The following is a 102,921-nucleotide window of genomic DNA, read 5'->3' as shown; positions in this document are numbered from 1 at the left end:
ATCCAGAATTCATCAAGAATTTCTGTGAAAACTCAGACAAGTTTGAATCGCTAAATTGCTTTACAAATCCTTTAAATATCTTTGTAGTATCTTTGTAATTAATCTCATTAATATAAATTAATGTAATATCTTTATAAGCCTAATCTCATTAATGTCAATTAATGTAATTTCTTTAAGAGTCTTATGAATGCAGTTCTTTAAATTCATTATCGAATTGAATTTTCGTGACCCCAAAATTTTGATTTGCGACACATAAATTTAAGAAACATTACTCTAGAGCAGAGTTTCTTAAAATCTGGGTCGGCAAAAATTTTAGCAGTTTTGATATTTCTTTCACTTATTATAATAATTTTACAATTACCAAATATTTTTACACAATGCATCTAAAAATAGATAAAGCTAAGATAATACAAAGAAAAATACAGACAAAGAAAAAAACGAAAACATTTCGATGCATTCTTTTTGTAATGTAAATGTTCCTTTTACTTGCTTTGCAGGTGTTGTCATTTTGTTTGTTACTTATTTAAAATTTTCACATTGTTTTATGTCTTAAAATTAGAAATTAAAGTTAATGACCTAAAACTGCAATAGTATATTACAGTGCAAGTGAAAAAATTGACAGTTTCACTCATGCGTGTGTTGGATGCTTATGGAGTCCCGCAAAACTTTCGTTAATATTATGGTGTCCTGGGGTCACGAAGAAATCTGTGATAAAAAGGGATCACGAGTAAAAAAGTTTAAGAAGCCCTGCTCTAGAGCATTGTGACACAAATGCTCCAAAGGCTCAGTGGTTGCGCCCTAAAGCCACAAAACAAATGCTATAAATATTACACAGGGTTTTTTTTTTATATATGCAGTTTAATTATTGCTATATTTTTGTTGTTTATGATAGAAATGATGATGTGCAATGAATAACTTTTGAAATTGAAAGTTGTTTATATTAATGAAAGCAAGTTATTTTGTCTCATTGAAAACAAATTTTAAAAAGCATCTGATCTGAAGTACTAAAACCTAAAAAGTGTATAGTTCTGCAGTCATTTTGTGTAATTTAGAGGTAAAAGACAAGCAATCAATCAGTTTTCACTCAAAAATTTCGGAAAGAAGAGCGAAAAAAAATTTGAAAATTGGTGGTTTCAGGATGTGACCACTGTGCGTCAAGGGGTTAACAAAATCTATTCATTAAGATGATTTATTTTTATGTATACACTGGTATAACTTGTAGGGATGTGACTGTTGCCGTACAAACCAGCACAGACCCATTTTTCTTGGGGATGCCATGAAAAATTTCATTTAAGTTCACAATCCTGATACACTTAATGACAAATTGGTGACATACGTTCTGTGATTTTTGTTTCTAAAATACTCCTTCCAACAGTTAACATTCGCTAAAAACAAACAGTAATAAAACTTTCACCTGACTCACCCTTTTCTGAAATGTATGAGGCCTGTTATTAAGTAATGGTGGTTTTTGAATTGATTTAGGAAAAAACCATCTGTCTACTGTTTATGTGTGATGGCATGGTGCATTTTTATCTTGAAAGACATAAACATGATTTTGAAACACATTAACAATTGAAGGAAGCATTTTTCTTTCAATCACATTAATATATTAGGCTGCAGTCATTTTCTCTTCTCTGATGTGAAGTCAACCTATTCTTTATAACTCAAGATGCAACCCCATATCACAATTGAAACAAGATGCTTTACTACTACTATAGTTCAAGATAGTAGTAGTAACCCATAGACTCAATCTCTGATTTAAAGTCCACTGGGGAACATTGATTGAACAATTTATTTGCCATTTATACTTCAGTTTTTCACAACTATCAAAACAATCTTCTAACAATAAAAGAATAAAACCTCGATCATTCTGCATCATGCTTTCGCCTTTCTGTGCTGAACTACTGGTTAAATTGAAGTTTTTAACGCATCTGGAAACTGTCAAATGATGACAGCTACATTTCATACAGCTGAAGTAGATGACCAATGCACTCCCGCTTACCCAGCAACAGCAGATTTTTTTTTTTTTTTTTTCAGTGGGCACTTTCTTTTTCTAGCATTGGCCACTCCTAAGGCCAGAAGTGGTGGCCATTTTATCGTGGAGGCACCTAATAGGTGGCCTCTGTTACCTCCTATGAGAGGACAGACAATTTACATCCATGCCTTCTCCGGGATTCGAACCCCAGCCCCGGGTGTTGCAGTCGGCTCCCCTAACCACTATATTGTCTGGGCAGTCCAACAGCAAATTTGATTATATGCTAAGCTTTTTAAAGCACTGAAACCAAAATTTTTCAGTGGTCTTTGACTCATACCTAGATGAAAGTTTTTCATAAATGCTGAAAGATAATTATGAGTTTTAAAGCAGGATTCCTAGAAAAATTTCTACTGTCCATTTCCATTAAAGTGCAACTAGCAGAACAGGTAATCCTCAGTCAAACATCTTAAGTTAAAGAGATTTTTGCTTTTAGTTTCATATGTCTAACAGTTACTTTAAAAAACATTCCATCCACATAATTTTTGGCATCCATTAGCCATAATCAAACCATCTAATTCTAGGTAACTCAGTTTTATAGAAAAAATAATACAAATCTGGATATGTATCAGAATTATTATATGTTCAGTCTCGTGTTCTGCATTATTTTCACATAACGTATTTATTTATTACAATACAAAAGTTATATATAGTAATACAGCCGATGCTAGTTATAGCAAACATTTCATTAAAGCAGCTGGTGCAAGACGTCTTCAATTGCTGACATGTTAAATTTATTTTCATGATTATGACCACTCATTATAATAACAGAGCTTATTATAACGATTGTCAAGTACATTACTGAAAAGCTACTTTGTCCAACAAATTGTTCAGCTAACTTAAGCAGAAACAGAAAATAAGTTTTAGAGCTTAATATAAAATTTTTGTTTAAGTAAATTTCTTGCACTAAAAATTATTCAAAGCATTACAACTAAATACATGAAAATAAGTTCAAGCTTTATTTACAGACATTTGTTCCAATTATTACAAATTTAAGTATATTTCAAAATCTAATCAACTACGTTTTCCAGTCCACCACAGTCTAAGAGAATTATCACATTTTAAAAATTCGGAAGTAAACATATCTTCTTCCTCTTCAGAAAGCAATTCAGGAAACTTTCGCCGGCCAGATGATGAGCACAGTAGAGGTAAAAAAGGATGCATACTGCAAAACAACATGTTATTAATTGGTGGAAAATGCCACTCAAACAAATTCATAAATGTTAATTTTAGAACCTTATTTGTAAAATGATAGGAGTCAATTGTCAGGTTGAAACTATTGCCTACCTACCCACAAAATCTTTCAACATTAAAAAATAAATAAATAAAAAGTAAACAGATAAAGAAATAATGTTTTAGAAAAAGTTTTGTATAGCATTATACACACAATTAACACACTTTTAGCAATATACAACAAAATGAATCAAATCTTAGTTCTTACAGTGAAATATAAATGCACCTTTTCAAAAAACGTGCAGAGTCATTAGGTTATTTTGATGCAGGAGACGTGAAAAATGAGCAATGCCATCTCCATGACTCGAACCTTGACCTCTCGAATATGCGCTGAGTGCATATTCGACGAAGGCATGCAGAAAGGATGGAGAGAATACCTTATAAATGTAATAGCTTATTAAAAGAAAATTTTCATTGCACAATTATTATTGTTATTATTACTTTTAGCACGGAAATTCTTAAAACAGTGTTCTTTACTGACAGCATTATACGGAAGTTAAAAATACGTCTTATTTCTTATTTTCTTTCATGTATTTCTTTCATGTATAGTACACAAGCAATACTTTACAGATTTTGGCATTTCTTTGTCAGTAATTTCCTCTAAACTCTGCTATTGCATATTACTGGATAATACCACTCTGGTAGATTGCAGTTGCCATACCAATGGGCCTGGGTTTGTATCCTGGACAAGGCATGGATGTTTGTAAGTTTTTAGTATCTGCGCAGCATGTTTCACTCAAAATATTGGCTAACCAGTAGTGCTGTTGAGAAGCTTGGTGGTAGGGGAAGACAGTGTTAAAATATTTGCATGAATGGCTCTAGTAATGCTCACAGAAGGGCAGCTCAATTCAGTTGGTTCTCGGCAAAGCAAGATTGCTGAAAGAGCTCTTGAGGGGGTGTTTGCCATATGAATGGGTTCCAGTCTTCAGTCCAGTCCAGCCCGATTCAATTCCAATAGATCAATGGTCCTGTAAGAGCAGCAGTAGAGTCCAGTCTAACTCTGACGGTGATTTATGCCAAGGGAACCAAGTGGTTCTATGCACGATGTGGTTTTCTCCCTAGTTGCTGAATAGCTGCCAGTTAAATACAAGCATTTCCTAGGACACAAGAGTCCATCTAAGATTTTATGTTTACTTTTCTCCTTGAAAATTTTTGCTGTTAAATTAACTCTTTGAGGGGCAGCAAAAGGCAATTAAATTTTTAAGCAAAACTCTTGTTTTATTTACTATATCACGTTTTACAATGAAATTATTTGCGACAATTACACATATTTTGTTCAAGACGCATGAAAACAATGACCGCTTCTGGTGGTTAGTGACAGTGACCACTGCACACAGAACACATCCCTACAAATCAATCTCTATGGTACTCATGGAAATAGTTTTTCTTTTTCAAGCAGAGTGCAACTTTGTATGTGCTCTATTTTCACACTGTTCTTACAGGCTGCAGAGTGCACATCGTCGTGATGTTGTCTTCGATAGCTGATGCTTATTTTTTTGAAGATGAATTGCTGCAACAACTGCTGGCTTATGTTTCTTGATTGCCATCTAATGAGCTACAAGGGAACTTCAGAAATGGTCAGTCTTGAAAACCACTCGCACGAGTGAGTAAGACATTCAATAGCAAGGTGGTTACTCTTGTTAGCAATTAATTAGTTCCTTTATTAAAAACACATTCAGTCAAACATTAATTGTTAAATACTTGCTTTATTCAGAAACATTACCGTCAACATTACTGCTCAAAAAACATTACCGTTCAAATTATTATGGTTCTGAAAAAAACTGTTGTTGCCAATCGGGAAAATACATTTTAAATAAAATGAATACGTTGCATTTACATTCGGGCATCCTGACTTAGTTACGACCTCGGAACATTAAGAACCTATATTTAAAAAAATTAAATCTGTAATATTAATGTTTATAGTTCGAAAGTCTTTAGCTGTCATATAGATTCACCGTCGTTTTCTATTCTTTTTCCGTGTCCTAGTTTTAGTAATATGCGGCGTGTTGTTATCGTTATCCCCAGTAACACTAATGTCATCACCATCATCATCGTCTTCTTATTCAGCTTGACACTGCCATGACTTTAATTGGCTCACATGAGCTGTCGTACTAAAGAAATGTCCTTTCACCTTCTCTTCTAATTGAGTCACTCTATAGGTATCACTTGGTAAAACTTCTGTAACTACCAAAGGTCCTCGATACTTTTGTTGTGTTTTGGTTGATTCTCCAGTTGATTTAGGTACTCTTCTCATAACTACTATTTCTCCTCGTTCAAATTTTAAAGAATTACTTTTCTTCTTGTCATAATTTGCTTTCATTTTCATCTGCATATCTTCAATTCTCTTTCCAGCTTCATTCTGTAAGATTACTGGATTCTCCCATTCATCTGCGTCTTCATCTGTAATCATCCTCATCAATCCGTCGTTAAATTTTGGTGAATAACCGTGAAGCATTTCGAAAGGAGTTTTATTTGTAGTCTTATTTATCATATTGTTTAGATTTCTTTCGCATTCCTTAATCTTTTTGTCCCAGTCTCTCTGATTCGGATTTTCCATACTCGTTTTAATCGTAGCCAAAATTGTTCGATTTGCTCTTTCCACCATTCCATTACCACTTGGATGCTGATTTGAATTGAGTGTATGACTGATTCCATTATTTTGACAGTACTCTCGAAATTCCTTCGTTGTGAAACATGTTCCTCTATTGCTGATAATTTTTTCTGGTAACCCAAAATCATCTACAAAACTCTTCAATGCAACTAACACATACTTGGTTGCAGTACTTTTCATAGGATATAAGCGTGTGAATCTCGTAAAATTATCAATTATTACAAATAATTCTGTACTTCCTCTTGGAACTTTTTACGAATGGTCCTAAATGATCTATATGTATAATTGCAAAAGGTCTTCTACCAGGTCTAATTGGATGCAGTACTCCTTGTTTCTTACCACTAGGCATTTTATTTACTAGGCATTCGAAACACATCGAAATGTGACACATAACATATCGTTTCATTCCTTTAAACCAGTATGATTCCTTGATTTTGGCAACAGTTCTGTCTGCTGAAAAATGTCCCAAAAGATCGTGAAATTTTACTACAATACCTTTTCTCATCAATTTAGGTATGACATATAACAATTTCTCCTTTTCCTGATCTTTCACTTTACGAAACAATCGATTATTCTTCAAGACGTAATTTTCAGTTACATATTTCTCTGCATTCGTTCTATCATTTATCTTTTTCTTTAAGATGTCTATTAATTTGCGTAATTCTGGATCTGAATGATAAATCACAAGAATTTGTTCATCTATCGTTAGCGTTAAACAAACTTCCAAGTTGTTTTCAATTATAGAGTCTAAAGTTTCTTCTGGCTGATCAACTGGCGATCGGCTCAATGCATCTATGTGACTCATTCTTTTGCCTTGCCTGTGCTTTATTTCAAGATTGTATTCCTGGATCAGATTACTCCACCTTGCTATCTGAGGATTTGAAGTTTTCTTCACGTTTAAATAAACTAAAGCTTGGCAGTCTGTAATTACCGTAAATCGGATTCCAATTAAAAATTGTCGAAGTCGTGTCAAAGTCCAAACTATAGCCATTAATTCTAATTTGCTTGAATGATAATTCTTTTATGTTTCTGTTGTTCCTTTACTTACACAATAAACTAAATGCCACTTTCTATCTTCACCTTTTTGTAACAGCATTCCTGCCAGTCCTTTGTTGCTTGCGTCTGTGTGCACTTCAGTCTCTGCTTCGGGATTATATAATGCTAGTAGTGGTTCATTATTTAATGATCCTTTAAAGTACTGAATGCTTCTTGCTGATCTTCGTTCCAACGAAATGTTTCATCCTTCCTCGTCAGTCTCATTAGCGGCTCAGCTTTCTCTGCGTATTTCGGTACAAACCTTCTAAAGAAACTTGTAAGACCTAAAAATTGTTTAACTTCATGTTCATTGGTTGGTTTAGGAAAGTTTAATATGGCTCGTACTTTTCTTGGTCCAGGTTGCATACCATTTGATTTTATTAGAAATCCCAAATACTCAACTTCATCTTTTCCAAATTCGCATTTTGTCAGTTTCAATGTCAGCATTGCTTCTCTCAATCTATCAAACACTTTCCTAAGTTTTTCCATCATTTCTTTCCAAGATTTATCCGGAATTAATATGTCGTCCAAATAGCACAATACTTCTTTATTAAGCCAAATAGCACAATACTTATTTATTTATTATTCTTTATTTTATGGACCTAAAACTTGATTCATAAGTCTCTGAAATTCTGCAGGTGCATTAGCTAACCCAAAGATCATACGTTCAAATTGACCAGTATCATCTGGAGTGATGAAAGCTGTTTTCAGTTTCGCTTCTTCAGATAAAGGAATCTGCAAATATCGATGAGCTAAGTCCAATGTAGTGAAAACTTTACACTCACTAAGACATTCAAGAAGATCATCTATCCTAGGGAGTGGAAATTTATCTTTAACAGTTTGCGAATTCAACTTTCTATAATCTATCACTAATCGTAATTCACCTGTTTTTTTCTTTACAAGTAAAACTGGACTAGCATACGGAGATCTTGTTTCAGTAACAATTCCATATTTCTTCCATTCATTTATTATCTTTTTTATAGAAGCACGCTCTTCGGCATTGGTTTTATACGACTTCATGCAAATAGGCTTACTCCCTTCAATTTCTTTAATATCCATTTTTGTTAAGTTTGTACACCCTAATTCCTCCATATTTAATGCAAAACAATCTCGATACTCATTTATCAAATGTAAAACTTCCTGTTTTCTCTCTGGCGTAATATTGTTATTAACTTTAATTTCTTCTAAAGTAATCGGTCTCCTAAACTCCTTAATTTCATTTATTATCAGTATTTCCTTTTGACTTGAATTTTCAGTTTTCTGATCTGAACTTGGTTCAACTAATTCTGCTACTTCCGCTCTACCGATACATTGATTCTCTTTCAAAAATAGTTTTCGATCGCTGTAGTTAGTAACTGGTATCACTGTTTCTCCCTGTATTACTTTCAATAATGAGCCTAACTTATCTTCTGATCCACTTATTAAAACATAACCGTTATTTATTTCATCAGTTTTAACTTTCACGAAATTAACCGTATTACTTTCGATTTGAGTTTCTTGGGAAGCCTTCAGTTTAATTCGCGGAGTGTTGCTATCATTTTGCAACTGTGAAAATGGGCAGTCATTAGCATAACGTATGTGCAAGATATTACCTATCTTGGCGTATGCAATATGCGGTAAATCAATCCATGTTCGACCAACTAATAAGTCGCATGGTTGCGTTTCATCTCCTACAATTAGAACTGTAATGTCCTTTCCTTCCACATTATCAATCTCTAAGTTAACAGTTACTTTTCCCAATGTTCTAGCGGCTGGTTTATTCTGGTTCCCAAAGCCAAACAATTCCTCCACATCAGGTTTTACAATAAGATTCAGTCTCTTAGCCGCAGACTGTTTCAATAAACACGAACTAGAACCCGTATCTATGATTGCAGTAATTTCTTCTCCATTATTGATGCGAGCATACTTTAAATATACAGCTGGTGAAACACCTGAATTCTGGTCCACGGATAAATAATTTTTAACATTTGTCAAGTCTGGATTCTTAGACGTACACTTTTTAAAAGTATGACCCTTTTCCTTACATTTCCTGCAAATAATTTCTTTTTTAGGTTGAGGACAATCTGTCGCTATATGTCCATAATCATTACAATTGAAGCATTTCGGCTCACCCTTTTCATTGCGGATGTCAGGATTATATTCCCTTTTCCTTTCATCTGTTTTATAAAATTTATCTCTCAGATTGTATTTATTATCAAAACTGTTTTTAAAACCCACTTTGAAATTACCATCTGTCTGCATGGAATCGTTAACATTTCTTTGTCTTGAATACTGATTATAGGATCCTTCATAAAATTTACAACCAGATTTGGGCTTTGAATTATGCCTAAAAGTTTTATTTTCTACTTGAAGTACTTTTATCCCTGCCCGAATATTTTCATATTCATCTAGTTTTTCAGCCAACTCTTCAGGATTAATGAATTTAGACCAATCATCAATGAAATGGTCTCGGATAGCAGCGGGGACCCTTTTCTTTAATTGATCAGTAATAATAAGTTGTTTTAAAGAGTCAAAATCTGTTACATTTAATCCAGCAAGCCACTCTTCAAAATAATTTTTTAATTCAAACGTGAAGTCCTTCCACGTATTACGCAATGTTTTAATATGATCAACGAACTTTTGCCGAAACTGTTCAGGGCTTAACTTAAATTTTCTCAGTAGCAGTTGCTTAACGTGCTTATAGTCGTTAGCTTTTTCTTCTGATCCACGGGCAATTCATTGAGTTATTTCATAAGGCAATAGACCCAACAGCTGAGAAACCCAGTTTTGTTCTTCTAACCCAATACGTCGTGCCTGTCTCTCAAATAAAACTAGATAAAAACTTATATCACCTTCATTCAAATCATACTTATGCATTAATTTACTCATATCACAAATATTACTTCTACTAACATTAGAAGGAACAGAATCATTTACATTACTACTTCTGATTTCCGCTTCTATTTTCAATTTTTCTATTTCAAATGCTCTTTGCTTATCTTTTTCTTTTTCTAAAATTTCTAACTTTTCCCTGTCTAAACGATCATTTATACGAGGGCCATCCAGGAAGTAGATTACGTTTCCGTCTGTGTCCGCTAGGGGCGGGGCTAGCGCGGCCATCTTGGGGTCAGAGCGTTGCGCAGCTCAGTCGGCATCTAGCCGTGCTAGTGAGAGGTTCGTGCTGTGCTCCTTTCAGATACTGTGACGGTTTGAAATGTCTGCGTTAATTGAAAATCCCGCGAGCTGCGAGGTGCGCTCAGTAATAAGGTTTCTGACTGCAAAAAACTGTAAACCGATAGAAATCTATCGGCAGCTTCGTGAAGTGTATGGGGACAACATTATCACTGAAGGTGGAGTGCGTCAGTGGGTCATAAGATTTCAAAATGGCCGAACCAATGTTCACGACGAAGATCGAAGTGGAAGAAGAGGTAACGAAGTGGTTGAAGGCGCAGGCGGCCGAATTTTTCGACGAAGGAATTTCCAAGCTCGTACATCGCTACGATAAATGCCTTAATTTGTATGGTGACTATGTAGAAAAGTAGTATTTGAGTGTGGCTTTCATCTGTATATAATAAAATTTGTTTCCTATACTTTGTTTATTTTTTTATTCCAAAACGTAATCTACTTTCTGGATAGCCCTCGTAATTCTATCTAGCATTTGTTTAGTAAAGTCTTCGTTATAATTCTTACTATTCAAAATCATATCTCTTAAGCCTACAATTTTAATATCAGAAGGGACATCTACATCAAGTTCCAAAGCAAGTTCTTTTAAATCACATTTTTTGCCTCTTGCCAAATAAGCCATCTTAGACTTCAATTTTCAAATACTAATACAATAATTATACTTAAGTTCTTTCCGTTTAATACTTAGACATAACATAAACAGTTTATAAATTCACCGACCTTTCTACTTTCAGTTTTGGCGAGCTTCCGCATTCAGTTTAGGCTTAGCATACGTTAAGGCAATACGTTGTTAAATCTAGATAATAATTCTAGTTTATCCCACTTCTGAAATGTTAGCATTTAATTAGTTTATTAAAAACACATTCCGTCAAACATTAATTGTTAAATACTTGCTTTATTCAGAAACATTACCGTCAACATTACTGCTCAAAAAACATTACCGTTCAAATTATTATCGTTCTAAAAAAAAAAAAACTGTTGTTGCCAATCGGGAAAATACATTTTAAATAAAATGAATACGTTGCATTTACACTCTAGATAACCACCGCCCTTCAAAGAGTTAAACCATTAAGTTTCTGATCTAGATTAAATTTCTTCAAAATTAAGATTTGAAGTCAGATATTTTCACACAGGTTTAGCTAAGAATCAGGCCAAAAATCAACATTTTTACACATCAGTCAGCAAGGTAAGTGATTTTTCTTTTTTTATCATGGAAGCCTTAAAATTAGCACGCACCCAATTTAAACGATTATTATAATGCATTTGATAATGAAGAAACTAAATTTAATCGAGAAGGAAAAAAATAAGTAAATTAAAAGTTACTGCTGAAACAGCTCAAGTTTTAATTGGTGTTGAAATTAGCTTAAAGATATCATGGATGAGACTTTAATGGTTAAGGAAGCGGATGAATTTGAATTATATTTTGACCTTTGGAAAATAAATTAAAACACCTTGCTTCTGGTACTCCAAATGTAACTTTAAAACTGATTCAACTGTAGTTCAAAATAAAATGCTGCATTATCCAAAGAATGTATTACCTAATTTTGATGGTAATGTGGAAAAATGGTTAGGATTTTAGACACAATTCCAAAAGACTGATAAGGATTCCACATTGGATAATAGGCCCACCAGCGGCCGAGCAGTAAAATCACTGAATATTGGTAGTTCGGTCCGAGGTTCGAATCCCGCTAATGGGCTGGCTGCATGGGCGTTTTCGTGGTTTTCCCCATGTGTAACGTGTATACAAGCCAGTTTCCCTTAGAAAGTCCTCCACAAAGGTATCCCTCCCTTAGGCAGATAGCCCTAGTGTGCTTTGCCGTATTTCTCAATACCCCAATCCACATTGGATAATAATGATAAAATTGCTTACTTGTCACAGGCCATGGAGGAGGTAGTTAAAAGCTCTCTGCCAACTGGTGATAGTAACAAGAATACAATAGAAGTATTACAAATATGTTTAGGTAACAGGAATTGCTAACTTTTGTTATTCAAAAACAAGGTACACATTCTTTGTGGAAATTGTATGATGAACTTTAATCTAAGTTAAGAGTCTTAGAAACACTGGGAATAAACAGAGACAAATATTGTGTGACATTATACCCACTGGTAGAATAAGTATTGCTGAATGAAGTACTAAAAACCTGAGAGAGACTTAGGTTTTCCCGTAAAGGGTTAGAAAGTTTAACATGAGAAAACGCTGAGTTAAAAGGAATCTGACCTTCAGCGTCTTTTGTGTTTCTTGCATGGTGAATTTCAAAGCGGGGAAAGAATTTCTTTGGTAGCTAAATCTTTTTAAGTCTCTTACCAGTTGGCTCATGGTAGTAAAAAGGTAAATTAAAGTTTAAAGCAAGAATTCCATTTAAAACCTTCGGCAGCGGAACTGTTCACTTCTTCCGTGAAGGCAGAAAAAGCTGTATATTTTTTTTGAAATATAGATCTGGTTCTTCGGGGTGTTACCAGGCGCATAATTTATCATTATTTGAAAGTTATGCTTTGATTCAAATGACATGCTGTTGTTACATAATCAGGACATTCTGTTAGGAAGTGTAAACTCAAAACTGTTCCCTTTACATGTGGTAAAAAGCACCATATATTCTTTTACACAAATAAACAAGAAAAATGCAATAGAACAGTTTCCAAGTCAGGAGACTTTTATTCTCCAAAGCGACCAAACCAAGTCAGGAGCTATACTCTTATGCTTTGCCGTCAAGCTTTGTATCCCTTGGAGGTAATGCAAAATGATGCAGCCATAAAGCTACAGAAGGAAGTACAAGAAGATTTGGTATCGGATCCTAAACTTACCGTCGACGATGATAAATATTGAGACCTGAGACTGCAACTTGGTCAGGTAAAACTGACTACCCTAGACAGACTGTCATATTAATCAAAGCTCTATTGCTTTTCTCTTTTATTTTATTATGCAAGTTCCCCCCCCCCCTTCTTAGGTGAGAAGATGCTAAATATTTGCATGAACGGGGTCCAAATTTGATTGGTGCATGGTGAAGCTAGTCTGCCGAAGGAGCTCTGAGGGAATGATGGCCAAATGGATGGGTTCCAGTCCAGTCTGGCTCGATTCAATTCCAGTAGACCTATGGTTCTGTAAGAAATAGTATCTTTAAGAACTGAACCATGGATCTTATTGATAGGTGAGAAAATAACTTGGAAATTGAACTTCTGGAGAATTCTTGCAATTTTGTATAAAGATGGAAGGTAAGCATGACTAGGTTATTAATGTTATTTCTCTCAGCGGAATGCTTTCTTGTATGCAAAGAGGAAAACTTTTTAAGAGCTTTATCAATGACCATAGGAGAAAGTCCTCTGTCAGTGGCAACTCGGCTCAAATAATTGAGTTCATTATCAAGTAGAGATTCAGAGAAACAAACTTGAAAAGCATGAAAAACATGATGGTAAAAAGAAGCCACTTTTTGTTTAGTCATGGATGGGTTCCAGTCCAGTCTGGCTCGATTCAATTCCAGTAGACTTATGGTTCTGTAAGAAATAGTATCTTTAAGAACTGAACCATGGATTTTATTGATAGGTGAGAAAATAACTTGGAAATTGAACATCTGGAGAATTCTTGCAATTTTGTAGAAAGATGAAAGGTAATCATGACTAGGTTATTAGCATTATTTCTCTCAGTGGAATGCTTTCGTGAGTGCAAAGAGGAGAACTTTTAAGAGCTTTGTCTATGACGATGGGAGAAAATCCTCTGTCAATGGCAACTGCACTCTAATAATTCAGTTCATTATCAAGTAGAGATTCAGAGGAACATAGTTGGGAGACAAACAAAGAGAAAAGGGTTTACGGTAAACGGTAGTGTTGAAATCGGATGCATTGCAGATCATAAAAATATCGAGGAAGGGGGAAGAGTATTTATCAGATTCAGTTTCAAAAGTGAACTGGATGGATGGATCAATCGAATTAATAATAGATAAAATATGTGATAAATCTTCTTTGTTATCACCGAAAAGCGCAAAAATGTCAATGTAGCGAATCCAGAGAGAGAGATTTTTGTCTCTGGATTCGCTACCCTGATGACACTTTCTGGCTTTTTGATGGCAACAAAGAAGACTTATATTTTATCTATTATTAATTCGATTGACCCATCCATCCAGTACACATTTGAATCTCATAATACTCTTCCTTTCCTTGATATTCTTGTGATTTGCAATGAATTCGATTTCAACACCAACCTTTACCATAAACTCTTTTTCTCTTTGTTTGCCTCATGACTAAACAAAAAGTGGCTTCTTTTTACCATCATGTTTTTCGTGTTTTTCAAGTTTGTTTCTCTGAATCTCTACTTGATAATGAACTCAATTATTTGAGCCAAGTTGCCACTGACAGAGGATTTTCTCCTATGGTCATTGATAAAACTCTTAAAACGTTTTCCTCTTTGCATACAAGAAAGCATTCCGCTGAGAGAAATAATGTTAATAACCTAGTCGTGCTTACCTTTCATCTTTATACAAAATTGCAAGACTTCTCCAGAAGTTCAATTTCCAAGTTATTTTCTCACCTATCAATAAGATCCATGGTTCAGTTCTTAAAGATACTATTTCTGACTTCAATTCTTGGGGAATTTATAGCATATCTTGTCAGTGTGGTTCGAGATATATCAGCCAAACCAAAAGAGGGTTAAAGTTTTGCATTAAAGGAACATGAAATTTATGTCTGAAAAGGTGAAATTTACAAGTCTTCTATTGCTGATCATATTTGGAAATTTAATCACAGTTTTGACTATGGATCTGCAAAAATTATCCAGAAAGCTTTTCACGCTCACCGAAATTTACCATGTTTAGTTAATGATTTTAATCAAATCTAACATATTATTTATGCTGTATTATCCTAATTTTTCAATTTTCGTTATTATTTCTACTAACAGATGGCGCTAATCTCTCCTCTCTCTCTCTCTCAACTTCCTTGGGGTATAAATATGTCCGTAACTTGGTTTTTCAGTTGCAGATGAAGAGGGGCTTTATTTGCCCTCAAAATCGATAGGCTTAGATTTTTAGCATAGGAAACTCTATCACAGGTTGTTGCTTCACTTTTAGGATTTAGTTGAGAAATGTTTCTGTTCTGTCTTGATGTTATTTTTTCATCCTTGAAAGTTTTTGCTGTTAAATAAAACCATTAAGTTTCTGATCAAAGTGTGTGATATACTTTAAAACTAAGATTTGAAGTCAGATATTTTCCAACAGGATTAGCTAAGAATGACATGAAAGCAAATCCAACAAGAGAGAAGAAAAGACCCTTGGAATCCTCCTTGGGGTGTTTGTTCTCCATCAAGATGGAGCCGTATAGTTAGTGTAATAGGACTATACCTGTATAACCAATGGTGAAATGCTGGTATCCCACCCTCTTATTCCTGTGCCTGGTCAATTACAATAAAAGACATTAGAAGTTCCATGTGGCAATACTTAATCTTTTTTTTTCCGGCACTTTATTTGCCAATTCAATTGCCTATAAATCTAAATTTCCTTGTAAGTGTTGCTACAAGCACGTAAGTAAATTGCATTTTATGCATCACCAACTAATAGAACACTGCAATTCATTTATGGTGACTAAAATATTTCATTTGTGGCTCATTGATCTGATGCCAGAATACATTTCTTGTCCTTGCACAACATTAGAATGAAATCACTATCACCAGAGAACATGCCTACAACTTCAGAAATATTTGCAGCATCATAAATAATTTGTGTTATGCCCAATTTTATGTAAATACATTCAAGAAAGAACCTTATCTTGTTTAATGCATCAGTCTCTTTCTGTAGTAGTCTCTATTATCTCTTTATGATTCCAGTTTCACCACCAGATTCCTGAATCTATATGACTTAACAAAAGGCAATTCCCTCCCTCCCCTTACAAAGTTGATCAAGGGAAAATTCACTATAACTACCAGAACTATTGTCATCTTCATTAGCAATCTCTGCCTCATTTTACATCTGAAAATAAACTTGTGAATTATGTTTATTTCCATATGTAAAATGATGCTCAGATTGCTAATGAGATGACAATAGTTCTAGTGAATTTTTCCCTGATCAACTTTGTAGGGGGGAGGGAATTGCCTTTTGCTATTTCATATAGACTCTGGAATATGGTGGTGAAACTCTGGAATCATTAAAAAAAAAAAAAAAAAATAGAAACTAGTACAGGAAAAGACTGATGCATTAAACAAGATAAGGTTCCTTCTTGAATGTATTTACAGGAAACCGGGCATAAAACAAATTATTTATGATGCTGCAGGCATGTACTCTGGGGATAGTGATTTCGTTCTAATATTGTGCAACGACAAGAAACTTATTCTGGCATCGGATCATTGCACTACAAATGGAAATTTCTGCACCATTATTGCATTGTTCTACTAAATTGGTTATGCTTACAATTTAATAGAACAATGCAATTCACTTATGTGCTTGTAGCGATGCATACAAGGAAATTTAGATTTATAAAACCCCTTCTTGAATTGGCAAATAAAGTGCCAGAAAAAAGAAGATTAAGGATTACCACCTGGAACTTCTAGCATTATTACTTACTAATGGGTGAATTTTATGTGTCCTTTACTGTAATTTACCAGGCACAGGAACAAGAGGGTGGGATACCAGAATTTCACCCTTTGGTTATACAGGTATAGTCCTATTACACTAATTGTGCAGCTCCATCTTTATTTTGATGGAGAACACCTCAAAGAATGTTCCAAGGGTATTTCCTCTCTCTTGTTGGTTTTTGGGTATTATTCTTAGCTAATCCTGTTGGAAAATAACAAACATAAAGTAACAAAATACAATGATTACATAAAGTAACAAAATACAATACTGTATGGACAAAACAGACTTTAGTGCATTACACCTTTGATGACTGAAAATTGAATAATGCTGATTCATGAAAAACAATGACTGAATTAAATATTTAATACAAATGAAAAATATTGATTTACGTCTTCCATTTTTTTGAGAAAGAAAGACACTAATTCATATCCTCCATTGGCAAAATGTTGGAATAATTATCTTATTATTTAATATTAATATCAGAGAATATGAAATAAATATCTTTTGAAACTTTCATTTACTATTAGCAAATCTTATATAAGATACTTTCAAAACTAAAAATTAAAGAAAATTCCTGGTTCATTGTTGTTTAAATAGAACCTTTACAAGAATGAATTTTGAGAATTACTTTACCAAGTACTCAAATAATTGTTATTACTAAAATTAATATTGTTTAGTTACAAAACTGAATTTACCAAAATTTTAAAACTATGGAAATTCGATTATTTAAACTAATAATCACTTTAATAGCATATAGATTGGCATAACTAATTCTGACCGAATTAAAAATGTACATTATTATATTCAATCCTAATTTTTTATTTTGTGACAGAAGAGGGGGAAATTACCCAATTCCATTAACACAGTCTTCGTGAGCTAAATAGAACTGTATTGGTTCTAAAACATCAAAATCATCTGCATTTCCAGTTATGGGTTCCTTCAAACTGTCCCAAACAGAAATAATTCCATTATAATTACCAGAAACAATGTAGCGCCCAGATCTAAAATAAAAATAAGAGTTTAATGTAGAAAACAAGTTCAAATAATTTAAAAGTTATAACTTTCTGTAACATGAGCACCTAAGAATTTCTTCCAGATATAACAAAAATGTTTGCATAAATTACAAATATTAACATATTTGAACTTCTGAAATGTTGTAATATGAATTAGTTGAAAATAATTGAAAATCTTCCATAAAAGGAACAAAAGTTAAACTACTATAAATAAACTAACAATTACAAAAAATACGAAATTTTATGAATATTCACAACTAAATAATAAATTGCATGAATGCAATAATAGTGAATATGACTAAATAATGAAATAATAATTATGACTATGAAAAACAGAGGCCCACCAATACCCGAGTAATAAAGTCGCTGAACAGTGAGTCTGAGGTTCGAATCCCCGAATGGGCTGGCTGCTTGGGCATTTTCATAGTTTTCCCTATGTGTAACAAACATGTATACTATCTAGTTTCGCTAATGAAAATCCTCCACAAAGGCACCAATGTGCAGCTGAAGCACGGAGAGTTTCACTATGAAAGTCATCCACAAAGGCAACAGTCTGCAGCTGTGGCACAGAGGAGTTTTAACATGCAAAAACTTATTTAAAACTTAAAGATTTGAAAAAATAGTATTTCCATCTATATGAATTTTGTCAGTAGGTAAACACATTAAAATAAATATAATAATTCTACTTCTCTGCAAGACGTTAATTGTTACCCAACTGAGATCCAAAACGAAATTATTGACCTACAACAGCATACTACACTGAAACGCAAATTTAAGGAACTTATTTCAACTACAGGTGATCCGAATTACCGTAATTTCTGGAAGAAAGGCCGCATCAGTGTAAACGCCGCACTCCAGAAAAATGGCGGGAAAAAAATTAAAATTACACAGAAACGCCGCAATAGATTAAATTGCGCGTGACATCGTCGTGGGCCGTATAGATGCAAAAACTCAACGTAAGTCCTGATATATGACATACCAGTTAAGAAAAATGCATGAAATGAAACCATAACTCAAAAATAAATTAAAGGTAAGAAATGTATAGCTTCTGTGCCGTTTAGACATTTTCAAAAATTTTCCGCTCCCTTCTTACTTAAAAACTATCCAACAAGTACCTGTACCCAAACTGATGGGATCTGTATTTGGCAGAATGCCAAGAAAAATCCATTCATGCTGAAGAGGAAATACGTCAGAGTTCGTTATTGCGAGGCAGGTGGAGTCGCGTCCACCTTTGAAAAAAATTGCAGAAAAGGCAGGGGTGGGGAGAGGATGGGTCCTGGAAGATTCATCGAATGGCAGAGGAGGGAGACTATTCAAACTGATAAGAATGTTGATTTGAAAGGGGGAAGAATGTTATTGTTCTGAGATCTCGTTTAGGGTGAATAAGGCATGTAGGTCCGTTCAAGGGAAAGAATGTAAACAAAATAAAGTTCGCAAAAAGCAACTGAGTGGTCTTTTGTGTGGGAACAGCACCAGTCTATGCACAATGACAAGGCCATCCAAACTATGTGCAATGACCATCATAGGAAATATTTTATTTTTAGTGCACCTAAACGCCGCATGGGTAGAAACGCCGCACCCGCTGAAAATTTAAGTTTTAAACATGTAAACGCCGCAGCGTTTCTTCCGGAAATTACGGTATATTAAAATTTCGGAAATTTGTACCAACAAGCAAGTTTCAAAATTTACATGATTTGGCTGTCAAAAATTGTTGTAGGTTTGGATTAATGTATGTTTGTGAACAAATTTTCCTATTATGAACAAAAAATCAAAATATCATTCAAGATTAACTGATATGTAGCTAAACACTTAATTTGATTAGCATCTTCAAGAACTAATCGTAAAACAGATGACTTGGTAAAAAAAACTACCTATTCAAAAATCACATTAATTAAGTGCTGACTGTTGAATAGTTATTTAGAATTAAATGTTTCAAATTATTCATTTTTATTTAATATATAACCCAGCTGACTGAATCTTTAAAAATGCTTATTAACAATAGTTATGCTAGAAAAGTTGGAAGTGGCACGCACAGCTTTTTCCCCCAGATAGCGGAACTCTTCCCATAAAGATTAGCCACTCTTGCTTTAGGTAGACAGTCCTCGAAGGCTCTGCCATAATCAAATTTTAAACAATGAAATAATAATAAATATGAATAAATAATAATACATGCTGCAATTCTGACAACAGCACATATCTACAATGATGAAGAAACTTGAGTCATGTTTTATACTTATCTTAAAATGCTCAATTTTAAGAGATTCAGATTAGCCCTTTTTATAACTTCACAAAACGAACTATTAACAAAAAAACTGTACACGCTTAAAACAAAATATTTTATAAATTTTAGAGAAAGGATTTGTCAAACCATGCTTTGAGTAAAGCAATAAAAAACTGGAAAATGTATTCAATGATTACTTATTAATATTACATCATGAGATTATAACATCATCATGAGATTATAATGAGATTATAACATCATCTGATTATAACATCATCATCATGAGATTATAACATCATCTATACATTTAAAAAAATAATAACAAAACACGGAAGAAAACAAATACTGAAATCAATCTATAAAAGGAAACTCAGTTGAAACACTCGTAAAAAATAGGTCTTTACCCATAAAAAATAGGTCTTATTTATTTTAAAAATAGGTCTATTTTTAAAAATAGGTCAACGAAAATCAATAAATTATTTAATTTTGCCATACAAGAGTATAATGGTACACTAAAGGATTAAGGCTGAAAAATATACTGAACAATATGCAGTTCCAGGAATAAAAATTGGATCACATCTAATGAAGAATTATTCCACATATCGGATGATACCAAGCAAAGAAAAGTGGCTCAAAATCACACTGGGATGAGAAGTAGCACTAGTTTTTCAGCAACACAAACTGCTCATCTGGTATTAATGATGTGATATAGCATATTCTCCAGATGCCTAAAATATCCCATTTTTCCTTGAGGAAAGAGCATATATAGCTGTTAATTAATCAAAATGAATTCAAGTCTCATGCTGTTGAAGTCCACAGTCTCTACTCAAAAACGAGTACTTTTTCTACTGTTCCACCTAGATTTTACATCCTAATACATCAAATTTTCTAATAGAAAATGGTCCATACACATATTAAGCATGAATTTAAATTAAAAACAAAATAGTATATTACATTTTACTTACCTTTTAGTGTTACTTTTTAGTACGATAAATTCAGTAAGCAAAGAAAACATAAAATTTGTGATATCCAAGTACACTATACAGCTGAATAGGATTGCAAAAACCATTTTGAATGAGAGAACTTCATGAATTTTTTTAAATGTGTTCACTTGTGATCACATGATCAATCATTAATTTAGAGTTATTTTGTATTAGAATTTTAAATTATAGTATAATTATCAGATTTATGTCAAGCATCATTTTAATATAGAAATTGAACTGATATTAATTTTCCAACAATGTGCAAAAACAAAGAAATTTTAAGCAAATTATTAAAGAAATTTTAAGCACTTAATAAGAAAAAAGAAAAGTGTATTACTTGCTCAAATCAAAGTACATCCGTTGGTGAGTTAAACATGATCTCCGCATACAGTACAACACCGAACCCAAATTCCGTACATCCCAACATAATATTTCTGGGTCCTAAAATAAATATGAACTTAAAAAGTAAAAAAAAAAACTGTAAAATATAAAATAAAATATATGAAATTAAAAATATGAAAATGTTTTCAAAGTGTTCACAGATATCTTATTTAATTTTTCTCCATTTATGATGCATATACATATAAAATTCAACAAAAATAATAAAGTTTCAATAAAAATATTATCAGTTCAATAAAACATAAATAAACACAATTAAAATATACTTTGAAATTTAAAATGTATGAAAATTAAAACTACTTATTTATAAAAGAACAGAGAAAAGTAAATACGTGAAGAAAGTTTGTGTACAGTAACCATTAATTACAGTGCTATTACAGTTTGTGTATAGAAAATAAAATAAGTGGAGATATTTTTTATATCATATTTCGGCTTTTACTTTGTATCAAACTGTAGTGTTTTGAAATTAACAATGAAATAATTGATCACATTTAGGTTCACATGAAGGAAATTTACAAAGAAAAAAATATGTAATTAACTCATTTTATTAAAAATCTAATCCAAAACAAAACTACCAGCAATTAGTTTCTTTTTTAACAGCTGAGTTGATGGGAAAAAAAAATAAAAAAAAAAAAAGATATAAGCTGATGTCTAAAGATTTCAGTATGAAAATAAAGAATATAATATTTGGGCATAATGGCAAGTTACGATATTTGGAAACACAGAGACTTCCAGCACAGGTCATCATTTGCTGGTTTTTCAAATTCCAATGGCTTTATTGTTAAAGATGAACTAGTCGGTAATATTTTTCGATGTCAATGATATTCTCTACACAATGACTAAGATAAATCTCATAACTTCATTATCATGAAATGACCAAGGTATAATTTTAAAAAATACAAAGATAAATCACATAATTTCTACATGATATTGCTTAAAGCTTTCTTTATCTCTACATAGATATAAAAAAAATTTCTTTGGAAGAAAAGGAAAAATCAAATAACCCTTTTTCAAATGCATTACAGCTGCTGAAATTAATAATATGATATTTTTTTAAAGAAAGTACAGTACAAAGTCTGAGATCCAGATGCTTTAAGATTTCAACAATTCCGGATTTGAGATTTTTCCAGATATTAGATCCTCAGTTTAAATTTAGTAAGATGACATCTAGAAAATATAACACTAAAAATATGAAATAGTGACTTATGAAACAATGGAGCTTTTATGACCTTAAAAAAAATAAGTACAGTAGAAGTCCGATAATCCGGCACGTTCGGGACCGGCTCGGTGCTGGACTACCGAAAATTCCGGTCTATTGGGCGGTAATTATAAGAACAATTAGGTTAATAATTAAACTAAAAATACAGTATGCAAATACATACAACAAAGTTTATTTTACATTTCATATAATGTATGTACACGTACTGTAAAACATATTTCACTTAGATTTAAAAAAGTCACGAATGTCTTTTTGTTTTCCTTCAGAACGTACTGCACTAAACCATTTGAATAATACACTATCTAGCTGTTCCAGTTTTGGTTTTTTTAATGTTTGTCTAGAAGCCAATTTTTCAGTTGTTACCGATTGAGAAGCAAACTTCATTAGTTCATCTTTTTGTTTTTTAATGTCATAAATAGTTGATGAGCCAATATTAAACTCATTCATTAAAACATTTCTATTCTCGCCTTTTTCTAGCCGTTTGATGATTTCTAGTTTCTGATTGAGGGTCAGTGTTACGTGTTTTCGTTTCTCTCCTTTTGAACTCGAAGGCTTAGGTTTTGAAAACATGGTCACTGTACAGTTAGAACGAAAATCACTTTTTTTATAAACAGTTTCAAAAGTTACATTTACTGCGATGTGAAAGGACACAAAACAACAACGCACAAAAAAGTGGCGAAGACACTTTGTCAGTGCAGTGCAGCACTGATTAACAGAGCTGCACTGCACCTGAATTTGTTGTGACAGCTGAGACTAGCCGGCCGCTAATTGTTTCCGAACAATACCGAGCGCTTCCGGATGATCTCGAACTACGCCGAAAACTTCCGAATAGCTCTCAAGCGGTTTTATTTGCTTTAAAGACACACTTTTGGAGAAAACCAAAATTTTTACAATTTTCCGGAGCGATGCCGGACTATCGGGCATTCCGGACTAATGGACTTCTACTGTACAATTGTTCAAGTCTTGCATTGAGAATTCCCACTAAATTGTCAGTCGAAAATTTTTCTTTCTCAACATCCTCTCTGTCACTTTCTTCACTATTGGTAGTATATTTCCTGGATTTAGAGCTATACTACAGATTTCATCGACCATTAATTGACTGATAATTGGGACATTGCCATCACAATGAAAACCTTCTGTTATAGCATCTTCATTTATTACCATTTCTCCACAAATTCTATTAACTGAGAAATTTTGCCTTTTGTTTGCAGTATCTGAAAAACTTCAGGCTATCATCATAAAGCTTAGTTGTAGCTTAGCATCATAGAGCATAGTTGTTGTCTTGTAAATGTATTTCATAGAAAAATGATTGCCAGAGCCTCAAGGAGTTTGAACTTCTACTTCCACCCCAATTTTGAGGAAGGTCTCCCAATTATTCTACTAGTTCAGTTATTTATTATAATTATTTCCTCACATACTTAAGGCTTATCTGAATCCGAAATAAATTCCCATATATACCATGGCCAGCACTAGACATTTTGTGGCCCAATGCAGTCTCTGCAGGACCAAAATTCTACATCCAAGCACCTATTTAAGTTCTAAAAATTTTGCAACCTCTCAATTTTACATCCCACTGCCTTCCCTAAATTCTAAAGATTTTCCTCTCCCTTAATTTTGTTGTTCAGTGCTTTTCTAAATTCTAAATATTTTGCCTTCCCCAAATTCTAATCTGGTACAAGTACTGGGGTTATGAGTATCATTTACAAAACCTATTTTTTTGCACATGGGAAAAAAATTCTGTAAAATTTATCTTCGTCAACACACTCAACCCTTCACAGAAAAATTAGTTGAAGTCTGTAATGATCACCAAACATAAAAAGTTCCATGCTCTCATTAAAAGTAAAAAAAAAAAAAAGAAAAAAGAAAGAAAGAAAAGAAGAAGAAGAAGAAGAAATTTAGACATTTTTCACGAGTCTCGAGTCATTTTTCAAGTTGCATTGAGCTGATAGTCATGCAATGAGGAAAGCAAAAAATAATAAATCACGAACTGTCAGGCTAGCATCAGTGCCAAAATGAAATTTAAGAATTGAGACTTTCCACATATTTTGTTAAGAAACAAAATGCAGAAGCTTAAAGCAACAAAAAAAGGGGGGTTGCTGGTAATCAGAAGGTCCAAATTATCCGAGATATTGGACATCTAGATTTTAGACTTTGTACTGTATTAAATTAAAGTATCTCCTTCATGGACAACAGAAATTTGAAAATATGCCATTACTTTACAAGTAAAATAAATATGGTAATAGTATCGTAATAAATTACTAAAAAATGTTATGATAATCTGTTGTCAAAGAAGTGCTTCAATAATTTGTTATCATTGTTAATTACAAGAATTTACCTGATTTGAATGTTCCTTAACTGAAAATAATATTCAAAAGAAACCTATTTAGCTTTACTATTGACCCCTCCCCAAAAGAGACTTTTCAAGTACTTTTTTATTTTGAAAGAACCTTAGAGACTGAATTTACACACACACACACACAGACAAAATAATAATAATATCCAAAAATATGATTTTCTTTTAAACAAATTTTTAACATTATATCCACTGTACACTTATAAATAAATTTCTCACTCACTTTTCTGCCACCACTGTACAACAGCAAACCATCTGGAGAAAATTGCAGCTGTGTAACTCCACCTTTTTGTCCTTCCAAAAGAGAGATTAAAAAGCCAGAGGGTTCAGCATAAATTCCAACTGCAAAATATAAAAAATGAGATTTTTCAAAAATAAAATAAATATTTCATACATTTTCAAAAAAGATACGAGGTAAGAAAAGAATTAAAAATTAAAATTAATTATTAAATATGCATGTACACTCTATAACACATAAAAAGTAATGCACCAAGAATCCGAATGAGATAAAATTGCATATGTTCATACCTTATGAAAATGATTAACTTTTGACGACCAATGGCTGACTAGCTGGAGACCCAGTGCATCTCTGTGGAGCATCCTGATGGTGTATAAAACAGAAAACTTTCCAATAGAGCACAACTTCCATGCAAATGTGGTTCTGTCAATCCATGTGGACTGTACCAATGCCTTGCATACAATACGAGCAGATGCAACATTTGAGAGAAGACATGCAATTAGCTAAAGGAAGAAGGAAGGTCAAATTGTAGAATCTCTAGACATTTGGGTCAGAGTGATGCTACCATTCGACAATGTTGGCAGGAATGAGTGAACCATAACCATACAGAGTGTCAAGATGGTAGTAGTCGATCAAGAGTGAAGACAGAAAGTGAGAACAAAGTGATCATTTGATTCATGCTAACAGCCCTTCATGCATCATCATCAACAACCCAATGTGTAAGCAGAACACCAGTGACTGCAACGGCCATTGAAAAGCAGTTCAGTAAAAGGGAGGCTGTGATTATGAGGCCACTGCACTGACTGCCCCTCACTGTTGCACACTGTCAGACATGTCTGCAGTTATGTCCACCTGGGATGGAAGAGAACTGTTTTCAGTGAGGAGTCTCACTTCAAATTGATCCTCGATGACCTAAGAAAACATGTCCAGAGATGTCCAAGACAGCTATGGAATACTCACCTTACTAGTCTTTGCTCCACAGCCTGATTATCAAGAGTTATGGTATGGTGTGACATTTCATTTGATAACTGGATTCCTCTGATTGTCATTCATGATACTCTTACAGTATGTCTATGAGATTTTATACTCCATAGTGTAGCCTTCCTTTCAAGGGCCCCTCAGCTTACATATCAACAGGATAATGCCAGGTTACACAAGCATCTTCTACTGCATGTCTTTGTGCTTCTCCAACACTTCTCTGATCAGCATGATCACCAGATCTCTACCCAACAGAGTACATTTGGGTTCTGGTGAATAGGTCTCTCTGACCATCCCTGGATCATGCCCTTCTAACTCGTCAGTTAGAACATTTATAGCAAATAATTTCACAGAAGGACATTTACCAACTTTACGAGTCAATGTCTAATCGGATAACAAGGGCAGGGCAAAGGCCAGAGGTAGCCATTGCATTATTGAATTTTTTTCCTGCTCTTGTAGCTGTATTTCCTAAATAAAACATTCAATTCTTATGACACTATTCCCATTTCATTTTCAATGCATGAACACCACATCTATGATTTCTGTCCCACTTGGATAACTTCTTGGTGTATCACTTTTCTTATTTTAGAGTGTAATATGCAAGACCATGCCTTAAAAATTATTTTTATGCATTATTCTAAAATAAAAAATTTAATTAATAACATACATAGCTTTGTGGCAAATCACATCAAAATAAGAAAAATGTAGTCACCTCATAAACTATAATCTAAATACTGAACACGAAATAGTTGAACCATTAAGAGGTGTTTGTGAGACAACACGATTTGACACTACAGAAGCAATAACCTCTCCAATATTGTCTTTACTAGACATTACAAAATATGTAATTTCAAGATAAATGTAGGACTCTAGTAATGTGTCATTAAAGCTGCTTGGTTTCAAAGACTCATAGACCAATGATTCTGAATCTCCTCTGATATCATCTTCAATAAAATTAATCACATAGTTTAAAATACAACACAAAAAGTAAATGGGTATGACTAACTCAGTCTGCAAAATGTAGCAGACATTCTAAATATACAGGGATTTCTCTAAAACTTTTGACTAGAAAGAACTGTCAAATGTTTGCTGACAGAAGAACTGTCCATGCATTATGAACACTATACTACTTTTTAAAAGTGGCTATACTACTCTTTAAAAGTGGCAAAAATAATCTGGAAAACTATGAACAGAAATACCAAAGTCATCTGAAAAAACTATAAATACAAAATAATACCACATTTTATTTAGCAGTTAGTCAAAATGATATTGGTACTAGATGCAAAATGAATGATTCAGTTTCCTTGGGAAGAGTAAAATGCATGAGAAAACTTCATGGATTAGAAACTAAAAATGCACTTATATCTCATTGTGAAGAATTCTTCAATTGCACTACAGACTTTCACAGGCCAAGGCCATCTCAATAAGCTTCCTCCAAGGTTCAAATTGTCACATCTAAAAATATGTAAAAGCCACATGATATGATAAAATTTGATGACTCAGACTAGGTTGTTGGTATCTTCTATATATTTCAAGATTAAACAAAATTCTCCATCTATTATTTTCTCTAACTGGACCATATATTTTTCACAGTACTTTTATTTTAAAGATTAGAAGTCTTTCTTTATCTGTTTTTGTTAATGGCCAGCATTCACTATCATGCCATACAATAGGTCTAATACGAGTTTTATAAGGATTCATTTTTGTCTTGAAATTTAATAATTTCAGTTTAACAAATTCTTTAAACCATGATAACATCTATTAGCTCTAAATAATCTATTGTCAATTTCAAGTTTAATATTGTTGACATTAGAGATAATAGTGCCGAGATACATAAACTAAGAAATGCCCTTGAATGTACAGTCAAAAGTCGTTAATTCGGACACCCATAATCTGGAATGATCTATAATCCGGACCTCAAAGCTAAAAACTTTCTGCGCATGTGCCGCGTTGACACATGCGAATAGGCGTTTACGCGTGTGCATAAGACCTTTATGACTGCACGTATGCGTGTGCGCAAGCGCAGAATACGTTTTCGCGTGCCGTTTAATGTATAACGGACAGTATAAGCTAAAATTATCTAATTATCTATTTCAGTTAATGTTGATGATTGTGTTGTTCCTTAATCTTCGAATTGGATGCGGCTTATTATTTTTTGCAGACTGTAAGAGCAGTTTTATAAAAGTAAACTTGAACTTTCGATTATGTCAAATAGAATTTCCAATGCTGGAGCTCCCAAAGGATCTACAAAACGAAAGTATGTTTCGATGTCTGTCAAACAAAAAGTGGAATTGCTGCAAAAAATGGATAAAGACATGAAGAAGGTGACAGAGAGGTTAGTGAAAACGAAAAAATTTCGATTGACAAGTTAGTCGGTATTCCCGGCACAGCAATTACGGGACTTGAACAGCGGAACTTTGTAACTGAACAAGAAATTATGTCTGTTTATAGAATTAAAGAGAAAGTATTATCACATAAAACGAAGCAACTGAAACAACTTACATTGAAAGAAATGTTTAATAAAGTAAACAAATAAATATTAAGTTTTTTTATTTTATTTTTTTTTTATTTATTTTTTATTTTTATTTATTTTATTTTTTTTTTTATTATTTTGATACCCTTTAGATCATAATTGTTCTTTATTTCATAAATTACGGTTTCATATTTTTAATTTTAGAATTTCTGCATGCCATTGTAACGTTGCGCGCCTCCAACTTGCACGCAACCAAGGGGTGACTGTGAAACTGGATAAAACACAGAGTCTTGTAAAGGGGTTTAAGTCCCTTTTTATTCAACGTAATAAATTACAATTGCGTGCTCTTGACGCTCACAGACTGTGCCAACTCGGCAGTCAAATAAAAATAATAACCTGAAAAGAAAGTAAAGACAAGACTCTAACTAAGATGCTCTCTAAAATAACTAACTCACCGCGTTTTACAACACCGCTGCTAATTCAGCATACTTGAAGCTCACTTGAACGATTAACACTACTTCCCGCCAAGCACATAGGCCGAAACGCGGGGTTCTTCAATTTCTCGCTAACTACCTCCGCGCTCGTGAAGTAAGAATATCACACACCGAACTCGTTTCCCTTCTATTTAAATCATAATACTTCCGCTGATAATTTGAATCCTTGTGCGTTCTACTAAAATTTACATATTCTGGCATTGGCAGTTCCAGGGGAAAGTAAGGCTTGACAGGAAAGATAGTTTAAACTTAAAATAAATGTTAGTTAAAATATATCTAAACCCTACATTTGCCGCTTCCAGAATTTGGAAAACTTGGAAGCAGGTCCTACAAACGACCTGCTGTAAGTTTCTCTAATTCTGAACTAACTGGCGAGAACCTCGTTTACACAAAAAAAATCTTATGTAACCATTTGTATACTAAAATTCTGTTGATCGTTATAAAGCTCTCTTCTTACAGCAACTTTTCCTGGACTTCATCAATCAATCTTGGTCTTTCCTTCCAGCATCTGGAAGGAATAAGTATCAGTATCTTTCTACATACATTATAATTTACACTTTCTTGACACAATAAATTTTTGTTTTTAAACGATTCGTTTTTCTTAGTTATTGCTTACTTCATATTCATTCAATTTTTCAAGCATTAATTTAACTTTACCCTAGCTCTCCACCGTGTGTGGTGTCAAACGGGAATATTCGTGTTTTAGTCTTACAACACTTCCCCTAACCACCATGATTTGTTAGAATTCAACGACCCAATAGACACACCTTACTCGACATTCTACAACTCAATGAGCTACTTTAATATTCTTAAAAATTCAAATGTAGGTGGAGAACCCTACAAAACACATTCATTCTAACTTCCCCGTCATTCATCTTTAAACATGCAGGCTTTCGCTCTAAAGCATGACTTTATCTACAATTTAATACTTAAATTTTGAATTCATTGCTTTTAAGCATTCACTTTTAGCATCTACAATTTTATGCTTCTAGACTAAATTCTACTTTTACATAACATTCAAGTATTTACGTACATTTACAAGATTTTAATACATATGATTTTTACAATTTACCATAAAATGAATAAGAGAAAATAAATTTTTACTTTACTCATTCTTCGCCAAGCTGGCGGCACTGAAACTAAAATTCTTATTAGTACAAGAATACGAAGTTATTTTTATCTTCGGCCAAATTTTGGCTTTAACATAACAGAATTAGTCTTTCGACCAACAGAAAATGCTTGTTTTTAGCTTTTACACTTAAAGAAAATAATACTTTTGCCTTAGCTAAATAAAGTAAAACAAAACTAAGTCTCAACCGAGACATACTGACTTTCGTCAAAACATAGAACTTCGTACTTATGCATAACATTTCGGAACAAAAGAGAAAAAAAATTTATAGAAGGTTTTAACTTATCTTTGAGTTTTTGATGCTTGAAACTCCGTCATTCGTTTTTGGCAGAATTGGTCCCAAGTTAGAGGTTTCATGGATGTTAATCTTCTCCTTACTGCCCTCCGAGTGTCGTCCACCTGACTTTTTCTTTTGCGTCCTCTACATGCTGGCCTCTTGGCGGAGTAATCGTCTGGTTGTTGGCATTTCCGTTTATCCCTGGGACGGCTGGTCTTGACGTCCTCCGGTCTGGAGTCCTTCTTGAATTTCTTCTGTTCCTCGTATTTTTGTGCCTCCTGTTGGCGTTTCAGTTTCCGGAACGGCGGCCTTGCTGGCACCTGACTCTGTGGCCGTGTGCGCGTTCTCCTTGATGTGTAATTTCTCCTGCTATCCTTTGTAGGTGGTGTTTTTCTCTTTACCACGGTTTCTTTACCTGGTGCATCTGTATTTTTGTTTTTCTTAAACGCCGGAGTTTGAAAATTATTTTTCTTTTTGATATCGACGTCCGGGTTGTAGAAGGGCTAGGTCTCTCTTCAGTTCTCTGTTTCTTGGGTAGTGGAATAGTTGTTGTAGTCTCTGGACCTTCTACTTCATTTAGACTTCAGTCCTGCAAGAAACTTTTAAGGATTTCAAAATCATTTGGATTATAGTATTTTTTCACCTGGTCGGGACTTGCTTTACAGATTTCCCCTCTCTCGTTCTTAAGATATAAGACTACTCCTTTGATTTCCTGAATTACATAGGCGCCTTCAAACTTTGGAGCTAGCTTTGCCATAAAATTGTCTGGGGCACTTGATAAAGAAAATTTCCGCTTCAATACTTAATCCCCAACTTTAAAATCTGCTTCACGGCGTTTTCTATCGTAATATAGTTTCTGCCTATTTCTTGCCGTATCCGAGGTTTTAAGCGCCTGATCAATCAACTTTTGCACATCTTTTTGTTTAAACTCCTGCTCTCTTTGTTGCACAAAGAATAATTTATCCAAAGGCGTAATTAATTTTCGGCCTAAGAATAATTCTGCTGGAGTTTTTCCCGTAGTATCATGATGTGCCGTTCTTAAAGCATAAGCTAATTCATTTATGTAGCCATCCCAGCGCTTGTGATGTGTGCTCACGTAACTGCGAATTATTTTTACTATGTTTTTATTAACTCTTTCTGCTATGTTAGCCTGTGGTCTATACGGAACCATTTTGATATGGCGTATGCCAAGTCCATTGCATATGTTTTCAAATATTTGACTAATGAATTGTTTTCCGTTATCGCTAATGACTTTTATCGGTGCACCGTATTTTAAAATGTATCTGTGTAAGAATGCATCTGCGACTGTTTTGGCTGACGCGCGTTTAAGTGGAACAATTTCTGTCCATTTTGAAAAATGATCTACTATTACTAAAAGAAAACGATTTTTATTTAACTCGCTCTGGGGGAAGGGACCAAGAAGATCTACGCCTAAAATTTCATTCGGAAATGTAGCGCGAATGCTATTTAAGTACCCGGCCGGGCTGTAATTAATATCATTTATTAACTGACATTGATTGCAGGACCTGACATACGCCGTTACTTTTTGTATAATTGCGGGAAATATACCGCCTCGCGTACCCTTTTTATAGTCTTTCTGACCCCTAGGTGGCCCGCTCTTTTTTCTTCGTGCAACTCCTTCAAAATGCTTAATCGAAGCGAGGCTGGGATGACTGGCTTATACTCAAGATTTTCGTTTGTTGTTTTCGTATAAAATAATAAATTATCTATTAATTCATAGTTTTTTGCTCTATTTCTTATCGCATCGATATCTGTGTGCTCGAAGCTTTCGGAGTCTTTCAAATAAGCATAGATATTTCCAAATTCAGGATCAGCTTTCAGTTCAGTAATGACCGTATCTCTAGAATCTAGAATTTTTGAAGTCAACACAGCGCATCTAAGTTCATTTTCTTCATCGTCCAGTTTTATACGAGAAAGTGCGTCAGCTACATTGTTTTCCTTACCCGGTTTATATTTTATTCTGATATTATATTCTTGGAGTTTTAAAGCCCATCTTATTAACCTGGGCGTTAGGTTTTTCCCCGAGTAAAGTCTACCAACAGCCACATGATCCGAAAAGACTGTTACTGGCGATTTGCCGAAATAAACTCGAAATTTGTGTACAGCCATTAATACGGCTAATGTTTCTCTTTCTGTAGCTGTATAATTCCTTTGTGTCTGATTCAATGTTTTACTAAAAAATGCCAGCGGATGGTTATTTTGCATAAGAACCGCACCCACCGCATAGTCTGACGAATCTGCTGCAATTTCCAGGTTTTCTTCCCCCTCCGGGAATTTGAAAACAGGGGCATTAATAAGCGCTTCTTTTAATCTTTCAAAAGCTGTGTTAGCTTCCGCTGTCCACGTAAATTTAGCCCTTTTTCTTTTGATTACTAAGAGTGGTTCAACAATATTAGCGAAATCTTTTATGAAAGATCGATAGTAAGAACATAATCCAAGGAAAGAAGAAAGTTTCTTGGCGGTGTTGGGCGGTGGGAAATTCTTAATAGCTTTTATTTTTGAATCTTGCGTTTCTATACCCTTTTGCGAAATTTTATAACCGAGATATTTAAGTTCTTTAGTTGCGAACTTGCATTTTGAGGCGTTAATTGTAAGACCGGCCTCTTTTAATAATTTAAAAACTTGTTCTAGATCATTAGTATGTTGTTCCAACGTACTACTCATTATAATTATATCATCTAGATAAATTAAAGTTGATTTTCCTAGGACAGGCTTTAGAACAATGTCCATAGCTCTCTGGAATGTTGATGGGGCCCCACACAACACAAACGGCATGCGTAAAAATGCATAAGTGCCCGATTTTGTTATAAACGCGGTTTTATGTATATCTTCGGGTCTCATAGCTATTTGATAGTAGCCAGACGTTAAGTCCAAAGTAGACATATATCTTGTCGATTTGATCTGTCTAATGATCTCGTCTATAACCGGCAAAGGGTAAACTGGAAATTTGGTAATACTATTTAGTTTTCTGTAATCAATAGCAAACCTCCAAGCCCTTTTATCCGAAGGAGGAAACTCGTTCTTTTTCCTACATAGTACGACTGGACTCGCGTACTCACTATTTATGGGCGTTATTATTTTATTCTTTAACATCTCCTGAATATGTTCTTCGATGATTAAGTCTTTTTGTTTGTCATAACGGTATGGCTTAGTCCTACAAGGTTTTTCGGCATTTAATTGAATCTTGTGCGTCACTATTTGGCAGTTTCCTGGTTTTTCTGAAAACAAATGAGAAAAATTACTCACCACTTGCTGTATTGCTTTCCTTTCATGGTCATTCAGATGGCTAAGGTCCACTTGAGGTGTCTCCACAGGTTCCACCACCCTCTGGTCCATCTCCAACACCACGGAACTATCTTGAAAATTTAATTTGGCCCTCGCGGCCCTTAAAAAGTCCATACCTAAAATAAGAGAGTGTTGTAGATCTTTCACCACAAAAATTAATACTTTGAGACTTTCCTCTTTTACCTGTAAGTTTAATGATAATTTCCCGATGCAGTGACATGTTTTTCCTTGTGCCGCTATAATTTCCGTATTTTTGGTTTTAAATAGTCGTATCCTATAAAAATTCTTTTTGAAGAAATTTTCACTCATAAAATTTCCTTCTGCTCCTGTATCGATGAGGGCTTCTACTGGTACATCGCCAACCAGGACTTGTATAATTGGTAGCTGTGAGTTTTTTACGATGACCGTATTTAAATGTCTATTTGAGGGTTTTTTTAAAACTTCCGGGGTCTGGACCCTCCCTTTCACAGGCCCCTCTACTCGTTTAAAGCTTTCCTTTCAATCTGTGTCTTCTGGGTACGCGGATGCTTAATTTCAAATTTTCTTTTTGGGCCTTGACCTTCGAGTTTCGATGCGTTAGCTTGATAGCTTTTTCCCCTATAAGAGCGATTTCCATTTCTGGTTTCCTCCTTTGAAGATTTCCTTCGGGTACTTTGAGAATATGTTTCCCCTCTTGCTTTTTCCGCTATTCTGCGATTTTGAAACTTCACCGCCAATTCGAAAAGTTCCTGCAATGTGCTTGGGTTTCTAATTTCAAAGTAGTCTTGAACAGCGGGTAACAATCTTGGTAATATTATTTCAATAATCTCCGCATCGGGTTTCTTTCCATACAGCATATCCGTTAGCTTGATTTTTCGTAGAATAAAGTCCGTCAATTCTGCTGTATCCCGTTGATAGAAACTATATAGTTCGGCTTCCAGCCGTGCGCAATCTTTCACTATAGGGAAGGCCTTTACTAACGATTTTTTGAAATTTTCAAATATATATGTCTGGCTTCCAACTTCCCCTAATAAAAATTTGCCTATGTTTTTCCACCATAGCGCGGCCTGTCCTCTTAGTGCTGATGTGGCGATGGCAACTTTTTGTCTCTCAGGAACAGGGTAGAGCTGAAAGTGGTTTTCTAGACCTTCTAGAAATACCGCCACCAAATTTTTTCCGTCGAAATGGACGTTTGGCTTGATTGACGCTCTCAAAGTCTGGACCAGGTATCCAAATCCTTCCAACTGAGTTGTCATTTCTTGGTGTTGTCCAGCGGCTTCCATCCAATTTTCGGCCATTTCAGTTCGATAAGTGTTCGGGCGCCAATGTAACGTTGCGCGCCTCCAACTTGCATGCAACCAAGGGGTGACTGTGAAACTGGATAAAACACAGAGTCTTGTAAAGGGGTTTAAGTCCCTTTTTATTCAACGTAATAAATTACAATTGCGTGCTCTTGACGCTCACAGACTGTGCCAACTCGGCAGTCAAATAAAAATAATAACCTGAAAAGAAAGTAAAGACAAGACTCTAACTACGAGGCTCTCTAAAATAACTAACTCACCGCGTTTTACAACACCGCTGCTAATTCAGCAGACTTGAAGCTCACTTGAACGATTAACAGTACTTCCCGCCAAGCACATAGGCCGAAACGCCGGGTTCTTCAATTTCTTGCTAACTACCTCCGCGCTCGTGAAGTAAGAATATCACACACCGAACTCGTTTCCCTTCTATTTAAATCATAATACTTCCGCTGATAATTTGAATCCTTGCGCGTTCTACTAAAATTTACATATTCTGGCATTGGCAGTTCCAGGGGAAAGTAAGGCTTGACAGGAAAGATAGTTTAAACTTAAAATAAATGTTAGTTAAAATAAATCTAAACCCTACACCATCCTACGAGATTTAAACTGATGATCTATAATCCGGAATCGCTGAAGTCCCGACGAGTCCGGATTAACGACTTTTGACTGTATAAGAATTTATTTTCAGTAGGAGGGAATTAGGTACTCTACTAGTGACTGCCATAAGTTCTGTTTTACACTCATTAGTGGTTAATCCAATGTCTCTGGCTGCAGACTCTACAGAAATAAAAGTTTCCACAACTGCCTGTTTACTTCTGCCAATAATGTCAGTGTCATCAGTATGCGCAAGTAACTATACAGATTTCTGAAATATGGAGCCTCTAGTTATAATTTTGGAAACTCTAATGGCCTTTTCAAAGCCGATATTAAAAAACATACATGCAAAGGCATCTTGTCTCATATCCCTTTCAGTTCAGAATGCCTCTGATAGATCAGATATGATTTTAACTCTGCAATTTACTCTGTTTAAAGTGATTGTGGATAGATCAAACAATTTTTTTAAGAAATCCAAATTTCAGCATAGCTACAAACGGCTTTTCATGGTATATGCTATCATAAGCAACTTTAAAATCTATAAAAAGATGAAAGGTATTAATATTATGTTCAATTGTGTTTTTCAAAATTTGTCTAGCAGAATGAATTTGATGAATAGTAGATTTTCCAGCTTGAAATCCACATTGGTAGCTACCAATAACCATCATTTATTCCCTTTCAGCTCTGGTATTACTTCCCTTGCAGCATCCTTAATTATTTTTTCAGTCTGTTTCCAGGAGAAGTCACCATTCTGTAAATCATCACATTTTAACAGTCATTCTTTTCATTTATTTCTATAATCTTTCATCATCACAGGTTTGTACAATGAGTCAACATTCACAATTCCATCCCTTTGTTGCATATTCCAGCCTAAATACTTATCCTTCCTCTAAGCCTAGAAATCACCAGAAAGTGATCGGAGTCAACATTCGCTCCACAATAATTTCAGACATCCAAAAGACACTTTTGGTGTCTTAGATCCACTAGGAAATGATCAATCTGGGGAGCATCATGTGACTTTATGTATATTTCTAGAAGGTACCCCCTATAATAAGTTCATTAGCATTTGTAAAATCACTAAGTCTTAAGCCATAATCACTACTTTCCTCATGTACACTGTGATTACCCATGCAGTTATCCACTAATATCATGCCACTCTAACTTCTATACATTAATATAATTTTTTTTTAATCTGGTATTCAGCAACATGCATTTTATAAAAATTCAGGATATGGTCCTACATAATAGACAGTTTTTATTTATCAGCTAATGCAAGAAGGATCTGTTGCATGAAACTGCAATCTGTATGTCCCAAATATTTTTTTTTTTTAACTCTGTTTGCTGGAGATCAGTATGAAGTTTAACCCTTTAACTGTCAAGTTATTTTGATGATTTGGGTGCACAAATTGTCAATTTCATCCCATGCACCTTGAACCAAATAACCTCTAACCTTTGAAATCTTCAGTAAAGTGCTGTCATCTATTGAACTGAGCACACATTAACTTTTCCCGAGATACAGTCGGGTTTGACAAAGAGATGAAACCGAAATAAACATCTCCCGATATATATTCGGGTATAAGAATACGATGCACTCAAAAAAAAATTACCCTGAATAATACTCGGGCGTGACATTTTCGAACACCAGTGCTGTGCCAGAGATTATCTCGGGCATGACAGTTAAAAGGTTAAAGATAAACAGCTCACAGGATTTCTTTCATTTTCACTTCACAGTAATGGGTTACTGAATTGTTACTAAATATTTGCATATCAAGACATAGACAAGATTTCTCCACAGACATAATGTTAAGTAATAACTACTATTTATCTTTACTGATCAAGCAGTACAGATCACATAATGTCCTGCAAATTTTTTGAATGCATCAGTTGTATATACAAATAGTAAACAATTTTTTATTTATTTATTTTTAAATTTCTATCATTACTGCTTTTTTAGTTGCACATCTTTATTTATGCCTCCCAAAAGCTTGGTTCCCTAAAAGGTTTATACCACCCAAATTATTTGGTCAGGTGATCAATATTTCATATGCCTCTAATCTCTTCTTAGACAAGAACTCATTTAAACTTTTGTGGACAGATGGAGTCGCAGTCCCTTTCAAATGCTCTGTGTAGTGACATAAGTTATCTGAAAGGAGCAAGATAAACAATGTTACTGATCAAATATCAAATAGTGTGACTTCTTAGGAGGCATCAAATTACTAGTATGCGGTGGAATAATGGTAAACAGTAGTATACACTTTCAGAAGTTAACAGGAGTAATGTGAATATATATATATACACGAGTCAAACATATTGTTGCGTGCGTACGGGTTCGTTATGAAATGAATGCACAAGTCCGATGAAAAATGAACAAAAATTTATTATTATCACAACAAAAATGCTTAAATTTTCTCAAATTATCGTGCAGTAGTACAATATCTCACAGTAGTTATCTTTTAACTACTCAAATGTCTAATAGAACGTAATTCAAAACAGTTAAAGAACGTTAATTCGCGAATTTGCTACAATCAACAAGAGCAGTTTTTATAAACAACAACAAACTAAGCAACTACTACAAACTGAGATGATTTCCTTCTTTTATAAGATTTTAAAATCACGCGCTAGAATTTTCCAGTACTTTCTCGAAATCAAAAAGAGATATTTATTTATTTAATGCACACGCTCTTGTATTTTCAATTTTCCGGCTTAGCTTTCTTTTAATATTCGTCACGCACTGCACTGCGCGAGAAATAAAACCATTGAATTTATAATTGAACTAACATTAGCTTTTTAAATACCAAATTCGTAACATTGCCCCCTTCCCAAGGACTGCACGTCCCGGGCAGTACAATCCCTGGACTGGAAGCTAAACTTACAACTGTGGCATAAATGCAACTGAGGCATAAACATTACATTACAATATCAAACAACATGAACAATAAATGCAATAACTAACTTAAAGAAATCAAATGCTATCAAATACAAACCAAATACTAAATACAAATCAAATCAAATACACATTTAAAAACAAAAAGGACCATGGTTTTATACTATTTACAATTATTTACATTACGTACTATGGCCATAGTAACGAGCTAACCTGTCGTAATGAACGACTTTAGGTTTAGAGTTCGAAGACTTACGAATCCGAACCACGACGTCATTCAGCCTTTTTAGGACTGTATACGGGCCATCCCAAGGTGACTGTAATTTTGGACAAAGTCCTTTCCGTCGAGTCGGATTCCACAACCACACCTTGTCTCCTTCGTGGAACTGATGTTCAGTAGCTCTTGTGTTGTAGCAGGTCTTTATCTTCTCCGCCGCCAAGTTGACTCGCTCTGGTGCAAAAATGTGCATCACTTCAAACCGGGCCTGGAGATCTTGAATATATTCCTCAGACGATGAAGGAGCATCCGGAGGGCGGCCAAACAATAGATCACAAGGCAGACGAAGGTCACGACCGAAGAGCATCTGTGATGGAGAATAAGCCGGTAGTCTCGTGGACAGCACTGCGGTAAGCCAGTAAAAAGAGTGGTAATTTCTTGTCCCAGTCCTGTTGGTTTCTGGAAACCACTAATGAGAGGTTATTAAGGATGGTTCGATTGAACCTCTCTACCATGCCATCCGACTGGGGATGCAATGGCGTCATTTGAGTTTTGTCAATGCCGAGGAGTTTGCATAGTTCTTTGATTACTGCCGAGGCAAAATTCCTTCCCTGATCGGAATGTAACTGAAGAGGCACTCCGAACCTGGAAATCCAGTGCTGTATCATTACCTCAGCTACTGTGAGAGCCTCTTGATCAGGAATAGGATAAGCTTCAGGCCACTTGGTGAAGTAATCAATGACAATGAGTATGTATTTGTTGCCATCAGCAGTTCGTGGCAGAGGTCCCAGGATGTCAAAGACGATACGTTCAAAAGGCGCCCCTACGTTGTAACGTTGCAGCTTGCCTCGGCTGCGTCTCCTCGGTCCTTTCCGACCTGCACAGGCATCGCAAGATCGGCACCACTTTTGTACGTCATCCTTTGCATTATTCCAGTAAAAGCGCTCACGAACTCTCTGCAAGGTCTTCATTATTCCAAAGTGGCCTCCAGTAGGGGTGCTATGTAATTCTTTAAGGACATCAGGAATCCGGGATCTTGGAAGTATAAGTTGCCATCGGAACGTCTTCCCATCATCCGATTCGAATTTCCAGTATAAGACGCCGTTTCGAATGTGAAGTGAATGCCAGAGTGCCCAATATTGTTTGTAGGACTACAGATAGAAATGTCCTGCCAGGTACGTTTTCTGTTTGACGACTCCATTAAATCAATTATGGGTTTAATGTCGTGGTCTTCCAGCTGGTCTTTCCTGACTTCATCATCACTCCACGGTCCTCGATCAGCCGATGTTGATGTTGTAATTTGTCTTGCGACAGGAGTCAGCAGCTCGTATTTCACTTCCACCCTCGAACAATATCGGCAGCTTTCTTGGCAAGGTCTTCTAGACAGGGCGTCGGCATTTCCGTGTGATGATCCCTTACGATGACGAATAGTGATGCCATATTCTTGGAGTCTCTGTATCCACCTGGCTATTTGACCCTCAGGATTCTTGAAATTTAAAAGCCAGGTCAATGATGCATGATCGGTGCGGAGCAGGAATTTTCTGCCATACAGATAGTGATGGAACTGTTCTACGGCTTTGACTATGGCGAGCAACTCTTTCCTGGTTACACAATAATTCCTTTCCGGTTTAGACAGGCACTTGCTCCAGTACGCCACTACACGTTCTTGGCTGTCTATTTCTTGGGACAAAACAGCACCGACACTTTCATTGCTCGCGTCGGTGTCGAGAATAAACGGTCGGTCGAGCTGAGGATACGTCAGGATTGGAGCAGATGTTAAAGCCTCCTTTAAGTTCTTAAATGCATCCTCGCATTCTTTTGTCCACAAGAACTTTTGGTTGCTCTCTGTCAGCTTGTGAAGGGGTCTTGCGATGGAAGAAAAGTCCTTCACGAATCTCCTATAGTAGGTGCAAAGCCCTAGGAAGCTTCTCAGCTGATGGACATTTTCGGGACGTTTCCAGGATTTAACCGCTGATACCTTTTCAGGATCTGTGCGCACACCTTCTGCAGAGATGACATGTCCCAGGTAAGTCACTTCCTTTCGGAACAGTTTGCATTTAGCAGGACTCAGCTTCAGATTGGCTTCTTTTAGTTTATGAAGCACCTTCCTAAGATTTTCTAAAAGTTCTTCAAAACTCTTTCCGACGATGATGATGTCGTCCAGGTATATCAGGCAGGCTTCGTAGGAAAGGCCTTTCAAAACAGTCTCCATAAGACGTTCGAATGTTGCTGCCGCATTACACAGTCCAAAGCCCTTGTCTCGTAGTAAATGCCGTCTTTTCTCGGTCTTCAGGCTGTATTTCTACCTGCCAATACCCACTCTTTAAATCAAGTGTTGAGAACCACTTGCTTCCAGAAAGAGTGTCTAGAATGTCGTCAATTCTAGGAAGAGGGTAATTGTCTTTCTTCGTAACCTCATTCAACCGGCGATAGTCGATGCAAAATCTTGTTGAGCCGTCTTTCTTTCTGACTAGGACAATGGGAGATGCCCATGGACTTACTGAAGGCTCGATGACATCGCCTTCTTCCATATCTTTTAACAGTGTTCGCACCTCTTCCTGTTTAGCAAACGGTAGACGTCTTGGATGTTGCTTGATCGGGGATGATCGCCGGTATCTATTCTATGTTGTGTCAAACTAGTTCGACCCACGTCAGAAGATGAGCGGGAGAAAACAGCTTGAAGATTTTTAATGACACGATCGGCAGCATTCCTCTCTTTATCATTTAATTGCGCATTCTGCAATAACTCCGACGTAATGCTCTCTGAGGTCACGGATTCTGGGATATTACTCTTTCTTTCAACGCTGGTTACTGGAGTACATGTTGCAACCACTTCACCTTTCTTAATAACTCTCGACTTCTCAGTTACATTAACGACTCTCACCGGGATAACCGTTCTGGATAGGTCGACGAGTGTTGAGGCTACTAGTACTCCTTTTGGGCTATTACAGTTATTGGGATATTCTATGATGCCGTAGCGGAAATTTCTATTTTCGGCTATGGATCCAGGAAGTAAAAACTCGGTTCTTGCAGGTATTGTGATATCATCTTGAGCTATAATTTTGTGGATAGATTTCACTCCATCATTAATTCCGAATAGGGCTATGTCCTCAGATGTGGAGTGCAATTCATTATTTTTAAAGTCCAAAGAAAAATTGTATTTCCTTAGAAAGTCCAATCCGAGTATACAAGAATCAGTGATCTCTGCTACATATGCTGTGTGATGGTAAGTGGCATTTCCAAACGTGATGTTAACATTTATTTTTCCATCGATGTCGATCTTCTCACCGGACACAGTCTAGAGGGTAATGCAGGGCGCCGTTCAGATAAGTTTGTTTCCCAGTTGTTGAGCCAAATCTTTTTGGATGATGGTAACGTTGGCTCCTGTATCTATCGTCATATTGCAGGGAACTCCATTAATATGTCCTATTATGAAAAGTCCATTACTGCCGCCTCTCACTGCAGAAATCTGAAGTGCTTTAAACTGGGGCTTTTCATTATCTGGCAACCTCCACCCCGCGAGATGGCCACTAATTAGTTTCCCTGCTGCTTGCGTGGTCTTAATATCCGTGCCCTGGGGTGTTCTGCAGTTCCGCCGTATGTGTCCTTCAGCTCCACAGTTCCAACATTTTAAGGTCAGTTTCTTTTCACTGATATTTCTTCTCAAGTCATTGAGTTGTCTGGTTATATCGTCTAGACGAACGGTGACTTGATCCCTTGGCTCCTAGACATGAGCAGCTCTGATTGGGTGGCGGTCTCTACGAGTTGCTTGCTGGGCTGCCTTGAATTTCATGGCGTACACTAGAGCGCCTTTTTAAATCTTTTACATCCGCCATAGAGTTTTCTGTTCTTTTTCTGTAGAGCTTTCTGTATTTCAGGGTCCCGGATGCCATCGATGAAATATTGCAGGGACAGGATTTCCCTTGTTTCTGTTGGGCACTCCAAAAAGGCGTCATGTGACAGCCTTTCAACATCCGTGGCGAGCTCCTGAAGTGTTTCGGTGAGCTTCTGTTGACGAGATTTTAATTGGAGCCTGCTGTAGTCTTTTAAACATTTGTCGCCGAAGCGCAGCTCCAAAGCGCCGGATAAAGCTTCAAAATCTAGCCTTTGATTTTCGGGAATCGTCTGCAGGATATCCGCTGCGTCTGCTCTCAGAGAAGCGGCAAGATGACAGGCCTTAGTTTGGGAATCCCATCCATTCGCATCCGCCACTATAGCAAATTATGTTTTTTAAACTTGCTAGGATGTCTTCCCATCATATGTGGATAGCTTCAGAGATGGACGAGCAGGCATCGGTAAGAATTTAAAACCATCACTATTATTCCCGGCCGTCGCTACGAATTTTTTTAAAATATCCACTTCTTTGGCTAGTGTAGAAACCCTATCATCAATTTGTTGTTCGATTTGGTGTTGGACGGCACAAACTCTTCCTTCAATTCGTTCCTCCACAGCAGAAACTCTCCCTTCTATATGTTCTTTTATAGAAGAAACTTTTTCTTCTATTTCTTCTTTCACCGAAGAAACTCTTTCTTCAATTTGATCTCTTACGGAAGAAACTTTTTTTTCAATTTGTCCAACTTTATTTTCAATTGTGTCAATTCTGCCTTCTATAGCTTCAAATTTATTTTCTATTATGCAGGTAATTTCTCTTTTCATTTCTTCTTGACGTGCTTCAATCTTTTCTTGACCAGCTTGAACGGCTTTCATTTCGTCCTTAACGGATTCGTGGCCCAATTTCATTTCTTCCTTAACGGAGTTGACGGCCTCTTCCATCTTTTCTTGGAAAGCAGCAAATGCAGTCATCATTTGTCTGAATTGTTCTTCCATCACTCTTGTTATTGGCATTCAAATCCCACTCCTGACACCAAAAATTGTTGCGTGCATACGGGTCCGTTATGAAATGAATGCACAAGTCCGATGAAAAATGAACAAAAATTTATTATTATCACAACAAAAATGCTTAAATTTTCTCAAATTATCGTGCAGTAGTACAATATCTCACAGTAGTTATCTTTTAACTACTCAAATGTCTAATAGAACGTAATTCAAAACAGCTAAAGAACGCTAATCCGCGAATTTGCTACAATCAACAAGAGCAGTTTTTATAAACAACAACAAACTAAGCAACTACTACAAACTGAGATGATTTCCTTCTTTTATAAGATTTTAAAATCACGCGCTAGAATTTTCCAGTACTTTCTCGAAATCAAAAAGAGATATTTATTTATTTAATGCACGCGCTCTTGTATTTTCAATTTTCCGGCTTAGCTTTCTTTTAATATTCATCACGTGCTGCACTGCGCGAGAAATAAAACCATTTAATTTATAATTGAACTAACATTAGCTTTTTAAATACCAAATTAGTAACAATATGATTTTCGAGAAATAATGCTACAGACGCAAGATTCTACATAATACACTATATTTTTGGGGAAAGAAGGGGGACTTTTAAAGAGGTTGTTGATAAATGGAGCCTTATGAAGATAAGTAGCATCATAATTTCCTATTAGCGGACAATGAAAGTTATGTCACAATTTCATTCATCACCACTTCCTATAAATTGAATCCTGTACTGAAAAATGAATCCTGCATTTCTAGAAATACTGCTACTGTCTACTAAATTTTAGTTTCTATTTATAAGCAATTTCATATTTTTATTGCATTAAGAAAAATTTTATTAGAACCAAACAGAATGCATACATGATAAGTCAAATGTTGACAATCTTAATTACCACAACATTTATACAACTATGCAACAATTATGTGCTCTAAACATATTGGTATCAATTTTACACTGATGAAATGATCCACAAACTTAAATTTCATTATAATACATTACTTGATTTCTGATATGATCCAGCTGCTGAAATAGATAGGTTTGATGAAGTGAAGGCAAAACATGAGATGATACCATGTTGTCCACTTTTTTTAGCTAAAAAGGAAGAAAGGAACTTCTTAGACCATAAATGCTTATGTTCATAACCCTAATTAAAAATGAAATAGATACAAAAGGGGAAAAAAGGTAGTCAGGATTAAGTGAGAGAAAAACTACATATATGACTCAGAAATTTGTTAATATCTTATTAATAACTACATTGTCATTACTGACAGCTAAACAAAGGAAAACTTAATATTTTGTCCCATGCTCAGTTCCGAGCAATTGAACAAGTTGATTTCAAAGATTCTCCTAATATGCAAAATAAATTGTAGTCTGTTTTAGAAAAGCTTTCATAAAGATGTGTTTTCTTTCTAGCCCTTACTTGTTGAATGCCTCCACCATGCATATTTTAGAAAACTACCCTCCACCATATGATGAAATTGCTTTAAAATTGAAAGACTCATTCTATGCGAATAATTGTGTAACTACAGTTTTTTTTTTTTTAACATTAACAAACAAGTTCACTTTACAAAACAAGCAAAGTTAATGATGTCTAGGGGCTGTTTTAATCTGCATGGTTTTGAAAGCAATGTTGCTTGTAAAACTGTTGACAAGCATTTTGTAAAAACTTTCATTTTAGAGATAAGCTGGGACTTAAATAATGAGACTTGTCCAGATAATAAGACTTTTAACGTTTATTTTCAGTGCTCACCACAAGAAAATTAAGATTTTTCGATTGTTACACTTCCATAAATTTTGCATTCTTGTCAAATTTTTTAAAATATTCGTTGCATCAAATGTGCTTCAGTTGAAGATAGCTTTTTATTTTCTAGACATTTTAACTATAAATAAAGCTTTAAAGCAAAGTCCAAAGGGTAAATACTTGAAGTAAAAGATTTTTTTAAATGAGAAAGAAATAAATCACTCCAGCAGCGCTTATCCTGTACCACGGAGTGGACCGATTTTTATATTGGATACAAACAATCTAAATCATATTATTTACGAGTTTTTAAGCCTAATAATTTCTATATTAAAGGACATGTTTTTTTATATAATCTACAACACGAGAGAAAAATTACTACTTAAAACATTCTTTAAGAGAATTTATGTAAAAATTTATATTTATATATATATTTTTTAAAGCTGGGACATGACCCAAACTTTCAACATCTTCTTTGCTTAAAAACACTGTGAAAATAAACATCAAACGAACTTTCTCAGTTTTAGACAATTCAATTTAAATGCAAAGTAAAGTAGCAAATGATAACATGGTGAAGGTAAAAATTTACTGTTACAAATATTAAAAAAAAGAAAGAAAAAAAAAAAAAAAAAAAAAAAAAGAGAGAAAGAAATTTTTAAAAAGTTAAAAATTTGAATAATATCATGTATAATTTAAAAAAAATAGCTTTTCATATAGTATTAATAAATATTTATTACGCATCACTGAGGGAAAAAATTTCATAATTTTAATTCTCCGTAAAAATTTATTTGAAACTTAAGGTTAAAAATAGCTGTAGCAATTCACCGTAACAAAAATCCATAAACTACATTTGGCGTTATTATCGCTCAAAAAAAAAGATGCCAAATTTCAATACGCGAAAATATGTAAATTTGTGTGTATCTTACAGAATTTTGAATAAAAAACTCTAATTTTTTGCAGGTATGCTTAGAACTAATTACACCTACTTTAAGATGATGGTAAAAATTTTGTAGGTTATAATTCAAAATTTTTTTTTGAAAAATTTATAAAAATTATTTAAAAATAGAAATTTAAAAATAAAACACAAAAAATGGCGGAATTTTATTTGGAATGAACCTAAGTTTCGAAATGTGAAAAGAAGAATAAAAAAGTTTAATAAAAAAAAGAGATATTAATAAATATATGCCCTATTCAATTAACATTGAGGAGCTAAAATTTTAAGAACTAATTTTTTAAATACTACTCATACGATTTTTACAAAACTTGGCAGTCTGGCATAATCTGAGTCGTAGAATTGAAATATGTAAAAAAATTGGTATGTTATTTCAGAAAAAGTCCGATTTTGTGTCAAAATACCCACGTCAGAATAGTGCTACATAAAAATCTAATATATATCCTAAATTGCGCTTTCGAGACATGAAAAACGCAATTTGAATTTTGTCAATCAGCCCAGTAGAACAGGAGATAACGAGCGGTCCCCCCCTTTTTTTTTTGCGCACTCTACATTAACTAAAAAATAATGGATAAAAGAGCATAAAATGGTGGATAAAAAAGTTGAGAAATTGGTCAGCTTTCGTGACTAACCGAGTTACAGAAATTCATCAGTTGATAAACCTTTAGACATGGAAACATGTTCTGCAGAGTATAAATATTGCTGATTTACTTTCACGTGGCCGTTCTGCTTAGGGCATGATTGCTTCCAGATGGTGAGAGGGGCCTTTGTGGCTAAAGAAATATCCAGAATGTTGGCTGGTTGGCAAAATTGATAGTCAACCTAAAGAAGCAGATGTAGAGAGAATAAAGACTAACGTGGTGACTACTGACTTAATAAAATATACACCCCTTTAGCATCTACATATATCAAATTATGATAAAGTCAGCAATTTCTTATCTAGTGCAAAAATCCTCAACTTTCTTTTCCTGAATTTGAGAATTCTGAAAAATGTTGATTTGTTTAGTTTAAAATTATTATTTACCTGATGTAAAATCTTTGAATTGTGTTACATTTACAGATAAAGATAACATTTTAAGAATAAAAACTAATATAATTCATCAAGATGATGAACAATCTGGCCTGTATCTAGTACTGTGACTAGGACAAATGTGAATTTACTAATTTATTCATCAAATTTGTCACATGAAAAACAGTCATATTGGAATTCAAATAATGCTAATCTTATTAGTAGAAAGATTTTGGATAATCCAAGCACCTAAAAAGCTAGGTTCATTCAACTGTATTTTTATAAGTTTGAGACTTTTCCAAGTCTCAGAAGGGAAGGATACTGTGGATTGAAGTAAATTAAAGCTGGGCTAGAGTGACGTCAGCATCTAGAATGCATGAGAAACATAGTTGGCTTTAATTTGAAATGTGAGAGAACAGTTTGATTCTGTGTTTGTCCTTTATGCATTTTCATGTGCTTCAAAAAACAAACTTTAACTTTTATCTTCCTGGATTTTCAAAACACCCTGCATCAGGTAGATGCAAATCCATGAATTAAATTTTGGCTTTTTGTTTTCAACATAATAACTGTGACCTGTTACTGAAAGATATGAGTGGAAGGGAAAGAAAAACTGTTCCAGTAAGCTCAGCAGGTATTTCATCAAGAAAACATCTATCTTGACCCAAGAACATAGACCTGACGATCCATAACCAGTTGTATCCAAAATTGTATAATTTTTACAATAATTTTTGATTATATTTTCTTATTTAAATTATACTCAGTATAGTATTATTTTAGCAGTATCTGTAATATAATTAAATGCTGTAATTTAGTATTTTTAATAACAGTATAAATATTAAACAAATTAAAATGTAGAGAGCCTTTGAATTTAACCTCATAACATTTAACATAAAGAAAAAAAAAAGAGATATGAATTCAAAAATTTTGAAAATAAAAATATTTATGATAAAATAAAATATAGAAACACAAGAAGGGTCAAAGTGCACTAACATATTGCCAGTTCATATACAAAAATACCTGGCCAACACACGACCAATCGACTTACAACCTGTCAGCCAGAACAGTGAAGTGTAAATAAAAAAAATTTTAAACTGGCTTGAACTGGGAAAAAATAAATAAATTTAACAAACAAAAATATACCGAAAATCTGCATTAGGATATGGATAAATTTTTTATTATCAGATGACATCCTTCACCAAGGCTAAAATATATAACATAAAGAGCAAATATAGTACAGTATATAGGTAGTCAAAGCACAAAATTATATTTGATTTTACATAATTTTTACAATATTAAATAAAATAATGGCATTTACACATAAGAAGGAAAGAAATCTGATTAGATATTTTATTGCATCTATTTAACTTGGTGCCAAACCAAAAATTACAGGCTATTAATAATTGTCCTATACACATTTCCTACATTCATATTATTAAACTAAATGAAATCAATATCTAATTATACACATTTCCTACATTCATATTATTAAACTAAATAAAATCAATATCTAATTATACACATTTGCTACATTCATATTATTAAACTAAATGAAATCAATATCTAATTATACACATTTCCTACATTCTGTGCAGTTAAGGCAACAGTTTTCTCCACATAGAGTAAAGTTTCAGATTTATCTCATCAGTTAGAAAACTAGATTCTTGCACAGAGATCTGCACCTCAATATTATTAATAGCTTTACAGCATTTAAATACAAATATTTTAATCTTAAATTACAAAATTTTAGAAAATTCTATAAATAATTAAATTCTACTTTTTAGTTCTAGCAAAAGGTTTTAAATTACAGTTATGAGAATTCATTGCTTCTTTATTCATAAAGTGATTCAATTCATGCATAGGCTACACAGAAGTGATGAAGTAATTTTATTACCAAAAATTTTTCTTTCTTCAAACTGCCGACCTGGGTTGTCAACATCAAAGATGCGAATATATTTTTCAAACCCACAAAATAATTTCTGACCATCTGCAGTGAAGCCCAAGCTGCGAGCAGGTTCGATTTCATCCTAGACAATAAAATGCTACATTAATGCTCATAAACGTCAAATAAATACAAAATTTAAAAAGAGTATCTAAAAACAGGGCAATGCTCTTGCAAAGTCAGCAGTCATTTTCAACTAGTTTTTTGCCAACCTGACACATAAATGGCAATATGTTGAAAATAACATGTGACAGCAACAAATCATTGAAATTAAAAACACAAGAAATATCTAACAAAACACTGAAATTTGCACTAAACACTCAAAATTACATAAAAAATTAGCAAGTTAACTAAATTAAATAATAATAAAATTATAGAACACTTATAAACAATAAGCCTTTCTTAAATCTTCCCTATAATAAAACTTTCATTTTTTCCAGTCCTATGTGCATAGCCTCTTTTAGCTTACCATAAAAGGTATCAAAATCTGTCACAGTAATTCTGGTACTTCACACATTAATGGAAGGATTGGCTAACTTTGGTATGGAATTTGATACAATTAGTTTTTCTTTATTTTGGTTGGAAAATGTTCGGCAAACACTTTTAAAATAGCTTCAAAGGTTTTTATCCTGCGCTATAATTTTCTACCACCATATATTTTTGCGAAGTACAACTTCAAATGTTGTTTTATTGTACCTCATGTTTCTTGCTCTGCCAAGTTGGAGAACCCCATACTCACTCGAATTTTGCATACGAACCCTGGAATGTGGATTTACAAAATTGAATTTGTGGTTCACTTTGAAAATCTTGAAACTGGCTTTCTGGAATCTGATGTTTTATATGCAGCCCTGGAGTTGGAATAAATAATCGTCCCCTTTGTTTATATTTTCTTTGATTGCATTTAACAAAGCTGTGGCTTTTTGGTTGGGCACTGTAACAAGAAAGATTTCTTTAGTTTTCTGGTAAATATCGCCAAAAATCCATTGATAGAATATGGCCAATTCTTTTCAAGGAAAAATTCTTTCAAGGCCAATTCTTTTCATAGCCATTCTTTTCAAGGAAAGGTTTTCACCAATCTCTACGATTAAGCCTTCATCCCTATTTTATTTTCATGACTCTGCACATTTCCCTCAAATAACTGTTTCAATCTATAACAGTAGCATTAGCCATGTTGAGCTCATCCACGCAAAATTTTATTGATCTTATTTCCTTAAACCAGCAGCAGATGAATCTGATGACAGTAATGAATCGCAATCTACTGGCTGCAAATAAGTTGCCAACTCATATTCCTACAAATTTCATGTCTGTCAAACATCACCACGGCCTCTTCAATTCACTTAAATGAAACTGTATTTCATGCTAATCAGAACGTTGATGTTTTACTTACTGATTATATTATATTTTTATAAGAAGCTAATAGCATCACCTTCATTGTTTGGAAGCTCCCATACACCAGTTGTATTCACACTTTATGGCAGTATGACCCTAAAAAAGCAACTGAGAACCCCAATCAGAATGTCGAGCCTTAGTCATATACCATCAATAAGATTTTTAGCCACCTTGCAAACGTACTACAAATTTCCATGACTCCATATGCACTTATAACCCATAGTTGGAATACCACTGCCACTGACCCATGACTGAATTATAAACTCCAAAAACAAAACAAAAAAAAAACAACGAAAAAAACTCTATTCTTAAAATTATGATTTATAGAATTCTTAAAACTTAACAATGTCACACAGTTACAACAGCAATTAGTTTATGTTATTGTATTACTGTTAAATTAATTGTTAAAAATATAGCATATTATCACACTGGAACCATTCTTCTATAAACACAAACACTGGCTAGCTCTAATAGTATGTGTTAGCAAAGCACTGAAACAACAAAGAAAATATATACCAAAATGGAAGACCTAACATTTAGAATTAACGTTCGAGTCACGGAGACATAATATTGGAGAACCTCTCTTCATCACAGCTGGAGGTCGTCTGCCTAAGTTGTTCTCATTGCCACTAGATGGCATTTGATAAAATAGTTCGGCCACATCCAAACAGTTCTGTTACATCCTCCCCCTCTGACTTTGTAGATGTCTCAATAAGAAGTCAGGAACAGACATTTGTCTACATTGTGCAGAGAATGGAGAACAAGATGGACAGGTTCGAGTTTGACAAGTAGCAGCTTTAGATTAAGGAGCATCTTTTGAAAAGGATACAAGTTTGGTGGGTTATTACATGTTCTGGGAGTCTCTTTTTCTTCAAGGGAGCTACTGGAGTTACACGAACTGAAGTCTGAAATTTATTTTGCTCTTGATATGATTTCAAGGCTGAAACATGATAATTGCCAAGAATTTTATCTGTTTTATTGAGATGGGCAATATCAAAAGCTGTTGGAGATCTTGTAGTAACTATCACATAGGGACCATCTAGCTTAGGCATGAATTTACTAGTTTTTGTCTTTGCTGACAGGGTGAAGACTAATCTAGACTTTATCTCCAACAGTAAATTTTGGAGTTTCTGTTCTTTTTTTTAATCAGCGTATCAGTTCTGCTATAACTCTAGCAAAACGCTTCAAATATAGAGTAATTTCTAGAGCAAAATTATCATTCTCAATTACAGCTCTTATACTTGTATCATATTTTACCTCATCTAAGATTCTTAACCCTTGTGCAAACTGGAAAAATACAGCAGATTGTTCAGTTGAGTAACATTTGGCTGTGTTAAAAGCAAAACTTATTAATGGCAGTTTATCCTTGCATAGTTGATGGTCATTACCAACAAGTATTGCTAAATGAGGTTTCAGATCTTGGTTCTTTCTTTCAACTGGGTCAAACTGTGAGTGATAGAGACAGGAGTAAGGCTTTGATCATAGTTCAAGATATAATTAGTTTTAAGTCATGGCACTCGTAAACTGAGCACCATTCCCGCTTATTATTTTTCAAGTTAACCCGAATTGAAGGGTCACTTCTTCTAAAAGAGTTGTGGAACATTCTCTAGTCACTGCTTTCTTTAAACCGAATAGTTCCATCCACCTTATGGCACAGTCTTGCACAATAAAAACCAGTTTTTACCAGATGGTGTTTCAGGAAGGGGAGCCAAAAGGTCAATTGACAGCGTCTCATAGCACTGAGCATGGACAGGAGTTTAATTAACTCAGACGGTTAACAAGTAGATACTGGGACCATAAAAATCATCTTGGAGAATGATGAATCACTCTATATGTTGAGATCCAATCAACATGCACACATATGGCAATTGCCAGGAAAATACTACCCACTGAGATTTGATGAACATGTATGGACACGACAATTACATATTGAAATGTACTAACATCTCCTCTGAACTTGGCAGAGGAAAAATTATCTTGTAGTCCTGTGTTTCTTGATTTGCTCTTGTTCCACCTGGCTGGTACTAAAACTGAATGCCAAGGTCTATGGTACATTACTGTACAATTCTGTTTCTGAGTACTCTAAGATAATATTCGGGAACTAGCCTATTTCTCTTTCAGCGTAGTAATTCACTCATTTATAAAACAAGGATAATTGAGTGACTTGAGGAAATGGAAGTAAATAAATTTGCTTGATCTACTCAAAATTAGATTTCAATCCAACTGAGCATCTTTGGAATGTGTTGGATTGCTGGCTGCAAGCCAAACCAAATCACCAAAAAATCCTGCTACAGAGGAAATGACATAAAATGTATATAGAACAAAAAATCATTTTTAAATGCTATGATTCTGACAAATGCCAGACTTACACGGTACTAAACTACCGATTTGAAATATGAAAAACCAGGACTTTCCAGGAGGTTTTTGTACTCTGGAGCAGTGCCTTTTTAAAAGAACTCAAAATTAATTTTAAGTCACTCTATAATGCATGATTTGGTTTACTGAACTGTATATATGTCGTGATTCTGACATAAAATATATGAATATTTAGTTACATATTCTAAATTTTATTTTCCTTGGCTAATTTCATGATAACTTTCTTGCACTTTTATACTGAGAAAATTCCAAGTAGCAAAGGAAAGCTATAATTTATTAGTAGTGAAAGAAAGCTTTAATTTAAAATACTTTTAATGAAAAAAAAATAATAAATTAAAAAAATTAATAATTAACATACATAAACTTAATAATGCAATATATATTAACATTAAACAAAATTAAATATAAAGATTTACCTATTAAACATAAGGCTGAATCTTCATATAAAGTTTTTATAAATGTCTACAGTAGATCAACACAAAACAAATAAAATTTAATAAGAAAAATTATGCTGAAGATCACCAGGACTGGAAGATGAAATCTGAACTGTGCAAATTTCATTTATACTATTGCTCAAAAACACTGTTTTTAATAAAGGCTAAAAATTATAAACTGGAAGATTCAGTGACCTACTGAGAGACAGGAAATGAGTAAAAAAACCCGGAAAATCAGCAGGTATGCTAATATCAAATGAATTTCAGATAATACATTTTCATAAATATTTGTCTCTTTCAATAATGAAATGTATTTTCTTAAAGTGGGTACTCTCACAGATGACTTGTAAAATACACAGCTTATATTAATATTTCATGAAAAGGAAAACTATAAAAATTATTATATAACTAAACCATTTTAGACTTCAATAATTAAAACTATAGTCTGTTACTTAGAATAGGCACTTTAGAGTCATTTTCCACACTTGGCTTGCCTTGTAACCATGATAATGAAAGTTCTAGCACATGGTATTTCAATGGTACAAAGCCTACAAAAGAAGCTTTATTTAAGCTATAGTTTCAAATGATGTAGAGAAAATGAATATTGTGTGATGATGATGCCATGTTTGAGTTTATAAAAAGAGGGGAATTACTTATTACACATTAAAGCAGAATATTTTTTTTTTTTTAAAGAAAAACCTTTATGTGCCTATTTTAAAGAAACAGAGCATAAGGTAAAATAATAAATAAATAATACACTTTTTAAGGAAGGAAGTCAAATTTTAAGTTAAATAAAATCATTTCAATATTATAAATTTTCAGACTTGAACTTACTTGCTTTTTTTAAAGATTTTTAATTGAAATGTACCAACCGCTCTACTTATTAAAATCTCATATAAATATAAAGATTTTAAACTCAGACAACACAAAAGTAAAAAATTTAAAAAAGAGAGAGAGAGAATTTGATTCAATTACCACATGATTATAACTTCTGTAACTGCATCGGAGTTCTCCAGTGAAACCATCCCAAAGATGAACTGGACTGCCTTTAGAGGTGCTGGCTAAACTTATAATGAAAGATAAAAATTGAAAACTTAATGAATAACCAAAAGTGTATATTTTAAAATTGTTTCAAAAGTATAAATAGTAAATTTAAATTAAATCCAAATAATTCTCTTGCACCATTGCTGCAAGGAATGAAATTTATATTTAACAAATATTCTCTGACAATACCCCTTAAATATTATGTTAAAAATGGTCAATTTATTTTTAAATCTCAAAACAATTTAATTTTTATTATAAATGTTACATTATATTATGTTTATAATTATATTTCATCTTAATTATGAATGCTTTTAATTAGTGATTTAAATTTACCTAAATAACATATATTATCAATTAATTTATTTTAGCATATTTTAGTAATTCTACAACATGCATTTAATTAGTTTTAGTAGTCTCATTCCCACTAATGAATTCTTATAACAAGCATTAGTATCCATAGGGGTGATTCAGCTTTCGTTTCAGGAGGTTATATCATCCACACTAGAAGGGCAGTAGGGGTCATTTTGACCCCTGAACACTTTTGACTGTTGATTACTTTTGTTTTATTGGAAGAAATCGTTTGGAATTTTTTGACTTTTCCTAAATAGATAATAAACATTTGTAAAAAAATTTTCAGCATTTTAGGTTTGTTAGTTTTTGAAATATTGGCATGTTTTCCTAGAATGCGGATGGGGATCATTTTGACCCCTTCACTTTTATCATGGAGGTAAGAAAGGAAGGAGTGGCTGAACTGGCATTAGAAGTGAAGCACTGCTCCGAAGCTTCGGTCACCAGATGGGGTGTTTTTTGTTTACATTCAGAAGCTCGCTTGACAGTGCTCTGATAATATTTCGACACATGACAGTTCCATGCAAATCGAAAAACGGGACACTTCCGCGTAAAAGAAAGGTTCTTAGTATGATGGATAATAGCAATTTGTATAGTTTAGCGACATTTACGCAAAAATTACATCTTGTTTATTTTTCGATAACTAACAACAGCTATTTTAATTATGAGTTTGTTTTATAAAATTCTAAGCTGTTGAACTACAAAAATATAGATTTTAGCAAAAAAGTTATGCTTAAAGAATGAAAAATACCTCACCGTACCTTTAAAATTGTATACATTTTCTGATACCCTTAATACAATATTCGCTACTTTTATTTGATGTTCCAAACGCCAAAATGTTTTAAATAATTTTTTTTTTCACATCCACATATTATTGTAACATGTACTTTTTAAAATTAGTGTAAATTACTTTACTTGAAAATTATAGTGAATGCACAGAAATTAAAGATTTCAACATGCCGGAAATGAAAAATATGAAATATGTATGGTTATTTATGCATGTGCTTCCAAAAAGCATGTACAGTCAAAAGTCGTTAATCCGGACATCCATAATCCGTAATGATCTATAATCCGGACTTCAAAGCTACAAACTTTCTGCGCATGCATCAATGCAACATGCGTGTAATACCTTTACGCATGCGCATATGCATGTACCCATGCGCATTTAATGTATAACGGACAGTATAAGCTAAGCTAAAATTATCCATTTCAGTTAATGTTGCAGATTGCGTTGTTCCTTAATCATCAAATTGGATCCGGCTAACTATTTTTTGCAGACTGTTAAGAGCGATTTTATAAAAGTAAGTTGGAACTTTCGATTACGTCAAATAGAATTTCCGATGCTGGATCTACAAAGGGAAAGCATGTCTCGATGTCCATCAAACAAAAAGTGGAATTACTAATTCAGAAGTCAAACAACAAAAATCAGCGTTAATTTACAAAATTTTCACAGTGAAAATTTCTGTGAAAATTTTGTAAATTAACGCTGATTTTTGTTGTTTGACTTCTGAATTAGTATTTATTCGGCGTGTTATTGTGTCTTAAAAAGTGGAATTGCTGCAAAAAATGGATAAAGGCTCCTTTGTTTCTCTAACCATTCCGAAATCTGTTTATCAATTTCACGCTGCTCTGCGCTGGGTGGGGGACGTCGCGGTGCGCAATGAACTTGAAGTTGATCTGTCAGCACTATCCTTATCTTCAGGGCAGATGTTTTTATTTTATTCAGCTTATAATTCCTTACTAAATGTAGTATTTCATCTCGATGTACTCCGTTTTTGATATGATTGCGCGCATTGAAAGAAATGTTTAATAAAGTAAACAAATAAACATTAACAAATAAACATTTGGATTTGGAAGTAAACAAATAAACAAATAAACATTTGGATACCCTTTAGATCATAATTGCTCTTTATTTCATAAATTGCAGTTTCATATTTTTAATTTTATAATTTTTGCATGCCATCGTACCAGATTTAAACTGATGATCTATAATCCGGAAAAATCGATAATCCGGAATCGCTGAAGTCCCGACGAGTCCGGATTAAAGACTTTTGACTGTATCTGTTTTTAACAAAATATGTAAATATTTATTAAATTATTTATAACTGTATTTGAAATGAAGGATTTATTCTTTCATAAATAACTGTGAAAGTTACTGTGAAGAAATCTAATTATTAAATGTATCTAAATTTATAATGATTATAAATATTATCTAAATATATAATAACCTTAACATTGAATTGTAAACATAAATTGACATCCTGTTGACAAATACGTTATAAAACTATTTAAGCAAGAATTGTTTGTACTGGAAAGCAATCTGTTAAAAGGTATTGTAAAGCAATTTCTATGAGATGCGTACTTAAGAAAGTAATAAAGAAGAGTTTTGGAATATATATTGCTGAAATTGAGGGTAAAAAAATCTAACAAGTATAATTAAAAGAATTATTCCCTTTACATTTTATAATAAGTCAGTTATAAGTTTTACTTATTGCAGGTGATAAGAGTTAGAACATGTTTTCTTGGTAATTCCAAATCAGTATTTCAGTACATATGTCACATCACATTCATTACCACCTTTCCTTTACGCTGTGAGAATAATATGCTAAAATATATTCCCTATCGTTTTCTGATAGTCTGATATTTTTCTACTTTTTTCAACTTTTACAAAATATGTCTAATAAGCTGAAAAGAGGTCTTACGGATGAAAAAATTAAAAAATTGTTGCAGGAGCTATCCAAAAATGAGTCTGAGGGAGGTGAAATTGATAATTTTTCTGTAGAAACTGAAGATGATTTCCAGACACAAACTATTAGTCAATCTGAGGACAGCGATGCAAACGAAGAACTTAGCAGAAATAAATGGGAAAAAATGGATATAAAGAGAAAAAAGTGTCAAGTACAGAAAAGCAATGGAAACAAATCTCAAGAATATTTTGCATCTTGTTCCAAAGTTGTGCGTGGAAAATGCACTGGAAAAACTGTCAAAAATTATTTTTGTATCAACTGTATTAATTCTTAATACATATGTGTAATCTCTAATATTTTAAACATTAAATATAATTGAAACGAAATGGTTTACATATTCCCTTCAGCTACACATATAATGATATTACTGAAACATCAGAGAACATTTCTCATTTCTGGATTTAGAGATGGAATCATCCTCCGAGTAAGTACATAAAAAAATATTATTATATAAATTGTGTTTTATTTTAGTTAACATTAGTTTTAATTTGTGAAACCATTTATTTGACATCAATTCTTATATCAAATTAATTATTATTTGAGTAATTGTAGTATGTTCCAATTAATCACCATGTACTCGATACATTTACAGTATTTTAAAAAGTCAATAAATTATCATGTGATATTAAATATATATTATGAAATAAAGTAAATATTTGTGCCAATGTATGGCATTTAAAATTGTTTTTTGTTATTTCAGTACTTGCATCGAAGGGTCAAAATGACCCCTTACCGCCATTCCAGTAGGTAAGATTTTCCTGCCGTTCTAGTGTTAAAGCATAATGTACATAAACATATACAAACTAAATATACAAGTAAACATAGAAATTCTGCTAAGAAAAAGCAAAATTTGACAAACTTTAATTCTGCAGTGCTTTCTAATTCAGAAAATGAAATGATCGATATGATTAAAATATACAAATAAACAATAAAAGGAAAATTAATTTATCAAGCTAATTATCATTTATTTGCACAGACTTATTCAGAGAAATTTATTTTAACTGAACACTTGATTGATAACAGAATTTCACCATAGATAATTTCATAAAACATTAGATGTTTCAGATTCAAATGATAATTTTTAAGAGCTTTTTAACAACAAAAATACATTAAACTCTCTCTATGACAACCATCCACAGTTTCATATGCGTTTGGTTTTCTGTAAACGTATTCATTTTTAGACAGATCGACATTAGTTACAATATTGATTTTACACATCTAGTATAGTTAAAAACATCGAGAGAAAAATTTTTCAAGCATAAAAATGTTAATCATATTTTGATTTTATTTAGGACATAATCCAAAAAACATACCAGCAAGTGCTAGGATCAGCAGAATTCATGAAGGGATACCAATAATAATCATATATCATTTCTCCCTCTGGAATCTTTACAGCTGCTTCCTGAAATAAGATGCTGATGATTAACACAAAAAATGATATCAGTAAAAAGATTGTCTATCTTAATCAGTCAGTGTAGATCTATCTGCATTAGCAATACTAAAACAGAAAAGACCAAATTCATGAGAAATCAACTCATTAATCATGATTATGGCTCTAATTTTATCTTGGGGTAGAGGGACCAACTTTGTGAGACAGTTGCAGGACGAAACACTTTATACGTAGTTGCATACAGCAGAGCATAAAAAATTACTTCCCAAAAGACAAATGCTTTTATGAAGAACTTCCTAAGGCAAACTGATTCATATTCACATTAGGCAAAATCATATTAATACACACATTCAGCTTATTCACATAAATCTGAAGCTGCCTCAAACCACCAGTTTTCAATGCTGCAGTTTCAATGATGCGCTAGTGATTTTATTCAACTAGTGGTGCCTTGATAAAATGCGAAATTTCATTGTATACATTTTACACTAACAATTTTATAAAAATTTTCCAACTCATAATTGGCACTAAAACTTTCAAAAAAACATCTACTACTACTTAGAGAGGAACAAAACAAATAACATAATATGCATTTTTTAAAATTATTATAATATCCAATTTTTAGCTGACAAGATACCATACTTTTAAAAGTTTATATATATATTTTAAATGATTATAAACATTTACAAACTAGTATATTATCTACATCATTATATACAATGAGTTAAAGCTTTCCATTCTCCAACCATTTGGACAATGGTGCTCCTTTCTATGACGAGTCTAGATTCAGAATGACTACCAAAAAAGAGTATTGCTATATTTCTTGATCTGTCTTCTGCATTTGATAAACTGCAGAGATAGAAACTCATAAAACTTATATACTTCATTATGGTACATGAGGAAATGCCCTGATCTGGATAAATGATTTCTTGAGAGATAGAAAAATTTAAGTATGCTATAATGGATGTTTCTCCAAAAGCAAGAAAATACTTGCACGTGTTCTATTTTGACACTCTGAGACCCTTTCTCTTCCTGTTATATGAGAAAAACATTCACTCTAACGTTGACAAAGGCATGAATGTGCCCTGCCACACAGATGACATTACAATCTGGCACTCCAGCAGTGCTGGATATTCATGAATCTGAAACAGTGATCCAGAAATTCTTAAATGGGATCGTAAGGTGGATGAGAAACTTAAAGCTCAAGATCAATGCAGAAAAGACTACTGTACATGTCTTTTCAACAGATAGGAAAAATAGAGATCTAATGAATCCAAAATTATACATTGAAGGCAAATGCTCAATGAAAACATCATGGCCTTAATATCTGATAATCACCCAACTGCATTATAAAAGAAATCTTAGTAATGAAAAAAATTACCTAAAAAGCTTTTTCAAATAGTGGATTGGATTTAATTGAAGCTTTCCACATTCACAATGATTTATCTTATTTAGTTAATGACCTAAAAAGTCCAATCTAGTCTTTTTTAATGCTTCTTAACTTCCCTTAATTTTTCAATTTTCATTAGTATTTCTGTTGACAGATGGCACTACCTTCTTGTTTGGTTTACTGCTGTAGGGTCTAAATACGACCGTTGCTTTCCAATTATTGTTATTCAGAGTATTGAGAGTGTCAAGTATTTCTTGGGCCTGAAAACAGAGCAACAACGAGCGACACTTCTTGATTTTGGGTTAAGAAATTTTTTGATATCACAGGATGCCAGCACCAGCCAAGTTACTTGCCTAGCGATGCATGGCAATGATTCATATTTAGTGCGATGGATGTGAAAATGGTGACAAGGTTTGTTCTAAAAGTTTTTGAGAGCACACATGGGGAAAATTCACTTGATGCTCTCCATGTTAAGTTAAGCTTTCAAAACGAGTGCCATGAGTTATGCTATATTGCAGTTATGAATAACAGTATGATAGAAAGAATTCAAATACTTGAGAATGACATACTTGCTATTGATATGTTTCTAGCACAAGCAAACAAGAAAAATGACTTGAACATGAATGCAAATACAGTAGTTAAACAACTCACCAGAAGTTTCAGTGCCAAAACACGCAAAAACAAAACACAATTAACTGACGCTCATGGTTTCAAAACACCACATCTTCCTACTTAACAGGACACTATCAAATAGAGAAAATGAGACCCCTGCCCCAAAAACTAAATTTCACGAGCTTAAACCTGATGATCGTATGGACCAGGAGACAAGCGATAACGAATCTGATTTTTCATAGGCAATGAAAACAGCGGGACATATACCACTTATTATTTTGGCCAACTTTAACGGTAACTGGAAAACATTAAAGGGGAAAACTCTCAAGTGTGGAGTTAAAAAACTTAGAGGTAACCTAAAAGGAGACACTTTAAATAACTAGAGTATACAATGTAAATGATCACCATGTGGCTACTAAAATGCTGCAAGAATGTGAAGTTCTTTTTCACACTAATCTCATCAACTCCGAGAAGTCAATAAAGCAGTAATAAAAAAAGCATCTAGAAATACAAATACAGTCAAAAGTCTTTAATCCGGACGTCCATAATCCGGAATGATCTATAATCCAGACCTCAAAGCTACAAACTTTCTGTGCATGCGTAAATGCATAATACCTTTATGCATGCACATATGCGTTTATGTATGCACATAATACGTTTATGCATGCACACTTAATGTATAACGGATGGTATAAGCTAAGCTAAAATTATCTAATTATATATTTCAGTTAATGTTGCAGATTGCGTTGATCCTTAATCTTCGAATTGGATCCGGCTTATTATTTTTTGCAGACTGTTAAAGCAATTTTATAAGTAAGATTGTTTTTATATTATTTTAAGTAAGATTGAACTTTCGATTATGTCAAAAAGAATTTCCGATTCTGGAGCTGCCAAAGGATCTACAAAGCGAAAGCATGTTTCGATGTCCATCAAACAAAAAGTGGAATTGCTGCAAAAAATGGATAAAGGCATATCCTTTGTTTCTCTAACAATACATCATCTTGTTACAGAAACAAAGGGGGGGACGTTGTGGCACGCGATGAACTGGAAGTTGATCTGTCAGCACTATCCTTATCTTCAGGGCAGATGTTTTTATTTTATTCGGCTTATACAGTCAAAAGTTGTTAATCCGGACTCGTTGGGACTTTGGCGATTCCGGATTATAGATCATCAGTTTAAATCTGGCAAGATGGCATGCAGAAATTATAAAATTAAAAATATGAAACCGTAATTTATGAAATAAAGAACAATTATGATCTAAAGGGTATCAAAATTTACAAAAAAAAAAAAAAAAAAAAAAAAAGCTTAATATTTATTTGTTTACTTTATTAAGCATTTCTTTCAACGTAAGTTGTTTAAGTTGCTTTGTTTTATGTGCTAATACTTTCTCTTTAATTCTATATTAACAGACATAATTTCTTGTTCAGTTACATAGTTTCGCTGTTCAAGTCCTGTAATTGCTGTGCCGAGAATACCGACTAACTTGTTAATCGAAATTTTTTCATTTTCACTAATCTCTCTGTCACTTTCTTCATGCCTTTATCCATTTTTTGCAGCAATTCCACTTTTTGTTTGATGGACATCGAAACATACTTTCGCTTTGTAGATCCTTTGGGAGCTCCAGCATCAGAAATTCTATTTGACATAATCGAAAGTTCAAGCTTACTTTTATAAAATTGCTCTAACAGTCTGCAAAAAATAATAAGCCGGATCCAATTCGAAGATTAAGGAACAACATAATCTGCAACATTAACTGAAATAGATAATTAGATAATTTTAGCTTATACCGTCCGTTATACATTAAATGCACTTGCGTAAACGTATTATGCGCAAGCACACACACATATGCGCAGCCGTAAAGGTCTTATGCGCATGCCTAAACGTCTATGCGCATGCGTCTGCGCAAAAAGTTTGTAGGTCCGGATTATAGATCACTCCGAATTACATGTGTCCAAATTAACGACTTTTGACTGTAATTCCTTACTAAATGTAGTATTTCATCTCGATGTACTCCATGATATGATTGATTGATCCTCTTTGATATGATTTAAATCAAATTCCTCGTCATTATAAATATCACGAATACATATCAAATAGTTTTCTGGTTGCAATTTTCTAATTTCGACTATGCATAATGTATGCTTTATGCATGTGAAATAAATGCTTAATAAAGTAAACAAATAAATATTAAGCTTTTTTTTTTTTTTTTTTTGGAAATTTTGATACCCTTTAGATTATAATTGCTCTTTATTTCATAAATTACAGTTTCATATTTTTAATTTTATAATTTCTGCATGCCATCTTACCAGATTTATACTGATGATCTATAATCTGGAAAAACTGATAATCCGGAATTGCCGAACCTCAATATTGTTTGGGAGACTATCTACTGCAGTTAGCACACAATGTGTGCTCCACATCTATCCCGATGATCTGTCCTGTCGAAGTCCCGACGAGCATAAAGGTCAGTATAAAGGAGAGATGTTTAAAATGTGCAGGTTCACATGAATCATTTAATCGTAAGTGCAAAAAAAGAAGAAAGTGCCCTGTGTGGTGGGAACCATGTATCGGCATAAAAGGGGGTGCGTAAAGTACCTGAAAATTTTCATAAAGAACAGTAACCGAGAACAAACCAAAAATGAAATCCTCAAAAGTTTAATTTGAACAAGAATGAAGTCCTTGCCTTAGTAGGAGCAAAAAATTAAGAAATCACAAAAATTAACACGACTTGGAAAATAAAAAATATTACACCACCCAAAGAAACCTCGTTTTAATTTCAACATTACACAACAGATGTTAAAATTAAAATGAGGTTAACAGATGATTAAGTTGTTAACTTAATCGGAATGACCAGCAGCTACTTGAATATTAGGTAAAATCGTAGGAGAGCCCACAGCCTTGGCGGCAAACTGGGAAAGTGCAGAATCACCCACTGCTTCGCGCTTTCTCAAAATCGCCAACTTGAAAATAAAAAGTCAAAGAATTGCAGAAACTCGGTATCCATGTACACATCGACCTATTTTCACTTAAAAAAACATCCCAGAATTGCATAAACTTGGCACTGCACACTCCCTTGACTTTGTACATATATACATCGATACGTGCCATATAAGTGGGCGCGTCAAGGGTGTGGGCTCTGCTAGGATCCAACCGAATATTACTTTCTTTAGCACAAGTGGAACTAGAAAGTAGATACACAAAGTAACCAATTATCTGGATAAACACAATGTTGATGTTATGTTCTTAAATGTGGCTCATCTTAGACCCAGCAATAATTGAAGATACATGGCTACACTGTACTTAGCAATGTCAGGATACACAACAGAGGTAGAGGCACTGCAATTATAATAACAAAATTACATCACCACAAGTGAAAATAGTATAACACCACAAGTGAAAATTTTCTATTCACCATGGCTTACAACCCCCAAGAAAAGCAATCTGAACCCAGAACCTCAACATTTTAACTTCCGCAAGATACCCTATTATTATCGCAGTTCATATCAACACCAAACATCAAAATTGGAGCTCGAGAATTACTAATAGCAATGGAAGAATCCTTGGTAATTACCTAATAAGTTAAAACAAAGGCCCTGGATACTCCAATACGTTATCATCCGAACGAACAAGGAGATATTCTGGACATTGTTACCATAACCCTACACTTGGAAGTCAAAGAGGATCTCTTGTCAAACTAAATTATCAAGTTATTACTCAGTGAACTTTGATTTTTGCAGGATTTATCTGCCTCTTAAAAAGCAATGCACTAAAGTGAATTAGACTAAACTTACAGAGCAGCTGACAAATACTACCTGTTGTTCAAATTTATCTGATCACTACAGTAATTCAAACCATGATTAAAAATGCTTCTTATTCATATGCCTACATCAAATAATTTTATTCTTCCAACTTGCATTAAAGATTTAATTAAATACAGAAACAGAAGAAGGAAACATTGGCATACCACCAGAGACCCAGGACAGAAAAGAAATGTTAATTATCTTACAAGGAAAATTGACCATGAAATTGAAAACTATCAATCAGATATATGGCATTCTCTACTTGTAAACTTAGATTTACAACCTAATACAGTTTGGACAATTGCAAATTCTATCCAAAAAGGAAGAAGAAATCACTTAACTCCTATTATTCACAAGGGAAATCCACCATGCAGAAAAAGAAATAGCAAATGTCATGGCAGCAGTAGCCGAGATCTTCAAACCTCACCAACTTGATGACACAGACCACAAAGAGGAAATACAAAATTCTGTTTTAAGTATCAAAAATAGAAGTAAAATTAATTTCGTATCACCCATTTTCCCTGGGTAAGATAGGAAAATTATCAAGAATTTAAAAACAAGAAAAGCTAAGGGATTTGAAACCATCAATGATAAAAGCTTTCCCTAGATGATGTATTGTGCTTTTAGCTAACATCTTTAATGCATGCATCCAGTTATGCTATTTTCCACAACAGTGGAAGCATTCAATTATTATAACTTTATTAAAACCATCGACATGAAGTTGAAATTAAGCATCAAAGCCAAGAAAACACTTAAAATTTCCTTAATTTGCCATATCTTAGTATATGCTGTCCCAGCATCAGCCACATTCAACAAAACAGAGAGAATAATAATAAATGTGCTTCAAAACAAAATTATCCATTCCATCATAAACGAACCTTGGTTTACAAGAAATTTATAAATTCATACAGGCCAGCAAATTAATCTACACTCATGTCCATAAATTAAGGATAATTCAGAGTCACGCGGAAATCGAACTCTAAAATTAATATATCACCTGTAAAATCACTACACACATCTTGAAGAATCATATGCAACTTTCAGGAAGTAAACAGATGACACCGATGGTACGCCACAATGATGAGAGTGTAAGAGAGTGATCTATAAGGAATACAGGCAAAGAAGTAAAATTGTTCGCAGGCACTTTATAAGCATTTCAGTGCAATAACCGAATAGTTATGATACAAAATATGCATTTGGATGATTTTTTACATGATAGAATTACCGGCCATCTGGAATGTGGGCGTACCCAACTGGAAATATCAGACGAACTTGGAATTGCCCAGAGTGTCATCTCCAAGCTTTGGCAACGATTCCAAGATGATGGTAATGTGAGTAGACATTACAACACAGGTCGCCCCAGAGTTACAACACCGAATGAGGACCGGTATTTGGCAGTTACTGTCAAAAGAAACAGGCGGAGCATAGCCTCAAACCTGTCTCGTCAGCTCTCTTCAGCCACTGGTACGACAATTTCAAGGCAGACCGTGTACAGACGCTTAGGGCAGATTGGTCTATACGCTCGTAGACCTGTCAGATGCATTCCACTTACTGCAACTTACTGTCGCCTGCAGTTAGCCTGGAGTAGACAGCATGCATTGTGGACACCGCAACAGTGGGCTTGTGTGATGTTTTCCGACGAGTCCAGGTTTAGCTTGCAGTCTGATTCTCGCAGGACTTTCATATGGAGAGCTCCAGGTACCCGTTACCACCAAGAAAACATCACTGAAAGACACCGTTACGGTGGTGCAGGAGTGCTCGTTTGGGGTGGAATTATTGTGTTCCAGAACTGACCTGCATGTTCAAATTGGAACCATGACAAGTTAAATCTATCGGGACGTCCTTCTGGAACAACATGTATGCTTGTTTCAGGGCACCATGGGCGCACAATTTGTGTTTATGGATGACAACGACCATCCTCACCGTGCAAACATTGTAAGCGAATGCCTTCAGTCGGAGGATATCACCCGTATGGACTGCCCAGCATTCTCACCAGACTTGAATACAGTAGAGCACGTGTGGGACATGCTTGGCCGACGAGTTGCAGCCAGTCAACCTCCTCCTACATGTCTACTGGAACTTCGGAGAGAATTGCTTTTTTAGTAGTGTAATATCCCCCAAGATCAGATCGATAATTTGATACTCAGCATGTCTAGGCGTTGTACGGACTATATTGCATCGTCTGGGAGACATACAATGTATTAACAATCATACCAACCATGTAATATTGGTTTTTAGTAAATAGGGTTTTTTTTTTGTAATTTGCTCCAGGGAGAAAAAATTCCTAATTTTTTTAATAATATCAAACATATAGCATCTTTTTTTGCTCTTTACCTTTTGTTTAATAAATAAGCTTGACAAATAAGTCAAATTTTTTTAATAATGTTTTGCTTCTAACTCTTCCTTTGCCTGATTTAGCATTATCCTTAATTTATGGACATGAGTGTAATTCATGATCAGATATTCATCACAGTTAGCAATATTTTTCGAAAGCATGAAAAATTCACTAAAGAGAGCCACACAAAAATGAATCAACTATGATCCCACAGTAGAAAATATTGTAAAAAGACAACGCAAAATACACCATAATTCATTATGATGGTGAAGTTGTAATTATGGACATACTAGAACGCCCGGCGGTCATACGAAATTACCGCTGTTCTATATATTATAAATTGTAATTAAAATGATTTGTGCAAAGGTATCTGCTAATTTAAACTGAATTACCCAAGGCAGGCTGCGAGGATGCCCCTTTGCTTACTGCCCCATGGGGTTTCCCCCTTCTACTTGCTTAATTGCTTAAAGTAGAGTGCAATGAAAAAAACCACTGGTGGTACATTTCTTAAGAGCCACTGCTAGATCAATAAATAAAGGTGATTTAAATAACAAAATGTTAATTCACATGTCAAAGATGTACATGTCACATGTCAAAGATCTACACAAGAAATATTGTACACAACATTTCTTGTGTAGATCTTTCCATCATTTTTAAGCTCGCCTTGCAGAGGACCATCCATTATTTTTAATTTTACATTCGTTCTTTCACGATCTCTTGAACAGGCAACATAAAGTTGACCGTGTCCAAATGCAGGCTCAGGTAAAAAAATGCTAACACGCTTAAGCGTTTCACCCTGAGACTTATGGATGGTCATAGCAACAGCAAGTTTTACAGGAAATTGTCTACGTCTCAATTGAAGCGGCAACCCTGTGCCGTGGCAACTTCACCCCATTGGCTAGCACAGTTACGCAAGCAACCAATAAACTATCGGCGACAAACAGAAACTTAAGCCACATTTGTATATGGGGTGAAGTAACATCATCTCCTCCGAAATGACTGGCTCCCGAGATTAGCAAAGCACACCGCTGGATTCCGCAGGTCCGTGGCACGCCATTTTGACCCTTCGCGTCTTCTTGGGACTCTAATTAGCTGAGATATTAATTAAAAACTAATTTTCCCTACATTTTCCACTTTCTTTCTTGTGTGTTCCCTATTAGAGGGATTTGGCTATATGCCAAATTCTTTTTTCTCGAATATCTACGGAACTGTGGCGAGTTGAAATTCGAGACGTGTATCCTCGGATTCCAAAAAATTCTCCCAATCCATCGATACCATTCTCATCTTCTTATGATTTTAATCGGCCGAGATATTAATTAAAAACAGCAGAAACGTTAATTTTGCGCTCATTTTTTCTGAGTGGCAACAATAAACTATTGGCGACACACACTTTAGCAACTTATATATATAAAGAATTCAAATTCTTCAATAATGTTATTTTGTGTCACCTGACAAAGCAGGATTAAAGACATTGTATGCCTTGGCAAAGCAGGGTTGCATTTTGCTTATTTTTTCCAACACTTTTAAATAGTACTTAAATAAAATTGTGTATTTGTGAATTGTGAATCACTTAAGCAGAATTAGACTTTATTTTTTTTTACCAAAGCAGATCATAACTTCGTGAAATTTTCAGTGTATTTACTGTGTAACTTGCATGATCAATCACGAACTCGCGTTAAAGACTGTCGCCTATGTGATAGCCATACCACGTGATACAAACCATCTGCTCTCAGAAATTAAAATCAAAAGAATAACTGCAAGTTATTTACATAATGATCGAATTTATAAATTATGAAAACCTAAAGACTGAAATGATAAGCATAAAAAACAAAATGCTATACAGAAAGAACCATGTTTAAATATTTTGAAAACTGTGACTTCTTGCCACATGACTTTGCAACCTAATTATTCTAATCTATGGGTGTACAGTGTAATTGCATCTCAAAAATTCAATTAAAGTGATAGGCATTAGGGCAAAAATTGATATCCTGGTAAAAACCCAATATAGTACTTACATAAAATTGTGTAGGCAGTACGAAATTGGTATTACTGCTGTTCGAAAAAGCATTCATTCATGGTAAGTGCATTTTATTTTATTCTAGTTCTTATTTTGTAGAATGTCATGTTCATTGTTTTTTTAGTATGAATTTCTGTCGTTATTGTTGTTTTTTATAATTGTTTGAAATTTATTTTAGTTTTGTGGTTGATTAGTGCATAGTGCCTAGATTGTGCAATTCGTAGATGTTTTAGTTGAAACAGAACGCTGTATACATGGTATTTTTTGAAATTTATTGTTGTTATGTTAATTTATTAAAGCTAGGTGTGCATAGTTCATAGATTCGTTCACTGCCTAGATTGTGCAATTCGTAGATTTTTTTAAAGTTAAAACATATCGCTGTGTACATGGATTCTTGTCAAATATTTTTTGTTAGAAACTTTACATCTTTGCTATCTAAATTTTTTGTTTTTGTTTTGGATTTTCAGCTTAAATTGTGTGTTCAAAACGTGGATTTTTGCATGTGCGAAAACTACATTTTTTGAGAGATTTTAGGCTTAAAGTTCGAAATGTAGACGAAAAATTTAGATAGTAATATGGAAGCGTGGAGCAAACTGATGATCTACAATCTAGTCTTGCAGACTGTTCTTCTCCTGGCGGAGAGGAATCTATACCCGTTTGCCCTCAAAATTGATAGAGTTCTTGACTAAATGTATGCCATACACAAGGCTGTTGCTTTGCTAATTTTATCTTTCACTTTATCATGTTTGTCTTCTGTTTTGATATATCTACATTACTTGAAATGTATCAATATCTTCAAAATAAGGATATAAAATAAAACTAAAATTTCAAATGAAATATTTATTCTCTAAATTTATCTCTTACCATTTCTGTAATGTCTTCCCACTGAGATGCTTCCCATATCTGTGGAGGCAGATTGAAGATTCGTAAAATGTTATCATCGCTGCAAGTTAAAATGCATGAGCCATCAGGAGCCCTAAAGAGAAAAAGTTAAAAAAGTGGAGAACAATTCTACGGCTGATCAAAATGCTGTAAATTGCATTTTTCTATGTCTTGAAAGTATGAGTTAGGATAATACAGCATTCCTGTAACGTAAAAACTTAAAAAAATATTGATTTTTTTTAATGACATACTGATCGATATTTCAATAAATTATATGCCTTAAATTATGTATTATTACCTAACTTTGTAATAGTCATGTAGCCATTTTCAAGATATTTGCATTTAAAACTTAGCCTTAATTTCCAAATTGCCACCAAAGAAAAAAGGGCTCTACTCTTATATGCGCCTTAATATTACCAAATGTGGCGATATGTGTTCTGCGCTGGCTTTTCGCACAATTGCATGTTGTATGGCAACCCTGTTGATGGTGAAAAATATTTTGCTGGTGTAGTTTAATTGCTTGTTGTTTCCTGTCGTGCGTGTTTCGAAATGACCTATGCTGCAATGAGAGACCTGGTGGTAAGATTTCAATCGTGTATTTTAGATTGTATGCAAAGGAAATTTAGTATTAAAAGGTACGATGTTGGAGTTGTTAACGAGTCTGCTCTGTATCTGAGAAGATAGGGGGAAAAAATAAAGTGGTGGAAGTTGATGAATCAAAGTTCATCAAACGGAAATATCATCGTGGCCTTCCTGTTGAGGGGTAGTGGGTATTTGGAGATGTGGAAAGAGGATCTGGGAGATTATTTTTAGTGGCAGTGCATGATAGAAGTAGAGAAACGCTGATGCAGTGTATTAAAGAGTGGATTGAGCCTGGTACAACTATTTTTTCGGATGAATGGAAATCTTACAAGGATTTAGGAAAAGAAGGTTTTGAACATTTATTTGTGAACCATAGTACAGTCAAAAGTCTTTAATCCAGACATCCATAATCCAGAATGATCTATAATCCGGACATCAAAGCTAGTAACTTTCTGCACATGCGTAAATGCATAATACCTTTATGCATGCGCATATGCGTTTACGTATGCGCATAATACGTTTATGCATGCACATTTAATGTATAACGGACAGTATAAGCTAAGCTAAAATTATCTAATTATATATTTCAGTTAATGCTGTAGATTGCGTTGATCCTTAATCTTCGAATTGGATCCGGCTTATTATTTTTTGCAGACTGTTAGAGCAATTTTATAAAAGTAAGCCTGAACTTTCGATTATGTCAAATAGAATTTCCGATTCTGGAGCTGCCAAAGGATCTACAAAGCAAAAGCATGTTTCGATGTCCATCAAACAAAAGGTGGATAAAGGCATATCCTTTGTTTCTCTAACCATTCCGAAATCTGTTTATCAATTTCACACTGCTCTGCGGGTGGAGGGAGGGGAAACGTCACCACGCGCAATGAATTGAAAGTTGATCTGGCAGCACTATCCTTATTTTCAGGACAGATGTTTTTATTTTATTCGGCTTATAATTCCTTACTAAATGTAGTATTTCATCTCGATGTACTCCATCTTTCATATGATTTAATTAAATTCCTCATCATTATAAATATCACAAATACACATCAAATAGTTTTCTGGCTGCAATTTTTTAATTTCGACTATGCATAATGTATGCTTTATGCATGCGCGTGCTGAAAGAAATGTTTAATAAAGTTAAAAAATAAATATTCAGCTTTTTTTTTTTTTTTTTTTTTTTTTTTTTTTTGTAAATTTTGATACCCTTTAGATCATAATTTCTCCTTATTTCATAAATTACGGTTTTATACTTTTAATTTTATAATTTCTGCATGCCACCTTACCAGATTTAAACTGATGATCTATAATCCGGAATTGCCTAAGTCCTGACGATCCCGAATTAAAGACTTTTGACTATATGAATTTTCTGGACAGTGTGTCTGGCTGTCATATAAATAGGATAATGATTACATAGCGGCATGTTAAAGACGGTATGAAATTGGTATTTCTGCTGTTCGAAAAAGTATTCATTCATAGTAAGTGCATTTTATTTTATTCTTGTTCATTTTGTAGAATGTTATGTTTATTATTTTTTTAGTATGAATTTTTGTCATTATTGTTGTTTTTTTGACTTGTTTGAAATTTTTTTTAGTTTATTTTGTTGATTAGTGCGTAGTGCCTAGATTGTGCAATTCGTAGATGTTTTTTTAAGTTGAAACAGGATGCTGGTTACATGGTATTCTTTGAAATTTACTGTTGTTATGTCAATTTATTAAAGCGAGGTGTGCATAGTTCGTAGATTCGTTCGTTGCCTAGATTGTGCAATTCATAGATGTTTTATTAAGTTAAAACATATCAATGTTTTATTAAGTTAAACATATAAACATGGATTCTTGTCAAATATTTTTGGCTAGAAACTTTATGTTTTTGCTATCTAAATTTTTTGTTTTTGTTTTGGATTTTTAGCTTAAATTGTGCGTTCAAAATGTGGTTTTTGCATGTGCGAAAACCATGTTTTTGGAGACATTTTAGGCTTAAAGTCTGAAATGTAAACAAAAAATTTAGATAGTAATATATAGCAGCATGGAGTTTCTCGCCAAAAATATTTGGCGACCTGAGTGCACATATAAGAGTAGGTCCGAAAAAAGGAATCACTCATTGAATTTATATTAATAATTAAGGATTTAAAAGACAATATTTATATAATTAGATAATATTTATATTATCCTTTAAATCTTGCATTCTTAAATCTTTCAGAATTTTAAATCTTAGGTTATTAATTCTCTACTTCAAAGATAAATTTTTTAATATTCGAAAAATAAAGTATTCTAAAGTAATCAAAATATCAGAAAAGTAGTTAAAGGATTTGTCAGAAAAAGAAGTTATTTTAAAATTTTATTCACTTGCAAATAACATTTGATACTTATGATCATATGCCATATCAAAGGTTGAGAATTTAAATATAATATCTGATTAAAATGTGTCAGCATGACTGAAAAATATAAATACATGTAAAAGGTATGTTTTAATTACAGTCAAATAGCTTTCATAGTTAATCCTCCTTTTTCTTAAAGTTATGTTTGAAATCCTCGTGGGGTAGAGTAGACTTTAAGGTACCTCTTGTATTATGGCGAAGTTGTTGTTTGATTTATCGCCAAGTTATTTCATTTATGGTAGCCTGAGTAGTTGAATGTTATGGAAACCCTATTGTGACGTAATCGGGTGCATAATTCTGGGAAATTTTGAATCATGGGATGTTTTGTAAGGGTTTTTGTGGTGTGTGTTAAAACCGTTGAGATGGATTTGAATGGGTTTGTAGGAAGAAAGGTTCAGATGGTCACTATGTGAAGCGTTCAATCAGAAAGAGTACCTGGTTTGAAAAAAGTCATTTGAGTATGATTGATATTTTGATTTTTACATGGCTCAGGGTGTACGAAGCGAATTCGAAAATCATGATAAGTGAATAATTGCTTTTGGTAGTGCTTAAATGTATAACATGTTTTCCCTTTTTTTTTTTTTTTTTTTTTGTTATTTTATTGTTTGGTTTAAAACATATTTTATTAAGATTATGTATTTTTTTTGTTTGCCTATATTGTAGAATTTGGTGCTCCTTTGACTTTTTAAGTGAAAATATATCGATATGTACATGGACAAAGTAAAGGGAGTACGCAATGCAAGTTTGTGCAATTCTGGGATTTTTTGAAAGTGAAAATAGGTCGACGTGTACATGGATAAAGTCAAAGGAGTGCGCAATGCCATTTTTGTGCAATTTGAGTTTTTTTTTTTTAAGTGAAAATAAGTAGATGTGTACATGGATACCGAGTTTGTGCAATTGTTTGTCTTGTTATTTTGGCTTTGTGTAGTGGCGATTTTTGAGCCAAAAATCGCCACTTCACAAGCCAAAATAACGAGTCAAAGAATTACACAAAATCGGTATCCATGTACCGCCAAAAATCGCCAAGGGGTACCCTAAACTATACTTTTACCATATTCGTGAATTAATAATCATCAATATAGCCTTTGTTTATACAGTCAAAAATTGTTAATTCAGACCTCAAAGCTAAAAACTTTCTGTGCATGCACCGCGTTGACACATGCGCATAGGCGTTTAAGCTTGCATGTAAGACCTTTACGACTGCGCATAAACGTGTGCGCAAGCGCAGAATACGTTTTCGCGTGCGCGTTTAATGTATAACGGACGGTATAAGCTAAAATTATCTATTTCAGTTAATGTTGATGATTGCGTTGTTCTTTAATCTTCGAATTGGATCCAGCTTATTATTTTTTGCAGACTATAACAGCAATTTTATAAAAGTAAACTTGAACTTTCGATTATATCAAATAGAATTTCTGATGCTGGAGCTCCCAAAGGATCTACAAAACGAAAGTATGTTTCCATTTCCATCAAACAAAAAGTGGAATTGCTGCAGAAAATGGATAAAGACATGAAGAAGGTGACAGAGAGGTTAGTGAAAACGAAAAAATTTTGATCGACAAGTTAGTCGGTATTCTCGGCACAGCAATTACGGGACTTGAACAGCGGAACTTTGTAACTGAACAAGAAATTATGTCTGTTTATAGAATTAAAGAGAAAGTATTATCACATAAAACGAAGCAACTTAAACAACTTACATTGAAAGAAACGTTTAATAAAATAAACGGCTAATCTTTGGGATATGGTAACAGGTAGTTTGGCGACGATAAAGGTTACTACCTAGGACTTTGGAAATAATGTGAGAAGTACTCAGTTCCGATTACGCATTATTTTGTGTGAGGGAAATGAAAGATCATGAGATATGTCATGTGACATTAATGGACGAATCACTGTTCTTTAATCGGAAAAGGGGGTAAATTTGTAAAAATATCTGCTGTACTTTATAGCAATAGTTTCATTCTATGTTTTGTGAAACAGTGTTGTTTAATATTTGGATCCCATGGCCCTATATAAAGTAAATCTGAAATTTTTATTGCGTTTATGTGTAATTGAAAAGAATTGCTTAACTGCGGACAAGTATGAATGTCCAACATGTGGGAATGAAATGAGATTGTGTGAAAGGAAGGATATTACAGATAAGCTTGAATGGCGGTGCAAGAAATCTGGTGAAAATGGACATTTTGTGATCCGCCATGCACTCAAGATTCTGTAGAAGATTAGGTAAGTTAGTATTTTTAATTATTTGAGGATATAATTTTTATGCATTGTTCTAAATGTAAGGAGTAAATAAATTAATATGGTATTATTGGAAAATTGTTATTAGCAATGATTTAGTTTAAAGTAATTAGGATTGTAAGCTAATTTTTATTAATTTAATGTATGTGCTTATTTACATTTTAAGTAGTGTTTTTTAATTTAATTATATTTTAATTTAATGATCATGATTTTGAGAGAGATATGTTTGTAGTATTTTGGAATACGTTTGAGTAGAAGTAAATGTACATGGAAAGAATTTAAGTATTTGACACTAAGTATTTGGAACCATTTTTAATGTTTGCGTTATAAATTGGCAGGTGAGGTTTATAATAGATAATTTAGAGGGAAAAGTTTTTGGATATTTTATTTATTTTATACGTGCAAATGTTCATCCTTGGAAAGGGTATATACTGTTTCACTATCAGGTAATTTCATACATGTCCTTTTTACCGAATTTAAAGATTCACAAAATTTTCATGCATTTTCGTGAAATTTTTCTAATTTATGAGAAAAAAGCAGTGTACATGGATACAGTGAAGAGTGTGCGCAATGCCATTTTTGTGCAATTCTGGGATTTTTTTTAAGTAAAAATAAGTCAACGTGTACATGGTTTAATTATATTTTAATTAAATGATAGTTATTTTGTGAATTATATGTTTGTAGCAGTTTGGTATACGTTTCAGTAGAAGTAAACGTGCATGGAAATAATTTAAATATTTGAGACTAAGTATTTGTAACCATTTTTAATGTTTTGTTCTAAATTCGTTGGTGAGGTTTATAATAGATAATTTAGAGGTAAAAGTTTTTGGATATTTTATTTATATTATACGTGGAAATGTTCATCCTTGGAAAGGGTATATACTTTTTCGCAACCAGGTAATTTCATATATGTCCTTTTTACCGAATTTAAAGATTCACAAAATTTTCATGCATTTTCGTGAAATTTTTCTAATTTATGAGAAAAAAGCAGTGTACATGGATATAGTGAAGAGTGTGCGCAATGCCATTTTTGTGCAATTCTGGGATTTTTTTTAAGTAAAAATAATTCGACGTGTACATGGTTACTGTGTATGTGCGATTTTGAAAAACGCGGCAAGGAGTTTGTACTTTTTCCCAATTTTGCAGTTAATATTTGTCATGACTAAGCAGTTTTGTTCTATAAAATTTCTAGCATAAGTGTAATTCGGCTAGCAGATTGATGGAAAAAGTGTTGAGTAAATAAAAAGAAAAGAAACATGGGTTGATCTTTAGATTATGTTAACTTGGCGATTTCTTGGCAAAAATTTGGCGGCCAACTCTTTTACAGCAACTCTCTATTTTTTTTCCCCGCCGCCATTTTGTCTTCACGAAGTAAAGACATGTTTCTTTTCTTTTTATCTACTGAACACTTCTTCCAACAATCTACTAGCCAAATTACACTTATGCTAGAAATTTTATCTAACAAAACTGCTTAATCATGACAAATATTCACTGCAAAATTGGGAAAAAGTGCACAATCGCAAACTCCTTGTGTATTTTTCACAATAACATGTACACGTCGACTTATTTTTACTTAAAAAAACATCTCAGAATTGCACAAAAATGGCATTGCGCACACTCTTCACTATATCCATGTACACTGCTTTTTTCTCATAAATTAGAAAAATTTCACGAAAATGCATGACAATTTTCTGAATCTTTAAACCCGGTAAAAAGAACATATATGAAATTACCTTATCATGAAAAAGTATATAACCTTTCCAAATATGAACATTTCCACATATAAAATAAATAAAATATCTAAAAACTTTTACCTCTAAATTATCTATTATATTATAAACGTTACCAACGAATTCATACCGCAAACATTACAAATACTTAAATTATTTCCATGCACGTTTACTTCAACTAAAACGTATACCAAATTCCTACAAACATAAAATTCACAAAATAACTATCATTTAATTAAAATATCACTAAACCATGTACACGTCGACTTATTGTTACTTAAAAAAAATCTCAGAATTGCACAAAAATGGCATTGTGCACACTCTTTCTTCACTATATCCATGTACACTGCTTTTTTCTCATAAATTAGAAAAATTTCACGAAAATGCATGAAAATACTCAACGTATACTACTCAAACATATTCCAAAATACTACAAACATATAACTCACAAAATCACGATCATTAAATTAAAATATAATTAAATTAAAAAACACTACTTAAAATATAAATAAGCACATACATTAAATTAATAAAAATTAGATTACAATCCTAATTACTTTAAACTAAATCATTGCTAATAACAATTTTCAAATAATTTTAATTATTTACTCCTTACATTTTAATTTATTTACTCCTTACATTTAGAACAATGCATACAAATAATATCCTCAAATGATTAAAAATACTAACTTACCTAATCTTCATTACGTCGCTGCAGTACTATTGCTAATTTCTAAATCCTAAATCCAGTAGTCAACTGGAAGTCTATTCACCAAGTAATAAGAAATTAATAAAATTTCACCTATACTCAAACTACTTTCGGCAAACCACATACCCTTCCTTACACACCTTTTCACAAAATGTCCATTTTCACCATATTTCTTGCACCACCATTTAAACTTCTAATATCCTTTCTTTCACACAATCTCAACTTATTATTATTATCAGATAAACGCATTAAAAATTTAGAATTCACTTTACATAGCGCCATGCAATCCGAAAATTAATCAACACTATTTCACACAACACACAATGAAGCTTTTCCAAATTAACCCCCTTTTCCGATTAAAGAACTATAATTCGTCCATTAATGTCACGTTTCACACAACACAGAATATAGCTAAATACGAAATTTCCAGATTTCCCCCCTTTTCCGATTAAACAACTGTAATTCGTCCATTAATGTCACATGACATATCTCATGATCTCTCATTTCCCTCACACAAAATAATGTGTAATCGGAACTGAGTGCTTCTCACATTATTACCAAAGTCCTAGGTAATAACCTTTATCGCCTCCAAAATGTCGCCAAACTACCAGTTACCATATTCCAAAGATCAGCCAAATAATATCCTCAAATAATTAAAAATACTAACTTACCTAATCTTCTTCAGAATCTTGCTTACATGGTGGATACACTTTTATTATGTATTCAATAAAATTATTGAACGATTTTTTCTGCGAATTTTTCCTTCACACTTCCTCCGCTAAATAAAAAGCAAAATTCTCTTTATCACAATGCCTCGGAATGGCGCTTTTTATAGCACTCCACGTGCCCTCTATTGTATTGGTATGTGCACCTGTTTCCGGATCTTTAAAATAATATTTGTGGTTCACAGCAAGATGTTTAAAACCTTCATCTTCCAAACATTCCTACGATTTTTCACTTTAGACAGCGCCATACAATCCCAAAATTATTCAACCCTACTTCACACAACAAACAATGAAGCTTAATACAAAATAATATACAGCCACAGATATTTTTCCAAATTCCCCCCCCTTTCCGATTAAAGAACCGTAATTCGTCCATTAATATCAGATGACATATCCCATGATCTCTCATTTCCCTCACACAAAATAATGCGTAATCGGAACTGAGTACTGCTCACATTATTACCAAAGTCCCAGGTAGTAACCTTTATCGCCTCCAAAATGTCGCCAAACTACCAGTTACCATATTCTAAAGATCAGCCGAAACATGTCTTTACTTCGTGAAGACAATATGGCGGCGAAAAAAAATAGAGGGTTGCTGTAGCAGAATTGGTCGCCAAATTTTCGCCAAAAAATCCCCAAGTTACCATAATCCAAAGATTAACCGAGTAAAGAAATAAATATTCAGCTTTTTTTTTTTTTTTTTTTTTTTTTCTTCTTAAATTTTGATACCCTTTTGGATCATGATTGTTCTTTATTTCATAAATTACGGTTTCATATTTTTAATTTTAGAATTTCTGCATGCCATCTTACGAGATTTAAACTGATGATCTGTAATCCAGAATCGCCGAAGTCCCGACGAGTCCGGATTAACGACTTTTGATTGTATATTATTTAAAATAATTAAAAAACTATGCATAATAAAAGGGTTAGAGGAGACCGAAAGGTAGCCCTTGTAGGATCGTGAAGTTGTTTCGGCTCTAGTGTAGAATTGGGTGCCCCTTGATTGGCGACAAATTTTGTTTAATTTTGACAATGAAACCTCGTTTTTGGTTACCACGATAGTTTTAACTTTATTTTAGCTTCCTGATTTTATTTAAGTGAAAATAGATCAATGTGTACATGGACAAAGTTAAGGTAGTGCACAGTGCCTAGTTTGTACAAATTTCTGGTTTTTTGTGAAAATAGATTGATGTGTACGTGGACACTGGCATTGTGCAATTCTTTGACTTCTTATTTTGGTTTTGTGTAGTGGCCATCTTGAAATTGTGCCTTTCTGGCACCAATCTTGGCATCAAAGCAGAATTGCCAAAAAAAAGGGGGAGGCACCAAATTGTAAACTTTTACCGTTGTTTCATTTATCACCAAATTATTGTTTCATTTATAGTAACCTGAGTAGTTTAATGTTCTGTAAATATACTTTTACCTAGAATTGGGTGCTCCTTTGACTTTTTAAGCAAAATATATCGATGTGTACATGAACAAAGGGAGTGCGCAATGCCGAGTTTGTGTGACTCTCTGATTATTTTTTAAGTGAAAATAGGTTGACATGTACATGGATAAAATAAAGGGAGTGCACAATGCCTAGTCAAAGAATTGCACAAACTCATTATCCATGTGCCACCAAAAATCACCAATTTTCGCCAAAGGGTAACCATAAATATACTTTTACCCTTGAGTCTTAGATTTAAAAAATAAAATTTAAAAAAAATGCTCTGTAACTGCCTTCTTCAGAAATTAAATTACTCACATAATTTTTCCCTCTTGATTATTGGTCAATTAGTTAACATAGAGGAAAATACATAAGAAAATTATTAGCAGTATAAATAGTGAGTTTTCATTTTACTAAAATGACTACTACATAAAAATTTAAATAATAAAATTTTGAATATTGTGTTGCTGAATATTATGACAGAGAAGGATAGATATTATTTTAATTATGTGAAATAATACACATTTAAAATGCATGAGTTTACATGAAACAAAATATGCATGGACAATTTTCTTTCATACATATGTATTTCAAGACATTAATATAGATAGTTATAAATAGAGATGAACGTGCTCTTTTGTAGTTAGAATGTGGATGAGTACCTGATATGATAAATAAGAATATGATTTCATAGCATTTGTAAAATACAGTTTAGCTTATCAGATGTAGTGATGATAATATTGCAGAATCATCCATGTACACTAAACTGATTATCAATAATTAGTTTACAATCAATGTTATTAAAAAAGTAATGCAAAAAATTACCATTTACATCCACGTGTAAAATTATTCTGGTTTTTTCCTTGAAACTCTTTCCATGCTCCTGTAATTTGCAAAGGAATGTGTTCAAAATCATATATCTCATCACTTGAAATACTATTTACAGACTGTTCCATATCTGAAGAATGAACGTGCTCTTTTGTGTCATTATTTGAATGTGGTGACTCAATACAAACACTGAGATCAGAAGAGACATTTTGTAAATTTTGATGAATATTTTCTAATATTTCTATTTCTTTATTAGAATTATTGTCCACAGATGAATTTATAAATTCGCAGGGCGAATCTAATAAACCTTCTTTCGGTTCACAGGATTCATTTTCTACATCTATGATTTCATGAGGCAATAAAGTATCTTTTCCATCTAAACATTTGCCATCTAATAAATTATGTTCCACAGGAGTACGTGAATGATTAATAGTATCCATGTATGCATCAGAAGAATGCAAATTACTTTGACATTCTGCAACATCATTATTTAACATATTTAAATTTTCTTCGTCCATGCTGAACTAAAGTAGCAGTATTTTGAAGAATATAATTACATATATCCAAAAAAAATGAATGTTTTAATGGCTTATAATATGTTAAAGGTTTCTAACTCGTGAAATTTTCGATTTGATTAAATTAAAAAAGATCACCATTCCATAATATGAATTCAATACTTTATCTCGCTAATCAAACAAATAATTAGAATTTGTGTGTAAAAACTGCACACATGTGATCAATATTTAATATTTTACTGATACGAAAAAAAAGTTAAAAAAAGTTTAATTATGTTGACATATCACCAATTTAAAAACGTTCTTTCAGCCTGGTTTACAATTTCAACTTTGCAATCATTTCACTTCAATTTATTAATCACTCTGCCCAGTATTCATATTCAATCGTAAATATTTCTTCAATTAATTTAATTCCTAATGGATACTTCGAGAAAAACTTTTTAATATTATTTATTATCAATATTAAATTTTTCTTGAATTCCAAAGATTTCCAATCTGTGTTTCCGAGGAATTAATAATTTAACTCCGAAAAACAAATCCAAGTTTTTAAAGCTGAAAGTCGCGACTTGCGAAGTAGACAATCTTGCAGGCATGCGAATGGAGGTATCTGTGTTGTTGAATATTTTTTAATATTTTTTGTCAGTGTAGCGAACTGAGTAATTTATGTTAACTAGATTCAATATTTATTATTGATTAAAGATAGCAAAGGAAATAATGATTTACGCTGATGTTGTGATTAAATTTAAATCTCTTCCAAAAGTTAATATATCCCTGATTAGAAGGTATTCTACGCCAAGGGTAAGATTTTTGCGTGTTATAGTTGGTTTAATAAGTTTTATATTATTTAATAAGTTAGTTTTGCGTTGTTATGTACATTGTATTTAGTAGCATTAATTTTTTACATTTTAGTTGAAGCGGCAAGCAACAGAATTGGCTCTAAACCATTTCGATCAGTTCTACAGTCCTGTTTTCAAAAATTGGGCTTCCATACGATTAGGTTTGTTGTCTTCTCATAGTTACTGTGCAGTTACTAATGTATTCACTGTATCTAAAAATGTCTATGATCTGTTTGGTGACTGTGACGTTTATAACTTGAAAGATGTTTATTACTTAAATTTAAATGAATTTCATTCTTCATTTTCTTCTGAAAAAAATGTTAAGGAATCTTGTCAAAACAGTTCCGCATCTGACTCTGAACATGAACCAGTTTCTGAGGATTCGAATTCTGAATTATGCACTGGAGTGGAGCATTACAATGAAGATGAATATATGCCAGCAACAAAGTTTAAATACGGTGATGTCGACTTAGAGGAAGAGTGTTTTGAATTTTTTAAACCTACTTTGAATTACAATGCACAACTTGTACCTCATGGTATTATACAATATCCTGAAAACTGGAATATATATTTTTGTCCACGAGGAAAATTCAGAAAGTTCCCTCCTCCAAAAGAAGATTCTACCGGTTTATTAAGTAAGCATTGTCTTAGTATTCTTATTATTTTATTAAAAGTATAATTTTATCTATTTTTAATTTTTCAAAAAAGGTTCTTTCAATACCTGTAAAAGTTTTTTTGGTACCCACAAAGCAGTTTTAAAGTACCTATGGTTCAAATATCTAAATTCTAAATTTGAGATATTTGGACTACAAATGCTCATAATTCTAATGAGCAATATTTGTAAAAATTCTTATTTTATCTTTTCCATTTTGAAAATTATAAATTATGCAGTTAAAATTTAGACAAAAACTGAAATTTAGTGACATCTAGATCACCTAGGGATAAATTTTCTCTCCCCATTACCCTCATATACTTTTTTCAACCATGATATGTTATACTTTATATTCATAACCTCTGTTCATACGTAAACTTCACATTCATGAATTTGCATTTCATGTTTTAAGGAGAGTGTGCATTATTCTCTTCATATGGAAAGGTCTTGAAAAGATATATAGACAACAATGCTTTTCCAGCGGTTGGTACTAAGAAAATATAATTGAATTCCACTATAATAAACAAACCTTTTGGTACTGTTCGATTTCCTGTACACTTAATGTTATTTTATACTGCTATAGTGGATATTCAGAGGTGAGAAAATTGAATATGTTGAACTGTATGGATAGCTTCAATTTGAACATTTTTTTAAAAACTTTTTCATATTTTCTACAAATTTTAGCTAAAAGTTTCTAACCTCAATGTTCACTGGATCCACAGTTCATAAAAAATTGATTTATAGTACTAAAACAAATTTTCTGGTAATAGTTTCATTTTACATAAAATCGAACTTAGAATTTAAAAAAAAAAATTTTTTTTTTTTGATACTGTGGTCTAGTTATTCCGCATGACATTGTTTAGTTACTTTTTCCATTACAGTAGTAATCCTTGCCAAAGTGACCTATGTAATAAATATTCGTTTGTCAGTAATATTTGCAAAAAGTTTATTAATGTTTATATCATTAGAATAATGAATAAGTGTTGCTTTGGAAGGGATATATTATGTACCTTTGCAATCAATTTCTCTCCCAATCATACCCTACTACTTGCATCAGAAATAAAATGTAATGTTAACAATAAAATTCTGTGAAAACCACCATTGTCCATATCATCGTTTCCCAACTCAATTCATTACAGACCTTTTATAGTTTGAGCAACGTACTGCAACTCCTCAAGTACTTTTAATATAGTGTTTAGAAATGAATTCATTATAAGGGAGAAATTATTGTGGCTGTGGCTCAAAAGGCATTTAAATTGAAAGTTTAATATTTCTAGAAAAAATTTATCTGTCATTTTATTCTTTTTTTTCATGCCACATATATAAAAACAATCTACTTTTACATGTAACTAAATAACAAAACAATCTACTTTTACATGTAACTAAATAACAAAACAATCTACTTTTACATCTAACTAAATAACAATTTTAAACTTATTAAATTAAACTAATGTTATATCCTTTGGATGTAGTGTAGAATTGGGTGTCCCTTTGATTGGTGAAAATTTTGGTGATGAAATCCTATTTCTGGTTAAAATGATAGTTTTAACTTTGTTTTAGCTTCCTGATTTTTTTAAGTGAAAAATAGATCGATGTGTACATGATAAAGTTAAGGCAGTGCGCAATGCGTAGTTTGTGCAAATCTGTGATTTTTTTTTTAAGTGAAAATAGATCAATGTGTACGTGGACACCGAATGTATGCAATTCTTTGACTTCTTATTTTTGTTTTGTGTAGCGGCCATCTTGAAATTCTGCCTTCCTGGCACCGATATTGGTGTCAAAAAAAAATTGCCAAAAAAACAAGGGGGACACAATTTTAAACTTTTACCGATCCTTCATTTCTTGTACTGTTGAAAAGTACAAAAAACAGTTAATATACATACAGTCAAAAGTTGTTAATTCGGACACCCATAATTCAGAATAATCTATAATCCAGACCTCAAAGCTACAAACTTCCTGCGCATGCGTCGCGTTGACGCATTCGCATAGGCGTTTACGTGTGCGCCTAAGACCTTTACGGCTGTGCGCATGCACATAAAACGTTTACGCATGCATGTTTAATGTATAACGAACGGTATAAGCTGAGCTAAAATTATCTAATTCAGTTAATGTTGCAGATTGCGTTATTCCTTAATCTTCAAATTGGATCCGGCTTATTATTTTTTGCAGACTGTTTGAGCAATTTTATAAAAGTAAGCTTGAACTTTCGATTATATCAAATAGAATTTCCGATATATATTTGCTAATATGTAAAGGATCTAAAGCGAACGTATGTTTCGAAATCCAAAATCTGTTTATCAATTTCATGCTGCTCGGCGGGGGGAACGCCGCGTTGTGCAATGAATTGGAAGTTGATCTGTCAGCACTATCCTTATCTTCAGAGCAGATGTTTTTATTTTATTTGGCTTATAATTCCTTACTAAATGTAGTATTTCATCTCGATGTACTCCGTCTTTGATATGATTTAAAACAAGTTCCTCGTCATTATAATTTGCTTCCGATAGTGAAGAAAGTGACCCAGAGGTTATTGAAAACGAAAAAATTTCGATTGACAAATTAGTCGGTATTCTCGACACAGCAATTATAGGACTTGAACAGCGGAACTTTGTAACTAAACAAGAAATTATGTCTGTTTAATAGAATTAAAGAGAAAGTATTATCACATGAAACGAAGCAACTTAAACAACTTACATTGAAAGAAATGTTTAATAAAGTAAATAAATAAATATTAAGCTTTTTCTTTTTGTAAATTTTGATACCCTTTAGATCATAATTGTTCTTTATTTAATAAATTACAGTTTCATATTTTTAATTTTGTAATTTCTGCATGCCATCTTACAAGATTTAAACTGATGATCTATAATCCGGAAAAATCGATAATCCGGAATCGACGAAGTCCCTATGAGTCCGGATTAACGACTTTTGACTGTATTAATTAACTCATTGTAACCCTCCCCTTCCTATATTGTGCCGTCTCATGAAACCCTAATCAGTCACTTTTCCTGGTTATTTTGTATAATATAAATTTTAAAATCCAGGCATCCAATATCTGGAATGATCTAAAATCTGGATGCTCAGCAAAACTGCTGCAAATTTAAGTTTTGTTCTTGAAACCAAACTGGTGAGTCATCATTTATTATTTGTTTGGTATCATCAAGGCTTGACTATGAACGCATGGCAATTTGAAGTACCACATGCAATGATGTTCTTAATATCTTTTTTTTTATGTTGGTATTATTCTTAGCTATGATTACAAACTTCAACTATGTTTAGGCTTGCCAGATTTCTGAAATGTTCAACCAAGACACCAGAATGCCCCCCCCCCCTAGCATAGCGGGTATTCGAGGGTACTCAGCCTTGGCAGGTTTTTAGAGTGTTTTAGAGAGAAGTTTATTCTCAATGCTATAAATAAATGGTTTCTGATTAAGAACCTAAATCGGGGGCAATAATAAATGACAAAAGTATATAAATTTAAGCATTTTATTTCTTACATGTTAATATTTATAAGTTACTTAAATAAGAAGAAACACCTTGAACAATATTTACATGTACTTTTTGTTGACTAGGACTTTTGTTAGAAAGTCTTTTTTGGTTTTAATCTTGTTGGAGAAATCTTCACAAGCTTATCCAATATTAATTTTACATGGCATCAAGCCTTTAACTGTAGATTCCTTTATCTAACCCTTATTGTCAGTTCATGTGTTGTTCATCAGAGAAAATGCTCTCTCAACTGGTCCCAGGTAAGCAGAAGGTGTACTCAACAATCTTGATCAGACTGGAGTCTGCTGTGTGATTCTCCTTGAAGTGACCAAACAGCCTGAGCCATTTTTCTTTAGTTGAAATAATCACATCTCTGGTGGTAGTCTCTTCTTGCTTCCACTGTTCCCAATTTTACTGAAAATACTCCTTAGTAAGCACAACTTTGTCAAAGAGCTGATGATTTTCATATCGGGTCCATCAAGAAGACTGCTATTAATAATTTCGGCAGAACTTTCAGCCTTTTCCCCATTCAATAGCCGTTGTTTTGGTTAGATTGCCCCATGAAAGCTGTTTAGCATATCCAAAGCTGTTCTTCCAGAGGTCCAAATATGCAATGCATCTTTGATAAAAGCCTTCTTTCACGCTGTTATGGACTTGCTCATCTGGATTCCTGTAGATGTTTTTTGCACCTATAGGAATAAAGTTTAAAGCCTTTTTTTCTGCCAGGTTTCTTTTAAGAGATTTATGAGCTTCAGCAACCTCAAAAGCTGTAATGTTATCTTTTTCCATTACCAGAATGGCCTTGTTAAACAGTGCAAGTCGTCCGTGGACAAACCACAAGTAGAGCTTGCCCGTTAAATCAGTAAACAAGTTTTTTATTGTTCATGGGCACATTTCTTGGTTTAAAAAAAATGCTTTCAGACCTTCAAAATTCTGTAAAATTCTTTCCAGCACGGGCATCATTGATAGAAACCGGGTGTTCCCGTGTTGAATGAGTTCACGGTACTGTATCTTGGCATATTAAAAGTTCTTTAGTTTAGTTGCATGGACTGTGTATATGTAGAAGTACAGTACAAAGTCCGTAATCCAGACATACATTATCTGGAATGATCTACAATCCGGACCTCAAAGCCACAAACTTACGCATGCGTTTACTGTGGGTGTTCGCTATGCATGTGTGTAAAGCGTTTTACCCTCGCGCTTCCGATAGTGAAGAAAGGGACAAAGAGGTTATTGAAAACAAAAAAATTTCGATTGACAAGTTAGTCTGTATTCTCACCACAGCAATTACAGGACTTCAACAGCGGAACTTTCTGACTGAACAAGAAATTATGTCTGTTTAAAGAATTAAAGAGAATGTATTATCACATAAAAAACGAGGCAACTTAAACAACTTACATTGAAAGAAATGTTTAATAAAGTAAACAAATAAATATTAATCTTTTTTTTTTGTAAATTTTGATACCCTTTAAATCATAGTTGCTCTTTATTTCATAAATTACAGTTTTATATTTTTAATTGTATAATTTCTGCATGCCATCTTACCAGATTTAAATTGATGATCTATAATCCGGAATCGCCAAACCTCAATTTCATTTGGAAGACTATCTACTGCAGTTTGCACACAATGTGTGCTCCACATCTGATTCCATTAATTTCCCATCCTAGACTATGCTTGAGTCGATGGAAAACATTGTGTTTCCCTCCTCTTTTTTTTTCACAGCATAAAAGTTAGTGTTGCCTTTATCTCCACAAAAGCCAACTACTTTGTTGTTCAAATCATTTGGCAACAGGACAGAGCATAAGTGATTTGTCAGAATTTCAGATGTTTCACCCACTACAGATTTGAAATCTAACAGCTTTACTTCACCTGAATTAGGATTAAAGCAGCACACTACAATTGGCACAAGTTTTATATCTTTTCTATTTGATGCATCTGTACTTACAGATATACAGTTTGGCTTGGTCGTCAAGTCTTCTTTAAGCTCTTCTTGAGGCTAAAGGAGCTAAGACATTTAAAACTATTGCCTGATACTTAGTTTTTCCAAGTGAGAATTTAGGTTAAAAAAATTTAGAAATTAGTTTTGATGAATAAGAATTCGAATTGAAACTTCGGCTATAGTTTGCTGTTTGGTAAGCAAAAATTGGCTCTTTTGCTACTAAGTTTCTGTCATTAGAACTCGCAGTCTTAAAAAAACTGTTCAGTTTTGATGATTTAGCAGTGCATGCTAAACTCTTTTTGTGTTTACTCGACTGCAAATGATGTTTTATATCAGATTGACCACTGTGAAGAACCGAAAACTCAAAATTACGATATGAGCATTTAAATCTATGGTCTTGATCTTGATTACCAGTACCAGTACGTACCTTCTTCAAAAAAGGGAATTCATTCTGTAAATCCTCGGTGAATTTACACGACCATTTTGGCATTTTAACAGAGAATGCATAAACTTCAACTTAAAACATAAATGAAACAGCACTAGCTCACTATCACAACAGGTAACGCCGACAGAGACTGACTTACCCTATCTCTATCGCAAGCAATTAGCGCCAAGGTAGGCAAGTCCAATGTTTTGCACATGAGGTGGTGTAGCATGTAGCGAAATCTCGTCTGGTGCTAAAGTTACATCCCTTATTGCCCAATATTGGACTCGTCCGGAGAGTCTTTCATATTGCACATGGTAACAATGGTGAGACAAGATGATACGATGACAATATTATTTATTAGCAGACCATCCACGAAATCCGGACTCGTCAGGACTTCAGCGATTCCGTATTTGGGATTTTTCTGGATAGTAGATCATCAGTTTAAATCTAGTAAGATGGCATGTAGAAATTATAAAATTAAATGAAATCATCATTTATGAAATAATGAAGTATTTATAATCTAAAGCGTATCAAAATTGACCAAAAAAAAAAAAAGCTTAATATCTATTTGTTTACCTTATTAAACATTTCTTTCAGTGTAAGTTGTTTAAGTTGCTTTGTTTTTTGTGCTAATACTTTTTCTTTAATTCTGTAGACAGACATAATCTCTTCTTCAGTTATATTGTTGAAGTCTTGTAACTGTTGTTTCGCGAATTCTGACTAACTTGTCAATCGAAATCTTCTCGGTTTCAGTAACTTCTCTGTCAATTTCTTCACTATCGGTAGTGATATTTCATGGATCTAGAACCATACTACAGATTTCGCCAATCATTAATTAATTGATGATTGAGAAGCACTGTCATCACAATGAAAAACTTCTTTTATATCATCTTCATTTATTACAGCTTATCCAGATTTCTTTACAAATTCTGTTAATTGGAAAATTTGACCTTTGTTTTGCAATATCCAAAAACCTGTAAAAATTAGCGGCATCATCATCAAATTTAGCTATCCTTCACTATACATATCTGGCTATGTATCATGAGCTTGGCGACTAATGACAAGTTGTTTCGTTAAATTTTATCTTGCTTCTATCGCACACTGAGACAATTAAGCCTGAATTGTATTAGTTTAGTTATTTATTATATACATTATTTATTATGTCTATTTCTTGCACATGTTTAAGGCTTATTAGAGTTCTAAATAAATAAATTCCCATGTATACTTAAGCCTTATTGAGGGCCGGGCTAGATATCTTACCTGATGCAATCTCTGTGGGTCCTAAATTCTTCAACTCTGTGCGGCCATTCGAGCCCTGGTGCTGATTCTGGGTTTATGTGAAAACAAATCAGTTATTCTTAATTCAAATAGCCCTAAATGTAATCTTTGGGTCTACGAGTGTCATCATCAACAAAATCTATTTTTAGCATATGGAAAGACATTTTTGGTAAATTTTTCCTCGTCAACATTTTTTAGTGCATCATTGCCAAGCGTAATGTCAACATAAAAGGTTACCATATCCCTTTATCATTCAATTACTAACAAAAAAAAAAAAATTTAGGCATCGCTACATGAGTCATTACTCAAGTTGTCATGTTTTGATAAACATGAGGTGATAAAAGATATGTATAATAAATAATGATTCGCCAGGTTGGCGTCAGATAACGATGTATCTATGTGGAATGTTTCGGTGTGTGCCAAAAAGCAGATATGCAGCAGCGAAACGAAATTACTGATTGCAAAAATTTATGCTAAAATATTTGTTTATTCAATAACAAAGTATTTTATTTAGTGTTTGAGTGAAATTAAGAATCGGTACTTTCCAGATGTTTTATTATGTGTAGAGGGGGGGGGGGATTAAATGGGCATGTGTAAAACCTAGGAGAAGAACATTGTTGGTGGTTTTGAGGTCCGGATTTTAGATCATTTCAGATAATGGACGTTCGGACTTTGTACTGTAGTATTATTTATGTATCATATGGAAAAAAATTTTCTTCTTTTCCTTCTTATGCAAAGGATAAGTGAAACAAGAATGTAAAGAAATGCAGCTTAATTTCATGAATGAACATCTGTTAGTTTATGGCATTGAAAAATGGAATAAAAAGTATCTTCCATAGGCTTAATTAAGCTTATTTCAGATTATCATAAGCTCTGAAATTTCAAGTACTGGAGTATAGTAGTCTAATGATGATTCTCATAACAGATGATCTACCAGGCTGCATCTTAAACAACAGTTGGCATACCCTGTATTTATCTTTGGTAATGACTATGAATCAGGTGATTTGGACTTGATTGGTTTTCTCCTTGGCCTTGCTTATGTTTGGATGACTCATTGCATTCTCACAGTATTCCCACCTCTCCAGCAATCTACTAATGTAATAAAAGTAGATATGCATAATTTATTTGTATTTATTTAGTTATGTACTGCTGACTTTGGGGTGATTAAGTATAGCAATTTTATCAGTTTCTTTGTCTTTGATAATGGTTCATAGGCAGTAAGTCACCTTTCCTTTTGGGAGAATAATGATGCACTTATCAGATCTAATTGTTTTTGAAGGTAATCTACTAAAACTTTTAGATCATTTTCATGATTCTCATGGCATAAAAGCACTGAGTACTTAAGCGATACTGGAAAAAAACGAAATTAAATGTGGAAAGATTCAGGCAGCTGAGTCTATGTTATTTTCACCTTTTTGTGTATTCCAGATTTCTAGTTTTTGACATCTAGCCTTCTGCGGATGGGTTTGTGTTAATAGATGGGATTGCTATAGTCTCTTATTTAGACTAAGCACTTTTATTCAAGGGTTATTTTCCCCTGCCTAACTTACTTTGTAACCACGGTAATGATAGCTCTGGCAGATGGTCAAGTCTGTAATTGTTTCTACCCCCCCATTTCATTATCCTTTATCATATTCTGCTTTGCAAAAACCACATGAATGAAAGCTGACTTTAATAGTAGTATCAAATGAGGTGAAGAAAACAAGTGCTGTTTGGTGATGATGAAATGCAAAATGAAGAAATGGGAAAAGACCTTGAAGCACTTTTTTTTTTATTTTTTTTTTTTTTAACCAGATTGTTGTGTCCAGATCCCCACCAGAGTTATCCTGCCAACAATTGAAAGTGTGAATAGCAGTTAATATATAAGTGCCTTTTTTAATTAAAAATGATATATATATATATTCCATAATTTAATGCGTAGAAGAAAAAACTAGAACTTTTAACAGCTTTCGATATTCATCATGGCTGAGAAGACAGTAGTATTGACTGAAAGTAAAAGCTATGATGACGCAGTTAACTCAACTGAGTTTGAAGAAGTCCCAGTCTTTATTTTTACATATTTCAAACTATCTTAGTAGACATTTATCCAATCATAATGAAATACGATAATTTTTATATACACTAGTTTTAAAGGTAAGATGTAAGCATTTAGGACAGCATAAGCAGCACAGAGTTCTTTGCAAAGTAGAATCTAGGAAAACGAATGATGTAGTTGTTGTGCCGAGAATATTTATACCAATTCTGATGCATAAATACAGCTAATCTGTGAATTTTAGGTTGTTATATAACATGGCAAGATCTCCAATTTGGGAGAGCAGATGAATTTAGAGGGGAGAATATAAAATCTAGAATAGTTAATTTTGTGCCAGTTATTCTTAAAGCAGCCACCGTATTTTGTTATATCTTACATATATATATATAGTATATAATCTTTTTTTTTCTTTTTTTTTTCTCAGATTATTACCTGATGGATGGAGCTTCAATACTGCCTGTATTAGCTCTAGATATTCAGAAAGGTGAAGAAGTTGGTGATTTGTGTGCTTCCCCTGGGGGAAAGACTCTTGCTATTTTATTTGGGATGCAGTTCGGTGAGCATTTGCTATGCTAATTCAATCGATATTAATTTAAGGTAGTCACTTCTGTTAAATTGATGAAAATAGTATAACATGTCATGTTATACATCCTTGGCTGCAATAAGTTCTATTTTATGATTGATAACATGACAGTGATATAAAATGTTTAAGAGTAAGTAGGAAAACAAATTTGTTTGTTTGCCTGTTTTTCTGCTGTAGCAAAGCAATTATCACTTTTGAAGTTGATGAAAGTGATGTAACTGAGGCTTCAAAGGCTTGAGAGCAAATAGAATTGGTTTTTGCTGCTGTACAACAATCATCACTGTTGGAAGCTGGTAAAAATGATAAAGCTTCATTTTCTTAAAGATTTCCCAGACATTTCTTTACTTTGGTTTTGACGATTTCTGTGAACTCACCTTCCATAGACAGATAGATGTTCTTGCCATAATTAAGCTTTCCAGTCTAGAATTTCGAGTTTGCAGTTCTTAAAAATTTATTAGTGAGCTTTGGAGAGGCTCATCAGCGTACGTTATTGTTATTGACAAAATCCATTTAGAATTTTAATCCAAAACACATTCCCAATACATTTCATAAAGGTTTAACGTTTTCTTTATTAATTAATTTTTTATTATCTTTATTTTCTTTATTAATAATAATTATCATGTAACAGTAATGATGTAAATAGTTTTACAAAGTGAAACCTAAACAGCTGATGATAATTTTATAGCTTTATTAATTAGCCAATCAAAATGATGTCAAATCCAAAGTAACCCAGGAATTCAAGAAAGATTATTTCCTGAATACAACACACTTTGTCCTTGCTCCTCAGTCTAGCTGCATACTGCTTCTCTTCTTACTGCAAAGATATCAAAAATGCAAATGTTCTAGAACAGACACAATTAGTATGTCAACCTAAAATATTAAATAAAATGCCACAAATATTAACTTGAAATAAAAATGAATATTTAAATTTGCCTCAGCTTCCAAGTTTGTTCTCATTATGGATCAACATCTATGCTGGTACTTTTTTACATTGTTACATAAATAGGTGTTACATAATATGCATATGTGTTACATAATATTTTACATTGTTACATAAATATGCTGCTTCTCTTCTTACTGCAAAGATATCAAAAATGCAAATGTTCTAGAACAGACACAATTAGTATGCCAACCTAAAATATTAAATAAAATGCCACAAATATTAACTTGAAATAAAAATGAATATTTAAATTTGCCTCAGCTTCCAAGTTTGTTCTCATTATGGATCAACATCTATGGTAGTACTTTTTTACATTATTACATAAATATGTGTGTATGTGTATTTAAATTTGTTGCATAGCCATATTACCTAAATTTTCTTAAATTGTTAAGCAGTTACCTGACAAGCTTAAAAAATGTTAGATAAAGTCAGCATCTGAAAACTGATTATCTTTATAGGTACATGCAATTGTGTTTGGTATTGTGCTACCATACAAGCAGGCTAAGGGTGATGTCCATAATGGGCATTGGTCTGCAATCATGTTTTGATTTAGGATTACATCATTCTACAAAATCAGATTACATTAAATGAATAAATAAATTTCATCCAGTTTTACTACCCTCTGTTATTTTTATTTTAAAACCTATTTATTTGCAGGTAAGCTGGTTTGCAATGATTCGTCTGTTTCCAGATTAAATAAACTTAAAACAGTCTTAAATTCATATTTACCTGCTTCTCAAGATTGGAGTAAGAGGATACTAGTCTCTAACTTAGATGTTTGTGAGTGGACTTCCTTTGAATTATTTGATAAGGTAAATGTTAAAAAAGAAAAAGGTTAATTATGCATTCTATTTTATTGCGTGCAATCAGTAGTGTAACTAGAACTTTTGGACCTATATCCAAAATTCCTAATTTCCTTCACGAAAAAAGTAAAAAGGGAAAATTTTCAGTGATCCTAGAATTAGCTTTTTCAGTAATGACTTATAATATTGTCCAATTATTTAAACATATGAAACTAGATAAAAAGCTTTCTTAGTTATATAAAAAGTTTTAGAGTCTAACATTGTGAACGGAGATAAAAGCAAAAACATCATCTGCACTAACATATATTTATTAAGCACAAAAAAAAAAAAAACATAGTGAAAATATACAAGGTAAAGGAACTATAGTGACAACAACTGAAACCGTTGCCAGAAAGAAAAATTTAAAAAAACATGTTGCCGCACAGGTTGCAAAAATATAATCACAAATATAAAAGTTATTTGGGTAAAAATATATTTACAGGTGCCTCCTGGCAATAATTGGGGATTTTTGGCAGTACATGGACACCGAGTTTGTGCAATTCTTTGACTTTTTATTTTGAATTTGTGTAGCTGTGCAATTCTTTGACTTTTTATTTTGAATTTGTGTAGTGCCACTACACAAATCCAAAATAACAAGAATTTGTTACTTGGTATCAATTAAAAAACAAACTTGGTATCAATTAAAAAAACATTAGAGAATTGCACAAGCTAGGCATTGTGCACTGCCTTAACTTTGTCCATGTACACATCAATCTATTTTCACTTAAACAAAATTAGGAAGCTTAAACAAAGTAAAATCTATCATGTTAACCAGAAAATTTTTGCCGCTGTCTTAACACACAGAGATGAACAAATAACCAAAAATACGTAAACAGACAGTAATAAATAACCAAAAATGCATATATCATAACATAAAAACATTAAACAACAAATCTTTTAACAAAAATTAGCCCACAGAGACAACTAAATAAATGAAACATCAATTTTTTAACATACCTTATTTTCACGTGCATATGTTTAGGCTTCCCACTACCATCTCTTCCATCCTCCATGTAAGCAATTCAATTAAATTTTTGGTTGCTTCGGCTCATCCGCTGTTAATGGTGGATAAATATGTATAATAGCATCCAAGAAATCCATAAATAGATCCCCCCTGGGCCTTCTTGCGGCGCATGTATTCGGCCATATAATAGTCCAAGCTGTCCTTTGTTTTCCTCCTGACTAAACCATGTTTAACTGCATTCCATGTTCCTTCTATTTTATTAATGCCGACACCTGTATCCGAATCCTTAAATTGCTGACTGTGATCTACTATTAAGTGCCCAAAGCCTCTGAAAAGCAATTGTATGTCTTCCAGCAGTCAGAAATTATTGTTGTATCTGGAAGAATATACTCATTTATAACACTAAGCAAACTTTCAGACGACTTTTCAGGCACCACCTTCATTAAACATTACGCACATGCAATCATACACAGCAATTGAAAAGAATGCTAAGAATAAAAAAACCAACCCGGTCCATACATACAAAAGGGTTACTATTACATCACAAAAATATTAACACTTTAATAAAGACAAAAAATTGCTTTATTTGAAGATTTTGATCAGTATTGGTCATTTAAATGATTAAAGTTTCGGGCAATAGAATATTTTTAAATTATATGAAAGCAGTCTTATAAAAATGAATGAACCTCTAGATGTTTGTAGAAAATATTAATTTTCGTTTCTGGAAAAATAAAATAAAGTATTTGGCAGCCACAATTTTAAGAAATGCATTAAGAGAAGACATTAGCATTTTCTTAGTTTAGTATTTCATTGAGTTTAATTTATAAAAGGAGAAGGATGATAATTTTCAGATAGCATGTGTGAATAAGATATTATAAATAGAATTTTATGTTATAGAATGATTTCTTGATACATTCTTATCATAAAGTGAATAAATCGAAAATTGTATGATATACTTAATCACAAATTATTTAATGGATAAAATAATCATAGGAGCTGTTTGTATTTTTATAATCTTTTATTATAATGGTTTTCCCTTTTGCTTGTTTCTCATACAGATTCTGTTAGATGTTCCATGTACTAATGATCGATTATCAGCTACCAAAGACAGCAACAATATTTTTCAACAGAAACGATTTAATGAGCGATTGCTAATTCCACGAGTTCAGACTTCTATGCTGTGGTATGTAGTGTTTAATTTTTAGGGCACGGAGCTTTAACATAATAATTTAATGTATCTATTTTCGTAAGTTCCTGCAAAAGTGGGTTTTATTTATTTATTTCATTATGACTTCTAAGCAGTTAGCCCTCTAAGAGACTAGAGCCATATATATGCATTCAAAAATATTTGTCATTCTAGCTTTAAGTACACAGACTTAAAGACTATATTAACATATTTCAAAACTTGGTCTTAAAATTTCAAGACTTTTGTGTTGTCTATTTAATAAATTGACATATTTGAAGACTTTGTCTTGAAGTATGTTAATATAGTTAAGGCAGAATTGGTAGAGAAGGAATAAGTGCAAAATGAAAGAATAATTTTAGAATTTTAAAAAATACAATTTAATCATGGCATTTTCACAGCCAAACACATGGCCTCTTAGAGGGTTAATCCTGAAAATTTTATTTTCTGTTTTTGATGTCTGTATTTAATTTAGTTGCAGCTGAAGAAGGGAGTAATATGTAGTAAGATATAAAATAAAACTAAGTATGAAATAGTGCTGTTTATTTATACACAGTTATTTGTCATGGGAAATTTGATGAAACTTTCTTAAAAAGTAAAATTCTGATCTGTTAAAATATAAAATAAACTTAAAAACTCCTGCTGTTTTTAGAACTCATGAATGGATTTTTTTGCAACTGGCGAATGAAGTTTACTTTAGCGGAAAGGACTTTATTTATGAATGATGTCAGAAGTGAAAGCAAAAGTATTCATTATAGAAATAATACATTATTTTCTAACTAAAAGGCTTTATTATTATATTAGTTCTGCAGAATTAAGAAATAGTATCCTCAGGGCTCGTCTTTGTAGTGACCTTGGCATGAGAAAATGGCACTGTCGCGATTTAGGCTAGAGAAAGTGTGTTTCATTGCCAGTTGTTATAAGTGCGCACAAAAACAAAATTGACTAAGACAATAAATAGGCTGTTTACAATATGCAAAGAAGAAATGTAAGATAAATTTGTATTTATTATAGCATTTAATAATTTATATAAGAATAACATACATAAACATGTTGGATGCCCAGCAGCGGCCGAGCAGTAAAGACGCTGAACACTGGTAGTTTGGTTCGAGGTTTGAATCCGGCGAATGGGCTGGCTGAATGGGTAATCTATATTTTCTAAATAGAAAAAAATGTAAAATCCCTACCATGGCACCAACATTGAACAGAGAAAGGTCTGTGGTCTGTTTCCAGCAAACAGCTGTTTCAAATAATGTTTCTGCAAATTTTTGATTGCAAGAAAGAGGAGTAATTTTTTCTGCCTTCCTCAGAAAGTTATAGACATTATATTTTCACTCAATCAGCAGGAAACTAAAGAAGATGAATGGGAGTTCTTGGTACTCTGTGCTTATAATGGAAACGAGTTTTTCCTTTACATAAACGTCAAAGTGATTCACAGTGATTGGCTGTCTGCAAAGAAGAAAAACTGACAGTTAATCTTCCAAAATGTTTTGAATGTTTGATAGGCCTTTACAACTCAATCAAAGAATGCAAATGGAATCAGTGCACCCATTTAAATTCTTTAACTCGGCGGTCAGTGCATGTTATAGTACAGTCTTCTAAAACATGCCTATTGTGTGCCTTGGATAATCTTTATATAGAAATCATAGAAACGTAGAGTTGAAAGTAAAAGAATAGTTACATCAAGGTATTTTCCTCTATCCTCATGTAATGAATCCTAACATGACGTAATGGATCCTAAGGGTTAGTAGTCTTTCATTAAAATTTTCACAAATTCTGGACAGAAATATGAAAAGTATAAGAATGTTTCAGTTAAAGATATTTATAAAGTTTTTAAAATCTTGTTTTCATACATTTGAATGTTCACTATTGCCATATAAAATAACATAGAAAGTGTGTAAAAAATTAGATGGGACCAAAGTGTTTGTTCATTATAATCTGAGTTTATATTCAATAGGTTACCCCTATGATTAAAACAAGAGATTTTGATTTTTCACTTGTGTCTTATAAATACAGAAATAAGTAGTTTAATGATCAAAAGTGTAAATGTATATTAAATTAAATCTATTTTTATTGTAACAAGAATTATTCATTGTCAAACTATTTATGTTTTTGAAGTTAAGTTAATATTCTTGTATTTAAATTTCTTGTTCATGTAACTAATTGAAGCTAATTTTCTTTCTATAGTGCTGCACTGAAAGCTTTGAAACCTAATGGCTCACTAGTCTATTCAACTTGTTCTCTATCACCTCTGCAGAATGATGGTGTTGTTCATATGTCTCTGTCAAAATTGCTATCTGAATGTCCCTTTGAATTTATTGTTAATGATTTGAGTGATGCTTTTAACCCAGTTAGAAAAATGTTTCAGTTTAGTGATACCTGTAAATATGGACAATTGGTGGTACCATATTTACCTCTAAATTATGGCCCTATGTATATTTCAAAGATTTCAAGAGTTAAATAAATTACTGTTTTATCTGTGCTTTTTGTTACATGTAAAACTTCTTCTAAAATTCTTCTTATGTTGTGTTTTTAAATGAACAGGAGTAAAAAAACATTTTTTATAAACAATTGCATGTAAATTGTGTTTTTCTGAAATAATGCTACAAGCTTTGAATTCTAAGCAATATTTTGAGTAACCATATTTAAAGACTTCAAAGAATTTTTTATGAAGCTATATCTACATGTAAACTGACAGAATAAATTTTTATGTGTAGCTTTATTTTTGTGAGCAAAAATGTATCAATTTAATGGCTAGCAGAAAGGTAATATACTAATTTACAGTAGCTTAATTTTCAGTAATGTACTAATTTGCAGTAGTTTGACTTTCAGTAATCCCTTAACTCTGTATTTTAATTTGGATATTTACCCTATCCATCCAAAAAATAGAATCTGCTTATACTAAACCTCTCTAGACTGCATCATTTTCAACTTAAACAGCATGGAACTGAAATACTGTATCTTCAAAACACAGCATATTAAAAAAGCATTTATATACTCATATAGGACGCATTAACAGACACATTAACAGAATAAATGAAACTTATCTGTAATAAAAATAACACATTCACAGAATAAATGAAACCATACCTTTAATAAAAATAACACATTCAAGGAATAAATGAATTTAGTTAAACAGCATGGTATAGAAATATATACCATATATACCCGTGTATAAGTCAAAATATTTTGGACCAAAAAAAGACTTCAAAGTGGGGGGGGGGTTCGACTTATATGCAGGGCCATAAAAAATTAAAAGAATCGTTCAAAAATTTCTTTATATAATGCAGTTGTTTTCTTCCCGCACTCAAATTGGATGACTTATCAAATAAGTCACTTATTTGAAGTAATTTCATGACTTAAATTATGTGATGAACTAATCACAGAGTTTCATACTTTAACTAGAGTAAGTTTTGATTAAACCAAAGAATTTTCAGCCCCCGAACATCCGATCAATATCGAGCAATAAAAAAGTTTTGCCAACACGCCAAGAAAAGAGAAATGCAGATAGTTTTTATGTACGTATAAGCCTTTATATTAGTTATTGTTCATTCATGAAATACTTTTGTTAACAGGCGTACACGTCAAAATTTTAAAAAATAGCCCACGCAATATCTGAACAGTTTTGAATATTTCTTTTAACTTTTAAAAAGTGAAAATGCAGATAGATTTTACGTACGCGAATCTTTTCCGGAACAAATTCTAGAAGGTTACTATATACAAAGGGAGGCAACATTAAAAAGCCCGATATTACATTAATTGCTCAGTGGGTTAAAGATGCTTGGAACGAAATACCTTCTGAAATGATTATAAAATCATTTTAAAAATGTTGTATTAGCAACGAACTAGACGGCACAGAAGATGATGCTGTTTTTGAAAGTGAAAATGACGACGAAGGCTATAGTAGTGATTGTAACAATACAGAGTTCGAGACTGAAAATATGTATAATGATGAGCCAATGATGACAGAAGAGTTCTATGAAATGTATGGCAAATCTGACCATGAATCGGACGTTGAAGGATTTTGATTTTGTTTATTTACCAAGGTATTTTTTTATCATATATTTACTTTTTTTTCTCAGATGATTTTGAATAATTGTAGTACTTAAAAAAAAAAAATTTCGAAGTTTCTCGATCGATTTCGGAAGTGGGAGGTCGACTTATACGCGGGTTTCTTATTTTCTACGAATTTTTTATGTCGAAGTGGGGAGGTCGACTTATATACGGTATTTGCCACATACTATTTTAAAAAGGCATTTATGTACTCACATAGGAAGAATTGTAGGAGCGCAGCTTTAATCCTAGTAAACGGTGCATACGGGATTTGGCGACTTTATGATGAGCAGTAAATGAATATTAAACGGGTCATTTTGGTGTTAGCAATAATTTTCAAAAATAGTGCCAAAGCTGCACCGTGTACTAGGATTTTATTGGAGGGCATACCAGGTAGAATTATTTTAATCCCCAAAACTTGTTAAATGATAACTACGGCAAACACTATTGATGTTGGAATCTCAGGAAATCAAAAAGTCACCAAAGTAGCGATAACAAAATAGGAACTATTCCATTTTAAGGACCGTAAAAAATTGCAGCAAAAATGTATGCGCAAAACCACCAAATCTAGCAAACGCACCCATTTAACAGCGCGCCAAATCTAGCATATGCACTGATTTCAAACACCAGATTTTTTTTAAATAAATATGTTGTAAACATACAGGAAATTCACTTTTTTATTAACCATATTTATTATTTGTACTACTGTATCACATTGTAGTACTTGTTACAAAATTTTAAACTTTATTTCATCTTTATTATATGGAAATTAGACTAAATAATATGATGTAGTGGTTCTTTATGTTCACAGTAACAATATTACATTTGTTACTCAATTTTTCATTCATATTATTTATTACTGAATTATTTATTCATTAGGCTAAGAAACTGTCAGAGGAAAACTTTGAGCACCTGGAAGAAACAAAAATTAGTTATGTTAAATAATTATTATTGTTTCAAATCTTTCTTTATCAGCTAGTGCTATACATATGATATACTGAAAAAGGTTAATATATATTACGACCATTTATAATATATAAGTTCATTTATCCACACATAAGACAAATAGCAGCACTTGTAAGCCTCATTTATATTTATGATTCAGAAAGGGCCACTGGGCTGCTCTCACTTATTTCGTATTAATATCTACACTTGCCTTTTCCAGAAAAGAATGAAATAGTGTAACAGCAAGACATGAATTTGCTGCAACATATTAATACTAGAGTTCAAAACCAAGATAATTTAAAACAAGTGTAAGAGAAGAACAGAGATTTTAAAAGTAATTAAAATTCAGTTTATAATTTTTTAAATGCAGAGATAAAACTCCAGATTACCAGAGTACATCAGACACTAAAGTACACCAGATCATCACTCAAAATACAATTGTTCTACATCAGTCTCAAGTTGAATTTTGCCCAGAGGGAAAATAATTTTGCATGGATACGTAATCAAAAACAATCAAAATTTATCTTCTATAAAGGAGAATTCCAATATTTTTCTTTTGCTTGTATATTGGAAATTTACTTCTTCCTACTACAAAACTGATTAAGCACCAGATCTCCTTTTGTAGGAGATGTGTGTGTGTGTGTGTGTGAAACTCCATATTGCTGAGAATGAAAATGCTTTCCATTAAATATATGACAGCAGGCATGTGATCTCAGGTAGACCATACTAAGGCTAGTGCAGCCAAACGAGGTAACAAAGTTTTTAGAATTCAATAGCATATTCAAGAGTATGGTTTATTAGTATGTTTTCATTTGAGATAGCTTACAGCAGTTAAGAGAAAAAAATAACATATTTCTAGACAGCAGAATCTGGCATACATATAATAAGTATGCAGAAGCACACTGGAATATCTGCTACACTAATATTGTTTGATTATGTTTAAGTTCTATGTATCCATTCCTTCTAGGATTGAAATATTTGATTATGACAAAGCACTATTAAGTCTATTAATGGGAAGCAGTACAAAACTGCTTTTATAGAAAACTTTCTAAGGAAAACTGGTCCATGGTTACTGGTTACATAAGAGGAGAGAAGAACCACAAAAATCTCGTGTAACCAGCCTGTATAATAAATTGAAATATTTTGTTTATTGTTATCATAGCAACTCTATGAATGTTAATAACATGAATATGGTTATGCAAAAATGTTATTTTTTAATGTTGATGAAACAACCACCATTCAATGACTTTAATTACGCTGGCACTGAAAAAGCACTGAATACTTTAACAGACTTCTGCAAAAGAATAATTGTATTTCAGTTAACCTCCTTTTGAGCCACTTTAACTTCCACTACACCCAAAACAAGTTAACATGATAGAGGAAGCATTTGACTGAAAATTTACTCAGCCATTTGGTTAAGTATCTTTATATTCAGTAGCATTAGCACATCATGCAGGAATATCATCTTTTATTTTTACAATCTAAAATACAAATTACAGTCTTTGTACAATTCAGTTGCATCTTAAGATGAGTAGTATAAATATTACATGTATATTAATAACATAACAGTTTAAAATTTAGAAGGATAACAAAACATACCTAAGAAATATTTTTAGATTTATAAAACAAATACTGTTTAATATAATTGCATAAAATTTTGAAATTTATCATTACATATACAAAGTATAGGGAAAATATTAAACTGAAAGAATCAACAA

At 33.1% G+C, this 102,921-nt stretch overlaps 2 protein-coding genes across 4 annotated transcripts; one reads left to right on the top strand and one right to left on the bottom strand.

The window, feature by feature from the left end:
* Window positions 1-2,968: 2,968 nt before the first annotated feature.
* Window positions 2,969-81,377, bottom strand: WDR79 (Telomerase Cajal body protein 1 homolog). 2 transcript variants are annotated; one of them, XM_085823204.1, is made up of 10 exons: window positions 80,531-81,372; window positions 69,904-70,015; window positions 58,812-58,900; window positions 54,335-54,425; window positions 49,113-49,245; window positions 44,522-44,614; window positions 25,036-25,154; window positions 21,179-21,282; window positions 17,473-17,625; window positions 2,969-3,197 (listed from the first exon to the last, which is right to left on the bottom strand). In XM_085823204.1, the coding sequence occupies exons 1-10, from the start codon at window positions 81,049-81,051 to the stop codon at window positions 3,047-3,049; spliced, it is 1,566 nt and encodes a 521-aa protein (XP_085679330.1). In that variant the 5' UTR covers window positions 81,052-81,372; the 3' UTR covers window positions 2,969-3,046. The 2 variants fall into 2 exon arrangements, with proteins under 2 accessions (XP_085679330.1, XP_085679331.1); XM_085823205.1 differs by lacking the exon at window positions 17,473-17,625 and having other exon boundaries at window positions 80,531-81,377.
* A 236-nt stretch (window positions 81,378-81,613) lies between these two features.
* l(2)10685 (5-methylcytosine rRNA methyltransferase l(2)10685) lies at window positions 81,614-98,687 on the top strand. Of its 2 annotated transcripts, XM_035367885.2 has the most exons (6): window positions 81,616-81,846; window positions 81,958-82,519; window positions 92,118-92,249; window positions 93,874-94,028; window positions 96,081-96,205; window positions 98,393-98,687. In XM_035367885.2, exons 1-6 carry the CDS (start codon window positions 81,763-81,765, stop codon window positions 98,667-98,669), a joined length of 1,335 nt encoding a protein of 444 aa, XP_035223776.2. In that variant the 5' UTR covers window positions 81,616-81,762; the 3' UTR covers window positions 98,670-98,687. The 2 variants fall into 2 exon arrangements, with proteins under 2 accessions (XP_035223777.2, XP_035223776.2); XM_035367886.2 differs by lacking the exon at window positions 92,118-92,249 and having other exon boundaries at window positions 81,614-81,846.
* Window positions 98,688-102,921: the final 4,234 nt, after the last annotated feature.

The sequence above is a fragment of the Stegodyphus dumicola genome, chromosome 9 (genome assembly GCF_044657685.1).
Source record: "Stegodyphus dumicola isolate Sdum_Otavi_A_Nest chromosome 9, ASM4465768v1".
In the NCBI taxonomy this organism is placed as follows: Eukaryota; Metazoa; Arthropoda; class Arachnida; order Araneae; family Eresidae; genus Stegodyphus; species Stegodyphus dumicola.
Note: the sequence above shows the minus strand (reverse complement) of the source record. Positions and strands in the feature narration are given on the sequence as shown.

Coding starts and splice junctions, on each gene's coding strand:
- WDR79 (XM_085823204.1), bottom strand. CDS start 81,051: ATGGACGAAGAAAATTTAAATATGTTAAATAATGATGTTGCAGAATGT. Junction 58,901..69,903: donor GGGAAGACATTACAGAAATG/GTAAGAGATAAA, acceptor ATCTTATTTCAG/GAAGCAGCTGTAAAGATTCC. Junction 17,626..21,178: donor ATGTACTTTGATTTGAGCAA/GTAATACACTTT, acceptor TTTTTATTTTAG/ATCTGGGCGCTACATTGTTT.